This window comes from Scophthalmus maximus, chromosome 22, assembly GCF_022379125.1.
Source record: "Scophthalmus maximus strain ysfricsl-2021 chromosome 22, ASM2237912v1, whole genome shotgun sequence".
Lineage (NCBI taxonomy): Eukaryota > Metazoa > Chordata > Actinopteri > Pleuronectiformes > Scophthalmidae > Scophthalmus > Scophthalmus maximus.
Genome location: NC_061536.1, coordinates 2,994,611 through 3,116,506, shown reverse-complemented (window position 1 = coordinate 3,116,506; position 121,896 = coordinate 2,994,611). Strand labels below are relative to the sequence as shown.

The window sequence follows — 121,896 nt, the reverse complement described above, 5'->3', positions numbered from 1 at the left end:
GACATATGGTCTTCACATATGGTAAGGACTAGTCACCACGTCTATCACATGTAAATCATATCAACCCTTTATATATACCTATGGCCGATCCTAGAAAACCAATATATCTGTGTTTGTTGTTGAAGAAGAACATTAAAAAGTCTTTTGGCAGCACACAGGAAGGGAGCGGGGACGTAAGCGTGTGTCCGTGGTCGACTGGGAGGCCTGGCAGGAGGAGGTCTGCAGCGCTCAGCGGCCGTGTCCTCTGAGGTGCTTGTTTTATGACACAGCGGGGAGGGGGGGAAACTGTGTGTCTGACCCCCGACCAAGTGCCTCTGCCCTTACCACACACACACTCAACTGTACATTCATCAGTCAGCCACGCTCGGAGAGACGGTGAGAGTGTGTGTGTGTGTGTGTGTGTGCGTGTGCGTATAATAAAGTCCACCGCTGATGTGTGCTCTGCAAGACGGTGAATTTACAGGTGTGATTAAACACTTTCATCGGAAGTCACAATAAGGCTGAGCGAATGGGACCAGCCAGCGTTTTTTTCCCCCCTCCACGAAGGGGAATTAGTAATAGAGGAAAACCTCCACTCGCTGCCACAGATAACACACAGCGGCGTATAATTCTCCATCATCTCATCCGTTGCTCTGCGGGGCCGAGGCATTTTGGAGGTATACGGGCTGATCATTTTCAGAAGGGAGACAATTTTCGGTTAGGGCTCACCGGTGGGCGACGTCCGTATGAATTACACCTTCCATAAAGCTGTAATAGGAAGGACAATCGCCGCCTTGTATCTGTGCAGCCTTGTAGGGTATTTACCATTTTATGTGGGTGTAAATTTGATATGAGCCAAGGACAAGGCTCTTACCCGATGTCTTTCCTTTTTTTGTATCGGCTCAGAGGGCCACATGTCACGCAAACGCGGGGAAAAAAAACAAGGAGTCGGACCAGAAAGGGTCGTTCATAACAGCTTCAGAGGCGACGAAGAAAATAAAATGGTCAAATATCTGAACACCACATCACATTTGAAGTAGTATTCATAATCCAAACGGTCAAAAATAAACATGAAGAAATAGGATTTTTTTTGCACACCAAATAAGTCCACACAAGTGAAAGGGGAATCCCAGTTACTAAACAGGCAAATGAAATTATTTATTTTTACATATGCTATGGATATATATATATATATACTTAAACTAATGAGCTTCTCTTTTAGCCATTCACATTAACTGTCAGTTTTTAAAGTATGTAAGTTGAAAATCAATAGGAAAAACAAAACCGCCTACATGCTGCGTGTTGCATCTCTCAGAAAAAAGCTGCAGGTGCAGGAACAGGCGGAATTGTGGGTTGCTGGTCTACTCAGAAATAGAACAGAGGGGAGTGAACGTTCACGGGTCTTAGCCGACACACGTGGCGGACACATGCACTGTACTTGTGGCCAAGCCGTAGTTATTTCAAACTGCGATTAAATGGGCCCGGCGAGAAGCTGCTGATCGGTCGTCGGAAGCCTGCAGCAGAGCGCAGTCCCACCTTTATACATACTGTAGACCTATGACCTGCTGTTCACAGCAGGCAACAACAAGTGTGTTTGGTCAGTGCTGCCCTTTGGGCGCAGTATAGGGTGCACTTAAGCTGCACTAAAGCTGCAACCTGCTCTCTTGATAACCACTTGGATGTTGCAATGTGCTCAATTGCTCACAGCCATTTTTCTCATTGGTTTTCACAAAAAAACGTACAATTCTTGACTGCAAGAATGTTGTATTGGAAAAAAATCAGAGAAGTAATGAAGAGTGTAGAGCTTGCAAGCAATACAATGAACATTGGGTAGAAAAGGACCATGTCATTCAGTATGACATATATGTAGGTAGATATCTATGCCATAGATTGTACCTGTGTATTGATCGCTTTTGAAACCGGGGTAGAGTCGAGGTTTGTCCACCTGCCGGGAAATCGTGTGCCGCTTGCACGGACATGCACAGTGGAAGCGATATCTACTGAGTTAACGCTGAATCCCGTCGATAACTTTGTGACTATGAAGTTGATGTCTCGGACTTCGGGGGTCTGTCTCTTGATTCGTCGACCAAACGATGCGTACAACATCGGAGGGTAAAGACCGTGAAGACCGGCAAATGAAGCGCGTGTCGCGTAGCCTTGAAATGAGGCACCGTAGAGGTAAGGATTGATACTGGAGTACAGGAACAAAAAAAAAGATTTAGTGTGTAAAAAATACATGGATGTTGGTTTTTATAACCGAGATGAATGAGGAGCTGGACACAGGATCAAAAATCTGGACCCATGGATTTTGGTGTCACGGGACCTTCAACCGCAATCACATCGATCAACTGATTGCTCTTGATCGTCATCAGACAAACTCGCTCCTGGTAAAATTGTGCAAGACATTACTGTACCTTTTTTACAACTGAGTTGGACGAATAAAAGGGGCATGAATCGCTGTATCATCGTGAGGTGGTGTTGGTCACTCATCAATACCAAGGCCTCACTGATCACTCGGACACTTGCAGTGGCGTTCAGATTGTGTTCCGTTTCAACACAGTGGTTTTCTCATCGACGGAAACTGCTCGGTGGTGATTCGCACAGCTAACATCAAACACAGGCCCTCGTGCTCCTGAAGGACACACTTGATCTGATCCAAGTGGCGGGTATGCTGTCAGAAGTCCCCGCGTACATCGGAAAATACAGGGCATACGCTATGTTCAGCGGTGTCACACTCTACAGAACACACTGATGTTCACACACACACACACACACACGCACGCACACACAGCAGCCGGCGCAATGAAGCAGCGGGATTTGTCATAAAAGTGACGCCGGAAAAGGTCACCCAAACACCTTCTCCACACGGAGGAGATGCTATCCGAGGAATTATCCTCAGCAATTAAAAACTGAGAAAGTGCAGACATACGAAACGTGCACTCAAAGATCTCGTGGTAAATGTCACCATGAAAGCAAATCGTACTCTGCCGCTGCTTGTGCTATTTGCTCGTAGTTCACTTTGCATGGTTGTAATAACACAACGTGACACACAGGGTTGTGTCTTAATGATCGAACGATCCGAAGTTCAGTGAGCGGACACACTTAAGTCCCCCTTGTCGTCAGTTTAACGGCGGAAGAGCAGGTCACTATGGTTCAAAAGATTTGTACTTAGTGTTTGAATTAGTCATGGGTGGGTTTTTGGGGGTGTAACGTGTAAAAAAATTCAAACAGTGCCATCCACTTCCCCTTTAAGTGATTGCTTAAAATGGGGCATTTAAGGAATGATTCTCTGCAGAGGAAATGGTTCCAATTTGCACACGAGCAGATCCTCTGTGTGCAGAGTGTTTCAACGGTGGAAAATGACAACTGTGCCGCTCCGGAACTGACAAAGACACGTTTGTTGCGTTCCACGTCACTTAAAAAGTCTACAGTGTAAACGTTTATTGCATTATTGTTATTAGTAGAATATACATATACATGTGCTAAAGAAAATACATATATCAGATAATATTGGATATATAGCCATTACTTGTGAAGAGTTATTTTTTTTTGCTATTCATCCCGAGGTGGACGTGAATCCATCAAATATTTGTTGGAAAAAAAAGTCCCCTTCACGCTATTGCTAGAGGACAAGTCAGTGAGTCACCAAATTCGGTAGGACGACACACGTTGTGCCCTTTTTGCATTTCAAGAACCTCTTATTAATAATAATAATAATAATAATAATAATAATAGTAGTAGTAGTGCTATATAAAAGTATAAGGATCATGAATCTTCGTACAAAATAGTATGATTCCAATAATTGCTGAGACATTTAAAGTAAATACAAAAATGTCTACTTCATAGTGGTTCTGTCAGTGCTTCGCCAAAGTCATGTTCATCTGCAGATCATGCATACACACAACTTCATGGTAAATCATCTAATAGTTGCGACGGATGCTGTCGTCCCTAAAGTCAGCAGAGGAGTCACGGTGACTGTGACTCGCAGTGCATTTCGGTAAGAAAATATTAAGAATATGTTTGCAAATTTAACAGAGCTAGTTTCATCAAAATTACACCAACGTGTCAATTTTACATACAAGATGTCCCAGATAATGTACTACAGTATTTTCAGGGGCGTCCACTTACCAGAGGGTCGGTGTTTTCGAGCATAACGCAACACGGCTAAGCATAGGAATGTTTAACCTCAAAAGTGTACTGTATTGATTTGAGTCAATGTGTTCACTTAATGTTGTTATATCTTTCAATAGGTAATTTTGGTGTTAGGACCCTGTGACTAACCCTCTCTTAACCTGAAACTCTTTGTCCTGCAACAAATGGCCTTATCAAAGAAGCACAGCATGTGGCCGAGCAGCCGACGCCTCTGATGCCGCCATTTTGTAGTTTCTATGTTCACTGCCATCTTGTTTGTAGTACTTCTTAGACCTTTGACCTTTACGGCCACCTAGTCTGTGTACTCACACAGACACACAGACAAACACACACACACACACACACACACACACACAATCTCAGACTTATATATATTTTGTTTATTAGATTAGATATTGTTGTTTCAATTTGTCTTTTAAATAAATGTTATTAAATATGCAGTCTGGTCTAATTAATGTTGCATAAGTGTGAGTATTGCCAACCTCTGACCGGTAGAACTCCAAATCCTTCCACCTCTGCTAACTACCAAGGTGGTGAGTCTGGTAGTAATTATTATTTTAATTATCATTCAGAATTCCAAATTGATAGTTAGCATACTGTAAATCAAACTAAATCAATAGATTGACTATCATTTCCCTTCCTTTGAAGGGTGGTGCCCCGAGGAACTTTGATATTAATTAAAGTTATTATTTAATATTAATTTTTAATATTAATATTTTATTATTTTGATAGCCATAACTGATCAATTAAATTGCGTAGACAAATGTTACTTTCACCAATGTCCAGGCACAACAATGGTGATAGAATAAGTGTAGTATATAAATGTCAGTTATATATCGTGAAGTGCGTTGAGGTTGTCGATTGAGACTCGAAAAGTGCTATATAAAAAAGTATGTACCAGTTTTCACTCTGTGGTTTTATACGGTATGTCTGTTCTATGTTCAACCTTTTCCCTGTGCGTCAAGCACGTGTGGAAATGACAATAAACCTGAAAAAAAACAAAACTGATTCAAACTGAAGGGCATAACATAACACTTAGTAAATACAGCAGTGTGAACCAGCTTCTTTTGTGCAGCTATACAATGACAACATATGATGAGTATTGTACTGGATGCACGTGTGAATTACATTTAAAATAAGTCTCTCTTTTATTAATGGAAGCCATGAAATTTCATTGGTAATGTAAATTATTTGAATTCAGCTGAAACATGTGTCTGTTAGTAGCTGTAACATTAATAGTGATAAGACAATGGTGATACTGCACAATACAGATGAGACGCAAATCACAATTTCAATGTGTTATATATTCTGCAATCTGTAAATCAGCGGTGACTGTTACCAGCAGATGTTTTGCACCATGGTGACAGCCTTGACGTCCCGAGTCGTGTGTCCTGTGATGGTGAAATGCATCGTGGACGAGCAAACACAACAAAGCGTGCAGTGTTTTTTTCTGCCTTTGTTGCTGCGAGGTGCTGGCCGTTGAGCACCGTGAGTTATTCTCGCCATCAGGAGCTGTTTAGTATGCGGCGGGTGTAAATGGGAGATTGGCGGGGCACTGGGTGGCAGAGCGGGCCACTCTATCATCAGTGTGCCCATCGCCGTTATCACGCGCCTAATGACATCGCTCTCAGACGGCATGCTGGGAGCTCGACCGCGGGGAGCCCGGCTCAAATGTCTGCAGGCGGCGGCGCCTCCCGTCATCAATTCTCCAGATAATGTCTTTCACGGTTCGGCAGTCTTACAGGGCTTCCCTCCTGTCTGGCCCTGAAATGGGCAAATTAATAGTTCCTTTTTGAAACAAATTGGAATTACACCCCTCGATGCCTTAATGTCAGAATGTAGGAGCGCTGATGTCCCGGGTCTGACTGTTGATGGAATATGAAGATCTGAGAGACACACTGCACAGGAGTGTGTGTGTGTGTGTGTGTGTGTGTGTGGGGGGGGGGGGTTAAAGATATGTAGGAGCCCCCTCGCACATCTATTCCTCCCTCCCTGCGCAGCAAGGACCTGAACAATGCTGTGTGGTCTGCGTGAATGAAATCTGGAAGTGTTTAAATCCTCAGCCTGAAGAGGGAAACACTGTAATCTCATGACACTGTGTGACTTCTGATCATTTTGAATGGCGCTCTTTATATTGCACCACACAGCCTCACTTTAAGCGTAATGTGACATCATCTGAAAGGCTTTTATTTTTCGCAGTATGTCTTCCTTTGCTTCCTATACCATATTTTTTTAATGCCAGATCTAGACATATGTGATATTGCTCTCAGGTACAGTATGAATATTTAGACCACTGTAGTCACTGTTTTTTATTTAATAATTTTGCGTTTTTCAAATACTGCCACATTCAGTTAAATGTCTGTTAAATAAAGCATGTCACCATTTTACAAAGAGTACAAATGAACTCAATAAAGTATGGGCAGTTTTCCACCACACTTGGCGCTGATGGGTCAAAGGTCAAAGTCAAGGATACAGTCAGAGAAATTTCATTTTCAAAGACATCTCCAAGGTATAGAGAGACAATCTTCAGAAAATGATTTCCCATCCCATGATGTCATTAAAGCGACATCATAAAGAAGTTAGACAGAAGTCAGAAAATGAGATTGTGCATATAGTCCTATAGGACTTTTACATGACCCAAGGCTCAAAGAGATCGATCATTTGGTAGGAACGACATCATCATGACGTCACTATGAAGTTAGCAAATGTAGAATATAGTGTAGTAATGCATCATTTTTGTTAGCCAATGAGACACAACCTTAAATGATCTAGAAGAACCAATTATCTGTCATTATATGGTATGAATGAAATCATGATGATGAAATTATATTAATAGAATATTAGAAGTTGGCATTGCCTGAATGGGGTATATATAAGCACGAGTGGGCTATGCATCACCCTTCTGGTGCTTTTCATTATTGTTTCTGTTATAACATATATTACTGATAAATTATAATGAATAATAATGACATATTCTTGAATTGTTGATGCATTTATGTCTGTATTCGTATATATGCTAATGTCTAAGCAGCATTTGAATGTTGTGGCTGGACATGGTGAAGATGTTACCAATTAAAATATGTTATATAGAGTTTACAGTGTGAATGAAAGCAGCCTGTAATGTACCTTCATATTTTACCTGTAGTGCAAGAAAAAAAAAGCCAGATGTCTATAATAACAACTACTGTCAGTCAATTAAGCAAATTAATGTGTGTCTGATTCAAAACCAAATTCTGGCAAATTACATTTTCTGGTTTTATAACACAATTCGGCAAAGAACCACAGGGACTGAGATAATTCAAACATTTCATGTGCATCGGGGTGTCAGTGATAGACATTTTTTTTTTTGCAGTTCATATTTATTGGCACTTTAAGGGACAATTTCAGATTTAGCGTGAGAATCGGACGGCGCTTTGACCCGGCAGTAGTCGTACACTTGCAGGTAGTGACATGTAATGATCCGCTAGCTCTCTGGTGACACGTAAAATAAATGAAGTCATGACTTGAAATCAACTCTACACTTTAATTTGAGGCAAATGTGGCTTATTTAGCATCAAACTACAAGCGCCGGGTGATTTGACAGACCACAGTGTGAAGACTTTCGCTGTCTCTCTGCTGTGGCTTCACTTCTTTCTTTTTTTTCCGGCTGCTTCTCCGGCGAGTGAGTGCTGATTCACAGGGAGCACAGAGGTCACGGACAACAGACTACTGGCAGGTCAAAGCTCCGTCCGGCAAAGAAAAAAGAGCCCGAAGCTAATTCTACTTTACAAAGAATGCAAATATAATCTCTGAGTAGACACATTTCATAAACATGGAGGATTTCATTACAAATCCAACGGCCAAATATTTGTATGTTACACTGAGATACTGATACTGGGAATCAGAGATCGAAAACCGCCTCTGAACATCAAAAACCAAAAATGCAACAATTCGCACGAGTGAGAAAATAAGTAGATATTTATAATGAGGGGAAGTTAGAAGATATACATTAAAATATAAAAATAAAATCCTCCAGTCGAATGTCAAGTGAGATGCGTTCAAAGACATTGGAAAGCACATCACTGCTGCCGTCAGAGCGTGCATCGCACGCTCAGCCCCGCTCTGCCAGCTTCACCTTGTAAACAAGACACTGAGGATACTCTGTGTGAACAAACTGCCTGGTGACCGTTAGTGTATGAAAATAGATTGCATGGAAAGTGTCATTAATACATCAGGTGGCTGGGCGGTAACAGTCAGTCACACATCTCTGCTGCAGAAGAAGCACTGTGGTGTGTGTGTGTGCGTGTGTGTGTGTGTGCGTGCGTGTGCGTGTGCGCGTGCACCCGCGGCTGGATGCTTTAATGTGCTGCTTCGTGAAGATGCCTGAAATCTGTCCAGCCCCGTCCATGAAAAGTACAAACTCTTTGCCCTTGAATTCCAAAGACATCAACGCTGAAAAGAGTGTTTTCTACAATACACCTCCGGTTGCTAAGCTGTCTGGAGTGGAAACTAACTGCTGGCTGTCTATTAAACTTTGGGAGGCTAGTAGAAAGTTACGTGTGCTATAGACCGAGGGTGAAGGTGGTGGTGTTTCAGTTTGGAATCTCCTGCTCGGCTGTTTCCTCTTTGACAGAATCTTCTTCTTCCTCCTGCTGCGGCGCCTCTTCTTCCTCCTGCTGCGGCTCCTCCTCTTCCTCCTGCCAACACAGGACACGTTACACAGTCTGAGACGCGTCGGCCTTGTCAATGCACAGGGGGAAAAAACTGAACTGGCTCTCCGGTAGCGGCAAAACCTAGAAGTTACAGAAGTCATGGTCTAATGCGGATCTGATCGATGTCTGTGCCTCCGACCGCAGGGATGTAGCTACACACATGAATGTATACGTACAGTAGGCCTATATGTAGAATCTGACAAAAAAAAAAAAATGGATTCATGGCTCGAGCTGTGAAAACACAATTTCTTTTGCATAATTCCGATAAGCTGATACTCAGAGCCAGAGACATTTCCCCCCCAAGCCTTGGTGTGACAATCTGTTTGAAAATCAAGAAAATCTCCATTAGAAACATTTTCATTTTCTAGAATGAACACGACTGGTGCACTGCCCCGCACAGCTCATTCACAAACTTCATTATAAAGAGTGACCTGCTCAACACGGACGAGCAGCCCCTCAGAATGATGGAGCATCGGAACGTCTACGTTGCTCGAACGACTCGTCAGACGCAGTCTGCTGATGGGGGCCGCGTGATACGGTCGAAAAGCAAGTGTGCGCACGTTCAGTGAAGAATGTTTTCGGCAGCTGCTGTATTTCATAATGAGACTGTAATATAATCTGTCCTTTTGGAGTTTGAATCTTCTGGCAGCTTGTTAAAACCTGAATGTCCCCCCCCCCAAAAAAAAGGTCTCACAGAGAAGAAGCAAAGAAAGAGATGATGGTTAGTGTTTTTTTTAAAGGTGTTTGAATGGTGGAAGAGTCTGTGCTCCTCCGTCGATGGTTAACAGTCCAGCCGCCGCACCTGCACATAACAGGAATGGCGGCGGGCCGACCCGGGAGCCGGCCGAATTAGCAACGCAGACAAAGTGAAAGTGACAGTGATGAGAGCTGCAGCGGTGATTAAACGACTCTGACAGATACAATTATCCCCACTCCAGAGGTTAATAAACACATCTACACACCAGAATGTGTGATTACCAGGTTACGATCTGCAGCCCCCCCACAGCACCTCACCAATCCCCATTCCTCCAGCTGAGAGCAGACAGTGGATTCACCAGCAATATGCATTCGAGTCGCACTCGCTGAAATAAACAGATATCACCTGTCAAATATTGTGATCTTTTTTTCCAGGTACATAAATCTGAGCATAATATGACAGTTTGGCCTCAGGGAAATGGAAAACTTGAAAAAAAACAAAAAAACAACAAAAAAACAACATAGTACACATGAATGTTGCCCGAATAATGTTGGAAGCAGTTCATTTTTATTGTAGTGGCTTGTCATGACTGTGTGTTTGCTAAACGACTTTGAAAAGATGATCTTCAGAAAAAAAGGCATTAGATTAGCAAACTCTACAGCTGTGGTCAAGTCCTCCAGCTAGGGGCTGCAACTAACCAATATTTTCATTATTGCCTAATCTGTCGATTATTTTTCTCGATTAATCGATTGGTTGTTTGGTCCATAAAATGTCATAAAATGGTGAAAAATGTCGATCGTGTTTCCTCGGGGGTCATCAGAAAACTCCGACATGATGTTTTGTTTTGTCCACACGCCAAAGATATTTAGTTTGCTGTCATAGAGGAGCAAAGAAACCAGAAAATATTCACTTTTAAGAAGCTGAAATCAGAGAATTTTGACTTTTTTTTCCATACAAACTGCCTGAACCGATTAATTGATTATCATGATAGTTGGCGATTAATTTAGTAGTTGATTACTAATCGATTAACTGTTGCAGCTCTACCTCCGACTCATACGACAGACTACGCCGTATGTGGTTCAAACGACCATATCGTTCCACCAGTGACAGGCGGCACGCCACAAATACTTTTTTCACCTAAGAGCATCGTGGGTTCGCTCCACCAGCGCATGGGCAATGAGTTTGTAAAGTTAAGGGTGATGGTTGGGGCTAGGGTGACATGGCAGAGAATCAGCACGATCACTCTACAGAATATAAGCGACATATATTTACATACACAAACGGGACTTGACGTACCAGATCTACGGCTGACCTCTAGCTGCCGTGTACACAACCACCGCTAGAGATCTGCGGCCTTTAAAATGACCTCATACGTCGTAATGCGCTGGTCAAAAAGCGAGAGGACAGTCTCATTGCAGAGTAAGTGAGGCTGGGGGGGTTTAATGTTTTAAATCAAATTTAAATCATTGTACAAAATAACAAAACTACTACTACTACTACGGCCTCCGAGTCTAAATGGTGTTTATCCTCCAGAATCGAAATTCAACGTGTTTTAGTAGAAAAGTTGTGCAGTTATTTTCCACACTGTGGAGACATTATGGGATATGTCAACACTGCCCGTGGCCTGGGTTCCTTCAAGACCACCTTTAGATGTAGAATTAAAGTGTCCGAGAGACATGGGATAAAGATGTTTGATGAATTGTAATTCTAATAATTTAGAGCGGAGGGTGTGCAGGGCTATTTGCAGCAGCTGTTTAGGTGTGTGTGTGTGTGTGTGTAGAGAGACAGTGAATTAAGGTTCGGGGTAATGCAAAAGGGCGGCTCATACATCATCTCTTTACTAACAGGAACCTTGTCGGCGCTTGCAGTCTTGATGAGCAGCCCCCCCCCCCCCCCCCCCCCCCGGAGAAAAATGTGCCACTTTTTCCCCGAGCTCTGGATACTTACTGGTGATGGTCCATAGGGCTGATATATAAATCTAGCTGTGGGGTGACACCTCATGAACTCCGCCATCGTATACACTCATGCCATCCACCAAATCTCCCTGACAGGCCTGCCAATTTTCCAATTACCTGTGGCACCATCCGTTATCGGCGCACCAGTCAGCTCTTAAATGGGAAACAAGAGGGGAGGAGGGGCCAGCGCATGTTAACTATCTCATAAAGCCAGGGATGTGCCTCCTGAGCCCCCCCTCGGCTGATTTAGCGCGTGTCCCTGGAGAGTGGGGTGACACAGCCCTCCTGGCCTCTCAGGGCCTTCTCGGGATTTGTCATGTGCTCTTGATCCTCTTCACTCCAACCCCTCAGCCACGTGTCAGCCGCGTCTCAGCCTGGGGGGGGGGGGGGGGGGGGGGGGGCGGCAGACAGGTCTAAGTGCTCCACAGCGTCACCGTTGCTGGTTTTCATCCTGCTGTCTGTCTGTCTACCCGCCTGCGGAGCTGTCTCCTTCAGTCCGCGTGGGAGGCCGGCAGCGGAGACAGCCAGGGCCAAAGCCTTCATCTGTTTTCGTGTTTCCTCGAATCCCGATGAAGTGCCGCGCTGGAGGCGATACGACATCTGAAGATTGCCGTGCGTCAGAGCCTGCTCTTCATTTATCTGCTCTCATAGTCAGGCTTATGGAGTGAGTCTACAGATATTCCGCCTGTGCAGCATGCAATTTGAAGCCGCAGACGGATGGAAGAGACTCCTGTTAATCATATTCAAAATGCGCACAGCACCTGGGGAGTATCTGACGAGTTATTTGGGTAGGGGTGTAATTGCCGTGAGAGAGCATATATCAGACAGTCAAGGTTTGAGTTCTTTACAGCAGCTCCCTCGTGTGACACGAGTTTTATTCAGCTGTACTGAAATAAACTACGCCGCAGTTAAAAGATAATGGTGGCATAGCTGAATGAAAACATAACACTGCGCTACAGGCAAAGCAACAAAAAAATAGTGGAGCCGAACTCTCCCTACTATTGTGTTGAGGGAGGGCGCATCTTAGATACGCTACATTCGAACAAGGACGACAAAAGAAGAAGAAGAAGAAAGCTAAAAAGTTAACAAGGAAAGAAGCAGGAGAAACTGTAACATGCTGCATGCTGACTTAGCTCAGTAATCTGCAGCAGCAGTAAGACTAGAGCAGTATTTCAAATGTGATTTGATAACATGGCCTTGTGTGCAGTAAAATAATAGACAGCAGTGGCATAGAGGAATGGAAATCCTCCTTACACCATAATGCCTCAGGAAAATAGCCTATGACAAATGAGAGTTGGACTAAAACAGACTTGTTTCTTTGAATGTTGTGAGTATAGTGATGATCACTATTAGAGTGATAAACTAAAACAGCCTAACAACTGAGGTCATGTATGAAATTTAGATACTGTGACATATTTCTGTGGGGAGGGAGATTTTTTACATGTTGCTTATATGCATTTTGTCGGTATTTATGGGAACACTGAGGCTGATCCCAGTTTGAACTGGGTTTAACAGTAATTCTTTAATACTTGTACAATGCCAAAAGTCAAAATCAATTATTTCATTAATTACAAATTATTTTAGCTGAAGCTCATCATGAATGATTTTATTTTCAAAATGCTGTATTCATGTCATACTGGGCTTTTTGTAAATTACACTTTCATTTAATAATTTACATGGTTAATGATGATGAAAAATAAGCTTTTTCAAGCATAACATTATTGAATCCATGACCAGATCCTTCCCGGACATCTTTTCATACGGTAATCACTTTTCCCAATTAGAATAACAACAACATTGTGACTATGAAAAATTCTATTTTTTGAAGTTTTATTACAGTTTTAATGGTACAGTTGATACCACTGTTGGTTGGTATTTATGTAATTTTTCTGCATATGTCTGCTTATTCCAGTTTATGTTACAGTGTAACATTTTGTGGCAAGGGTCTTAAGTGCAGCTGCAGCCTGTGATCAAGGGACAGAGGGCCGGGCCGGATGAAGCAGTGATGTGGCCCCTGCAAGAGACGAGGCAGATGCTCACCCACCGACAGGCCTGCAGGAGCCGGTGGGCTCAGGCATCGTGGGATATCTCCATCAATTCCCTCGGAGGAAACGATGGAGAGGCGGCAGGAGGAGGGCGGGTTTTGTATCCCCCCACTTAAAGCCTGATGGGCCCTCTGGCACCGACATACACAAATATGATAAGGAAATGCCACGGAGGTCGCCATTTTAAAGGGCAGGAGCAGAGCGGGGGCTCTGTCACGTGATGCAGAGAGGGGAGAGGAGCTCAGACCGAGCCCTAGGTGGCAACAACAACCAATCCAGCTCTAACGCTGCTCTGCCTCATGTCCCTGCTGCTTACTGCATTAATTGCAATACCCCTGAATACACACACGCGCACAAACACACGCACGCACGCACGCACACACGCGCGCACGCGCGCACACACACACACACACACACACACACACACACACACACACACACAGAAAGAGGTCTGCCAACCACAAATGCAATCAACCTCACAGACTGGGATTAAAATTCCACTGTAAGGAATAATGTGCAACACTGTGTGTTCTTTAATAAGCTTTGCCGTCCTTTATCGAGGCTTTTCAGTCCTCAAAAGAATTAGCTGTTAATTAGTGTGACTGATTTTCCTTATCGTAGTTTCTGCTTTCGCTGTGTTTATTTATGAGCGTGTCACAACGTGTGTCTGCTCCATTGTGTCCTCTCACCTATGATGGATTCACCGCCCTCACGGCCAAATATTCCGCTGCGCACACGAGTTCTCGCGCAAATGCGACCAAACGAGGGCGAGGGGAACAGACGCACGTCATTGTAAGGTGACAGTATGTACGGCTAATCCCGTTTGAGCTGGGTTTAATAATAAAACCAGATTTGGCTTGAAACTTATATCAGTTTGAAGTTCAATGTAATTACATAAATACCAGTTGAAAGAACAAGAAGCTCATTAGTCATTCATGTAGCTATAGCTCATTACGGATATTTTTGCATCTTAAAATTCTATAATACGATAGGCTGTATTTAAATCATTATGGCATTTTCAACAATTACACTTCTTTTCATAATTTTAATTTTTTAATCAAATTCCTGAAAAACAATAATAACAAAAAAATACAATTTTGTCCTAGTCTGCTGTGCTGAACTGATTAACTTCATTCTTCCTCTTGAATTATTATTTAAAACCCAAAGCCCCTGTTTTTCTTTTAAATATCTCATACCACTGTGTACACCACTAATTAAATCCATAAATCAGATTGTGCTGTCCAGTGATCAACTGTGAATGTGCTCATTATGCTGACATGTACAGTTCATGAGTTTATATACAGTAAGTGTAATGAAGTGTGTTAAAGCCCAGTTCCTCCCACTGCATATATCGCTCATCAAGGATCAGTTCATTTTCACGCGATTATAAATTTCCAATAAAAAATCATTTTCGGGCACATGAGCGCCCTCGGCAGTCGGCACACATTTTCTTCAGGAAAATGCTCCTCTGATTAATTTCATTAGGTCTCATTCTTCTGTTTAATATTGGTCATTCTGGTGTGTGTACCTACGCTTGCTGATGAGTTTCATCAGTTGTAGTGGCGCGTGCGGCAAACAGTAAATCCTACGTATCACTACAGGGATGATACCCTTGGTCTTTACGGCCATCGTATTTAAACTGTATTTTCCCTGTCGGCTTGACGTCTGCACTCGCCATGTGTCTGTGTGTGCGAGTGCCTCTGTGTGTCTGTTTCGCCGTTCAAGAGATGACACAGTCGCGGTGGGTCATAAACAGTGGCTTCATTAGCCTGTTCCGGCAGTACGTTACTCGCCACATCTAACCACCTCTGCCCCCGGCGGTTTCCTCCTGCACTCCTGCTCCGCAGCAGCAGCAGCCGCAAACCAGTCGCCAGAGGGGAGCAAAATTAAATTTCATGACGGTGCATATTTGCAATTCCCATTTCATTTATTACAAAGGGCATTCTTTAATGTCCAATTTTTTTTCTTCTTCTCTCCCTTCTTCCGGGAAACCTATTTCCATTTTAGTGAGGCATGACTGATACCGAGGTGAACTTACCAGGCAACGCCTAATTGAATCAGAGGTGAAATGCACAAGCAGGTTTTTCTTTTTATTGCCTCGATAACTAACAGATACCGCCGAGAAGAGGGTGTACAGTCGGGGAGAGTAAAGCTACTCCAAAAATGTCTCCTAAAATGAAAACAGGGGATGCGGGACTTATGGCCTAGTAGTTAATGTGTTTTATATCCGGAGTTGTACATGGAATATTTAAAGCAGAGTCCTCAAAATGTAACTCTATACAAGTACACCGACGCAAATGGCGCCGTCACGCCAATGGCCAACCCTATTATATGTGATATTTTTACAATGGGTATAGGCTACTATTCATGTAAATAAATAATGTGCATTTTTTCACAATAGAAAGAAAGAGAATAACAGACACAGCGGGCCACGCCTCTTTTGAACAGCTTCTCCCAGATTGAAGCATCTGCATTCTTAGCGACGGCAAATCATCCAGGCTAGCGGCTCCCGTAATGAGTCGGTGTAGTGGAGGAGGAGGGTCTGCAGCAGGGCCGCATTGAGATACAGCACGTGTGCAGAAGCAATAAGACAAGCCGAGCCGGTCGCAGAAAGAAACGGAGACTTCAGCGCGCTGCGGTTTATGAAGCCTTTGTGTTATGATCAAGAGGCTTTCTGCCCATCCCCATTAGTGTGATTTATAGCACCGATGAGCCACAGTCCTGCACACCAGCGTTTTGTTAAATGTATCTGTATCTGCACAATGAGTGTGTGGCTCAGCGCGTGCGCGTGCGAGCGGCAGTGCAGTCTTAACTAGGCCGAAAAACATCATTGTGCATTTTCTCTTATTTGAAGAAATAAGGAGGCTCTATGTCAGAATTCAACATGCAGCAAATGATAGAGAAAAGTATGAAAATTGTGTGTATATTTACAAGTGGAGATAAACTATGAGCAATCATTTGTTCCCCTGCCTCAAGGCTTACAAGCTAAATAGCTGAGTTAGAACAATGCTACAAGGTGTATGTTAACGGGTATTCTACTTTGGTTGGCCAATGAAATGCCTTACTTGATGAAGAAGGACTGTTTCGCTCTTTGGAGCAGCTTGGGCTCCAATAGCTGGCTCCATTTAAGTACTCGTATCTCCTTTATTTTTCTTTTTTTTTAAATTATTGGCAAAGAGTAGTGCGCAGACCATTCAGGTGTTTTATTCAGGTTCTAAGTTCTGGGTCTTTAAAATGATATGCAGCGGATCATTTCAGCTCTAACAGAAACTTCTAGAGCAATTTGAGGACTGCGGGACTACAGCCAGCTAGTGTCTGCAGCCAAACACTGTCTCATCCACTTGTATGACCCTTATAGATATCATTAGTATTATTACTAGCTGTGCCTGAATGAATAATATAATTGATGGCCGTCTGTCCATTTATATGGTGTTCCTTATGAGCTCATAACTAGGTAGACGGATATCATGTCATGTTTGACAGGTTTTATGTCTGATATACACCACTACACTGTCACTTTCAAGCCTTGCTAAATCCTGTGAACTATAATTGCATTAGAGCAAAGCTGAACTAAGACGACAAAAGATTAGTGGGGATGTTTGTTTTATACTTCTCTTTTTTTTATTCATGTGCTTCCTTTTCTGCGCAGTTGGACGCACAGCTAAGCTTAAACCAGTGGAGGAATCATAAAACACTTTAAAATCAAGTTCAAACTGGAAAATCAAAGCTGGAGCTATTGTGTTCAATTGTGTTGAAGGGCTAAACATAACAATTACTCTAACTTTTATTTAATCTGCTGATTATTTTCTTGATCAACGGATTAATCCTTTAATAAATAAAATGTCAAACAGTAGAAAATGTCCCTCACACATCGCTCAAGCCCCAGGTGATTGTTTTTTTTTAACCAGCACTCAGATGTACTGATGTCTTCAAGGACTTAAATCAGCAAATCAAACTGGAACTAGTGCAGGTTTTTTGCTTGTCAAATTAAACTGTTAATTATATTGTACTCAGATTAATCTACTAATTATTTAATCTCGATACACGTGAGTATGTTTTCTATGCAAATCCTTAACAGAGCATTTCTCTAAAACAGCCCTATATCAAACTGCGGCGGGTTTGCAAAAAGAAATGTGTTAAAGTAAACTTTATTATGTATATCCGTGGAAGTGTAGTGTCAGAGTATAGAATGCTTTCTACCAACGCAGCAGGAGCCATGCTGTCTTAACGAAGGCCGGTGGTGTGGCTGCTCAGTTTGTCCTATTTATGGCCATAGAATGCTGGGAGGGGGGGGGGGGTTCCAAAAAGTGGCCTCATATACACTCTCAACTAAGAGGGTTATTAGAATGGTCCTGAGAAATGGGCGGTGGGGGCCCACCTGGGACCACGGCTGCAATCACACACTCCTGTTTACTCCACAAATTGGCCCCTGAGAGGGGCGTGGGCGTCTGCAGCGCCTAGTTAAAGTGATCGAGGTGACTCCGGGCCATTGATTTTCCCTTCGTCTTTGGCGTCCTGCCTGGCCGCCGCTGACCGTGTCCCGAGCTCCCCGCAGGCTAATTTAGCTGGCCCCCCGCTCTCGCCTTTAAATCCCATTAAACCATAGTTAAACTTTGGCCACGTCTAAAAGACAACCATCATTGATGAGGTCATCATGCTATAAGCACCTCATACGCTTGAGTAAATGAGCCACCTCGACTGCGGGGCTTATTGATCGCGCGCCCCCCCAACACGGCATGAAGACTAGACGTGAATGCAGACGACAGAATGTACAGAGGAACAAATTCAAATCACACCCGGGGATTTATCTTTGTTCTACGAATGCACGAATGACACTGATTAAACCGAGCGGACGGCAAGGGAATAATGCCTCATTGAGAAAATAAAAACTAAAGGTCAGATCTTAGAGAGACAGACGCCCCACCGGAGGAGGGTGTTTCGTAAAGAAAGCCTTGTGCCGCACTCTAAATACCAGACCATGTGATGAGTAATGATGCCTATTTTTATTTCAATTTACTCGACGTAGTAAAGTCAGCCGAGTGTGACACTTCATTAACTTAATTAGGCTAACTTAATTACATTCTTTCACAGGTCAAGCGATGGAGCCTCTGATTGATGGCGCAGCTTGTAAAGGTAATCTTCCTCTGCACTGGGAATGACATTAAAATGTACATTAGCGGCTAGAGAAACCATCGAAAAGATGTTTTCACAATCACTTGAGGTACACTGGTCTTTTAACAAACCTTGCAGTGCAGAAAGGCAAACTAAGTAAACAACTGTCATCGTGGGCAGAGGCAAAACAGAGGCAAATACTCCGGGGTCATGACAGAACTTACAGACTCTTCCCTGAGTAGGAGCAGGCCTACGGCTGTGGAGGGAGTCGAGAAAAAGGGAAACTTTTGTGGACAGTAATTTCCACAGTTGCAGTCCTTTTTGATGACAGCGAGTCTGAGTGCAGCCAAAGCAGCGCATCCCACACAAGTTCACAGCGGAGTTCTCTGAACAGTGCCCGGGCAACTTTAAGAGCTTTTGGCATTTCAAACCTTTTATCTAAATCTTCCGGCGTGATTCACCGTGGAGCCCAGCATGGCAGGCAGCGCTGCAAGGGTGTAAATAAAGCCTTAAACAAGTGCCCCCTGGCACAGTAACAGGCTTGAATTAAAGGCCATCCGTATATTATGGCAAGACTGTCACTTTAGTGCCGAAATCAATTCTGTGAGGGCTGGGGGCGACAGCGGGAGGGATGTGGCCTTGGTCAGAGTGAGGTTTATCTAAGTCGAGCAGGCTGCGAGAAACACAGCATCTATAATGAACTCAAGCCTGTCTAATAAAGCCTTTTATTGCCCCTTTGCACAACAACAAAAAAATTGTGTGCAACGGCACCAGCGCTCTACTCCTGCATTTTCCCGCAACACTGTAAACCAGCGGCTCCTCTGTAATGTCCCCTTGTTCTACAAACCGCACAACGACACAAATCAGAGGCACGAGGCATCATCAAAAAGATATTTTGTTATTAATCACAACCTCACTGACAGAATCCTATTTGCGGTGACCTTTAGCGGGAGACAATAAGAGAAACACCCACGGCAACAAAAAGACTTGTGTCTTAAGGTTTGTTTTTCTCTGGCGGAACAACAGTAATAACATTGTGGTATATTTTGTATTTGGTTCTGGTCGCACATTTTAAATACGAATGAACCGGGGATCACAAAATGTTTACAAAAGTTTTGTTTAGCGCGAAGTTAGGCCAAGTGCTCAATGTACTGTATGACAAGACTATGTCCTGCTACATGCCGGAGACCATCATTCAAGGTTTTCATTCCAACCTTTTGAATCAGCTGCAAAAAACTTGAGAGAAAACATCAACCAATCACGCCTTTGTAGGCTGGATTAAAAACGGGAATGTCATCTGTCCGCATAGAAATAATATCTGATGCCACTGAACATCCAAGCAAAATCCTGTCATACAAATGTCCACATGGCAGCACGCAGGTTGTGCTATTTGACTTACAGAAATAACAACTCTTAAAATTGTGATTACTCTGAATGATAAACATATTTCTTCCATTTTCACTTTATTGACTGGCCAGGACAAACCAAACAATTGAATCCCACTAGTAGCTAATGCACATGTAATCTCAGGGTGAGTTAATGAAGTGAAATCGATCGAAAGCTGGTCTGATCATCAGGCAAGGGTTTAATAGATACTTAAAGGCAGATTGCCACCCAATCACAGATTGAATTTAAAAGAGCAAAACTTCTCTCATGATTTATTTTGATATTAGTGACATGATAAGTTCAAATATCTATCTACTCTCTGCACCATAAGCCAATGTGTCACTGTCTAGCAATATATTTCAGACAATCTCAAGGACATATTTTAGGCATGTTTTCAAATATGAATCCAAATATGATGAATTGATATCTGGTGGAAATGCCTTTTATAGATGGAGGGAGCGGCTGTCTTGGTGGACATGGGGTGTGCAGTGTAGCATCTGTTCGGTCCAATACATTACAACTAATGGCCCTGCCATCTGCCTCGGCTGTGAGCCACGTTTGGTAGTAACGATCAAATATCCGCATGCGAACACACTCCACTTAGTTGTCGAACATGGAAAATATTGTATCTCGCTAAGCATCGTCATCATTGCCACCGTGAGCATGTTAGCATACTGAATTTAGCTGTGCCAAAGTAAAGCCTCACAGAGCTGCTAAGGTATGTAGGCTGTAGACCCTTAGTCTAGTCACATGATTTTTGAACACTTTTGAGCCGTTATTTCCATCAGTATTATTCACTGCATCGCTCCACTCTCTATGACTTATTGCTCCACCTTTGACTATATCAATGTGCAGCAGGTATTAACACTCTTTCCTCTTGGATGACACAGAGTATGATTGAGATCTGAATGTTTAAAGCTCTTCCATTTACACATGGAAAATGATACCGTCCGCCTCGTACTTATTCCAAGCAAACCTTTAGAATCTTTAATGCAGAATAAAACCATGCTGGCCTTCAAACAAGAGACTGAAGCAGAGTGGTGGGTCAGCATCACATACTGTAAGATACCACCCCGCTGCTTCCCGAGCACCTCTTCCTTCAGATATCATACATCTTCCTCTCGGATAAGAGCGCTGGCTGCAGGGAGCTCTAACAAATCACTTCCTGTGCTGTTCTCTGCAGCAGGCTATCAGGGAGAGGGGCTGCCCGCCCACTATCTCTGCCAGCAGCTGAATCTCAGTCGCGACGATCAGGTAATATTCTGCACTTAATGTTGGCATTTAAGAAACATTCCCCCCCACAGGCAAAAACGGTGCATGGCTTGGCATTTAAAAGTAGATAATAAAACTTTCCTTAAATACAGCTCTCATCGCAGAGTGCTTTTTAGATGCCCTTAGTGGAGTCAATTATCTCCCCACACTTGCTATTACCGAGACAATTTGAGCACCTTGCGCCTTAAAGTGTCTGAACACCACGCTTTCTCAAAAATGTCACGTTCTTAACTGTCTCTCAAAATGGAGACCCAGCAATATTAAAAATGGTGTACACGTGTTGGCCTCTTAAAACCATTTGTTGCTCAAACATGTCTCTTCGATGTGCCAGATGCACTCGAATAAGAAGAAGAAATGTTCGCAGAATCAGAAATCCTCCACCACTTATGTAAATCTATGAGCTACTCTTCAAAGTAAAGCATGAACAGATTGGTTTTTTAGTTTCTGCACACAAGTGATCTTTGCTTGCTCAAAGGAATGGAGGAAACCGTTCACACTAATTTGTCACGTCGCCACAGCAAACGTTTTCTCCTGTCACCGGAGAAATGTCGCCCCGCTCTGGGGCAGCGCGAGCCGGAGCCCCGAGGTTCTTCCATTTGATGTAAACAAGTGGGAGGGCGGGGGAGGAGGAGGATGGGCGCAGCTTCACAGGGACAAGATAGTCCAGGGGGAATGGGAAACTAAAGTGGAAAATGGGAGATGACACAGAGTTGAAGAGGAGAAAGTCACAGAGACTTGTTCATTTCAAAGTAACAAGAACAAAATTCTAATACATATATAAAGGTCTACTTGTGAATCAATGATCAAATAGGGAAATAAGGTGGAGCTCACAATTCATGCTACATGGGGAATGGAATTATACAGAGAATATTTGTTCTTGACTGACAGTGTCCAAATGGGTTGAGAAGTTTAAACACTTCAAATAACCAAATTTCAAGTTTTCTCTGACGACCAACCTCTGGTAGTCATGAGAATTAGGTCCGTTCGTCCGATCTTTTTAGGGATGCACAGACCCAACTTCTTCTCTTCCAATATCCCTTCTGATATCTTAAATAAGGGTACCCGGCTGCAACAGACTATCTAAAACTGTACTATCGTTTCTCATAAAATAAAATCTGTGCATGGAACTCAGGGGGAATCATTTTCATGTGAAAGTGAAATGAGGCTTCAGTTGAACACACTTTCCCAGCAGGAGGCTTGTAACATGAGACATACCTCGATATTAGGGAAGAATGATCACAGTCAATAGTGTTGAATATTTCCATTTTCACGACAACCAACTCATCCAACTTTTTGAGCACAAGATTGAAAATGACTGGCCAAATGTCCATGAAACTGGCTGCATCTATTCATGGTCTCCATGAACACACGATGAAACCTAATCTTTTGATGATTTAGATTTTCCTCTATACACAATCAGCATAAAGATCCAATGAAATGAATCTGGTTTTACTCGCAACAAACAAATTCAGAATAGACAGTAATATAAAGCAACTATGGGCGCTGTATATATCTATTTAAAGCAATTCATTATATCTAGGTAAAGTGTATTCTTCGAGTTGTGTGCATATATGTATCCTTAATGGAGGCAACGCTGCAACTTCTTAAGTGTTGCACATAAATTGTGTCATCAACTATTGGAGTTCTGTTTGAAAATGCAAACATATCAAAGTATTAGTATGTTCTGGCAAGGGCTGATTAAAGAGGACTGGACCTGAGGCTCCTCTAGGAGGCTCAGCTGTCTCCTCAAGCTGCCAGTAAGCACATCTCCACACAGTCTTGTTTAATCCGAGTGTCCTCCTCCACCTTCAACTCTTGCTGTTAAAAGCCGTTGCCTTTGTTCCCTTAGTGCCCGTTCTACCACTCCTGAGAAGAACAGTACAGTGCTCGCATAATAACAGCATGTGACCAATGCAAAGCATGTTTGCTTTCATTTAGTCACATATAACCCTCAAAACGGCGCTGCAGACATATTGTTAAGTACAGAATGCAATGTCAGTCACAAGTAAAAAGGTCGCCATATACAGCTGCTTCAGGTAGGGTTAGGGTTTGGGGGCTAGTATTGAGACCCCTTTGCATTATACTTTGTTGTTAATGGATAAAATTGCCACTCAGCCACATTAAGCTACACCCATGATGCACTGGCAAATTCATTAAAACCTAAAATCTCCCGTAAACAAAAGCAATCAGACTCTTAATTGTTTTTGTCCTGATACGCAGTGTGAATTGTGGGACCTTCCGGGCTATGGCTCAGGAGATAGAGAGGGTTGTCCACTAACCAGAAGCTCAGGCGTTCGATCCGTACAAGTGTCCTTTGGAGAAACTCATAGACTGTATATAAAAATGAACGTAGTCACTGGAAAAAACGCAGAAGTGCCTGAAGCCCGTATTCTCTGGAATGACCAGCGGAGGGCGACTCCACTGGCTGCAAAAAAGAAGTCTGTTTGTACAGAATTCTATGTAATTTTCTTTCTATGACCAAACGTTTCAATTCTCTACAGGCAGACGTCTTGACACACCTCAAGCATAATGAAAGCAAACATGATCTACCTGGGCATAGTTTGGAGTATCACAGCAGAGGGTCTGAATCATTTTTAAATGAGAGATTAGATCTTTAATAACTACAAAAATTTAAATCATGTTTTTACTATGTCAACATGGAGTGTAGACTGAAGGGGGAACAAAAGGCAATGCTATCAGTTTAAAGCTACTGACTGGTTCAGTATTGTGGTTTTGGTTCTTCTTCTCCTGGGTTTGTCCTGAACTTCCACTGTGCTTCAAATTCCTCTTATAAAACATCTACAATTTGAACATAATGAACCTTCAAAATCTTTGCCCAGTTTTGCGCTACTCCCCTTTCCCTTAGACTGGCATGGACTCGTGAATGACGCATGACGTTCATCTTTTCTTCATGTGCTCTTCAAATGTTATGTAAACTAAATGTAAATTATGCCAAGTTGGCGTATATTCATTAATATATCACCAAATGCTTGTTTTGTGTGTATACCCTACTGAAAGGCGAATTTGAAAAGAAAACATAGATGGCACTTAAGTTGTTTGTTCAGGTAACCGTAAAAACCCTAATAGTATATTTTAAAACTAATTGTTTCATATAGTGACCACATCACGGTGAAAGGCATCTTTAACTATTTGGCTTTCTCCATAATAGAATTTGTGTAATTTCTGTGATGCAGCATTTCCACTGAGGCTTTTAAAATTCACCTCCTCTTTGTCTGCGTCAATCAGTGCCCATTTCCGACCTAGATGTAGCCGAGCGGGACATTTATCAATTTGCTTGAGAGGCAGCCTAATGTGACCCTTTACTGTACAAATAGTTAAATGAAAACAAGCAAACAAATAAGACAGAAACATTGTACGGATGATGTCATGTTGATGTTATAAACTATGGGGGGGGGGGGGGGGTGGACCCTGAGATCTATATTAATCTATGTACAGATTTACTGTGCTGTTTGTCATTCTAATAATGATTGTGTTTGATTAATAGACACGTAAGTTAATGTTAATATCATGTTTGTTAAATTACTTCATTAGAAATCGTTTTCAAATGTGAATTTTGTTAATGGTTAGCAATTACAAAAATAAATGGTTAAATATGTTCAAAATGGACAATTACAATTTGAGCAATTCTAATGAATTTTACTCGGTTTAATCAAGTATAATGAGAATCACAAGTTGCTGACTGAGTTCATTTTCACAGAGGCTCTATGGAATTTTTACTGTTACTGTTACATTATTGAGTTTTCCAGACTCAACATATCAATATGTTCACCACTCACAGAAAGTGCTCGGAACATTTCGCATTCACCAGTTCGATCTTAATGACAGTTTAAACATTATTTAAGTCATTACCAAAACCGGGACCTAGATTCTGTTCTGAAATCACCAGATAACTCTTCCCAGTTCCTCAATTACTAATACCCACAAAGTCAATTTCCTTTGTGCATTAAGGAGAAAACATCACACTGTATGAAACCATTGTTAAAGCATTAGTGAGTTGGGTGTGTCTGTGTACGTTTTCCTCTCCTGTCATGTTGTATGTGTGCCTCTTTGGCCTCGTTGCACTGATAAGTACAAGATGTTACTTGTCGATCTATTTATTTTACCACCCGCTGACTCATCGGCAGCCCCGTGGGCTCATGGTGTTGTGTTGTTTCAGTATTACAGAAATGTGGGGTCTTCTACATGCCACACTTTTTTCCTATCACACATCATTCTCAGATACACTGAAACAAAATCCATCATTGATTCTATTTCAGTTGGTTCATTAAATAATGATTAGTTGCAAATTAACTCATATGTGTTATTCATATGTTCATTGGGGATGAACACCTCTGATATGAATTATATGCCCACGACTCTTTCTCAATGCATTGCACAGCATACTGTAACAGGAGTGAAGTATGGAAGCACACTATTGTTCCCACACACACAAGCCGTGTCACTTCAAAAGGCATATATTATTACAAAAAATAAACAAAATGTTTATTATCTCACAATGACTGGTGTCAAAGAAGGCCAGTCGAACAACGAGCTGAGTTTCTCCTCAGTTGCATTCTGACACACACACACACACACACACACACACACACACACACACACACACACACACACACACACACACACACTGTGTGCACACGGCGCTCACCTTGGAGGAGGAAGTGTCACACTCCTGGCAGATCCAGCCATATCCCGTCTGCTTGGGGGATTTCTTCAGTGGGGGGTCCAGACACCCAAAGTGATAGCAGAGCCGGCACTCGTCGCACCTGAGGCACAGACAGAAGGGGCACGTGTTACATGTCACATAAATAAAGCCACCGTCTTCCTTCAGTGATGAGGCCAGCTCAGGAGCCCGAGATGGATGATGACAAGGCAGCCAGTTGTCTGTCGGTCAAACCCCGTTAATACATTCCAAAAGACCGACTAATCACTCTACTCCCTTGAACTTACGCAGCCGTGGAACGTGCAATGGTTCACGTCGGTTACCAGATAGATACAGGCCTTGTTAGTGCCTGTCAGGTCCACTAATGCGAGACTGCTTCCGTCTTAAGATGGCGCAACATCCGTTAGGCCGCACAGAGGACACGCTGGAAAAATGCATTACCTGCAGTAGAAGATTACCATGCTTAATAGATAAAAGGAATACTGCATTCTAAGCATCAACAGGAAATTTGACAACCAACTGTGCGAGTGAAGTGAGCATCGACTGAAAGGAACAGAAGAGGCAGCGGATATTATCCTAAGTTGCCCAATTGACAGTGCTTATGAGATGTGGAGCCAAGTAACCGGTTACAGGCCGGAGCAACCCTGCAAGCTGCCAGTCATTCAAGTCGTCTTACTATAGTAAACAAAACTTTGCGTCATCAAACATGTTCTACATTCACATTAGAACCATATTAACAATGTGTCAATTCATCATCTGTTCCACCACATCGTAAATTGAGTAAACAACAGTCAAAACCCGAAAACCCGACACTGATGATTATCACAACTGTGACTAACTCTCATACTATACCACCGATGAAAAAAGAGCAGACAAAAATGGAGTTTAAAAAGAAATCATTTTTAAATTTCATAACCTAAATGTCCCTCGTTCATTGGATGGGTTTGTCTCGCCCGTGAATGTACGACCAACACTGGGATAAACTTGCAAACACAAATCCGGGTGTGGAAACCTTGTTAAGACTTCACCAAGAAAACTCAAAGCTCTAAGTGCTTTCAAAGAGCAAAGACAGATAATTCTGTCTAACTAACTGAACAACCACCATCAAAGCAATAATCACCTTAGTGACTTCCAGTATGGTTTCCGTTCAAACCAATCAACAATATATGTATTATAATTATTATTATTTACTGATCAAATAAGCACCGTACTCAACAGCGGTCGTGTCATTGAGAAATCGCGGTTTCTGTGTAGACCCCCAATACACTGAACCCTATGAACAAACTCAGTTCATTTTCTTTCCGGTAGTAAAGAAGCTCTCCTCATATATATCTAATAGGTAGTGGTTAAAATTGGTCGTGTAATATCTCCCCCTATAACCTGCAATAAGGGAGTCCCACAAAGCATAATTTTCGGTCCTCTACTCTTTCTTTTGTATGTCCATGACCATTTACGTATGTGCAAATACTTCAACAGATGTCCTAAACTAAACTCCCATGAAGCAAAGAAACCTGTATCTATGTCTGACCCTAATACAAACCAATGGGTGACATCAAGGTGGGATGCAACCAAGTCCTATTTCTTGATCCTTCTGTTTCTGCTTGTTTGTTCCTGTTCTGTTTGGCTCTGTTCCCTCATGTTGCCTCTGCCTGGTTTGGTTCGTTGTTGCCTTTCCCTCGTCTTGGATCTTCTTTTTCATTCCCAAATTCCTACTTCCAGAGTTTGTACACCTTTATTTTTGTCATTAAATATTCCTCTGACCATGGAAAGCTATGTGCAATCATTGTACCAAGCTGTTCACCGACAAACAGTTTTAAGGCAACAAGCGGCAGCTGGAGAACAGCTGGAAGTGATGGGAATGTCATGGGTTATGCAGTTACTTGGCATAAACCAATGTACTTGACAAACTAAACTTCTGACCTGTAAATGACGTTAAATCAATGCCAGATTTCAAGGCAATCCATCCAAAAAGTGCTGGGGTAATTCAGTCTGGATGAAATGTTGTACGTTGAAAAAACGCATTTGAGTTCCTTAAAATGCTGCTTTTTAATTAAATCTGATAAAAGCTATGGAATAACATCACAGGGTCTCAAAGTACTGTAAATCTAATCTGCCAATTTTTATTTTTTATCAATGTGGAGTGGCAGGTTTCATCCCTCCGCAAGTCGGAGATTGATATTTTATTCATGCGTGTCCCGTGGTGCTCTTCTTCACGCACTACTCATTCACAATTTCATGTTTGTAATTGATCTTAAAAGCTTTCCTGCATTGACTATTAAGGTCTTAAAAAATGTCTCTTTGGGCCTTAAAGACACACTTTCAGTAAGTACTGCCTTGTGCAGTTCCTCTCCCTTTCTTCAAACCCGAGCAGTAATGGAGATGAATAGCGAGGGTTCAGGCTGACCTCCCTGGCTGTTATCAGATTTTCGCTGAAGAATGTGTATCTCATTCATTGATTAGGACATAACTGGCTCTAATTCTGGGCTGTGTGTGTGTTTACCGGGCTATGGGATCGTGCTGAAGGGCGGTCGGCCTCCTTAATACCTAAAATGAAGCACTTGCTCCCTTTGTGCTACAGTCACAGGTCAACTTCCTCTTGTTCAGTCAGACCCATACTTCTATTGCATTTAATTGTGTGTCAATGCAGTATTGACTTATCATCTTCCTGTTGTTGGGGGTTTTATGAGCCCCGCTGACATTTACAGTTGTCTTGTTTTGTTCAAACAAGTAAAAAAACAAACAAATATATTCTATTTTTTATGATGAATTCACTTAAATAATATTTCCTTTTTCTGAGCTTACAATTTCATGGTTTTAATATTTGTCTAAATGTATTCTGTCTTTATCCACTTATTTCTTGTAAAGCACTTGCTTTAAAAGTTGCCGTATAAATAAAGATTATTATTATCAGACATTATTCGACAGATATTGATATAGTTGACAGTTAATTGTCTGTAAGCCAATCAATCAGTCTATCCATTACTAAATTGATTCCACACTAGCTCACCGTACTGCAATTATAAAGCATTTATAGTCTGACGGATTATGTTGCAAATGCATGAAATGTGTAGCAATGCTATGATTCAAAATGTTATGGGGATTTATGGATTTGATTTTTTCTGGGTTGCATTTACACGAAAAAAATGTAAAAAGGAAGATAACACAAATTCATATTTATCACCTTTGGTGGTTAGTGACAGTAGACAGAGTCTAAAAGTGTTTAAACTGTGTACACACACACATACTGTACATGTGTATATGTATATATATATATATATATATATATATATATATACAGACACTTATTTTTGCCAGAGGATGACTCATACTGACTTTTACAAACCCCCTGACATTTTCCTCTAGTGCCATCGTGAGATGGTTTGAATGAAATGTCTGAATAACTTGGTTGCCATAACATTTGGTTCACACTGTAATGTTCCCCTCAGGATCAACCATAATAACTTGTCATCCTCGTGACTTTTTATCCAGCACAATCGTCTGATCCAAATTTCAGTCTGCCTAAATACCTGCGGAAACTAAATAAAAACACACCCGTGCTCATAAAATGTAGCATTTTATGCAAAACTAAAATGCTAAACATCGCAAACGTTATACCTGCAAAACATCAGCATGTTAACAATGTAATTATCAGATCATGGATGTATCAAGTGAGTTGGATACAGTGCTGCCAATTTGAGCCAGTGGCCACTTGTGGTGCTAATCCTCGGCATTATTCTCCCGTAATCCACCACGACAAAAGACACATTTAAAACTGTTGACAGGACACCAGCTGCAAACGAGGTAGATTATTAGTTTTTGTATTATAAATTTGAAATCCTTGTAAAAACCTCCACAGCATCCCAATGAAAAAGTCTATGAGAGGAGTGGGACTGTGTGGAAGTTAACCCCCGGAGCTTGAAAATTCGTTGGCTTACGAGCTGTTTTGGAGTCCGGTATCCAGTTATTGTAATACATCCACGTTGTGAGCATACGTGAATGTATTACATTACAATAACCTGCTGACATCTGAATTTAGCTCAAAGCAACACTGCAGCTTCATGTGGTCAATGGCTTTGCTGGAAACTCTTAGTACTATCCGATCAGTTGTGATGTACAAGACTGAATGGAGGCAAAATAACATAACACCACAACATGAAGCACAGAGGCATGACAAGCACTTCAGTACTGAGGACAACGACTGAAGGTTAAGGTTTAAGGTTTACGATGTGACAATTAACTGGTGTGCTGTGTCGGTGTAGTTGCTATGGTTAACAGCTGTTTCGATTTATGTACCTTGGATAATGGTTACATTATATTTTCTTCTTAACACACACATCCCTAATACCCCTGTAGAGTTGAGGCATTTAGGTGGCTGCTGACCGCCCCCCCCCCCCCCCCCCCCCCGTCCTTGGTTAATAAAATGAAAAATCAGCAGGTGAACACTGCTCCTCCACAACCGTTGTGTTTCATTGTGTCGAGATTGTTTGGTCTTTTCACGCCGTGGTTTTCAGGATGAACACTGTGAAATCACATTATATACGCTCTGTCCGGGGAAGTTGTCTGTTCATGAGCTACGTAAGACAGCACTATTTGGATATCAGTTACCAGGTCCTCAACAGCGAAGCCAGCTTTGTATTGGATGTGTGTGTGCTGAAAGGGATTGTGATGGCTCAAGAGACAAATGCATTATGGTGGATGGTAGTGGTGTGAAAAGAGACTGTTGTTCCATGTTAAACATTCAGTCTTAACGTGTGTGTGTGTGTGTGTGTGTGTGTGTGTGTGTGTGTGTGTGTGTGTGTGTGTGTGTGTGTGTGTGTGTGTGTGTGTGTGTGTGTGTGTGTGTGTGTGTGTGTGTGTGTGCTGGTGCGTGTGTGAGAGTGAAAACAGTTGAGGAAGAAAAAGTCTTCAAAATATTTCATAGCAAAAAATGCCTAAAAACATCACCGCCAGGCTTCAAATCTTTTTAGAGAAGCTGCTGTGAAATCAGGCATTTACTTTATGAACATATTATGTACTTTATATACTGTATGTACAGTAGAGATATTTATACCAGGCAAAACAGAGCAAAATCTGGAATATGATATAATTTTGAATGAAATAAATGAAATACCATAGAGTGGATATACAAATGGACATACCGTAGACTCGGGGCCCGGGAAGTGAAGCCAATGTGGAAGTGCCTGAAAGCTGTTGTTGTTCAGCACAGCCTACATTTCATGTGAAAGAAACTTTGTGTTACCCCTTTTCCATCACGCAGATCATGAGGGCCATCAGTCCAGGCCCACACGGGAACTGAGGCAGGCAGCTGCAGCAAATAGTCATTTTCTCGTCATCTTTCTTTTTCTCACTATTTGATTATATAGTAAAAATTTACCCTTACATTTACGTACGTTTCAGAGTTTCTGATTCATCTCTCTGTTTTATCTGGAGGTAAAGTTCAAGTTGAAAGGGAGGTGGGTAAACACTTTGTAGGTAATCATTTTACGAATCCCCTTCGTTATCAAGTTCGGCTCACGTGTGGTTTGTTTACTACCCGCGACCTCACTTCTCAGCAATCGATGCGGTGACTTGTCATCACAAGCGGCCGCAGTCAGAACACAGAAATAAGAGCCTGTGTTGTAATAAACCAGAACTATCAACCAACAGTGGGCACTTAACCTCCATTTAGGTTGAGGCAAGCCGAGCCCCTAATTAGCATAACGTTATGGAACCCAGCCCTCTGGCTCCAGACTAAGAAAAGCCGTGGAACAGGTGTAATATTGTACCTGCAGTGTTTACACATTAAGCACGGTAGGTTTACTAAAATCAGAGTCGGAAATTTAATTGCCGTAGATAATTGGCATCTTATGAGTTGTAGGGGCATAAGCAAACAGCTGCTGCACATTAGCACGAATGTGCCTCGGCAGGTGAATCTCTCACACACACACACACACACACACACACACACACACACACACACACACACACACACACACACACACACACACACACACACACACACACACACACACACACACACACACACACACACACACACACACACACACACACACCAAAGAATCTTGGATGGGCTGAGCATGCATATCTGCCTTGAAACGAGGGGAATTTAAAGTGCCCCCCCGGCCACCCAGCGAATGGAAGACGTATGACCGAAGTGAGCGTGCTCTGCTAATGAGCACACTCCCATTGTTGGACACAAACCAGGAATTGATTTCACATGAACCTCCCACTAAGGCAAACCCCCCCCCCCCCCCCCCCCCCCGAAAGGGACAAACTCAGTTTCGCTGGCGGAAGACTCTGGAAGACCTTCCAAACTTCACAGGAGCGCTCTTTTCATTTAGCAAGACCCACACACTGTCCCGATTACTGTACCTTAAGGGTCCCTTTGTTATGGCTGGTGTGTATTTGTGGGGAAGATCTTTGAGCTAAAGCACTGCTCCCCTGTGTGTGTGTGTGTGTGTGGAAGAGAGCTCAAGTGGTGTTTAATCTTCATTTATCCATGGAAGATGGGCTCACAATGCATCCTCCTTTTCTGTAGAGGATGTGAGCAGAGAGGCGCAAGTGCATTCTACCGTGCCATTTGAAGAAACGAGAAAAACGCTTTGTTAAACATTCTCGTTTGATGTCAAACCCATAGTCGGATTGATCGGCATCAATTTCATCTCCATGTTTTCCTGTACCCTGACAGATGCAGAGCATGTGCCAATTACATGGTTGGCCAAAGTGGCCAACCTTTGGTTTGTGAACTGCAGTTTTGGAGCCTCAAGTTTTGCATTTTGGCCGGCGCCATCTTGTTTTTTGGGAACTAGAGGTAACCATATTTGGAGGAGCAGGGGGGTGGGCCTGACTGAGAGCTTATCCGTGTCTGCATGTCCAGACCTATGGCTCAATTTTTACAATCCAAGCACATGGTCTAAAGCTCACGGGGCAAATGCATTTAGGACATGTCCAAATCTGCTTGTACCCAAAGGGAATGCAGATCTGTGTGTAAGCAGTGTGTACGTCATGAATAGACATTTTTAACCTGATGAGTATTGACGAGTATGACTGACATGACGGAGACATGAGCATCTGTGTCAAATTTCATGGTACATTTCACTCAAATTCACGAAAAAAGTATAAGGATCACAATGGTCACCCACTGTCTGGTACCGTAACTGTTCCAGAGAAGTTTCTGCCGATCCTTTCAGTAGGAGTATGAGTTAAAACTTTGATCTATCGGTGGAACTAGAGGATCACCAGGTGAAGGGTGTTCACCAAAGTCATTTGGCTTCTTCCTATGGCGATTACGATTGTTTATCCAAAATTCCATGGGAAGTCCGTCCAAGTGGTGGCCATACTCACATTACCATGCCACAACAAAAGTGTGGCTCTCGAAAAAAAAATTAAGACATAATAAAGACATTTTTTGGGCCACGTTTGTTTGATTAAAATGTGTCTATACCCAACACACACAGTTGTGATGGTTGATGCCTGCTCGTCCTTCTTCCCCACGAGCCCATAGGTGACATCAAGGACACACTGTCCATGTTTTTTCTAAAGTCAGAGAGTTTCATCCAGCATCAGGCTGTCCGAATATCCAGGTAGGTAGGAAAAGCAGGTATCTGGCTAGTGTTTGACCCATAAGAGAAAGGTTTTAGCAGCATTGGGCCTTTGGAGGTCGGTGAATTTTGTCCCTCGCCGGCTGATCCACGTGACATATAGTCAGTGGTGCTCTGAGTCACCGAGGCCTCACCACCAGCCTCTATCTGCTCCCAACAGTGCCCTTAAACACCCAGCCGCTGCAAGGTCCTTGATTTTATCAAAGCAATTTGGCCCTGCTTTAATCATTGGGAAAATTGAGCAAACCCCCCCCCCTCCGCAACACCACCCTCAATCCCGCTGCGTACCGCACCTTGTACTTTTGAAGCTGACAAATCCAATCACTCATAAGAGAGGTTATTGATTGATGTAATCTTATTGGAGGTGAGGTGGCGGAGGGGACACGATTGATCGCTTTTGTCTGCTACACGTGTTGCTCGCAGTGCGCGGTTCGTGTCCACTTTCATCTGGTGTTTAATCTCTGTGTAAAGTCCGTCGACCCCCCCACCCCCACCCCCCCTCTGGCATCGCCCGGGGGCCGGTTTCTCGCTGAACCGGGCTCACGGCCCGCAAATCTGAGCCGACGTTGTTCGATCTCATCCACCTCTTGAGCGGCGCCGTCACACTCTGTCTGACATAGAGTAAAGAGTCATCACTCGAGGAAACACAAAGAAAACCCATTCATTCATTCATAACGCCTGCCGAAATATTCAATGATGTGTCACTACGACTGAATGACATCACACTGAGGACAAAGATGAAACTATGTCAGATTGAGTCTGTGTGATAGAATTGAACCTTGTGTTTTAAATGTGAGCTCTTAAGACTTTAGAATGTGGTAAAAAAAAATTCAAGCTAAGAGAAACATGGTAAGGCAGAGAAAAGGAACAAATCTTACTAACACTTGGTAACATTGATGACACTGATAACAGTTTTAAACGTACACCCGTCAAAAGGGTTTGGAATACTGGGTGCCATTAAATATGCACAGGTAATTTCCATTGTCAAAAACACCCTTGTTCAAACATATGTTATTAGTCCAGAGCTTGAGTAGGGATTATTGTTCACGTAATTGTTTCGGCGACTCTCACTTTTTGTCCAGACTGGTTGTATTTGTTTTCATTGATTATCATGAGGGAATGGTCCTGATCCGAGACTTAACATTTGGGGGTGTGCGCCAGAGCCTTTTTAAAGGTTTGAGGACAAACAATACAATTGGCAGAGAATTTCGGTCAAAAAAGCAAAATAGAAGGTGCTATTGGTCTTGTACAGATGGGCCTCAGCTGTAGTGAAGGCGTGAGAGAGAGAGTCACTGGACTCGTCACCGATAGGCCGCGACCCGGGAAAAGCCACGAGTCACCACAGCGGGCGAACAGCTGGCGAACGGCTGGCGGCTACTAGTTCAGGAAGCGCGGGATAGGATGTCCCAGGCAAAACCTGCCCGTATCATCTACGAGACAAGGATGTGTTGCTGTGCTGATGCACATGGAGGACACGCGTGATATTAGTAATGCCAAATCATTAGAAGACCCCCACCCACTCCCTATCCCCCAACACAAAATGGACTGAAAATTAAGCAGTGACTGATAAGTCTAGCACTATGAAACATACAGACATGTTCTCTTCTATTATTATTCTGTTTTAGGCTGAACTTTTTGGTTGAAATTCGAATAATACATCACATTTCTGTGCTTTTAACGGCACCAGGTCCTGTATATACATGTAGACGTGTAGGGTTTTGTGTCATAGTGTTGAAATGTAGGGGTATCAATAACTAAATTAAATTCAACTACTCATTTATAGGGGGATCATTTTCTTCCATAAAAGTTACGTAGTGTTGTTTCGTTAGAGTTATATCTGTTAAATGTGAATAACTTTTTGTCTCTGGCAGAATGATTCTTTCCTTCTTCAGCACCTGTTGTGATAAGCGTCTCAGTGGCGGAACCCTTAGGGAGGGAGATATTTAGAAAGACTTTGGTTTCCGTGTTCTTCATTCCTTTTCAAAAATCAAACCGGGCTGATTGATGAGATATAAAACCTACAGAGGCAGGGACGTGCATTGCTTCACTACCGCTTTGTACCCTGAGTTTTGCCTCCATGTACCGATAGTGGTTCTGTGGCTTCAAAAACTTCTTTTGTCTGCTGCAGCCTTGGGGTCTGAAAACCACGGGGCTGAAACAAGGCGGTGAATTTATCACAAGTGGGCAATGCAATTACCTCGGGAATAGTCATGTGACAGAAATCAATATGACACAAAGCACTCCGCCATTGACTCTCATCCATGACAAAGTGCGCCGGTGTCTTTCCATAGAAAGGGAGTGGATTATTGGACTTTGTGGGGCCCCCTAGTTTTTTCTTGATTTACTGTTGGGTCATTGCAACATTATAAAAGAGCCATTGTTTTACAAGACAGGGAAGTAATGTATTGACTGCTGAAGAGGCACCTATGGAGAAAGCAGAGTCGGAGCGACTGCCTCTATTACATCATCTGGACACAACTCATTCACAGCTGGGATGGGAGGGAAAGGGAGCGATCTGGACAGCTCTCACCTGGTGCTTAGTGTCCGACTCGAGCTTCTCATGTTTTCCAGCAGGGGGCCTCAGTGAACTTAGTACAACGCTTGGGAAGACTTCATTTCAGCAGCGGTTCTCCGTGTCCTCACCTCTGTGGGATACACTCAAACTCCAGCCTCGCCGGAAACTTGCTCTGCTCAACTGGAATACTGCTAGAGAATTTCGCCCAGAAACACACAGAGCTCGTAAACACACGGCAACTCCTTCAAAACGAGTCTATGATGAGGTAGTCAATTAAGACATAAAGCACCCATGGGGCTTTGTTGCTCATGTACTGTGTGTAATGATTAAAAATTGCGGGTAGGAGGAAACACAGTGCAGTTAAGAGAGGATGAGACAGAAGCCATTAAAGGAGGAGGAGGAGGAGGAGGAGGGAAGAGCACGTACCCCAGGACGTATTTGAGCAGAGCTACACAGCGGCAGAATCAGTGGGATAAAGAGCAGGGGAAAGAAGCAGGGGAGTAATAGATTTTAGCTGCTTGGCCACACTTCCCACACAGCCCCCCAGTCCCAGCTCTTGTTTTCTGTTTTAATAGGGGGGAAAAAGGGTGAAGTCAGCGAAAACAAAATGCCGCCATTAAATCATCTCCCCGGATCCGGTGTCAGAGCAGTAATGGGAAACGCACTCATCATCGGAAAGGTTACTGCTTTCCAGAACCTCCCTGTGAGCTTTTCTCTCTCTTTATCCCTGGGCCCCTCCTCTTCCAGCACCTCGTGGCCCCAGTCTCATCCCCTCACCAGGGAACCAGCTGCAGCCCAGCCCATCTCTGGTTCGCCGGCTGCTGTTCAGTCCCCCGAGACCCGGGGGGGGTCGGAGGATGAGGGATGGGGGCAGCTACAGTTTGCCACGGTCAGTTGGTTCCATCTTGGGGAGATGCCACCAAATGATGCTGACACCATGCTGAAACCCAAAATGTATCTCTCTCTCTGTCCCGCCCCAACAGTTGTTCAAATAACAAAGAAGGCCCATCCACTTGCACATAAAGTCCCCTTTGGTTACAATTTTTTACCAGATTTAAAGTTGGCCTTTTAATATTTTGCACAAGGTCCACCAGCAACTTCCTTTGGCCTTTGTTCAGTTGTCATTGGAAAGCTGAAAAAAGTTTACTGTGAGGAAACACCAACTATTGAAATGTGTCTCGTTAAAAGATGGTGCTCCAGAAAATTACCAGGAAAGTGGACCAGGTGGAAAAATCATATGGAATAATTCTTTGGTCAATAATGAACCTTCAAGAGGAACTCATGCCATGTTGTAGATCATTCCTAATATGTTTTTTGGCGGAATGAATAAAAGCTCCTTTGATAAATGGTAAATGGATTGTATTTATACAACACTTTTACAGTCATATTCACCCATTCACACACACATTCATACAGCGCTTTCTTAAAATCACACGTCATTCATACACTGCCGTCGGGAGCAATTTAAGGTTAAGTGTCTGAACCGTCGAGCTTCTGGTTAGTGGACGAACCCCGAACCTCTCTACCCCCTAAGCCACTGTCTCGACCACCAGAGCCACACCTGCCCCTTTAAGATGAGTTAAAAGTAATAAATGCATTGTACTGTATCGTTGCATACGTCAGGTGACAAGTAAACGGAAGATCTTTTTGGTGCCTATGAACATAGTGCAGGCAATTTAAAATGTACGCTGTAGGGATGTAAGGGATGCAAATGTCCTGCAGTCAGTCAATGCAATGAGAAAGTGAGACGAGGCTGACTTCTACAAACAGGAATATGATCCTGTTTCTGGAACTCCAAATCCAACATGAACCGGTTCAAGAAGAAAAAACTAAAACATTTTGTGTCAACCCCCTGTGGGTTGGATGTTTAACACGCTGGGTCTGCGCAGGATAGCCTAAAAGTACCTACGGATTTGAAGTGGTCTGCAGGGAGAGTGGCTGGACATTTCTGAAATCAACTGCAGAAAGATCGCAGTTGTTCAAGAAAAAATAACAATAATCTAAGATATCGAATTTTTACCTTTTGTCAGCAGGATTACGCATAAACTACAGCACAGATGATCACGTGGAGGGATTGCATGTGGGCAGAGAAAAATCTCATTAAGTGTTGGCAGACTTTGAATCTTGCTGGTCACCTTGCTCCCTATGCAGGGAAAATGCACAGATGTTGATGAAACGAATCAAGCACATTTAGGGGACTGGTATCAATGAGTGTTTGTAATTTGGTGCAGATCCAAATAATAAAAAAACTGATCTAATGGATTTAAATGTGGTTTCATACAAGTACAGTTGGGCCTTTGAGCTCTAGTGAGTGACAGACTTGTGAACCTTTTATTCACTTCTTTTCACTTGTACTTCGCGCGTGCCTAAACCCTTGCTTCATCCTATGCAGGGTGAAGACACACGCAACACAAAGTTTACATGGTAACACAATTACTGTAGAATCAGTTCCCGGGCTCCGAACCTCCCGTTCCGAGGTGTTGTCGTTCTGACCAGAATCAGAGAATTGGACTGTGCTCTATGTGGGGCCGAGAAGCAACGTCTCCCAGAAAGAAGGCCACTTCCCCAGGTGATGAATCACAGATGACAGAGGGCATTACACGCACAAACGGACCGCCGCCACTGCACCTTTGGAACGATTAATTAGCTTGCTGACGCTCATTTATCACTGCAGCAATAAGGTGAAAAAGTCAAGAGTTTATTAAAGCCCCGCTTAATTTCCAAGAGCTACAGGCCAGAGGCTGAGACACTTTACATACACAACAGCAGCAACATTCACATTCTTACTTCACACGGCATCACAGTAACACAGTTCACAATTAAGTCTGAAATATTCCCGTCAAAAGCATATCTGTAAACAAACGTGAACAAATGTTTGGCAAATTTAACGAAAGCATGGCAGTCGCTTCAAGGCTCCACCCGAAAACAAATCAGAGTTCAACTCTGTTCACAACACAAGCTTATGAGATACGTATAGTCAAGTAAGGAGGCACAAAAAGAACAACAAAAAAAGAGAAAAAGGTTTGGCCTCTTCAATAAATACTGTACACGTCGTCACACTTCGCAGCTACCTGGCATTCAACTTCTACAAGACCACGTCACTTGTTTTCAATGTGAAGCTATTATACAGATGGGTACACAAGATACAGCCATGCATTGTAGGACTAACACCCGGGGCTTTGAGACCGACTGAACATGAGTGATGGGGGAGGACTGGTCCGGAGTCAGCGGGTCAGTCCGCGTCTCATCTCTGAGGACAAGCCCGCGGCAGGGTTGTCCGCGGACGCACACCAGAGGCGGAAACAAAAAGAAGAAAAAAGCAGTAGGACTGCATGGGGCTGACTGCTACCGAAAGCATGCGTATTGGGCACCGGGACGGGCAAGAGAGTGACAGGTGGGGGCAGAATGTGACACTTTGTCATGAGCTCTGACAGAGCGGCGTCTAGCTGTTTTGACAGCACTGACGATGGGCCACTCGGGACGCGGAGACAAAGCTGGGGTTCTTTCTGTGGACGTGTCAGTTTTAACTGTTACTTCGAGACAAGGAGACAGAGGAACTTCTAAACGCCTAAAGGCATTGGGACTAATATTCAGGCGCTATTGCCACTACGTAAACTAGTTTGTATCTACTACAGATGCTTTATGGCAGCATCACTCTACCGCTACAACTGATCATAATGAGTTGGCTTTTCCATAAACGATGACTTCTCCTAATACTTCTGGTCCTTCACTCGCTTAAGAAAAACAAAAAACACAGCACAACACTTACATCTTGGAATTCTGCCTAGGTTCAAGTACATCTGCAATTACCCAAATTCCCACTGGAATTCTTGAGAGTGTTTGGGAGGTAAACGACTTCAATCAATACTACTGTTTGGCACTGATGAGGAGTCGTACGGGGAGGTCATGAGTGCAGAGCACCAGCCTAGCAGCAATGATTTAAAAAAAAAAGAAAAAAAAAAAGAATCTGTTGATCTGAAGTGTTTTAAAATGTACACATGAAGAAGGTGAGCGCCTAGAGGCAGAGAGAGGTGTGAGTTGGGAGTCTGAAGTCAGATGCAGTGCAGCAGTTTTGTGACACTGCAGGGAACATGACCAACAAGTCGCCATATGAGACAGGACGTTCATCAGACTTGGAATTACTAACCACGCACAACAGCCAGACTATATAAAGGGATTAAAGGTCAGGACCTTCCTGGAGACCGGTGCATCTTCGGTGCTGACATCATGTTGTCCAGTAGGTGGGTATAACATAACTGTAAAACCTCTATCTGTATCATCACATTGAATGCACTTCATAGCAACCTGACTCCATTCCTAAACTGTCCTTTAGACCATTGGATTATACCAAAGATTGATCCCCCACTGACTCACGTAAGGTCCCAACATCCTATTTCAAAATAAAATGCATCACATTAAGGGAGCAGCGATGGAAACTTATGAATATTACAAGATTTCAGTGTCGAATGAAAGATATGTATGAAACAGTTGCATAAGCAGCACAGTTTTGTGTTTACTCACCAAAATGTTTTAACACATGGACTGTAGGAATAGAAAAACGCTTTTATTACTTGGTCAAAAAAATTGAAGGTGGAGACCTTTGCATAGATGCAACTGGAACCACAATTGTGTAAAAAAAAAAAGGAAAAAGAGAAATCCTACTCCAAACTCCAAGGTCCAACATAAACCAAACTATATATATAACTAATAATTTAGATTCATACAGTTCCGCTCAATTTGCGTTGGACAGTCGTTGGTCCAGTTTGGATCAGAGTTGGTTGCGGGGCGACGTGACGGTCTTGTTCTTCGGCCTGACCCGAGCGGCCGTTCTTCAAACGCCTCAATTTGCCTCTCTCTGTCTCTAAGCCAACGGTCATCTGTCCCGAGTTTTTATGGGAGTTGAGGTGAGGTGGCTGCCCCGGCTCTCACAACCTGTGCAATGCAAAGATAGACAAGAGTCAGGGCAGCACACCTTACACCCCGACACCTCCCAACCCTCACAACTTAAATGCTTCCTCATTTTAAAGAGCTGTACAAGCTGTCACTGCATAGATGGACATGAAGCGGATCCTTATTATTTATATACTTGTGCCTTTTACCTCTGCTTTTTTAAAATGTTTATATGGCTTTACCTTCAAGCTGTTTATACACAGCTGTGTAAAGTAACTGTGACATTTAATTAAAAAGAGAGTAAGGAAAGTAAAACTCAAAACCACAGTTACAAAGCACTTCAAAGGGAGCATGTCAAATGAAAGCCAGTATTCATCTAATTATAATATTAATAGTAAAAACAAAGGCCAGCAGACCACAACGGTCAGGTAGAAATATAGCAGGGCGGTTGGCGATGAAATCACCTATACCTTACTCTTTTTTTTAAATTCACTATGTTGCACATTTTGATGGTGTTAATTTCATCAGTACAACAACAGAGTTAACGCTGCTCCGGAGTTTCTCCATTTTACACAAACGCGATCATGAAATGGTTCCAAGTGCTTCTACTTTGTAGCTGCCAACTTTATACAATTGTTTAAACCATCGAAAGATCAAAAAAACAAAAATAGAATAAAAACAGCTCAGTCATTGGACCATGACACTTCCTGCAAATATTTGACGTTAAAAGTCTGCCTGTGAACGAAGGGATTTAGTGCTGCAATTAATTATGATTAATCCCTTGATTATTTTCCTGATTAACTGATCTATCATCTGGCAGAAAACATCAGACACTAATAAGAACATTTCCTCGAGTCCAAAGTAATATTTTCCCAAAATGTTCTACATTTCTGCTTGAAAAACAACTTATGCGATTATGCAATTATCCTAAGAGTAGGCAATTAATTTTCTGCCGACTCACTAAATGTTTAAACTCGAGAGGGATTATGTGAAACATCTGCGCAGAAAGAGGTTTACTCATCGACAGTGGCTGTTGGAAAAAAGAAATAAGTTGACGCATTTGTGATAAATTGTGACTGAGTGACAGCATTTCCTGTTAAAGTGGCAGCAGTGGTTAGTGTGGCATGACTCTATTGTCATAGTGATGCGCTTAGTGCTGAGGAATGCACATTGTTCTGAATTCATAAAGACGACGCTTGAAGATGGGGGGGAGTGATGAGTTTGCATCAATAGCGAGTTAAAAACGGAGCGGATTAGAGGAGTGGCAGATGTCATGCTAACAGGATGAAATACACTGGATCTTGCTGCCACTTAGCAATCTGTAGAAAATGGAAAACGACGGAGAAGAGTATCACACTCAAATGGTGAAGAGTTGTTTCAACACAGTAATCCCAACGGAGAATATCTTTATGTAAGAGATTCATCACGTTACAGAGCGGACAGGGGTAGCTGTTGTGATCTAGATTTTTCTTCTTTTTTTTTTTTCTATTCCTCAACAGAACTTCAATATCAGAGAAGAATCCTGTTTATTAGATGCCTGACACCTGGAATCCCAAGAATGGAGCAGAATAAACTGAGCTGTTCATTACGCCTTAATGAACTGAGCAAATGTATGTGGCAGGTCAATATAGGAGGCCTATGGAGAAGAGACCCTCAGCCCCCTCGTACAGCGCAGCCCAGGCGGCCAGAGCCTAATGAAGACTGAACTTTAATCATCGGGAGGATATGGCGGCTTCGTGAGACACACACACACACACACACACACACACACACACACACACACACACACACACACACACACACACACACACACACACACACACACACACACACACACACACACACACACACACACACACACACACACACACACACGCGCGCACACACACACACGTATTCCAACCCCACCCCCTTCTCATTCCCTGATCCACACACGAACACACACAGACATTCGCTCACCTCACTAGGTTTTCGTTGTCGCCCGGTCCTTTGCAGGTTGTGCACTCGGTCCTCGAGTCTTCGGTTTTGGGTCTTTTCTGCATTGCAGACTGCCGCTGACGGCGTTCCCTTGGCAGTGGTTCCTATGGAAACACGACTGATTAGAATGGAGAGCATTGAATGAGCAACTGGGATGTAAACAGGAATGAAATGTTAAACTGGGGGGGTCAGAAGCTACAGTGGAGGAGTTATTTCCTGAAAGCAATTCATTAAAGAGACTATTACGGTTAGATTGATATGAATTCTTTAATCCATATCAGCAGACACAATTCTTGACTTGAAGTAGCTTTGCGGTTTTCTTTTTGTGTAAATTCTATGACTGAAGGGGACATTTGCACTGTAGTGACCTCTCTGGCTTTATATTAAAAATAACATGTAAAAACACTTACAGAGCTGTCAGGGGTAGATGACATTCATCAACTGATATCCTATTTTTCATAAAAGGAATTACATGGAAAAAAAACCCTAATAAGTTGGCCTGAGACAAAGAAACGGAATAACTCATGAGTGAAGGTGCTGAGCAGGGCTGAACTGGTTCACAAAGAACAGAATAATCAGTAGCATCAGAGCTAAAAACAACAGCCGTGTCTTTGTGTGGCAGCGTGATGAAACAAACCTCCGATTTATCGTCTTTGTCCTCGCAGATCGGAACCCTCTTCCTCTTCTGTCCTCTGGTTCTCTGCGAAACACAAAACACTTCACGTTGAAGCAGTGTTGAGAAACATAATGCACTTTTAAACTCCATAGTTGCATTACATCTTTATTGTACTTTTCTCTGAGTAGCCCGACTGCTTCTTTAGGGCAGAGGTGTGATTTTCCATCTCTGTGGGTTCATTTTTGATTTACTCTCTAATGAATTTTGTAAACAGTGTCCTCTGATGGCCCGCCTACTAAAATCAAGATGACAAAGGTCTGAGCTGATAAAAGTAATGATCTAGGCTGTATTCAGTTGTTACAGTGCGCTCGCAGTGATAAGCTTTAGAAGCTAGAGCAAGTTCTTGGAGAACTTTTAAAAATATTTTTGTGGCCTGTATTTTGCCTCTCAGCCAACAAGCCCGCTCCATCTGATTAAGAGTAGAGACAATGCTCGGGGCTTAAATATGTACTTCTTTGAATGACACTTTTAAAATATATTAACATATCAACTTAAAGCAAATCTGACCACCTCATCAGAGAGATCACTGTTGTTTTAGAGACTGGAGACTTGATATTTCATACTTTTCCCCATCATTTTCAATCATGACTAAGGTTCACATGTTACCCATTTAATGTTTGGCTGTTGATGCTCAGATTTTATAATGAATAAATCAATTTTTGGAGGAAACCACAGCCAGAGGCAGCTGTGGAGGAAAGTAACTCCTGGCCTTGTTTTCTACTATGCATATGAAGGCGCACACGCTTGTGTGAGGCACAGTACACATCCTGCAACTGGTTTCACACTGCGATATGTTGGTGGTAATGCACCATCGAATGTCGCAATGAAGGAGAGACTGAATGTTAACGTTTGCAATCTCTGAAAATGTATTTGCATGTTTGCTGGCACCTCGCTGTGAGTCATAGGAGCACATGTTCTGCCAAACTTTAAACAGTTGTGCTGATTTCCCAAAGAGCGATTCCAGGAAAAAAGCTGAGTGTTCACGCGAAGTGTGATTGCACAATTAAACGTTTGTGAAGATGTCGCGCTTTAGATTGCGAGGAGCTGAGCTGATCGATTCAGCGCCTTGTTGTCGCCGCTAATCTCTTGAGTTTTACACATGAAAGCAGCCGGATTCAGCAGCATTAGAAGCAAATCACTTACTTTGCCGCTCATGCTGTGGCACTAACTATGACTTCATTCTGTCTGTGCACGCTAAACAGCAGCGGATGGACATCTAGCAATGCCATCGTCGACTACACAGCACTGAGGGACGTAGATGAGAGCACGGAGTGAAATAAAAATCAAACATCTCCTCCTTTCTGTTAGCGAGGGTTTTAGAAAGGGCTCGAAAAATCGACAACATATTTAAACAGATTGTGAAAACAATTCCATCTGTCGCCTTTGGCTCGCCACCGCTCGCCAGATGGAGCACTTATCATTAAGAATGCTAACTGCAAGAACGCTGCCAGTTGGCTCCCAGAGACCTTCGCCGTATCGCGTTCAAAAGCAGCGCCAGACAAAAGGCCGCAACATTATTTCATAATTTCTGCTCCAAAGCGGTGTCTGTTGAGGCAATCTATAAGGCCGGGAGGAGCGGGGAGCAGCTCGGGGGCTGGCTCAGCTAAACGGCGCTCAGCCACACTGCACAGCTAATCTCGGTCTCTGCTCAGGTGAGGAAATTAAAACTGCAGGCAGTTTATGGGTGTGAGGCAAAATCAATCTTTTAATTAAGTACATCAGTGCATCTTTAACGAGCATGAATCATTTCACACAGGATTAGAGAAATTAACAGAGCATAGGAAGTGGTAGTAACTAGATATATTAACTTAATTCTCCTAATTTCTAAATGATTAATGGCATATGTTCATATGGGAGGTTTTAATGTGAGCACTGTGGTGGGTTGCGGCAGCAGCAAATCAGGCCTGATTAGCAGGAGCATTTCATTGCCACCTTCAGTTAGCCCCTTGAACCGTAAATTCCCTCTAATTTTCTTTTTTAAATGTTATAAAATGGTTAAATCATTGCATCCACTTTTCTGCTTATTATTGTCTTGAAGCAACATTTAACTGCAGCTGAAATCAGCAGAATGTTTAGACAATAACATAATCCTAAATGACAAGGTGGTAGCCCTGACAGTGATTTAGATTATTTAACCCCCCCCCCCCCCCCCCCTTATGTTAAATGAAGGCACATTTAGCAGCATTTACATTGTGTCTATCTGGAAATGTTATTGTTCCACTCATGTTTGGGAATCAAAGTTTTCAAATCCTGCCACAAATTCTGGACTGGATTAAGTCATGAACCCTTAACCTTAACAAAGTTGACAGATTCCTCCACGTGTGAAAGAGGACTTTACAGAGGGTGGAATAATCATAGTTTTGCCCCCGTGTGTGTGTGTGTGTGTGTGTGTGAGTGTGTGTGAGAGAGAGAGAGAGAGAGTGAGCAAGCAAGTCAAAGAGCGCTGCACACAGCTCTACAATTACAAGGGCAGTGAGCGATTTTGGAGAAAGCTATTTTCTCTCTTTGTTGTTGTTGTGATTTATCTGCTCTGGCCGGAGCGCAAATCTTCGACCTTCGGTGTGGGAGTCCAACCACTAGGCTAAAACCCCGGAGTTGCAGTGCCACCCGCTAGCACGTCTCTTAAGGTGTCGACGAGTGATGCACCATTTTTTGTTTTTGATTTACGGAGCCTGGGCTGCGCTGAAAACACTGATTTTTTTTCGCGGCAAACATAACAGTGACGGTGAACAAATATTCCCTGATTTTTACAAAACGTGTTTTGCTTTAGAATCACAGACTGCCCCTTTAAGCAACAACGCAAAAAAACCTGTTAGGGATCATTTACGTTGTGGACAAAATTTCCGTATCATTATGAATCTGTGGTGGGTTAAATTAAACTAAGAGGGCCTCCACAGTCTAGGTAAGTATAGGCAACACAGCAGTGACGTGGAGAACAAGTCATTATGAAATGGCATTGTTACAATAGAAAAAGGCAGCATTGCCTGATTGGGCTACATGGAGGGTGAAGGGTATGCATCGCTCCTACAATCCTGTCCCACAACAATCTATTTACAAACGGCCTTCACTTGATTAGTGCACCAGGGAATTATTGCACGAGGAGCATCGGGGGAGGAGGAATATACTGACAGTGAGAAACAGGCAGCATTAAACCTGATAAAGTTCCAAAAGCACAGGTCGTGTACACTGAAGAGTAAATGTGCGTTAATGAACTGTGCTTGCGTGCAGCTCAGTCTGGCTACCGTCAGCAGGGCGGTGTAAAACTCAACAGAGCATCTCATGGAGCATTAATTTTACAGCTGAGACAGAACGCCGAGAACATGCTAAATAAAATCCAGCTCACAGGTTGACTTTAAAGGTTTTCCTCGAGTGGGCAGGAGCCACCACAGGCTAGGAGTCGCATTCAGCTTTTTTAAAAGGTAGCACTGGGCGACATTGGGCCTTTTGGTTGAAAATGTGCATGTGTGCGACCCCCCGACACATGAATTACCAGAAACACACAGACACACACACACTCCAGGCTTGGAGGCCAGCGGGAGGTCGATTAGCCAGTCCTGATAAATTGAAACATGGCTTTAGAGAAGTGCCAGCGCTTGGGCGCCCTGGTAAAAGCATTAAACATGCAAAGCAGGGCCCTTTTAGCGCCTGCCATTGCTACGTACTGCATTTGAAGATAAATGCTCCACTGAAGTGCCTCGCCCGAGTGGCTGTGGCTCCCAAAAAAAAAAAAAAAAATGTAAAAAAGCTTCTTAATCCCCGAGAGCTCCAGCAGTCCTCAGCACATGTCTGGACCTGAGGTTTCTAAACCTGAACAGAAAAACACATTAACCCAGACTGCCACTGTGCTCCAATACTACACTATATTACCCTCTAAGACAGATCGAGTGCAGCGTGTGGAGAAACGTCCAGGACACTCCTCCCGTTCTTTGTTAATTTCTCTATTAGTAACAGAGACTCCAGTACACTGGAGCTGCTTCAGTGCCTCCGGCTCCGCTGTGAGCATTCGGCCACGAGGGAAAAGTTCCCCCCAAGTCCCAGGTGAGTGGCACCGGGTCACACACTGACAGTGTAAAAAACAAAGGAGAAGTGACAGACACCCCCCCCCCCCCACACACACACCACCACCAAGCTGTCAGATATCAATCTGGAGGGGTTTTTTTCTTGAGGGAGCAAGGAGGCGGCTCAGTATCGCAAGATCAGAGCATGGTCGGTACAGATAAGTAGGAGCCAGTGAGGGGTGGAGAGAGGGTTCTGTTCCCTCTCACAGCTGACACCAGACGTTACACCGTGAGCCGACACAGTCCTCGCGCCATCCCTCTTCCACGGACAACGCTGAAAGTCACAGGGAAAACAGCCGGAGGATTTATGGCCACTGACACAAATGTAGCCTGGATGACTTTCAAAATCAGACGATTTTTCTACTTGTGCCACTGATGCTGAACAACTCAACATTCTCTCTGTGCGTAACTGAAATAATGTACATTTATTGTCTTTTGGTTGGCTTATTATCATTCTTTATTTAGTCAAATTTTCGAGGGGTTTTGCCTAATCTTGAACACAAATGGACATCATAAAGATATTCAGTCCCTCGTTCATCCTTCCACCAAGTTTGGTTGAAATTAGTTTTTGCGTAATCCTGCAAACAAATACACCGACAAACTGACAAGGATAAAAGCACATTAGTGTGGATGTAACAGTCCAGACACATGCACACACTGAATGGATTGCCATTTAATTTGAAACACACATTCATGTCCTCAACAGGATGAATTGTGATTGAACTGTGGTTTCAGAATTTAGAAATAAAGCCTCTTGCATGAAAAGCAACGTTGCCATTCAGAAGTTAATTTGTATGCAGCCCTCATGCTTGAATTTCTAGAACCTTTTAGCCACATGCCACACGCTGACAGACATCTGCCTGCTCCGGCTCGCTAACAGAATGTGTGGAATTCCAGTTAGAAATGGCCCCCACTGACATTTCACCATCTTAATCAGATCCAACACTTTCGCAGCCCACTACAGTCTGATCTGTTTTTATATCTGTAGTTATAATAATTTAATATTGAGTCAGATTGTTTTGGTTTTGACTCATCTTGAGGACATACTGGATATAATCAGACTGAGACCGAGTGCAAATGTCATAAAAAAAGCAGATTTAGGATCACGATCGAAAATTATCTGATGCTCCCCAGCTCAAAGGATAACAACATTTTTTTTACCATTCAAGTCAAAATATTTTTGACTTGTATGTCTGTGTTCTGTATGCAGTTGCACTGCCCTCTGCAAAAAAAGCTTTTGTTACAAATGTTGATTTTGAACCAGGGGGAACAACAACTACCTTGTGCAACATTGTGATAACCTTACGGAGAGACTGAGACTGATGAGAACTCAAGTTAATTATTTGAAATCAATACCGATCAATAAGTTAGCCAACAGTGCCATTAGTAACAAACAGTGTGATTAGACTGGAGGATGAGGTGGGCGAACAGTTTACATTTCACACAGTGCCTCTCACTTGTTGTTTCTTGGGCTCTGGTGACATCTCCTGTGGGATGAATTTGATTGGTCCTTTGATCTGTCTCCTGGACCTCTTTGTGCCATCAGGTAGCGTCTCCATGGCGATATCGGCTTCATCGCTGCTGGCCTGGTCACACTCAGAGCATTGCCTGAGGAGAAGGAAGAGACTTGCTTTTATTACCACATAGGCCCGAACGCCTAATGTTTACTGTAATAACATGAAAAAAGGGACTTTGGCAGCTTGCTCTGATAAGGTATCTGATAAAGAATTGTTTTTGCGAAATCGTAAATTCCAGTCTTTGTGCTAAGCTCAGCTAGTGCGGACCATGTTAGCCACATGGTTCTAGGACTGTCAGTGTCGGTCGATGTAAATGTGGCAAAAAAAAAAAGTGATGCATTTTAAAAATAAAATTTGAGTGTGGAGGTAGCCTTTGGGTCACACTGATATATGTTGACACACACCCAAATTTGAAACACATTCATGTTCTTAACAGGATGAATTGTGATAACTGTGGTTTCAGAACGTACCCTGCTGTCGCTGTGGCTAACAGTTTACCGGATAAAACTGAAATTGTAATTGTGTCACTGTGAGCATGTTAACATGCTAATGTTAGCCTGAACTTCAAAGCCCTTCTCTGCCCAAGTATAGAATCTCTAATACAGTTTATAACCTTCATCCAGGTACAATTTATAGCAGGAAAGTTGGAGGGGGAACTTTAAGTTCAACTTCTAGTTTAAGTCCTAAGGTCAAACCCTGAAACCTTTCAGGAAACTAGTATATTTTGAGTGGAGGTGGGAGTCGCCACGGTGATTTAGTGCCAATGATGGATCATACATCCTATCACACTTCAGCCACAAGGTGAAGAGAAATGGACATAAACATCCTCAACTCCTGGATTTGTTTCACCCTTTGGAAACTATACACAAATCTTATCAGAGGTCCCTGCACATACACAACCAGATAAAACTGATATTTACTGCATCGAGTCAAAGTGAGAGCTGGAGACGGATACCGCCTCACAATCAGCTTCTGCCTCTTCTGTTTGTTTCACACAAGAGCACGGCAACCTGTAGTATCAATTTGTAATTTATTATGAATCCACACACACACTTGTATTATTTAAAATGGTTTCCAATTTTAACCGAATAAGGGGAAAAGAGCTTCATGCTTATATTAATCTGAATATAAATGAATTAGTACTTTAACATACACACTACCAAACACATCCTGACATTTAACACCAGATGCACCTCTGCAATTCTTCAATTTACAATCGGAAGAGAACGCCTCTTCCTTTTTCATCACCGACTCTCCTCCCTTGATAAGGAACGGGGGGTAGTCGAGAGTAGAGACTTCGACATTTCCACCATCTCCTCATCTGACAGCTGATAATCCTGCTGCCAGCGACTGGCCTCAAATGTCAGGATTAATATGAATAAACAAACTCTAATGTCCTGATATATTACTACTCAAATCTGACAGAGAATGAATACCAGAAGCAAAATCTGTTCACACTCACATAATGAAGGTGTTCTATGATGAATCAGCGACAATTGTCAGAAGTATTCAATTTGTATATCAGAATAAATACTTCTCGATGATTGTAGACATCAAAGGTTTGAGGTCAAATAACGTTAAGGCAATGAGAGAAAGTGAAAACCTAAACTTAAAATTCCATCAATTAATTTAGATTCTAGGCCATTTTGATTCAATCAACTACTATGACACAGTGTTTTCTTCTCAACAAATTACACAACAATAAGCACTTAATTCAACGACAGCCGAGGCTCATGGGTATTGTAGTGATTAGACTAGTAGTGTTGTGATATACCAGGACTGATGATAACATTATTTAAAAAATGAATTATTTATGGATAATATCATGGAAATAAACGTGACTGTTACAGTCCTATGTTTATGTTAAGTAACAGAGGATATCATAACATTTTTAAAAAAAAAGGAAGAGTAAGGACAAAGAAAATATTTTGACAAACTGGTGCCAATGTGCACGATAATTCAATCTTAAAAAGCATTACGATACCACTTTTTACAAGTATGCCCAAAATGAAAAGGGTATATCCCTGCAACTATAAGGTCTATATGAATTATATGTTAATGTAAATTTAGTTTCTTGGTCTTGGAATTGGTGTTGTGTTTACGTGAAAATGGGTGAAAATGGGCTTCCTGTTACATATACATGCTGTATATTGCTACACAATTCCGTACATGAGCACAGTATCGAACAAGGTCCCGACTTATGGCAGAAAATATTCCTGCTGAAAAGCAACATGCCATGATGAACAGTGGATAACAATTTTAGGCATAATGCCCCTATGTAACACCACTTGTAATGTAATTATCACAGCCAGAACCTGATTGCTTTCTTTCCTACACAATTCATCTCCTGCGGTTCAACTGTTCATACCTACACAAGACTTCTGCATGTGTTTTTCTGTAAAGTCAATGGCAAGCCTTTTTTAACAAATGGCCAAAAGGAAATTATGATAACTTTAGCAACAACAGTTTGTCTCAAAAAAGTGTTTTTCTTCTGTTTCTGTCCTCTAAAATGTCTGACATTGACTATAGGGACTATTATTATTGACATTATAGTAATAGTTACTCTCTAAAGACGTTACTATAGAGGTGTTTTCACATTCCTCTCTTGGAGTAGGAGATTTCTGTGCACTTCTCTGCAATTTGAATTTCAAACGAATCCTGGCAAGTTAGATTTGGTACGTCACAAAGAAAGAATACAAATCACTGTCGAATATGAAAATCCAGGCAAAGAAACCGGTAACTTCCAGTGCAGCAGAGGCAGCGCATCCAAGAGAAACGGCAGGTGTGTCAGCAGACAGTTAGCGTTAGCATTTGCATTTCCGTGAAAGTTTTCTGGCTGAATCTCGCGGATGTTGCCGCTAGTCATCTTGTTGCGCACATTCTTCCACCGGTCAACCTAGTGCAAGCAGTTGTGGTGGGCGGGGAGCGCGGCCTGTTATGTGCATGTCAAAAATATTCAGTTTCAGATTTCCTTAATGAGGGAGATACGAGTGGATGGTTTCCTGTCCCATTTCAGAGAGTTTAAAAAAACAACTCTTTTGGGTAAAAAATGTTAAACAAAATATTAAGCATAGCAGATTATTTTTATATACTTAAAAACGTGTCTGGAGGGTTCCTTTATAAATATAGATTGACATTTTAAAGCACTTCTTGCCGTGATTACTCTTCCGTTGTAAAGCATGTTGGTTTTGGCTTGTGAGGAAAAAAGACGAAAAGGAAAGAAGTAGATAGATGGTGGTGAAGGTCTGTCGGTGAAATTATACCTGATGTTGAATAACAATGGTCCATTAACAAACAGTCTAATTCCTGTGTTAATAAAGCTGTAAATAAAGACTAGACGATGTTTCTCCACTTCCTCCCATTGTACAAAAATTGAGCAAAAATATGTTGGATATGGGTGCTGCCATCTTGAGCTTTTAATGTCATTTGGAGGGGGAGTCAGAGCAGTCGTGATCGTGGTGTGGAGAATTCTTAACCTCCATCTGGTTTATGCTGTTGCTACATCACACTTCAAGTGGTTTCCTGTGTACATGATTCCAAACACACACACAGAGCTAACAGCACTTAGGGAACTTAGACCCTCATCTCAGCTGCTGACAATTAACTCAACATCATTTTCAATGGAGACGCCTAAGGTCACATATATCTTCACATAGAGTTATTTCCTTTGTATTTCTTCAAAAATCTGTGCACAACATATCTCCGCGTCTCTCACCAGTAGCTGTTCTTGGTCTTCTTGGGCATGCGTGTTAGTGGTGGCTCCAGGCAGCCCAGGTGGTAGTAGAGCTTACAGGTGTCACACAACACCAGCAGATGTTGGTCCTGGTTCTTCTTACAGATGCCACAGCTGCAGGTGCATATTAGGTGAAATGCTGCTTATTGATATCATCACTCATTATAGTGGAAGAAAAGGATGGGGAAAAAAAATGAGGTGAGACACTTAGTCGAAAAAATGTATATCTGAGAAAAAAATATGGAATTTGTTGAGATGCACCTGTATGTGCGAGTAGGCCTAAGGTGCAGGAACAGGTTAGTCCTGTAAAAAGGATGATCCGATCACTGATTACCGGCTGCCATGAATCTTAAGTGTTAGTGTAATGTTTATATATTTTAAAACACCATTATGATAGCAAACAAATACTATAAATTATATAAAATGTTGTTGTAATTTAAGTGTGTGTAGGCTGTGTTGGTGAAGATCAGAATCCTCATGTACACTGCATTCAAGAGTTTGAAGAAGAAATCCCTTCCTCAGAACGGTTGGTGAATAAGGGCCCCGTGATGGACATGTTCAGTGAAGCAGGCCGTTTCTGCCCTGGGCATTTGATGATATTTAACAACAAGCAAACAACACATTAAACACGTGCACTTGGGTTTGACTGTCATTACTTTATCATTTGAACTATAGATGTTCCGATACCATTTTACCCTTCCAGATACCTATTCGGATACCGTGACTTTGCTTATCAGCCAATAACAAGTGCTAATCCGTTATTGGATAGGCAAAATCAATTCATTTCAATAACTGCAATAAGATACACCTGGCGGTATGGCTCTGTTCTAGGACCTCCATGCCCTTCCATGGATATGTGCATATGTGGATAGCCTGAGGCAGGGAGAGCACACCTCCCTACTCCTCCAAGAGCAGCAGCTAAAGATTGGAACAGGAATGACAACACATGACATTATAAAGGTCAGATATAGCATGAAAAGGAGGTGCTGGGGTGGAGGCGGGTTGCGAAGTTGCTTGCAGTGAGAGCAGGAAGAGTAGGCAGGCTAAAGCAGCTTAAAAAGAGCACACAATATGAGCTTTGCCAATTGAATGCATAGAAGAGGATCAGCTGAGCCCTCAGGTGATGCACTGAATCGTGGCCGAGCTTGACCTCATGGCCTGCCTGAACTAAAGCTATGCTCAATTAATATAAAGTAGTATTAGTATTAGTAGTAGTAGTTAAACAGCTGTATGCCACTTACTCTGTTTGGAAGTGATGATTGTTATAACTGTTGTATGGCCTGGCTCAGGTTAAACCCAAAAACCGATACATAGAGAAAATGAACGCCATATAACTGCTAAGAAGAAGAAGTGATTTCCAGGAAAAGACAATTTCAGTTGTATCTGAGTGTGACTAATATACTTAAAGTATATTTCTCGCTAATGCCTGACTCAGCATTATTGGAGGCATTTCCGATGCTGGTATTGGAACATCTCTAATTTAATCATCACTATTAATCCTGCATTTGCACTAGCACATGCTGCTCTGACTCTGGATGCTGTGTTCACCTGTAGAGGATTGCTGGCAGGCTGGAGGACTTCCCTGGGCTTCCTCCCTCCTTCTTACTGGGTTTCCTCTCTTTTGGGGCTTTCAGAACAGCTGGAGTGTTCAGTTTCTGACAAAAAACAAAATAATGGTTCCATTAATATTTTCATGTAACAACCATGAATATTAACTTGTCTTTAAGAAAGAGGCACTGGTGGTTGGATGAATAAAATCGTATTCGTTCAGCTGGGCTATATGCTTATGTAAGTAAATTTCTTGTTGTGAGGCAGATAACGAAACATGCGCAAAGCACATTTCTAGTCTTATCGACAACTCAAAGAGCTTTACAGTACAACTCACATTCACCCATTCACATAAATTCATACAAACACTGCTATATCTAGCGCTTTGTCTATCAGCATCTCATTCACAAGCTGCCAGCACAGTCGTCAGGGGCAATTAGGGGCTCAGAGTCTTGCCAAAGACACTTCGACATGCAGAGGGGTTGAGCCAGGAATCGAACCACATTTTTTACACATTTTGTTGTGTTGTACTGTAGATTTCATTTAAAATGTGAAAATGTTCTACCGTCAGTCTACGTCAATAACCCACAATGACAAAGTGGTAACATTCTGCAAATGTATTGAAAATTAAAACTGATATTGGCCGGGGTGGCTCAGTGGCTAGTGCAGGCACACATATACTTCGAGGTTTATGCCTCGACGCAGAGGTCCAGGCTTCGAATCCGACGATTTCCTGCATGTCTTTACCCCCTATCTTTCCCCTTTCTCACCTGGCTGTCCTGTCAAATTAAAGGCGGATAAAACCCCAAAAAATCATCTAATCCTAATCATCTAAAAAATTTAAACTGATACCTCTCATTTACAGACGTATTCAGACCCTTTGCTGTGGCATGGTGAATGATAAATACAACTAATGAGAAAGAGACAAAATACTGATTTAAGTTGGCTGAAGTACCTCTTTGAATTTAGTGATATAATAATTAAGTGATTCTGTCTCACTACACTAATTACAACCCAGAAAGACACTTGAAATTGTAGTGTTGCTAAGGTCAGAGTGGGGGTCAATGACTCTATAAAGATGCAACAAATAAAAGAGATGATACTGTTACCTGAGAGTTTGGACTGTTAAATAAAGTGAATGTGTAAAGTTCCCTTACAGCAATGTTGTAAGGAGAGTTGAGAGAGGAACCTGTAGTATGTGGCAGGTGAAAAGCAGCTAGCAGATAGCCTGTTTATTCTCTGTGCATCTCAGGTGCATTGCTGCCACACAGGTTAATTAGAAAACTTATCTCGTAGGGACCAAGTCTGACACTAAACAGACAAAGTTTTCCCCCAGAGGAACGTCTAATCTGAGCATGTCCGCTCTGCCTGCAGCACAGAGGGAGCGTCCCCGCAGGGAGACCTGATAGATGGAAAGGGGGGTGGGGGGGGGCACGGTGACCAAAGCACAAGGGGCTGCCGGGGTTATCTCCCCAACCAGGACTGCCAGTCTGCCTCCATCCAACCACGAGAAAGTGTCTCTGCTGCTGATATGGAGCAGTTTCAACATTGTTAACATACGTTATCAGACGGATGAAGAAGTTTAAAGGTACATTTTAGACAGTAAACAGTAAGTGGAGGCAGTCAGGTACACGGACGGGCTTTGAGGCTCTCTGGATTGCTGCCACAATTCTGTGTGTCTCAGGAAAAAAACATCAAAACCTCACAGTGCAGGAGCATACAGGGTGCTCTCTGTGGCTGACAGCATTTTCATCATATACGGTAATGTAAAATTATGAATATCTAGCTGTGTCACAGAATAAAACTCAGAAACACTTCTTTACACAGAGGGCTCCTTCGTCTTTGAGCCCTAGAGTCCCCTCTACCTGAAACTCTCGGATCTAACAGGAAATGCTGGAGTACAAAGATCTCTCCATTTACTCCTCAAATATCTCTCCAATTCCTCCACTTGACACGTGTGGCAGAGAGCAATAATAGGAACAATGTAGCAATGTTGTACTTGAGTTAGTCTCAATATTTTTCCGTTATCTCAGACCTGTCTCAGTCATTTTGGTCTCAGCCACAGGACTGACCTACTTCAGTCTTTGGTTTCAACTGAGTGGCTAGCTGCTCAAATGACAGTCCATTTTTTTTAAATTTCAACTGAACATCTCACTGATAATGATGTCACAATGATTTTTTTCTTTTGGTAATCATGCAACATTGTTTTCATTTGCACCATTTTCTGTTTCCAATAAACATCAGCATCTTCTTTGCAACAGAAACAACTGACAGCTCAAAGTGCCAAACCTCTTAACTAAATATTAAACAAAATGACTAAAGAGTCAATCCACATAAACATGTCTCTTATTATTTTTGTCATTACATCTGTCATTTAGAAAGGAAATAAAGAAAAGCATGTGGCATTTTCAGCTTTTAAAAATGTTAGTTCTACTCTTATGAATGAAATGAAAATCTTGGGCCAAAGATTTCAAGATTTATGTGAAATTATGAAAGGCATACCTCACTGCTTTCTGATGTTGAAATGATCCAGAAAACACACAACACTTGAATTTGCCATGTATTGCTATTTCTAAGTATTGCGATTCTACCAGTAGTGTCAGTCAGTATCACGATTTATTGCAATTTTTGTTTACTTATTAAATACTAGACAGAAAAAAGTCAACATACAATTCTAGAGACGATGTACTGTATATCATGAGTTATATTTCAAGGACTACACACTAAACAATGCACGTCACATTTCATGTCAGTCTGAGTTTTACTTCAGCAGCATCATTGCTGCATAAACCTCTTTGCACTGTTGTTGCAATAGTTAAATAAAATAGCGTTATAATAAAGTTAAACAAATTGTTTTTTAATGGTGCAATTATTAACAAATGGGGGATGGTGGGTGCCAAGAGTCCTAAACTTCTCGGAACATGTGGAACAAAAACACTGACTGTGTGCTGGAAGAGGGATGACAGTCCCAGTAGGGGACATCAATAATTTCTGCAAATGCACAGGCAGGATGACAAATAGAAGATGAAAATATGGCAGATAGATGGCACAAAAGCAGGCCGTGCGGTGACTGATGTTGCTACTTAAACCATGCGTGTTCATAATTAGGTGATTTATGGCGGTCATTGCAGATTCACTGCCAGTCCCCTTCTCGTTCCTGTCCATTTTGCAGCCTCGCCGCCATATTAACATCATCTGACCATTTATCTACTCGGCTCATACTCCCAGCGCTTATACTTTTTAATGAGGCTTTTTAGGAATTTTTCCCTTTAAGTACATGAGACTTTAAAGGAGTTACACTGTTTCAGGCAGTATATATAATGCCAATTTTCTGGAGTGATTTTTATAGAAAATTTCAGTGGTAGCTGTGTTCTCTAATGTCTGAGGTGAGGATTGTTGTTTAAGTGGCAACAAAATGTCCACCAAGAATAGTATTGCCAATGAAAAACATTAACATCTGTAAATACACAATATGATAAGATGCAATTTAATATATTCTTAAACTTAGAGCTGCAACAATTAATCGATTAGTAATCGACTACTCAAGTAATCACCAACTATTTTGATAATCGGTTCAAGGAGTTTTTAGGGGGAAAAAGTCAAAATTCTCTGATTTCAGCTTCTTCAATGTGAGTATTTTCTGGTTTCTTTGCTTCTCTATGACCAAACTACTAATCGATTAATCGAGAAAATAATCGGCAGATTAATCCATAATGAAAATAATCGTTAGCTGCAGCCCTATCTAAAACATAGTATTCGCATCATCATTATACTTCCTCAGCATGGATATTTATTCTTGACCTTGGAAACAGTGGTTTTATAACTTTAAGCTTTTTTCTGGAGCTTTCACTAGAATTTTATGGTCATGGATAAAGCTCTGTTCTTATCCTATGAGTTGGTCATGTGATACGACTGAGCAAAGTCCGTCCACAAAGAGTTTGAGATGCTGTTGAGCTCAAAAACTAAAAAGTAAGTAAGTAATAAGACTTTTGGAATTGCTGCTGGTCTCGTTTTAATTTGAAACTTGCATTTTTCTCTTATCTGTCATGACCCGACTACCTGCGGTGAATGCAAAGTGTTGCTAACACTTACTGTCAGAAACAGTTACCCCTCGCCGTCGCTCCAAGATAATAAAACCCTGCTCTTACTTTTCAATATTGCTGTTCCTCGCCCAGAGTATTTTCTGCAAATAAGCAACCCGCTGCAGAGTAGACACTCTGCTTCCTGTTTACACCTGCATGCAAACGACTCATGTACGTGAATGGATATGTGATATATGTTTTCAGGTGTGTTAGTATGGACAGAGACTGTTTGTTTCTGGTAGGGGGGTAACATTTTATCTGGACAGAGATCGCTTTCGTTTGAAAGTGCTGTTCTATACATATTACTGTAATGATACGGCCTGGGCTGCTCTCTCCTCAGAGCTGCCTGAACACAAGCAACAATAAATCCTAACTCTATACACTCCAAAGCTCATCTTTCCCTCACCTCTCCCTGACTCCCTTATACCTGTCACACTGCCTCGTATGTTTAATGAACAATGCTGCTTACGATTGCTATGGAAGAGCAGCTTTCTCCTTTTAGATCAGGGAACAGCCACATTAAACTTCACGAAAGGACAATAAGCTGTCTACTTATTCGAACTGTACAGCATGACCTCAAGGTAAAAATTTATTCTAAATGTTAAGAAAAGAGCCTATCCTTGCACTTCACATTTCCGCCCTTGCTAAAATTATAAAGGATTACATTTACAATAAATAATAAAAATGAGGAAAAAACAAACAAACAAACAATTACCAGTGAATGCGGAACATTTTCTAATCTGGAAGCTAATAGCTTAGATACCTGTTGTAAAGGGTTCTGGTTGTCCTTAAAGAAACCTGCTTTTTGTTTTGATTCTGTTAATATTTTCTGTATGAGATCCACTTCGTGTAAAATGAGCAAATTCATGACTTAAAGTTCTTTAAGTTTAACTGTAAAAATTGTATTTGTTTTAAACGGTTTCAGTTGTACAGCAATTTTGCTTCTAATTCTGTAGTTTAATATTTTAAAATACCAATGGTTACCGATGAATAATTGTCAATAACTGCAGATTATTAGTGTGCAGTTGGAACAACTAAAAGTGTCAGTCTATTTCTGTAGATTGCAGTTCACATTCATTAAATAACCCCTAAGCCACGGTGGCACATCGTTGTAATTGGTTGCCATAGGAACAAGAAGTGGGAGACAGATTTTACCTTCACAGTCAGGTCTGACTTCATGGAAAATGACAGGTCAATCACTTAGTGCAAAATAAAAGGATTTTTTTTTTTTTATGGACATCTGGGGAGTCCTGACAGTTAAACCGCAGAAATGACTGTAGAGGGTAAAGAATATGTTTATATTCATTCACAGATTTGGGCGCAGGTAAAAATGAACCAAATGCAGGTAGTGAGTGAATGAGGTGAGAATGCTGCTGACAGAGTCACTTTGGATATGAGGGAAAAGTGTCAGATTAACATTACAGTTATAGATCAGGTTATTACACTTGTATTACTGGGTTGGGTCTCCGACTCAATTTAGAGATAATTTCAGATAACGTGTTGGTTCTGTTAACGAGTTTTTGGGATGCAGAATCGGGCCGGTGCAGGACTGGGCAGCTAGGTAATTACTGACTGCAGTATCAGACCACTGTTGGCCACGTCTGCCATTACTTGCAACCTTCACATCTCTCCCTCACATTTCATAGCGACAAAAAAAAGAACATGAGCAGTCCGCAAACATTCACAACAAGAACTACTATTGTGTAGTGTATATACTGTGTATAAAACATTTTGTGACAAGAGAAGAGAAAATGGTATGTGAAGAGGCAGAGATTGTGGTGGTACCTGGCCCAGGATGCCCCCCAGCAGAGTCCACATGGCATGGCCTTCACCCCGCAGCTCTCCATTCACATTCAGCAGCTCCTCCAGAGACTCACAGAGCTATAGTGGGAGAGAAAAGACAGCATCAGACAATGACAGAACCATTAGCATACACGCCCACAAGTATACACTTTATGTATTGTACATTCCTACTCAATTTCAAATGTATTTCTTTTAAGGGCTGCACGGTGGTGTAGTGGTTCGCACTGTCGCCTCACAGCAAGAAGGTTCTTGGTTTGAATTCCGGCTCGAACCAACCAGGGCCTTTCTGTGTTGAGTTTGCATCTTCTTCCCGTGTCTGCGTGGGTTCTCTCCGGGTACTAAGGCTTCCATAGTTTCATGTTTGTGTCAAGTAGAGAGCCTGGTCTAGACCTTGTTAGCCTAGTGTAGCATAAAGACTTGAAACAGCGGCAATAGCTAGCCTGTTTCTGTTCAAAGTTCAAAACATGGCTACAAGCACCTCTTAATCTCACTAATTTACATGTTGTCAGTAACCTGTAGACAAATGGAATGAAGACAAAACCCCAAAACATGTGCTCAACCACAGCACCTGGTAACCTGCACTGAAGCCAGTGAGACACATGTGGATTAGCTGTTGTTGAAAATAAATAGTTTCATCACATGACTCCATAATTCTTGTTTTTACATTTCTGGATGGGAGGCATGGAGTTTCTGTCTCCGTGGGTTTCCTCAAGTCCTGCAACTTCCTCCCACAGTCCAAACACATAGGTGTGAATGGTTGTTTGCGTCAATGTTTCAGCCCTGTGATGGACTAACAACCTGTCTAGGGTGTACACTGCCTCTTGCCCAGTGTCAGCAGGGATTGGTTCCAGCCCACCCCAGCAACCTTAAAAGAATATAGCTATTGGATGGAGGGACAGACATTATTAGCTGTGTAAAAGAAATAAAGAAAAAGCATTTTCCAATAAAATTAAGATTAATTTAGTCTACAGTGGTCTTGGGCTTTCTTTTGTTATGCGGACAATTGCAGTGAACGACACAACAAAGGGTTGACTAAGGTTAGGTTGAAGAGCTGGGTTTTCTGGGGGAAATTTTAAAGATGTCAATGTGATTTTAAATGAGGTTTTTCACTACTGGAAAATAATATGCTCTTTACAGCTTACTTAGGTTTACTAGAGTTGCTAATCATCCAGGCAGAGGAGAAACATAAACAGAGAACCTCCTGGATTTGTGTAAGATTAATAAAAAGCTGGCCCCCGGCTTTGATTTAATTGGCTCACTGTCACAGGGGTACAACAGTAATGGGAAGGGTCACAGTTGGGTATAAACATAAGTGACCATAAAACCTTATAAGCCCTATAAATGTCATACAGTGTAGAAGGTGAACTTTTGAACCAATGTTGCAGTCAGCGTAAATGCTTAATGTCAACATTACATATGATGTGCAGGAGTTGGGCCTTGTGTCACGAGTAAACCTTGTGCTGGGCTCCACTACAATATATCAGTTATAGCTAGACCCGTAATGATATTCCATCACTGGCATTTCCAAGGCCCAAAGCCATGCACAAGCAACTCAAGCAGCGCAATTAGCAACACACACTCCATTAATAACGCTTAACACGCAAGGCAGAAGACTGAACGCAACATTAACTCGTGACTTTTACTCTGCCGTCGTATTCCCTTACTCATGTTGACAGATGGAGCGGTAGCCTTTTCACAGAGGTCGTGTTTGAAAAGCGACGAGAGAGAGGCGGGCTCATGATTCACACGAGTTTCATCATGTGACAGAGTAAGGCAATAATAGCGTGGTGAAACTGTAGCACAAGCTGAGTTGAGCATTGTGCATTGTGCATAAAAGAACACTGTTGAGAGCATTCTTGAGACTTGCCTTGAGTTGTTAGCATAGCCATCGTCAGAATTAAGTTTTCTCCTGAAATATTTATAATTTGTGAACTTGCTTTGATTCAATTTTAAATAAATAACATTATACCCCCCCCCTTAAAGTACAGGGGCTGAAATAAACACGCCTGAATCACAATTAATCAATATGGTAATTTGACACAGGTTGTAACATACTGTAACAAAACACAAATGACAAAGCTTCACCAGGTGTTGTCCTCTCAAGGGATAATTATTTGTTCATATAGCTGTATGTTTAATTATGTGTGTTTGAAATGCTGCCTACAGTAATAATAATATTAATAGAAACATCGTTCATTTCAATTTTCCAAAAGAGAGTTTTTTTTCCCTTCTTTTCTTACTAATGCACTTAGTACACTTTATGAACCGGGCGAAGACGGATTCTGCTTCTCACCTTGTTGTACTCCACATGCAGTTTTTCTTGCTCGCTCTCCAGCTTGTCTTTCAAGTTCTTCTGTTCGGAGATGTTGTCCTGGATCTGGATCATTCGCATGTTCCGCTCTGAATATCAATGGGACAAAAATCAATAGCACGATCGCAATCTATATCCAAAAAAGAGCACACGAGAGAGTGTACTGATGGCAGAGAGGCCCTCTGCTGCAGGCTAATGTAGTATGCTCTCAAGGTTACTGCCATGGCGTCTGCTCCACATTTGGCAACATAATCACTTTATGGGGCAGAAAATGCCTTAATACAATATAAAAAAATAAAATAATGTATTGATGGTTTAGAGACATATCTGTAAATAGAATGGAGCAGAAGCCAAAAATATGAGAGGCTCTTAGAGAACAGACATATGAGCATCATGTTTTTCAGCTTTTCCTCAGGCAGCTCTGAAGGACAACGGAGGAAGAAGGAAAAGGGGAAAAACTGCTTCAGGTGAAATCATTTCCTTTTTAAATAATAAGCCAAATCAAAATTATGAACCTCAATATGAGCATTATATGTCTCCTTTAATTCATTCTTGTTTAGTTGTAGACATCTAAAGCATCAATTATGATTCATTCACGGCGAGCAAAGTGTAACCCATGTTACACAAGAATAACTGACACATCGAGATTAGCAAGGAAATGAGTTTCCTCACCCAGGTAGTAATTGACAAAGTCTGCGGTGAGAGCAGGCTGCTTGTGTTTCCTGCGTCCATCCATGCTGGCGTTAGTGTCGGACGTGTCCACGGGGAAGATGTCAGTGCTGATGCCCATCAGCTCCGCCTTCCTCATCAGCTTCCTGATGGCTGAGGCACTAGAAGTCAGAGGGCGTGGCAGCTTTTCCCGGGGCACCCACGCCTGAGGCCGGGTGTTCCTGGACAACTCTGCCTTTGCCCTGTACTGCTGCAGGCGGGTGGTGATTCGGGCCTGAAGGGGGGGACACACACAAAGTCCAACATTGTAAGTTACTACAAATCTGGAAGAAGACCATTGACTAAAACAGTGTTTCTTAAAAGTATGTTTCCTGACCAAAGGTGGTTGTGATACAATATCCTAATATGTAAAGTATATCTATAATTATTTTGACTTCGGAAGTTGAATCACCCCTGCTCATATTGCTTATACAGGATTTTGTGTTACTAGAACATTTTGATTTCAGGTGTGACTGACACTCTGGCACATGTTTGTGGTGAGTGACATCGGCGCACCGTCACTCAGACTTTATAGACTCAGTCACTCAGTCAGGTTCTCTACAAACAAATCGAAGGCTGGTGTCGTGTCAACACATGAGAAGTGAAACAGCTTTCATACAGGTTTTTATACTGAAACAGTCAGTCTGTTACACACACACTGATATTGGGCAGCTGTTAGTCATGCACTAACCGGCGGTTCGATCCCCGCTCCCCCAAGTCCGCATGCTGTAGTGTCCTTAGGCAAGACACTTAACCCTAAATTGCCTCGGACGGCTCTTCCAAAGGTCTATGAATGTGACAGAGACAGTGCAGTTAATAGCAGCGCTGTATGAATGTGTGTGTGAACTGGAAACGCCCTACGTAAACACAGTCAATTTACGATATTGCATTAATATTCCAAATAGGACAATATTCAGAATTTGATATGGGTCGTGTAAACAGCATATTACATTTGGACATTCTGAATTTGGCCTTATTCGGAAATGAGCCTTATCCAATTGAGTCATGTGGGATATGCCAATATTATTCAGAATATGTGTCTTACAGCAGTTTGTGATCTGCTGTAATGATCTATTTTTGGTGCGTTGTACAGTAACTAGACAACAGTTTGCAAGGCTGAAGCAGAGATGTGTGCCCAAAAGAGAAGCCCAAATGTCTGGATGGAACAAAACTTGAATATTGACAGGTTTTTGGAGATGACCATTTTGGCCCTTCTTGCTGAGTTACAAAGTCTGGTTGGTCAGCCAACTCTAGGAAGAGTTGTGCTGGTTCCAAACTTCTTCTATTTTCAGAATGACTTAGATCCCAGTGCTCCTTGGAACCCTCAAGAGCTTTAGAAATGGTTTGATACGAGTACAGTTTTATCACAGAGGTCCACAGACAGACTATGTTGCTTGAGTTTGTCCTGATGTGTGAATTATACAATGTTATGTATATTCGCAGGTGTGTGCCTATCTAAAAAACTGTCCAATTAATTAAATTTGCTGCAGGGGAACCAGTCAAGTTGTAGTCACGTCTCAAGGATATATTTTCCCGACTCACTCCAGCTTCATATTCCAGTCGTTATGAACGGTCCATCACAAATTCATCAGGAGTTCATTTAGTTGGATCCAACTTTAAAACAAAAGACGGCAACTCCTCATGGTGCAAGAAAGTATTCAACAAAATCCCCCAGTCAATTTACTTCAACCCGGTTGTATCTATTTTTGATAACTTTAATCAACAATTCTTGGCAATTGACCATCTTAAGGTCCTGAATTCCATTTCAAAAGCAGTTCTGAAAATCTACTATTAATTTATTCTCTCACCAGAGCCTCAGTCATTTCCATATTTTTATTCCCCCTTTCCTTTTGTGTATTTGTTTTGTGTTAGTTGTGTGTTAAGAGTGATACTGTCTTAGGGTTTTCCATAAATCTAACTGGGACTGGGAAACATAAATTACAAACCCAATCCTAGGCCTAATCTCCATTCCTCCACTGAACAAGTACCATGTAGCAAAAAACGCCCAAGCTTTGGGCAAAGGGCTTGAGCTACAAACTCAAGTGCACATTTAAAAAGTTGTTCTGGGCTTTGGCTGTCGCAGCAGATATGAATGAATGAACCTTACCTGAGCTTCAGGAGTAAGCTGTTTCTCTCTCTCCTGCAGAGAGACCTTACAGTAGGACTGCAAAGCCAGATAATTCTTCCTTTTCCACTTCCTGTCAAAGCGGTCTGCATGCTGTTTGCAGTACGCAAAAAATGGATCTGCAATATCCTGTGGAAGCAGAAAAGGTATATAAAAACTTTTACTATATTTACTATATTGGCCTTTCACATTTGAGCCTACTTGATTTCTCACTGTCTTAAAAACAAAAGCAGAACCAGTTTTTGTCTTCTTGGAATCTTTTAAGCCTGACATGTTTCAGTGGATGTTATCAACATTTTAAACTGTTAAATTAACGGAAAATTTGTTAAGTTAGGGAAAATATCTTGTAGATTTGACCTTCTATTTGTAAATCTAACAATGTCCCTTTTTGCTAAAAAGCCTAACAACTAATTTTGAGTGGTACTTCACCTTGGATGTCTTATGTGAGAGGAACACATTCAGTTTGTCATTTTGACAGCTGGCTAGCAGAATAGCACCTAACAATGAATTTACCTCTCACTGTGATAAGTGATAATCTGCCGTGGAGTGTTGAATATCCAGGTTGTCCCCCCCCTTACCTCCTCAGCTGCTGCCTCAGACAGGAGACCCTCTCTCTGTGCACAGGTCACATGGAAGTAAGACCGACACATTCCTGCATCACAGCTGATGCACACACCAGTCCTGGCAAAACAGGCATCATCACAGAAACTGCACTCCTGCATGAGAACAACAGAGAACAACAAGGAGACTTCAAGTTATAGCTGCAACAAGGTGAAGTTGAAACTTGAAAAGATGACAATGTGTAAGTAGGACACCTGGATGGATAAAATGTTAAAAGATTCGGTTCTCCGTGAGAGTTAAAGTATTTTTAATTGACATTCAAAAAAGTTGGACGACATGGCAGCCAAATCATTGGGATCACTGGTGGCTGGCTGCGGTGTTTTTGCTCTCCTTGGTAGGTTATTTGTTGGAGTCCTAAGAGTAGGTGAGTGTTGCCACCTCTGGGCCCAGAATTGAAAGTTGTCCCTGTTAGGCTTTAATGGCGTTTCCCCTTTGTTTTGCCTGAGTGTTTTTTATTATATTATTTTCTCTTTCTGGTAGTTTTGTGGTGATGAAGCAAGTCTCAGATGTCATCAGATAACATTTCACAGGAGCATGTATATGGGACTCTGTGGGGTTTCTCTACTAGCAGATCACCAATCAAACCTTTTGGTTTACAAACCGTAAAGCCCGCCACAAGCCCGATGAAGACTAGGGTCCAGTTAATCAGATTTGGTTAGGCAGTTAGTAGGAAAACTCTGCAGGGATAGTTTTGCCTTTCGGGCGATTGGGGTGTTTAGCACTGCACATTGTTTTGAGTCCACTGTTTGCCAGTGCAGTTAACGCTGTGCGGTTCCTTTGTGCAAACCATCTGTTGATGTTGCCTCAATGTCAGATTCTTTTTTTTTTGATGCTCCATCATGGGGGTTGTTAGATAAATGCACCCAAGAACAACTGTTGGAATTTGCTGAACATTATGGGGTTGATGTGGCTGATAATGCAGACATTAAGGCTGTTATAGTAATGGTTGGTGATTAAAACCGTTTTAATTGGGGAGGAAAGCTCAGGTTTGGGTCCAGTTGGGACTCCTTGGGCAGCAGCTGTGTTTGCTTTTGTTGCAGTTGGAGAGTGAGAAAGGTAAGCTGATTGCTTTGGAAAGGTTTAGAAAAGAACATGAAACTGAAAGGGACAAAATGGGACAAGACATTGAAAGATTTTAATTACATTTCAGATCACACCTAAATCAAATCTAGGTTCCGGGTAAATTGCGGGTGATGGACGAAGACTTGGACAAAAGTTTGCAATGATACATGTTGTGTGTGATAGAGGAAACACAAACAATCACATGTTGGTAGACAGGAAACAGACTGGAAAAAGGCTGAGCCACATGTGGTTAAGGAAGTGTCTTTATGCAGCAGTTGAGTTAGAACAAAATTTACAACTGCACTGTCAAAGATATTTTTTAAGATAACCTCATGACCACAGAGGACAGTTTTGTGGGCTTAGCCCTGGATATCAGATTTTGGCTTTCATTCCCTGTTGTGGGCTATCCATTCCATGCTAAATTTATGGGTCCTTACTGTATCGTTAAAAAACTGTACGAGGAAAACTATGTCATTGCAACTGCTGACTGCAGAAAAGTAACTCAGAGGTGTCAAGTAAATTTGTGGAAAATGTAGTACTTGTCTGAGGGTACCAAGATTAGTGTAGGGGGTTACAGTAAGTTTCCAGCAGTCCTGCTTTTTTGTGGGGGTCAAGTTGGGTGACTTGACACACATGCTGTGGCAGAGCGCGGTGGAGGGGATGCCCAGAGTTTGGATGATCCTGTGTGTGGTCAGCTTAACAATTATAAAGCTCTGTGTAATTTGGATGCGTCGGTGTGGCATTTGCCTGCGTCCAGGCAAAGTGAATTGGTTGATGTGATTAACAAATATCCCTCTTTGTTTGATACATGTTTCACACTCTGTTGGATCATGTTACTGATGATGGGAATGCTAAACCAATTCTGCTGTGATTTTGGGGTGCCTTTTATTACCAGTTTTGTAATAGTTTAATACCACAGTCTATCTGAGTATGGTTGCTGACTATGGTCATCCCTTCATGGCTGGAGTTTACCATCTTCTAATGGCTAGTAGGAGACCAGCCATAGAAGATCTTTGAGGCGTGGTCATGTCAACATGGAAAGTTTCCAACACTTTGTGGAATCGATGACAATAAGAATTGAGGCTGTTTTGAAAGCAAAGGGAGCCTCCACCCCAGATTAGTGTAGCGTTTCTAATTAAGTGCTCAGTGAGTGTATTTTGATGTGAAGAAAAGGATGCATTAACCCAAAAGGACATCTAAAACTGGCTTTTGTAGGACATGTTAATAAAACAAACCTAAAGCTATGCATCCGTATGTAAAAAGAGTACTTGCCTTGGCCCCGTATTTTGAATAATTCATTTCTGTCAGCGTCACTGGTCGTAGTTTATCGATGTCTCCAAATGCTACTCCAGGAACGTAAAGCGCACAAACCACATGCACCCATCTGTAAACAAAGATGAAGAAAATAAAAATTGACTGACAAACTGTTCTTTTGAACAGATCAAACTACAGCCCGTCAGAATGAAAATTATGACCTAAAAATGTTTCAAGACAAAAAGTATTTATATACATTTGTCTTAATTGATTGTCTTCTTTTACCTTGGAGCTTTTATTGTTTGGAATCCTTTAAAGTCATCATTGTAAATGAGGACCAGCCTCAAATTATATTTTAAGAATAAAGATTAATACAAATATATTCACAATATAAATTCATAATATAAACATGAATAAAGACATAAAAGGTGACATTTATTAATATGTATAAGCTTCTGCATGCCGATTTCAAGGAATACCATTTAAATTGATCAAAATCTATCGCTATGGGTACTTCTGCATTCAATGTAGTGAATTAATGCAAACAAAAGAAACATTAATAACGTGAAATTGGCTGCAGTGACTTGCTCAGACACTTCAAAAAGAAATGGATTCATAGATTTATGTAGCCCCAGACTCTTGTCTACAGTTTGCTGTGACACAATTTCAAATGCGGACTTTAGGGAAGAGAATCCGAAGTCCAATATAAAGATATCCATCTCTGGCAAGCAACCGCTTCACAGTTTAATTTGCTGTGTTTTTCATGCTCTAGTGAAGTAGTAAATTCGGGTGCAGCCTGGCTGAGGAGCACTATCAGCGATAACGTGGCTGAAGTCTCCACGCTTCACATAACACACTCTTTTCTCTCACTCCTTTTCTTCCTCTATCTCTTCTTCTCCCTCCATCCCCTTCTCTCAATCCTCTGCCAGTTCTTTCTCTCTCCAACTTCCTTTTCTCCCAAGCACTGAATATATGTACAATTTAGATAGCGTTTAGCTGCCTGCAGCATTTCAAACAGTTAAGGCCATTAGATGATATTTGTTTCTCAACACGTTCCACGTGCTGGCCTCATAATTGGCAACTGACCACTGGGGTCAGTGTGCTGCTGTATCCCACCTGCCAGCGTCCGTCTCTTTAAAGATGCCATCCTGGTTAGGGCACAGCTCACAGCTCGGAGTCACACCGTTCTTACAGGCGTCACAGAACCAAGGCTCTGTCGAATTTTCCGAGGCTGAGCTCATGATCGAGTCACTTTCGCCGTCTACACCGTAACACCCTGGAAAAACACAAAAAAGTGGTTGCCGGTATGGCAAATGTCAATTGCATTGCTCATTAAAAAGATAACATCAGTCATCCTATTTCCCATATGAGCAGCAATGTGAACATTACAGTTTGTCACTACTCTCCAAGAGGCAGAAGAAATATAGGCCAATGAGTTGTTGATTGTTTCAATGGCTGATTTGAAGGCACAGAACAATGAAACCTATGTACAAAATAAGGTGAAAACACTTTCCCCCTTAAGGTGTGTGTGTGTGGGGGGGAGAGATAAACTATGGCTATGGCTAGGCACATGAAAAGTTCATTTTCATGTGCAGGCCAGCTGAGCTATACAGATAGACTTGCGGCCACCAGTGCTTTATAACATGTTTTCAACAGACACAAATGTGCACCCTTAAAAGCAGCATCAATATTGTTTGCTGTACACGGAACATTTCACCTTGTGTTTGGCCATTTTAATTTTTTGAGATCTCGGCCTCTCTCTGTCCTTCACTCTATTAAAAACAGATCTGACTGCTGTCTGGTCCAGAGCTGTCAAACTCCTGTGACACTGCCCCACAAAATGAACATCTGATACAAAATGTAGCCTTAGAGAAACAAGGAGAAGCCAAGCGAACGCATTTTATTGTTATCCTCTTAATTTTCTGAGGTTGCATAAACAATTATAGGCTGATGTGGTTTCTATAGCAGCTATTACACCGAGCAAACACGTCTTCCCTACCAATGAGCAGCAATCTGTGCTCTGCCTCCGTTGGGGAGATAACATTCTAACTCCTAATTCAGTCATCCAGCCTCCAGGCTTTTTAAGCAATGGGAAAGACTCACCAATCAAGCGCTCAGTGCTCTGCATGCCCATCACTATGTGCCACACTGGGGAGTTGGGCAGTAAATCGAAAGAAAACATTGGGGCAGACGGAGCTGTTTATTTAGCTCTAGCTTTGTTTGGTGGGTGAATGTCCTTTTCTGATTGAGAGAACTCTTGCCGAATGTCATAGTGAATCACAAATTTTGAACTCTTCAGAGGCTGGGGGAGGGGGGGCAGGTTAGTTTTCAGTTATAACAGGTTTCTGGTTTCTTCTTGAAATGAGCTCAAAGGGATAAATCAATCAAGCTTCTGATTACTCGGCTGTTAAATTAAGTCACAGCTGGATTCTGTCTTGACCTTCAAAACAGAAGATCTACTAAGAATCTAACTACAAGATGTGGAAATAACTACTGACCATTTCTAACTCAATTTCTCTCACCAATGTGTGGTAGGAGCACGGTGCTAGGCCCAATATAGCACATACGTATTACTGGAATACCTTTGGCAACAGTTGGGTGCTTCATCTTTACTGATTGGACTTGGGACAACTGGGGGGTTGTGAATGACCACCATGCTGGCTTAACTGACTTAGGGCTGAACCATGGCACAAATCTCCGATGTTCCTTTTGAACTGAGATACAAAGCTCAGACCATTAAGCCACGGGTTGCTGGCTAATATGAGCTAAGCTGACAAAAAGTGATGACTACAGGATAGCTTCATAATCCCTCAAGGAAAGATTATCCTTGTCAGAAATGACAAGCTTGGCAGAAAAAAAGAAGGGGTAAGGTAGAGTCAACTGAACCAAGAGAAGTTCTTTTAACTGCATTAACTGCATTGAGATTTAGTAGAAGGAAATGTTAGCTTGCCTTAAAAAAATTGGGGGGGATGCATCCAGAAGTAAAAATATGGAAGCATGTGTGAATGAAGACATTGAATAACGGTAACATTCCTGAACAATAGAGGTATTAGTGGTCCTATAAATCAGTAACTGTTATTGATCTTTTTTTCTGCAAATACAATCTTGCATTCATTTTTGTGCATCTGGAAAATAAATAGACATGCGGAGCAAATTTTGGATGGTTCAGTCATACCGAGATATTTTTCTTCTGTCCTGAAAGAGTTTGGCGTCTTTTTCCTCGTAATAAGTTGAACAAATAAAGTGCAAACATAAGTGAGTTGAGCACATTTGGGAAAATTCATTAAATTACGATGCATTAAAGTTCATGTCACTCCCATTTGAGTATAAAATTCAGCACTATTTTCACATCTCTGGAGAAGAAAAGGATATCAGTGATTTAATATTAACATTCATATTTTTCTACAGCAACCTATCACTGATAAGCGAAATCTGTTGTCCTCTAATGACAAGATAGACAACCTGGATTTAGAGACGACTGAACAAAGAAAATACAGCAGAGCTTAACACATGGATATCAGAGACAGAGGGCCTTCTTTGGCATTTAAAAACGAGAACCTGCGTTATGGTAATGATGTCTGCCTGTATGACTGGCAAGCGTCTGATAATTGTTAGAAAGGCCAGTAAGAACAGGACTCCTCCATGTGCTCTGTGTAGATGCTTCCTTTATGGACACCCGCACACTCCATCTTTTGATCTCTCACCCAGGTCCTGTGTGGCTACCTTTCATGTCAGCCTCTCTTCTTGTCTGGGAAGGAGTGATGGTGTACGGAAAGCGGTGCGAACACAAGAACAAAGAGAAGCAGCGAAGTCAAGCATCAAGACTGACTCCAGTTACCGACAGCTCATCTCTCATCCCTACCTCAAAGTCCTTCTTCGTTTGCACTCATCTTAACCTTGAACAAGACATCTGTGATGAAGAAAACTTATTTAACATTGGTTTGACAGTCCCATACAGTGCAGCGACCAGTTAAGGTACAGCTGCATGTCACCAGCATAAATTTAAAACGAGAAGCCAATGCAGTGGGTACAGTTACACTGCCCAGTGGAAGCATATACTGTAGTATATAAATGATAGAACAGGACCCTTGATGCAATCAAAATGTATTTAAGTCCAATATAGAGAGAAGATTGTCTTAAAAGACAGAACAGTTTCTTTTCCGGAACAGGATTTGAGAGATTCTAACCCAATGACTCAGACTGTCAATCAGAACGTAATGGTCAATTACATCAGACGCTGCACTAAAATATAATAACAGGGCACATTTTGAAGAGCTGCATTTTTCAGTAAATCGCTAGTTGGTCTTAAGTATTTAAATCAGAGCAATGCAAATTAACAAGTTTCATGATGATACAAAAAATATTTAACTGCGCTGTTACATCATAGTAAAACTGTGTGCAACCAACAGACAAACAGAAATGGGTGAAAACATAATCTCCTTGGAAGAAGAAATCAAATTATTGTCTAGGGGTATACACAACATCCTGTTTATGTTTATGTCGGCAACAACTACAGTGACTTAAAGCACAATACAATGTAATTTTATCATCATCACATCGTTCCTAGTTATTTACACAAATATAGACGGTTTGTTTTGCATCCTATTTACGTCTGCAGCAATGGAATTTTTGCCGATTATGATTGATATTATTGAGAAATAATCCAGTCGGGAGATTTAAATAGATAATAAAGTTAACAAAGCTAAAAGTTAGTTCAATGTTTTCCTGTCCCGGAAAAAGCATTCACGTCTCTCTCTCTCTCTCTCTCTTTTGGTTTTTATTTTTAGTGCATTTGTAAAACAACCCTGATGTTTCTGGCAATTTTTTTAATAAAAGTTGTTTTCAAAAATCAAAAAAAAAAAATCTCCCTCTCTCTCTCGGGCAGTTGCTGGATTTTGTGATTGGTCAGGCCAAATTGTCGATTTATAAAAGCAGGAAAGACAAGATAGGAAATGTGTCCGGACATGAGCTGACACACATGTACGTGTCTCTGGTGAGAGCCAGAATGTGAGTGGATTTCAGGTTCCACTCTCTGATGAACGACATACAAGAGTTTTTAAACCCGTGGTGTTTCACCACGGCTGTGTGTTCACTCTGTTTTTATGACCTGATTTATTCTGTTTTTCAGTTATTTTGTTGTGTTTTTTTTCATTTCATTTGTAGAGGACCGTGATGTTCTCTGGTGAATCTTAATAAACATTGTGTTTTCAAAATCAAAAAAAATCTCTCTCTCTCTCTCTCTCTCTCTCTCTCTCTCTCTCTCTCTCTCTCTCTCTCTCTCTCTCTCTCTCTCTCTCTCTCTCTCTCTCTCTCTCTCTCTCTCTCTCTCTCTCTCTCTCTCTCTCTCTCTCTCTCTCTCTCTCTCTCTCTCTCTCTCTCTCTCTCTCTCGCCTCGGCTGCAAACCACTTAGTCTGCCTTCTGTGTCTTTTCAGGGAGATTAAACATGTCTCAGAGGAAGAAAATATCAACCAACCAAACGAACAAGATAGATTTAAGACCTGCTCCTAATATCTCCTGTCTGCCAACGGAGAATTGGTGATTAAGACAGTTCCCGCCCTTCACTGCTGTGCTGCTGTGTGTGTGTGTGTGTGTGTGTGTGTGTGTGTGTGTGTGTGTGTGTGTCAATGTTAGTATAAACACCAACCTTGTCGGAACCAGTCGTCCTCATGGGGACCAAAGCCTGGTTCTAATGAGCCATAACATAATCTTTAACGTGCTGGTTAAGACGTGAATTGAGGTTAGTTTTATGCATGAATTGGTTTGAGTTAAGATTAAGGTTTGTGTTAGGCTGTCAACAATGGAAGGAAGTCGATGTCGTAACAACGACATCGATTGTTGCTGCTGTTGTTTGCCTTGGATCATATGGATCCACATATGATTTGGATCCATATAATTAAACATGTTTTACTCTCTAAAAACGGTATCAGCATCAGCCCCCAACATTCATATCGGTCAGGTATGAATAGCGATGCCCTAAACTAAAAACACTTGTAGTGGCAGGAGACTGACAGCACATACAGTCTATTCAGTATTCAGTCTATAAATTTGACAGATATCTGACAAACAAACTTCACATGCATATGCTGACACACTTTGGACTAGCTCTGCAGCTTACCTTCATGCACAGTGACCCCACAGTTGTCGCACTGGATGATCTCGTCTGCATCCTCACTGTTGTCTCCCAGACAGACGCAGCAGATGAGGATGTGCTGGGTGCTCCAGGTCTGGGACCGGTCCAGCAAGGCATCCTGGGGAATCCGATAAGCAGAGACACAGTAAAGCTACTTATAAAAAAAAACATTTCTCTAATCTGACCAGTAAATGGCATACAGTGCACAGTAAATACTACAGACGAGGCTCATGAACACTGTGCTGTAAATATGTCTAAATAAGTAGAAAATAAAAGGTTTAGATGGTTGTCTTTAATAATTTAGCTGCTGGGCTCGTTTGATACTGGGTGTCGGTACACATCCCTAGTGAGGTGCCTTGCTCAAGGACACTTCAGCTGTGGATGTTGAGGGAGGGGAAGCACTGTTCATTAACAACATGGTTGAGGCTACTCTCCTTTTGAGAGTTTTGGTTTGGTCTCCTCCATCTCCCAAGCAAAATATCTGGTTCCTTAGCTACTAAATCTTCCAGTAGGTTCACCATCTAGTAGCTAAATGTCATGAAAGTAGTGGACAGTGGTTTATGACAGTAGCTTGTTTCCCCTGCTGGAAAATATGTAAGTGAGAGGGAGTTTCCAACTCATAACAATGAGCTAAAAGATTCTAAAAGAGCTTCTCTTTGAGCAGAGAATCCAGAGATGACACCTACCATATTAAACATAGTCATTTTGACCCATTGTTAGTATAAAAACAGTAAACCGCGCAGTATTAATTCTGCATTGAAGTAAATACTGGCTTACCCAGGTCTTACTTTATGTGTCCTCATGAGACTGGAGTTGTTCTCACCTCATTGCCCTTTCCCTGCGACATGCTGTCGTTGGTAAGTTCTTCATCAAACGCACTGGTGTTCTTCGCCTTCTTCATGGGCTTCTTCACCTCTTTGTCAGTATCACTGCTACTGTTGTTGTTGTTGTTGTTGTTGTCATCGCCATCTTCCTTGTCATCGTCCCCATCATCATCGTCGTCATCGTCGTCCTCGTCTTCATCGTCATCATCATTGTCGTCGTCGTCGTCCTCACTGGCGCTGCCACCACCCTCTTCCTCAGTGCCTCCTTTTTGGGTAGCTGCCTTGCCTTTCTTCTTCCCTGCTGTGGGTCTCCAGTCATTGTCGTCCTCGCTGTCGTAGTCATCCATCTCGTTCAGCTCCTCCATAGTGGTGAAGTCCAGCAAGGGACGGTTCCTTCGGAAATTCCATTTCTTGGGCTCGGCCTGACTCTCGTCAGCATTCACGCCGCCAGACCCGGAAGTCGAGGCGGAATCGGCTGCTGGAGTGGGCTCAGGCTCTGATGTTTTCCTGCTCTTGCGTCGGCTTTTAAGCGGCGTGACATCAGGGTCTTTGGTCGGGCTGTCTGACGAAGGCTGCTGTTTGGTCTTCTCTTCATCTTCTGTTAAGTTGTCGTCAGCAGTCGGGTCTTTGGCCTCCTCCTCGCCTACACCGCCATCTGCAGAGGCAGCTTTGTCCGAGTCACTTTCTGAACCTGCAGCACTCGCTTTAGACCCTTCTTCATCACTGCCATTGCCTGTGCCGTCTGATCCTATCAGCACACAACACAATGACAAATTAATATAAAGGGTGACAACAGCATCCTTCTCAAACCCTTGGTTGGTGCTCCAGCCTCTGCTTGGACTTCATGTTGGCAGGTGTGTTTACAGTAAGTGTAATTAAACCAATTTAACCATTTCAATTTCATCTCCCTTCCGTCATGACAGTGGCCCCCAAAACTGGTGCACTACAGGGAGTGTGAATAGTTTGTAAAGACTAATATCGGTTGGGCAGGCACTTAAAGGAGTTTGTTCTAAATTTAAAGTCTAACAGTGTGGTACATGTTTTTCGAACATGTTTTTCTCTCAAACATTTGTTTCAGTGTCACAATGAGGATCTTTTTCTCTGGGCTATCTTCAAAATGCTACCAGAGAGCAGTGGTCACAAGGTAAGTGTCCAATAGAAACCTCTCGGAATGATTCAAAGTCAAAAAGAGCTCGACCCCCAACCACTCTTTTTAGCTGCGTTATTACTGTAAATAGAACAACCCAGAAGCAACATCAGTTCAGGCTGTAAACGTTACAAACCAAACAACAGCAAAACTACAATGGCATAGAGAGGACTCCTCCACCAAGGGCCAACAGTCCTCTTAAATTCAATCAAGCCACACCAAATTGCACAGCATCAGTCCTCCCATCCATACATTATTTCACTAGGAAAACGGAGAAAATGTAAAAACGCCCCATCTCGCAACAGAAAGAAAGTGACAAAAAAAAAGGAATCCCTGGATCTGGTCTTAAATCTGTTGTTAATTCTTGGCCCATGTCCAATCCTTCTGCCAACAGTGATTTAATCTTCATCTAAGTTACAAATACAGACGAGCACAATGTTCTCAAGCTAACAACACACAAACAATCACTTTATTGAACACACACATTAAACATTCATGCTGCTGGTGGAAAAAAGTAAGTGGACCTCTCGGCTAATGACTTCAACAAAAGCCAGGTGGAGTCAGGAGTCGGCAAACCTGGAGTCCAGTCATTGAAACCAGTTTGAACGTGTTTGTTCCGGCTAGAGATGTTTGTGGAAACATGCTGTGGAATGAGCTCAAAAAGCTGTTCACACCACACATCCTAAGAATATGGCAGAGGTACTGAGCAAAACCCCTCCTGATTGCTGTGCAGGTCTGATCTGCAGCTACAGAAAATGCTAATTTGAGGATATTGCTGCCAATGGAAGTTGTAGCAGTCATTAAATCCAAGAGTTCACTTACTCGTTCACCAACACTGTGAATGCTTGATGAGTGTGTTCAATACAGATATGAAATATTATCACTTTTTGTGTTTTATCAGCTTAATCACGTTGAGTTTGTTTATACTTGTACAGCTGAAGCTCAGATCACATTTTATAATTGATTAATGCAAAAAAACAGGTTCACTACCTTTTTTCTTGCCACTGTTAGTTTAGACGGGTGATGTAAAAGGAGGGCAGCATGACACCGGACACCAAACGGCAGGGCAGCTTGTGTCTAGTGGCAACTGCTCCTGTGCTGACTTTCAATGAAGTCAGCAAAACAACTTTTGAACCAGACACGAGTACAACCTCCCACACTGCCTTCCAGTGTGACAGAGTGTCTGGCTGACAGCGTTGTCAGCAGCCCAGCAGGAGACATGCTGCACGAAGCACTGGGATTTTATAATTGAGCGAAGACAAGCACTCACACTCTTCCTGTATCTGACTGTGCGGTTTTTCACACCACAGATGATGCATAAAAGCAATAAAATGCAAGACAAATGTCGTGCTGATATAGGAGTTTAGTGAGGAGCAGATGCTGTAGGTGCAGGTGAGCTGAACTCACACAAACTTGCCCGGGGAGTGAATACAATTGTTTGTGTATTTGTAGACATGATGTGTTGAAGAAAAGACATCAGTAAAAAATACAAATAGGAAAAGCAAATGTCAAATGAATGTACAAATGATCCAGTTTGATCCATTTGCCTCAAGTGCTGACTCAGAAAATCTTTATTTGGGCACAGCCCAACGAACGCCCACTCAGACGCTCCGGCCTTAAAGCCAATTCATGGTTTCTGCATCTGTTTGGTCCTTTGGGTTTCAATCATCTACTCAAGTCTGTGAGAGTCTTGACTCTCCATGCCAAAGCTAAATGGTAAATGGACTGGATTTATATCACGCTTTTCTAGTCGTATTGACCCCCCAAAGCGCTTTACAACACCATTCACCCATTTACATAACCATTTATACAGCGCTTCTACACACAGCACTTTTTCTATAACACATACAACACGTTTAGTGTCTTGCCCAAGGACAAATTGGCACGTGAACTGGAGGAGCTGGGAATCGAACCACCAACCTGGTGAACCTTGTCCTGTACATTTCCCATGCTTGGTCCTATTTTGGTTAAAAATAAATAAATAAAAACACAAGCTCTTCTTTTTGTAATGTGGACAGGTACTGAGCACATCAGGAAATCACTGGCAAAACTGTGGGAAATGTGTTTCTTAATTAACAGCAACTTTGACTTGAAAAAAGTGTGCCAAGGTATCACAACTGACCTTACAAAATGGCAGTGAATCCAAATGCAGGGATATGGACGCACAGGGTCCCAAGATATATCTGAATGGCTGGCAAGATTTAAAAGACTCTGCAGTCTAACTGCAAACAACTCATGTCCACAGTGAGGCCATCAATTGCTATAGGAGATCGCAGGTAGATACAGACGCATGTCACAAGCCAAAAAGTTTGGAAAGCTTCTTTTTTTCCAAACCTACCGGGATTGTGCACAATAACAGGGACTTCAAAACATTAACTAGAATATCACATTTTATGTACTGTGTGTAGCTCAAAGACGGCTGGATGTTTCGCAGACCATGCTTACCTGAGGCATCTCCCACTTCAAAGTCACTGTCATCAGAGCTGTCATAATCCAAGGCATCTAAGAGGGAGGCGGCGAGTGGTTTCACCTGCCGGCGCTTCAAACTGCGGTCCACTAACAGATGAAAATTGCAGAAAACAAGAGCTGAGTGAACTTATCTCCAAGCGGCAAACATTTGGATTCTAGTGGTGCAGCACAAAACATAAATGTATCTATGCAAAGAAGGTAATGAGGGAAGTCTTGTTATCCTGTTTCATATAAAACATGTAATCCGAGTGATTTGCTAATGATTTTACTACCACTCTTTGACATAAGAAGGAGATCTGGCCTCGATGCATCAGATTGACGTTAGTATAAAACACAGATTTCCAAAAGGAGATTAATCAAATGAATATGACTCCCACCGTCTTCTATTAATAACATTCATGTTATCAAATCAAAACCTGAAGTAGGGTCCAAATTTAAATGCTAAATATTGGATTTGGACTGAGGTTGGCAGTCGCCTCAGCTGTGAGTCAGTTAAAGACTATGACTACTTAACTCTTGCTTCATACATTTCACTTCACATCACCAGGATTAGGGATGTTCATGTCTTGGTGAAACAGTACATGTATTACATTGGCTGAACAGGAGCTGGAAAACACTTCCCACTTGCATATACCTATGGACATACAGTATGATTAACAGATACCACTTTCCATCTGAACACGGCGGTGAAGAGTGACACTCTTGTTTTAGTGTCACTTCTTAGTGCTTCGAAGCCACTTTGACTGGCAGTCATTGCTGTTGCAATGGCATGACATAAAAAGAGTATGTTCAACTGACACACGCAGCACGCACCAGCCCTGAGTGGCTAAAGCAATTCTCAGTAGCATTCCCACTGGTATGGTGTGTTACTTATTGCCTCTGAAGCAGAATAAGATGGATTTTTTGGGGGGGGAATTGGTTCATTGCGATCATCAACAGTCAGGCTATCCTGCAAGCTACACATGTGCCATGCAAAGCCATACAGGGATGATGCTATGTCGAGCTAGCCGCGCTAGCCTTTGCTGGCCAGCTGGCGACTGTCACTGGAACACAAAGGGCACTGTCCCGTCTCGGGGCGATGTGCAGGTGAAAAAGCAGCCCATTCTCTCGTCTTCCCTCCCTCCCTCCCTCCCCCCCCGTAGAAAGAGCTCAAACGCTGACATCGCAGTTTACATTTGGCTTACGTTTAACAGCAGCGGAGACGTGAAACCTAAGTCTGATCACATTCCACCCGACGGTCTCTGGAGACCCGTGAACACCGCTCGCAGGCGCGGGCGGTGTTAGCAAACAACGAGGAGCGCTGCGCCTCCCCGGCTGTCAAACAGCGGCACGATGCTCGTTTTAACGAACTCCTGCTCCCTTCCACCACCGGTTACCGACACAGACCGACCTAACGGGCGCGACTGTGCGCAGTAACTCCCGTCGCCCTCAGCTACCTTGGCGGCGCCACCTCACCTACTTTTCCCGTGCTAAGCAAGGTGGCTAGTCGTGGCTAGTCGTGGCTAGCATTGGCCGCCGCTGTCGCCTTCGTGATTGCAGCCTTGTCGTGTTCGTTCGTTCTCGAGTCCGCCGCACACAGACACGCGTGAGGTAGCAGCATTGCACGACGAGGCTGGAACAACGGAAGACCGAGAGTGACACGACGTGCACGAACTGCACACCGGCATTAGCATTGTTAGCAAAGCGTAGCTGTTCCAGCTTAGCCGGCTAGCTGCTAATTCGCGGCGGTTCGGGACGGGAAACAGCGTTGTTTAAATGGGTGCGCCGATAAATCTGACTTCGCACAATAGCGCCGAGTCTTGCGGGGAATATAGCGGCGTAGAAAGCGGCACTCACTTTCCGGGTCGTTTTCACTACAAGGGACGAGGCAGGTCTCCGGCTAGCAGCATGTTATGTGGACAATGGGAAACACAGCAGTGACGTGCAACACGACTGGATGTTGTTGCCATGGGGACAGCCGAGGATGGGGCCACAGGGTAGCTACATCAAACATATAAACAATATGAATAAGTAAGACATAGTGTTTTTATGCATTAGGTAATTTGAGCTGTACAGTATTTTCTAAATGAAAAACTGATTTGATGTAAAGACCCCTTTCTATTGTTTAAAGAACCACACAGCTTCAGCATTTAGAAAGATTGCCCTCACTATATTTAAAAGATTGAAAGCTCAATGCAGTGTCACCACCTGCTGCTAAGACCAATACCACCTCACAACATTGCAGACACTAAAAAAAAAATATATATATACACATATATATATTAAAAACAATATTTTAGCCCACAGACGAGCTAATAAATCACCCCTTTACTGTACTTTGTTTGCTACAGGTTGGTATTGGTGTCCCTCACAGTCAAATACAGATGCTCTCCCAAAAGGTGTGCCCTCGTGTGCGATTTTGATGATGGTGGAAGAGAGCGCTGTCCAATACATCAGACCAAAATATACAAAAACTGCTGGGAAAGAATTGAATCAACGGAGAAAAGACATACACTAACATTGCAGGTTGCAGGTATAGATTTTCAAAATCTGTTAAAAATATTTTGGTTTGGAGTAAATTGTTGAAGCAGTTGACAACTTGAACGATTCAAAAAATGTGTGTATAGCTGTAATCAGGTTGGTACGACAGCAAAGTTGCTTTTGTTGCAGTAGTTGATGCAGAAGTAATGTGGGATTTCTGTCTGTCAGAACAACAAAATCCAGATCCCTGATATCAAATACATTTCAAAGCCAGGATTTTCCTTGCCCAGAACCATGACGCACTCAGTTCATGATGAGGCATGTAAAAAAAAAAGCCATACAGCGACAGAAAAAAAGGAGAACAGAGAAGATCAAACCAACGCGGAGACAGGAATTATGAAGTGACAAATGATTTCATGAGTGTCCTAAACCAAATTAAAAGGTCTCGAGGTTTCATTTAAATGAACACACTTTCCTGAGTAAACTAATGGAATCAAATGCAACCCAATAAGTTGAACAATTATGTCAAGAAATTGGATATTTTGCCCCCCCTCGTGTGTTTAATGTAGTCCAGCACAAAACCATCATATACTAATACAAAAAAAATTTCAATAAACAACATTTTGAAATTTGTGCTACTAATAAAGTGATAAAATAATGTGATAAAGGTCTATAATAGTTATTAGAATACAATGGATCTTTTTGTAACAATCTTGATATTAAAATACTTTCAGATGAGATTCCTGAGTGCTGAAAATAACTAGCATTGGTTTTCCCATTGAGTCTTCTTTTGTAGTGTGTAATCCCCGAGCAGAAAACTGAAGAAATGACAAAGTTCCTTTGAAGGATGCAGTCGCATAAACTTGTATCTTGGCTCACTTTCAAATCGAGCTTTGTTTCTCTTGTCCTCCTTTGACTTTGCCAATTTAGCAAATAAGAAATGATTAAAATAAATGAGCCCAGATTGATCCTGATACATGGTAAAGGGAAGAGTGATGGGCCAGGCAAGCAAAAAGGATGATTACACCTGTCGTTGCCTGATGACAAATGGCCCTGCATTGCACTGGAGACGGGCTGTTTTTTCTTTTTAATCAGCCCGGATCAAAACACTGTGGGGGATATCGTGGTAGCCATCATTGTCATCATCGCTATCAACACTTTCATCGTTTTCTTTCCCGCTATTGCTGCTCTGATCAACACCGAGGCCCCACTAGATAGTGTTGGTGGGATACAACGAGCAGTGGGTCTGAAATTTGAATCAACGTGATCATGTTAGTGAGTCCAGGTGTGAATTTAACAGGATTGTACTCACCGGATAGCAACTTTTCCCCACGCAGATCAGAATTTATGCAGTTCCTGAGTAGTGCTAATACGGAGCAGTAAACTAAAGGCTTCCTTCTAAACTAATTATAGGTGGAAGGAGACATTTGATGCCACACAGTGTCATTTTGGCAATATGACTGGGCCTCCTGTGAACAGGGATCAGGCTGGGCAAACGTGTGCATTTTTTCTTTCTCCTTTTTTTTTCAATCCAACCATTTTATCAGGCTCAGTCTTAGAGTAGAAAAACGTATATTGATTTCTAGTGACTTTTTTTTCGTCGTTTTTTTTTTTTCACAGAAATGTAAGGAGCAAAACCCAAGAGTGAAATCCAAATAGTCAATCAGTCCAGGATTATGGATTAATACCAAATGTTCAGACAGAACGTGAGGCAGATTTTTGACGCTGCACAGACAAAGCAAATGCAAAGACGTAGAATGTGCCTGGGTGGTGAGAACATGTTGGATATTTTTCAAATAATAGGTGTTGTATAGCTTTTGATCATAATCACTTGATCTTCATCAGCAGCTCATCAGACCTATGTTGGCTCAATATGAAGAAAAAAAATCTCTGAGCACTTTAAAGAGGTCTTGAACAGAGCAGTCAAATGGACCTTCATGTGACACTGTTTTTGTCAGCTGCTCTTTCTGAGAGGCTGCTTATATTTTTACATGCTCTTGAGCGAAAAATTTCCCTCGGCTTCAGCAGTAGTTACCATGGAGACTGAGCTCAGTCTGGACGTCGGCTTAGCCACACTTTGCTGGCTAAACTGTCAATTGTGGTTCCCATGTCGGTGCATCAAAATTAAATTTCAAAACAACTATAAAATATCCATACCAAATAAAAACAAGCTTTCCTTTTGCCCCTTGTTGCTCTGTTTGTTTGTTTGTCAGCAGGATTGAATTTGGTGGAAGAACTCTGAGGAAGGATGGGACACGGGCCAAGAAAGAACCCATTTCATTTGGCGGGATTTAGAAGAAGGAGTGGATTCAGAATTTTTTTAAATCGCTTTTACTTACATTGCAAGATAGGGCATTTTTTGAAATGAAATCTATGAGTGTTCGTAATTTGGTGTAGCTTGATAGAATTTAAGGATACTGATGGGCCTGGGCGGATAGTGAGTGTAGTTTATGAAGAAGAAAAGATACATCAATCATGTGAAAATGAAACAATACGTTCGTAAACAACATGGTTCTGATAAAATAAAATAAAATGCCCAAGCTTGTCAAGTGGTCCAGGAGATCCAGATGAATCTGTGCAGAGAGAAATCACAAACAGTGATAATGTTTTTGATCAGGAACACAGGGATTCACTCTATATTCCATTAAGAATGAGATCCTCCACTCCACTGTTTAATTGGTATATTCAAGGGTGTAGAAAAGTGCTTGAGTCATTTAAAAGGACAAATGAGGTGCACAACGATACTGTACACATACTGACAATTCAGCTCAACCCATTTCTCTGGGGGGGGGGGGGTGCAGCAGGTGATCAAAGCGGACGGTTTCGGCCTTAGTGAGGTTTGATTTAAGGAGGAGCCCAATGCAGAGAGACGAGATCTTGAGGAAGTGTCCTACCTCAGATATCAGTCAGCTTGATGAACCAGAGGACAGAAGCAATTACACCGAGAGCAAGAATAACACAGGGTTTGGGAAATAAAAACATTACTATAAGGACGCAACAATGACAAGTAAGGTTTAAAACCTCATTTGAAGACGAGTAATTGCATCGGTTGTATATATGAATCATACGGTAGCATGTACCAAATGCCTGCGTTTATGTACAGCCCCCCCCCCCCTCCAGCCCAAGCGTTTGCATTTAAATTAGAATATTTATCCATTCATATGGTGTAAATCATGTGATACTATGTTTTGCATACTCCTCTTTCTTGGAGGCGCCTTTAACATTTCATTTTAGAAAGTGAATTGTATCACCACCCCACTGGCAGTGCCTGATGATGTCTCAATGCAATAAAATGTTCACTGGTAACAAAACAATTACCTTTTGAGGCATGCTGAACACATTCTATTTAAAGAAGTGTCGTTTTCCAGCCCACACTAAAACTTACATTTACATTTGCTGATTTGGCAGACGCTTGAATCCAAAGTGACTTACAACTGAGACACAAAACTAAAGCAATAAATAACAATAAATATTTTAGTACAGTGGTTGTCAACCCGGGCCTCTGAAATCCCCTATGAATCTATCAGGGATTCCAGATATTTAGTTATGGAGGAGAGTTCTATGAATGGACTAGAAAAAATGATTTCAGGTAGATTTAATTTTACTGGGCCATGCACCATTTTTGCATTGGGATCTAAAACTTGTCTTGATTTTCTCTGTGAGGCTTGCTTGTACGAATTTCTCAAGCCAGAATATCCAAACTCACTTAACTGTACGAACTTCGTAGTCCATGATGGGGGGTGCACGACCATGAGTTTTCGTTGTATAAATCTGATTTTCTTGTCCATTTGTGTCTAAATTCGATTTAAACACATCTACTCAAAGAACACTCAGTGGTTTAAAAATGTTTCATATGTAATAGAATATTTGAAACATATTCAAATAGAATAATATGCATAAAACGACTGAGCAAAAAGGCAGTACATAGTACAGCCTAGCAAGTAAAACCTGTCATTTTAGAGAGTGCGGCCATATCTTGTAAGTGATTCTGACATCACGCTTTCAGTTCACCGTAGCTTCCTATAGAAAAATTTCCAAAAGCGCCAATGACAGGAAACTCATTCACATGGCCAAATGTATTTTACCCTGTCTCTTTGCTCAACTCCTTATATTTATAACTTGATTATATAAATCAATAAAAAGTTGAGTCCTTAGAGGTCCCAACACTAAATTGTCCCACTTTTTTTAGTGGAGTTGTGAACATTTTGCAGATGTTGTTGACAGACAGTCACACACAAAAACATATATATATATATATGTATATATATATAGCATAAGAAAGGTTAATAGATGTCATGGGAAGTCTTTCCATTAGTCTGGCACCTTGACACTATGTGTTGCTGGTCTACGAATCAACTCCCCTCAGTGCAGCAGGACATCCAATCGTTTCCCGGAAAGGCTTTCAGCTCTGCCACTTTGTATGTTACGATGTTTCAGTCATGTTCAAAGACGGCCTCTGCTGGAGATATATTCTCGAAAAAATGCAGATGCAGATGGCATGTGTCTGACAACTTCCAATTTCCCTTTAAAAGGTGCAACTATTTATAAAACTTGCAGGCACTCTCTCCTTGGCGGCTGTAGACACCAGACTCCATTTCTCTGATGGATTGGCTGTCATATTCCGACAGCGCAGTGCTTCTTCCACTTTATGGACGTCTCTGTGCTCCTGACTGTGCACCGCAAAGCTGTACTTTTCTCGCCGCCGTAATTACACCGCCGTCTTCTAGGCCCCTCATAAACAGTCAGCGCAACTGAATAATCATGACTTTGGGAGGGTTTAACTTTGATGGTTCTCATAAACCGCGTAAGGTGATCATCATCACTGAGGTGCCTCGTCAGAAATGTTAATTGCCTCCGTGATCATGATGTCACAGTGATATACACGCAGTTGCAAGTCCGTGTGCGAGCGTGTTAAGTTTGTGCTCTTTTATTTTTACAACGATGAGCGGTAACTGAGACAACAGAATGACAGGAATGGGAGTCGATGTCTTAAAGGGTTTCTTTTGGAGCAGGATAAGATAGTCCCAGTAATGTAAAAAAATTAAAAAATTTAAAAAAAGGAATACAACACCTTATCTCATTCTTGAAAGAGTTGCCCTGTTAAGAGGTATTTAACAGTGTCACACCCATTAATGTCCTGACCATATAACCTATTGACCTTTTCCACAGCAGTAACATGTAAGAGATCCTTGTGGACCCTCTGTGGGCCAGTGCCTCCGCAGAACTTATACAGTAAATAAAGCTTTGCTGCCTGACCTGCTTTGACAGCATTGGCTAGTCGCAAGTGCCCCTTTCCCCTTAATAACTGCATCTGCGTATGCCCTCTTCACCAACGCAGATATTTCTTTTGACCAACGATGATAATAATAATCTCTCAAGGCGCCATGTTCACAAGCAGCGAGAGTAAAGTCACAAAACTGAGTTCATTGTCTAACATTCCTCCTGTTAGCAGCAGCCCAAAAAAGCGTAGCGCTCTTATACATCATATTTGAGGTGGTTTGAAGTAGCGTTCAAACGAGTCCAGTGTGACCGCTCCTCGTCGCTCAGGTTCAAGTTGTATTTGTCGACGTGTCAACACTCCCGCTCCCACAGCACTCCTCCGAGTCACTGCCCTGGGCTTCCCCTGGCTTCTCCACTAGTCCCGTTGTTGGAGCAAAATCACGGGAAGATTTCCCAATTTGCACTTTGATCGCTGCTGAGCTTCATCCAGGCTGGCAGGGGCATGATTGCGGCCACGGCTATTCACTGCTGCTGCTGCTGCTGATGCATTATAACATTAACAAATGGTTACAAAAAAAACTTGCAAGACTCACTTAACAGCTCAATATACATGCAGATACTACACTGCTGAATGAAAGGTCCAATTCAGACACCATATTCAGGCGGTAGAAAGACGCGACTGTCCATCATGTTAGTTGACAACAGGCTGTAGTTGTCAATATTCAGAAACCTGTATTTTTCTTCTTCTTTTTTTTTTTTTTTACACAAAACCCAGTTTTAAAAAATTTCCTGGCATTTTCCTTGGATGTAAAGGTCAGACTTTGTTGAAATGCAGCTGCCGTCCTTTCTGAAAGTGAGTGTGCATACGTGCCTGTGTTTCGGTGCGTGTGCACGCCACCTGACCTGGTGGACATTGTCTTCTTGGTAAATCTGGTGCCTCCAGCAGGCCTGCGTGCGAGCAGCCGCTTATCAGCTCCCACCAGAGTTTGCCTCACTCCCAACCACCTTCATCGCCCGAGAGGAAAATAAATTGCACCCATGCAGTTAATAAGAATAAAAAATATATTGCGACAGAGGCTCACACAAGCATTACAAATACCACATATCTGTAGCTGGTAGGGAAGAGAGGGATAAAGTGTGTGTGTGTGTGTGTGTGTGTGTGTGTGAGACGTCTCCCAGTATCAGGCGGAGGTTGAACCTGCTTCTCATGATGAACAGCTGAGGTGTTTCTCACCCTTCTCCACACAAACATTTATTTTGAGTGAAACCACTGGTGTCATGGGCGCATGAATTGAATCCCTGACAAGACCGTGACGACGTCTGAGGAAGGTAATTACATATTGAATGTTCTTTCTCTTCATTCGGCTTCTGGAGGAGGGGAAAATCCATCTGTTGCACTCACAGATTGTATGGCGAAATCATGTTTCCTCGAGCCCTCAAACGCGGCCATTTACATCGATATCAAAACAGGTAGGGCAGTGCACGGTAAATTAACTTCCATCAACAACGCACATTGCAACTCGTGATTTAATAGGCACACGTTGTGCCGGGGTTACAGTCAATGTTTTCTGAGAACTGCTTAGCAACACAGTGCTTTTCTGTTATGGGTTTCTCTGAACTCCGTGAAGACAGGCAGAGCGACGAGCCGAGGAGGAACGTGAAAACATCACATGAGCTGGATTGGGTCATAGAAATAAGAAAGGACAATCGGGTGAATACGTTTTAAATCTGCTACATTAATAAGTGAAGAATAAGTCAACCGATAACTCTGAAGCCCACGAATTACCACACTGAATGCTGTTTGTTTAATCACCACATGAACAAACGGAAACGAAAACAGACAAAGTAATTGAAGAATTGCTAATATCTGACAAAAAGGTTATAATACAGAAGAAAACACATACATTTTTTTGAGCTCTTTGTATATGTGCAATGATACAAAACCTGACATCCTCACATGGATACACGTGTTTGTGCTGCTGAGGTAGAGGCAGATTCATGTTGATGTAACCAAAGCAGCTTAAAAATAGTAGCAGGTAATATTAAGAGTCGGTTAACAGGCACGCACACACACACACACACGCACACACCACATATTTTATATTTTGTATATAAATACTAGGAAGGAAAGATAATACAGCATGTCTGGTATAAACACCAGCCTTGTCAATCAGTCCTTATGTGGACCAAAACCTGTAGAAGTATTCGGCACTTTGAGCTGTGAGGATCGGAACACCTATATACATGTAAATGTATTAGAAAGAGAAAGCCTTTATTGTCATTGTGCATTGAATTGTACAACCAAAGTCAGCTTACCATAACATTTTTGTACTTTTTAAAACAAATCTAGGTCACTCTATGAGTACAGCAACTATTGGTAACTTACCTAATAGCAGATCATAATTCATATGCTGGCAAAAAAAAGAAAAAATGCTATGCAATGAGTTCATTTGCACCTTTAATCAAAGGTTCTGCCGTGTTTCTGAACTTACTGTATAATGTCTACAACTCGTGTACCAAAAGCTTTGGCGACCTTCGGAGCTGTGGTTCTGAGCCGAGAGGGCTTTCATGTGAGTGTCCCCAAACCGGAACTAGTTTTTTCTAATAGTTATGACACTATACTCGAAGCCCAGGCCTTAGCTAATCACCTGGCTGGGTGTGAGTTGAGGCAGAGGATGAATTTGTTTGCAATCTGTGGCTGTGCCTTTATTTCTGTGTCTATTGTTTTATTAGCACACCCGTGGGAGTATGTTGGGATGATTTATTGGATCATATTGTGACCCCCTTGAAGGAGCTTCAACAAATAAACTTCACTTCGCAACCTATTTCTTTGGCTTTCCTATAGGCCACTGTCTTTTTCTTATCATCTCGCTTAAAAACATTGTGTCTCGGTACCTTCAGTCCAGTCCTAAACCTTCCCGGGAAGCGCCCCGAGGATGCTTGCCAAACCTCTGCTGTGTCTGCGCCCCCGTCAGAGAGGAAATAGAGCTTTTGTTCCCGCGCTTGCAAGATCCCCGGCTTCCGTCTGCGGGATTAGCGCCGGTAATTCACCGCCTTGGCGGGGGCTGGCTTTGGTGTTTCACGACGCACAGCGGCTGTACAGCACCACACCGCTTTGGTTGCGTGAGGGGGCCCGCAGTGGGGTGGCCCCACATGGTTCCATGGCATAATGGCGCCGTCCTTGAAACTACTTCTAGGGAAGTACCAAGTTTTGGAAACAGTATTTAGACTTTGGCCTAAAATCCTGGCCATGGTCCTTACGACTGCCACTAAAACCATCACCTCTGTACCCATGATAGTCCTGTTGGAATGCAGCACTATTTAAAGGAGTAGTTTGCCATTTTGGGAAGTCATTTCTTGCAGACAGTTGGATTAGAGTTATGGTACCACTCTCATTCTTCTGAGCTAAATATTAAGCTTCATTATCTTCCCATTTGACTCTTTTTAGTCAAGATATATGTAGACCTGCAGAATGTCCACACATACCTATATATATAGAATATGTAAAATGCTCAAATCTCATTGGACTTCACCTGAACTGATTGATTGGAATTAGTTTAGAGAGGCAGACAATCGTGCACATGTGGACCTGAATGTTGGCAAACAACAACAAGCCATGAAGTCCAAGGAACTCTTAGTATAGACCTCTAAGATAAAACTGTGGCGAGGCACAGATCAGAGCAACTTGATTTGGAACGTTTCTAAAGCTTCGATGGCTGCCAGGAGAACAGTGGCTGGAAGAAAGTTTGGAACAACCAAGATTCTTCTTTGAGTCGGATGAGGAATCAGGCAAAGAGGTGGCCGAGAACAGTCAGTCAGTGTGACACATGGGCGGGGAGCCTCCAGGCCATGTACTGCCGGTGAGAAGTCGTATGCAAAACAAATTCTCATGAGAGCATTTGCATTCTTTTTTTCTTCCTGCAATATATGAATGTTATGTAAAATGGTGACTTAACATGTCATTTCGGGTTTGGTTCCTTCTGGCTGTATGACTGTCAGGTCAGGGTGAATGAAGCACACGCGTAGCTGCTATGCGACGTCGCCGACGAACCCCGTGGCGACTGTCGAGAAAAGAAGATGGACAAACTGCCATTTTCATGTTGACTAAAACATGAGCAGTTTTATCAATTTGCAGTTAAACCTACAGCACAACTAGAAGGGCACGCGGACGAGTGCACACTGAACCTCCTCCAGGACAGGTGAGGGGAAAAAAAGAGTCTTGGATCCCCTCCCAAATGAAATGGGCTCTTCGTTAGGTCATGTGCCACCCCTCCACCAAATGTCACGGAAATCGTTTGAATCGGTTTAATGTGACCCTGCCAACAAACACAGATGAAAACACAGCCTCCTTGGCAAAGGTAAGAAAGAGTTTAAAGAGTGAAGCTACTGGATGACTGATTAGTGTCTCAACATTTTACGCGACAAAAACTTTGGACAGTACTACACTGTATATCAACAGTATACACGGTGTACAATATATACTGTACATGAAGCTGACGTGATTGCATCACATTGTTTCTGCAGATTCAAAGGGATGAGCAATGTCGGCGAGAAAACCCAGACTGTGGCATTGAACAAAATGATTGATTGATAATAAGGGCCCAAAGTGTGTCAGGAAAACATCCCCTATTGACACGAGGCAGGTGGGCTCCTTGGATTCATGCCAAATTGTGATCCTATACCATCTGCAGCCTCAGCCCAAATTTAGATCCATCAGACCAGGCTACGTTTTTTCGGTCTTCAACTGTCCAGTGTTAAAGTTTAAGTATATTTAGATCGCAATTAGCCACTGTATTGTAACAGTCACTACTCTTTCCGAGGCCTCCACACGATTTTAGATAATACTTAAATAACAGATACATGAATGCACATCCCTATCAGACCACATAATAACAAGAACCTATTATACAACCACGACAACACATAACAACCAACATCCAACCCGAAAAAAACCTCTAACTCATGATACAGTAGCCGGCGAACAATCTCAGAAAACAAATCTCCTCAGAACTTACACCATTAGGTCACCAGTAGCCCTCTACTTCCACATCTCAACCTCGAGATCAACAACACGTAAATCATTTATATCAGAGGGTCATGTAGCGCTGTACACTATTTATTGTGTCTGTGATATTTTCTGACTTCATTAAACTCTGTGTTGAATTTAAGGCCCTGATGCTTGGTGATGAACTGTCCATGGTATTTAATTAGTTGCCATATTGGAGGTAACAGGAAATAACCTTCTGAAGCCCGCCCAGTAAAATAATGAAGTGTTTTTGGTGTTCAGTGAACGTGAAAATGTTTCTGAAAAATAAGGATTTAGTGAGTTATTAAGCTAAAAGGTGTGTGTTTGATAACTGTGTTGTGTCTCCAAGAAAGATAAAGGTGAAGACCGAGGAGAGTGTAAGAGGGCAGCCTCGGGCGTCTGCTCTTGGCCGACAGGAGTGGAACCTGACGTGGTCTCCCGCTGTTGTAGAAGCGTCCACCTCAAGGTTTGGACGTGTCGTTCCTCCGGAGGTGCTTCCCTGCTCAATAAGGCCGTGAAGAGTGGTTATCTGATTGGACGGCTTTTAATTGTCTCTCCTTTCGGAGTAAAAACTTTAGAGAAAAATCTATCTTTGTTCCAGAAAAACAGCAACAACCAGATCACATTTTTTCCCCTCCACTCTGAGGTTTGATAATTCCTTGAACAAAGCATACAATTGTTGTATATATATATATATATAGATATATATATATACATGCAGGGTCAGGGTCAGTGTCAGGGTGGGACCATATTCTCAGGTGTGCCTTTCGTGTGTCAGAGTTGAGATTGCGATCGAGTCGCACCATTGGTCGGGCAGCCGAAAAATGAATTGGCACAAACAGTTTCTCTACATCCTCATCCTCGCCGACATAGCACATTTTTCTGATCCCTTCAGGGACTTTTTTTTTTAACCCATAGGGACAAATCTTTGCACCTTTTGGACAAAAATCTGCTGCTTCCTGTAAAAGTCGACTCTGTACAGTGAGCGAGGGGAGCAGCAGTTTGTAACCCAGGTGGAGGCTCTGTGCTGTGGAGGACACGGAGGAAGAAAGATATTCTCGAGCTTCCAACTTTCCCTCTTGAGTGACGATTTTGCGAGTAAAGACAGATGAAATCACGGCACAGCTCTGGTCTTTAACTCACATGCATGTCGTGTTGTCCGGTGATTTTATCGGACAATGTGATGGCTACAAAAATCAAGATTTCAGTAAGTGGTTTCAGTCATAGTTTCATACTTGCTCCTCTGTCCACATGAAACAGATGTGGTCAGGTTTATTTTAAATACAGCTCTATTAAAAAAATAAATAATTAAATAGTAAACACGAGCACAGAGAGGACAAGAGAAAGAAGCAAATAAAGAGCTGAAACCAGCTGACAGCTGCAAATATGAGTGAATATGTTAATATTCACATGCTAACTACATCCTCAATTTTGCACAATTATCATACACGGTCCAGCCAGAGTTTGTTTTTTGTTCATAAAAAAATTCTTTATTGCAGATTTCTCCTGTCACTGGTCAATTATTGTAATGATGATATTATATTGTTTAATACAGACATATCATGCTTTTAATGTAGTTGCAGTTGTTTCTGAACGCACAGTGCATGTCTGTAAGTGGAATGTACAAGCAGCCTTTGTTGGCAACCTTGTGTGTGTTCACTCAAATGTGTTCTAATGATGGAGTTCATTTAGCGAATCGCTGTTCAATGTCAGCCAGTTCAGGACATTCAGCAGAGCTCTTCTACCGCACAAAGAACACTTCACTCGGTGTTGTGATTGCTCTCTTATGAAACCGAGGAGCACTTTTCACAGCCGTCACTCATTCACCCCTTCAAACAGCCTTTTTTTCCCTTCTCTTCCGGAGCACGAATGGCCGAGGCCGTACGCTCTCCTGCCTCCGCAGTCTGTGTCGCACACCTTCCTCCGACCACTCCAGCAACACACTGTGTCAGAGTGCGCTCTGCCCGTGCGATCATATTCATTTCCTCCTGATTATGTCTCCCTCGTGTCGATGATTACTCCCAGACATTGCGCTGGGCCTGCTCATTTCAGAACACATCATAAACAATTTACACGTCATTAGTTTTGTTTTGATCATATTTGTTTGACGAAACGTCTCCCTGCATGGTGAGTGCATGGGGTTATTTACCCCCATTTAGGGGCCCAAGGAACACCACGCGGAGTGTGTTGTGCTGCAGCGTGTGATTAATTGTCATGGGTCTGCACAGTGTGTGTGCGTGTGTGTGTGTGTGTGTGTGTGTGTGTGTGTGTGTGTGTGTGTGTGTGTGTGTGTGTGGGGTGGGGGGGGGTTCTATGTGGTGTGTCCTGTACAGATGTCCTGCAGAGGGCAGTAGAACTAACAGCAAACATGGAGGCTGATGTAAGCCAGAGCAAATAAAAAGCAACGTCCTGTCATCTCAACATGTGGATATATGGAACCATATACACCATTCGATATCTGGTGCTCTCTTACTCACACACTAATGTTGATATCTCTGCCTTCAGTTTCAGTGCCCCAATACACCTTAAAGAACTAGGAAACTCAAACCCTCGCTTAATATGAGAAAAGGAACACTACACGGACACACAATATTACTAATAAGTAAATATAATATAATAATACGTTTAGTATTTCTTTTTTCTCTGTGGGGGTTTGTTTACCGAACTGGATTCATTAACATTTGAATCAGAATCTCACAAAAGTAACGGAACGGAATAGTTAACGGAAAAAAAGATCATATTTCAGGTCCTCTTGTTTTTTTCCAGGGGGGGTCTAAAGAAATGTGTTTATATAATGTAGAATGGAATATAATAGTATTACATTTTTTTGTCGTTAGTTAGTTGAAATACAGAGGCTACGAATCCCAGTTCCCCCGTGGCATAAACCTCAACCCCTCCACCAAACTCTATTAAGGTCTCATGGTTTTATTCATCTAACTGTTCTGGTACCTTTATTGGAGGCTTAAATTGCATATCCCCTACATCACTGTCTAAATCTGTGGTTGATGGCCGGACAAGAGAGGTCATACGGCGGTTCCTCAGATAATTAATGTAAGAACTTATTTTTAACAAGAATACAAATATTTCCATCTCACTGTAGTGAAATTTTTCAAATGAGGCAAAATGAAAGACTGAACCGCTTATAACTCATGTGGCCATACGTTGTGATAAAGGGTCACATAAAGAAGCTGACATTTTTCCTTTGACGTGTCTTCAATAGTCATCTCGGACTGCAGAATCGCTATGTAGACCCTTTTTGGTGCAATTATATATTTTTAAAAAAAGAAAATGGAGAAAATTACATTTACCTACTTTCTTTGCTTCACTAAATAATGGATAAAGTGACTTTGTGTTATGTGACAATCCCAGAGAGATGTATTACAAAACTCTACAGCTTTTTAAATAAATTGTCACTTCATTGTTTCCGTTTTCAGCCACAACTTTACTCTCAACCTTGTTTCCGGCAGCAGCATGTTTGAAACCAGAGGGTTTATTTCATCTTCTTTTCTGTTGTCTAACCTTTTACTGATACACGTGTATGTTGTTGTTCTGCTCCCGGACAACGTGCCAACATCCTCCACTTATTCACTTCAACGAAATTAAATCACGTCAAATACGTTTGCGACCAACTTTTCTTTTTTGTATTGAAATGTTTCAGAGGCTACAGTAATGCAAGTTGGGTTTCTGTGCAAAGGAAGGGTACATTTTAACCAATTTTCAAAAATTCTGGAAAAGAAAAGAAAAAGTGAATCAATGCATGCAACCGTCCACCGCTGTTTTGTGAATATTAGGAGATAAACAACCGGGGGCCCAAGTTCTCCAGTCAGGCAGCAGAGAAAAGCCGTGAAGAAGACAATGGTTCAAGAAGATGATCTGAAAAGACTCCAGTCGAACCTCCAATGGTGAACAGTCATGTAGACATTCATGCATGTATTCATAACCTTCATAACGCTCCACACAGCTCTTCCACTACGTTCAGTTACATCATTGCTTCAGTGAACATTAAGCTCTCGCCACTAGCGTCATGATTTTGTTTGATCGGTATATGCCAACTTTTTCAACCTCAGCCCAAGACTTTCTCTCCTCCCAGTGTTTCCACTCAGGTGGAATAAACAGAACAGATGGATGGAAACGCGGCACCGGCCCGTTCCAACACTGCCCTATTGTACAGACAGGGGGATTGTAAATGATCAGCATGAGCAGCACCAGCAGGAACCTGCACTTACTGCTGGAAAGATGTAAGTGAACTCGTTTCTTAATCGTTTTCACAAGAGATTTACATTATTTTCCTCTTTTCTTTTTTTTACAGTGGGTAAGTTTACTCCTCACCTTTGTACAGTTTAGGTGTATTCACTGACAAGGAGCTGTTTGAACTCCCAAAAAACTGGAAAATTAGCGTGTTTCTGACAAATGTATAGTATGTAATTTGTAAGTATTGTCATATAAATGTTGGCGTGTGCGCCCATTAACCGCTTGTAGCAAGCTCATGAGTCATTGACTACAATCGTATTGGACCCGTCAGTCGCTGTGGATAAGAGGAGCAGCTTTGCTTTCTTTGCCTCTCTAAAAAGAGAAAGGCAAATGTGTGCAAAGTGGAGCCGAATTCGTCAAGTTTCATTTGTGGAGAGCACAACAGATTTAAGCTGTGTGACATGGAAGAGAAGGAAGTGGTTGCGGTGCCAGCCGCCGCCGATCACTTGCCCACAATCAGTTAATTTGGCAGGTGGAGTAAAGCGCGGCGCTGGCAGACGGTTCAGCCTCGGCTTTGTTTTCTCTCTTTATCTGTGGACCGTTAGACAGCTTCTTCAGACGAAGTTCATTCCCTGGCTCCTCCGCTCCGGCGGAAGCCAAATGTCTACCCTCTTGATTCACTCTCACATTAATAACACTGAGGAAAAATGAGGAGAAACTAAAAGAAATAAAAAAAACCTTGTACCTTGTAGACAGCACGGGAAAGGTTACATCAAATCTTTGTTCCAGGATGTCAGCAATTACTAAATTTTCCATCCGTGCATGACATCCACCCCTTTTCCAGGTGAAATGAAATGCAAGGGTTAAAATGGTCCTCTGTTCCTACCAGTGAAACGTGGAGACAGCCCTTGATGGTGCCTGTCAGTGTTATTCATAAACCAGTGTAATTAGCAGACTGGATGAACAGTTATCTGGCGTTGAAATGCAGCTGATGGTGTGATGTGGTTAAAATCACACCACCATAAAAGATAACATGGTAAACGGACTGTATGTAGCTCTTTTCTAGTCGCACCCATTCACCCATTCATGCAGCGCTGCCATACGCAGAGCTTTTCTTCTATCACACGTCATTCATACACTGCGAGTGCAGCTGTCAGCGGCAATTTAGGCTCAAGTGTCTTGCCCAAGGACACTTTGGCAGGCGGACCATAGGAGCCGGGGGGGTCGACCTTCTGGTTAGTAGACGACCCTTTAGTAGTGTCCATGATCGAGGCTGCGGCTCATGAAAGCGATAGTGGAAAGATTTTATGAAGCTGCACGCCCGTTCAGCACTCACTGCCGAATAATACGGACTGTTGTAAATCTCTATTCGTTAGCTTCCCCAAATCAAACATGTCCATCAGATAATCCTTTTATTTCTTGCAGCCGTTTTTTCCGTGTTACAACACGTCACCCAAACGGCTCCAAACGGACAAGTGAGCATTGTCAGCTTCCCCTTATGTGCTGTGCTTCTGACCTTGGGCGCATCTCTCATGAAGTGACAATGTTTAAAAGCTGTTTATCTACTCTCTCTAGAAGAGGACGTCCTTGAGTCAATACAGATACATCCATCTTTAAAGCAAGGAATCTGCCCGTCTGTCTGTCTTTCTGTCTTCCTGTATGTGGCTTGCATATCTCGAGAACCCTTCATCTTATCGGCTACACACTTGGCATGTGTATTGTTAAAGGCCCAAGAGAGCAAAGTGTCGAATTTGGCCCAATTTGGACGAGTGATACATTCAATAATATTAAACTTTGAATGAACGTCACAGCATTACAGGCGTTCACAGAATATAACCAAACTCTTTTTTTCGACGTCATATGCTCGACTCTATAGTCATGAGCTCATGCACCTAAATAATGAGACGATTGTAGTATTGCTCAATGACGAAACTATTTCATGGCAGGCGTAATTACATAGAACCTAAGAAACCACAGTTTCAAGTATAACGTTGTTTGCATGAAGCTGCAAGCCGCAATACCACAAGCCAAAAAAATTGGTCTAATTGCATTAGTAAATATGAAATGATGGTAATTAGGTGGAATCGCAAACTGTATGAACTCTCCAACATATAGGATCTGGTTTTGTGCTCATTGACAAGTGTTTCCACTTTTCCACAACAAGTAGAGCTTTGTAGAGAGCTTGCTACTTTGCTACAGGTATGTAAGTGCATGGTGACAGGAACGGTGGCAAATAAGGAGGAGATCTATGGATCTGTAGCGACTGTATGTAAAGATGGACAACATCTCATCCAATCTCAAACAAGTCAAAACATCTTGGATAAAGGTGAAGATATCATTTGCTGATGTCATTATCAAGGCTCACAGGCAGGTCGACTCAATAATGCAGACCCAGCCTTAGGCAAACGGTTCAATGAAGTTTGGTGAAACAGATTTGGTACACAGGAGATCAGTCCAACAGGCAAAGGTATCCAAAAACACTAGGCTAGGAAAAAATGCTAGAAGGCTCACACTGAGGTAAAGACATTCTGGCACAGAAGGGAGGAAAGACAGTCCTTAAATACACTAGGAAGGAAAGACACCGCTCCATCAGCTTGTTTCAGTGTGTTTTACCACCGTGTGACATCAGATGTAAATGATTCATAATAATGTAACAGTAACTTACATGATGACGTGCATCTCTTCTGGGTCATATTCATACTCTTCTATTTCTTCTACTTCTACTTCAGATTGAATCGTTTATGTTCGTGCATGGCGCGTCACGTTAAATATCGCTCCTGCAATGAATTGTGGGGCGTCTATATTTCCTATACTCTCACAAAGGAAGGTCCAGTTTACCCTATGCTAAAGGAGATAGGAGAGGAAGCATTGGAGCTCCTTTCCTATGCATTTAGAGAATCCAAACAGCTCCTATCATGGCCACTGATCAAATACTTCCAGGTCATGTCAAGATTTAGGAAACTTCCTAAGCCAATTCGACAATTCGACCTCACCCCCAAAATGCAGGTTAGGGGGAAACAGTACGTAATAAAAGGCAACGAAAAACAGAACTCAAGTCTTCTAAGGGGAAAATAAACAAAAACTCAAACTCAGATAATCGGAAATTTAAACAGGAACATGGACATAAAGCACGGAGCTGATACATGGCATGGCTTACCAGAGATAAACAGACAATCCAACGAGAACAAAGGGAGGCACAAAGACTATGTACACATACAAGAGGGCACAGGTAATGGGACACAGGTGAGACGAGGTAGGAACAGGCACGGCCAATCACAGGGGCAGGAGACACAAGAAAAGTAAAGAGAGCAAAACACAAGAGAGAGAGAGAGAGAGAGAGAGAGAGAGAGAGAGAGAGAGAGAGAGAGAGAGAGAAGAACTGGAAGTGCAGAGACACAAGGAAATGGACTTCAGAACAAAACAGGAAACGCCAATTACTGAAGCCAATCCCAGCTGACATTGGTCGGGAAGTGGGGTTCACCCTGGACAGGTCGCCAGCGTATCGCAGGGCGGACATGCATACGTTCACTCTCATATTCACACCTACGGCCAATTAAATGTCTCCAATTAACCTAACCCAAATCTGCATGTCTCTGGACTGTGGGAGGAAGCCGGAGTACCCGGAGAGAACCCACGCATACACGGGGAGAACCTGATTGGTTGGAACCATGATTCAAACCCAGAACCTTCTTGCTGTGAGGCGACAGCACTAACCACAGGAAGCACGAACACTTTGACATACATCAGTATGATAAGAACTACATAAAGTTTTTTAGATATGGAGGAGGCAGGGTTCATTACCTATGCTGCGGCCAGCCACCAGGGGGCAATCGAGATGATTTGGCCTCACTTTTGGGAGCTGACATGTCATTCAGCTTCATGTGCAGTCCACAAGTCAAATAACAAAATAGTTGGAATATTTTTTAACACACAGCACAGATTGCACATGGATCAGATCAAATGTATTAATTTAGGGCAAAGGTAGTTCTATAATAGTTTACCACACTTTTGAAGTTCTAATCAACAGAACAGCTTCCTCACCAGCCTACCTGCTAGATTCGTTCATACTTTTCTTGTTGTACAAAATTGGAACACAATAAAACTCGGTCAAAAGATTATAGCATGTACATGCCGTTAGCTAACTTGCATTAATCCTGGCGTGTGCTGTCACTTGCTTTATAAACAGCTTTGGAGGGGCAGCCTGTGATCTGCTGGGGTAGGCCAGAACACACACTGATACCACAGGCGTAAAATGAGCTGCCGGTGGCGGGGCTTTTCGCAAGGAGGGATTATGCAGGAAGCTGCACCATCGCTACACCTTATTACCAGCATCACCACCATCCACCCAGCTTCGTCACCATCCACCCGGCAGTTCTGCTTACACTTTATCGGTTATGGTTATCAAAAATTAATAGAATATTGATATTGATATTAATACACAATATTGAATATTCTGTCCCCTGCTTTAGTTCATGTGCAATAGCACTATCTGTTGGACCTTTATTGTGAAATGGCCGTTGACACAGGAAGTAGGAAGTGGGATGTAGTCTCCTGTATTGTTTACCTGCCAAATGTGATTGGAAAGTCATTAAACTTGAGACGCTAACTGCCTGACCTCGCATTTCCTCCTTGAATGGAGTTGGGCTGGCTGTCAATCTACATTCTACTGCTCACAAACACGTAGGAATAATAACTTCACTGAATATTAAAGATACCTTTGGGGCACCACTCTTCAGAAGAAATGAAAATGATACTCAATTTACTGATTAAGTCTAATTTACTGTATACTAACTAGCAATTTGGATATCTGATTTTATAGCTGAATTAACAATTAGCACCAAAATCATCTCGTTGGTATAGCAAAGGTTGAAGGATTTGGAGTTCTACGGGTCAGAGGTTGGCAATTACTCACTCTTGTGCAATATTAAATAGACCAGACTCAATATTTAAAAAACATTTATTTATAGGATAACAAGTTGAAAACAACAATATCTAATATGACGAATGTTAATATATATTCAGATGTTACCCCTGACTGTGTGTGTGTGTGTGTGTGTGCAGACTAAATGGCCAATTTGTAATGATGGGTCAAAGGTCAGAGAAGTACTACAAACAAGATGGTGGTAAACAGAGAAACTTCACACAAGATAGTGTGATACAAGCAGGCAGCTCGACCGCAAGATTGCTGTGTTTCATTGTTAAGGCCACTTGGTGAAGGATAAAGGTGCCAGGTTACAAGAGAGGCATGCTCAGGATCCCCAAGTTGGGAACTGCTGTCATTATGGTGTCATTAGCTAAGTTCAACTCTTTTAAAATCTGTATTAAAGTGGTCCATTGTTAATCTAATTTCATCATTTATTAGCGCTCAAAGAGTGGTAAGTTTGGGGGGCGTGGTGCCTGGTTTTATTGACATCTATGGTCTGGGATGATTGGCAGCCAGCCAATTGGATGAGACAGCATGCACATCGTAGGATCACATTATACAAGGGTCAACATCGTGTGTGATGTGAAAACAAGGTGTGATGTAATGTAAAAACAAGATGGCTGCAGTCAGAATCCAAACTTGAGTCTTTCAAACGGCAGTCCACAAACTATGCGCCAGCTAGATAAGTTTCACAAATTCACAAATGTAGAACTTAGATAATATGACGTACACACAATCAGTATGTAGACATTCCTGATTGGCTGATCTGCTCTTGCTTTTCAGCCAAATCGGAATTCACTTTTTAGCCAATCAGCAGTGACTGCATGATGTCATCCGGCGTGCTTTGATCTGCTCTGTTTTTCGACTAATTCGCCCTCCCACACCCACTGTGTGATGTGACCTTCTTCGTGATGTCACCCACTGTACTTTGACACTACTTTGGATTTCTGATCAACGAAAGAGGAGTTTAAGAGAGCGCATCGTGGAATCCCACGAGTCAAGAGTCATGAGTCTTCCCAAACCCATCGAAAAAAAACAGAAGCTTGACAAGAGCGTTGCAGTCATGGAACTACCAGGGACACCCGGCGACGATGAGCAGCTGAAAGCAGGGATACAAGAGCGTAAACAGGAGCTGAAGAGTTTGACAGAGAACATAGATGAGTTACAGACGCACTACCAGAAAGCCCAGGAGATAAACTTGAGCTTTCACATGTTTCTCAAGGAGGAAGAGGCTGAGAAAGCTGTGGAAGACGCAGAGCGGGAGAGGACAGAAGTGCTCGAAATGGACACGCAGATAGAGATTTTAAAGGAGGAGAAGGCTGAACTGTTGGAGAAGAAGCGCGGGCTGGACGACCAGGTGCAGAGCCAAACTGTGTACCCAAACATCATGGAGCAGATGGCGAAGGTGACGCCGGTCAAGGATGCGGAGACGCTTGCCGACAAACTGGAGAACAAGCTCAAGTTGAGAGACCAGCTCTGCGAGAGGGAGAAAGAGACAGAGGAGCAGATTGAGCAGCAGAGGAAAGCACTGGAGGCGCTGAAGGGCCAGCATGACATGCTGCGGCTGCAGAAGAACAACCAACTGTCCCAGCTCCACATCATGCTGAACGAGATGCACTCCGAGGCTCTATTCTGGCAAAGGAAGTGGGACCACGTCCAGGAAACCACCGCGAAGAAAAAACTCCTCCTGGCCCAGATCAAGATGACGACGCTCAACCTCTACGAATCGACGGGCGGCAATTTGGAAGAAGACGGGATCCAGATCAACAACACTGACCAACAGCTGGACAGGATCAAGATATTCATCCAGGACCATGACAACATAGTGAAAGCCCACTGGGGCAAATGACACAATGCTCTTTCTAGTATGTTTACATTACAAATCTTCCACTATCTATCTCTGCCTCCCACTTGATTCTTTACACTCTATTTATATCACTACTACATGTCACTGACTTTCTCTCTCTCTCCCATAGTTTGTACTCTTCCTCCAGGGCTTCAGGATCCAACACTACTCAACGATTTTACTATAACAGCTGACGTTTTTGAACTAATAGGCCTGATAGAACTAGAATGTCACTCGGTAGAGCACATACCTCCGCCATGGCCCAACCGTCCTCTTAAATTCAATCAAGCCACAACAAATTGTACACACTCACATCAGTCACCCAAATATGCCAATTTTAATTCTCTGGGAAATCTGTGGAAAATGCCCCAAAAATCACGCCCAATCTCGCATTGTTAAAGAAAGTGATAAGAGTTCCTGGATCAGCACCCGGACGCAGGTGATAGGCCTATCTTCTGTTGATCTAGGCTAGGATACATCAGGTCCGGGCCATGTAACATATGTCTCATATGGTGTATAATATTGGCATTAATACACGAATATAACACCCATCCCTTCCAGAGCTGTTACTCTTTAATAATAACAGACACACCTGCACGAGCAGCGGCTCCCTCGTCACTTGTTGACGTGCCCGAGTCCTGAACCATGTTGACGTTGGTCTGGTGCTCCGACAAATTTATGCTAATCGCACCAACTGACTATCAGTGCTCTATCGGTTTATCACTTCAAAGCCGTGGGACCGCGCTTCGGCAGGCTGAGAGCCCCCCCCCCCGCTCTAGAGTCTGATTTAGGAGATCAGTCCCAAACAGCCCAGAGTCAATTACCAGGCTTAGCTAGGACGTGAAGTAAAGTCGCAGAGATGTTGACCAGCATTCAGGAAACAGAGATGCTGAGGAGAGAGAGAGAGAGAGAGAGAGAGAGAGAGAGAGAGAGAGAGAGGGGAGGCGGGCAGGAGAGCAAGCAAAGAGAGTGAGGGGGGAAATATCAGGGAGAGAAACCTTGGAGCCCAATTCAATACTCTTCCTCATTCATCTCCGCCCCCCGTGTCCTACCACATGCCTGCAGCAAGAGAACAGACTTCTACTGAGCAGTTTTATTTGAATAATTCCTTCCTATTATATATATATATATATATATATATATATATATATATATATCCAGGACCATATATATATAACCTTCCCTGTACTATTGTCTGTGACCAGTACTATATAAATAAGCTTTCCCCGTTGTTGGGCGAATAAAGGAATATCTAACCTTATCTTTACTTACTAACCTACTCACTTTTTTATGAATATGCAGAGAAACAACGGTTTCCTTTGGAGGGACTCACATGCACTAACGTGAACGATCCAGTAAACACATACTGACAGGACTGGCCCTCCAAATTTGACAACACACGCGCAGACCTCTTCACGCTTGTTGTTGCCGCAGATTTTTTCTTTATCAAATCAATATCACTTACTTTTTATCTAATTTTCCAACACCACAGACGGAGAGAGAACCTTAATAGTGCTGTGAGTCAAAATCTGCGGCAACAACAAACGTGTCCAGACTTTTCAGTGTCCTCCGTAAACCCTTCCGTTTCGCTGCAATCTATTTGTCAATGTGTTGCGTTTGCGGCGTTTGCAGCGCATGTGATGTCAAATTGAAGAAGATGTTTTCTTAATTCGCCTTTTGTTTTGTCTATTTGCATGTGTGTTTTCTCAAGTTGCGGTGCTGTGAGCTCTCAGGGCCCCGGTACCAATGGCCAGTCCAACTACGCCTCAGAGAGTTGAAGGGCAAAATCGTTTGTGCATTGCACCGCTGCCACGCGATAGGCTGATTGGATACTGGCACGAATAAGCATGTGTACAGTGCTCTGTGAATGCGTGTCAACGTGATAGATGTTACAGATATTACACGGCCTCGAGAGTGAATGATGGCTTGTGTATCACAACACACAAATGTTTACCAGACGCGTCACCTTTAATTCTTGGTGGCAACCCCCCCCCCCCCCCAGAATCTCAGACTTGCTGAGTGGGAGCGGGACAGGTCGCGCTGTTCAAGATCATAAAACCCCATATTTATCTGTGCGGGTCAGATTGATCTATTAGAGACCCTCTGTTGACACCACATCTACCATGTCCTGTGCTTATGCTGCTAAACGCCTGCTTTCCAGCGAACCTTTCTGCTGAAATAAGCAGCGCTCGGGCTCCTCTGGGTGGGACTTTGCTGCGTCGAAGCCCAGATCATCCATAACCATGGACCCGCAGCGCTGATAACCATTCCCCCTACAGTGGAGGAAAACGAGGAGGGGCACTGTGACAAACAGTGTGTGTTTCTTTGGGCACCGGGTAATACATACATTCAATCAGCCTTGTCAGAAGTGGCGCGGCCTCATCACGGTATTGTGGGCTATTCGATTTTTAAACCGGCCTTTGATTGTGAAAGGGGGACGGCACCCAAGTGACACTGAAAATAAGTAATGACATTATTCTACTACCCTATGTTCTTCAAGCAATTAATTCATTTTGATTTGCTGTGCATTTTCTGGGCCTCTTGCTCATTAGCAATGATTAATAACAGAGTAGCCTACTTCAGTCTCCTACTTTTAACCGGTGTTCGAGCAGGAGTGATCCCCACTCTCTCAGGTTAGGTGTCACAGTTTTTTTTTCATGTGTGGTGGTGGTTTCAAATCGACAGGCGTAATTAAAGGCGTCGACGTGAAGGTGATTCTTATTTAGCTCCAAATCGTTTGCCGTGGACATCGGTGTCATCGGGTTTTAATTATAATTTAAACTGCAAGATCAGCTGGGCTGGAAAGCAAAGTCAGAGACGGGGTGAGTAAAATAAACATGCAGTACAATCCCTCTGATAACCGGCAGCGTGGACCAGATCTAGGGAAAAGATTGTCCGGGCTTTCCAGCAGCAGCAGCAGCAGCAGCAGCAGCAGCAGCGGCGGCAGCAGCGGCGGCAGCGGCGGCCCTCCCCTCCCTCCAGTGGTCTCTTCCAAATGGAAGGCACACGGTAGAAGGGCGGGGGGGGGGGGGGGGGGCAGTGGAAAGGAGGGAGGGTGCAGAGAGGAGGAAGTTATCACCAAATTGCCATATCTACAAAGCTCTCCCTGCACGCCACAGATTTCCCCTCTTTAATCTGACACATACAGCCTCATGCCTGCTAAAACCCTGCAAGGCGCCGCGAAGCTCAGCATCCTGGGCTGAAAGAACACCGCAGCCAAGAGAGAGGGGAGTCAGAGGGATAGACGGAGACAGGAAAAAGAAAAGATAGCGCATGTGTGTGTGGGTGTGTGTGTGTGAGAGAGAGCGGGGGAGAGAGAAGGACCATTTTATTTGTTCTTTGGAGCAAACATGTACCCGGCTTCATGAAGGGAGTTAAATCGTGGAGGTTAATTGAAAAATTGAGATAAACAAAGGCTGTGAAAAGCAGAGGGAAAGATTGTGGCTGGCAGCGCAGGCGGGCCACCACTGAACCTCCTTCAGACTGTGCAACCCTGATAAAAAAGCACAGTTAATTGTCTCGCAATTTCTTCCACTTAATTTCAGTCCAATTAGAGAAAAAGAAAAAAAAATTGCGAGGAACTGTCTTCTTTCCTTTCATTACAATGCCCGTACTGTACCTCCATAGAAATATAACTTTACTAGGTGGATCTTTCTCTAGACAAGCTTTCATTTTCTCATGAAGTCATGCTCAGCAAATGTGCGCCAATGTCAAACATTATGTCCAAAAACAATCTTCTTTTGAGTCCGCACAATTTCTCAGCGTGATTGGCGATGAATCTTCCAAGTCCAATGCGAATAAAGGAGGCGGCAGTGTGGGAGCCACGGTGCTCACATATCACACTTTACTGTGGACATCTCTCGAGAGGATCAAAGCCAGGCCATTTGGTTGAAGACCTAAGGGAAACTGAAATGTCAAAGCACTTAAAGGGAAGCAGTTGACCTGTGAGATGACAGCAGTGGCTCTTCTGCGTGCATTGGTTTCGAGGAAAGAATCTCTAAATGACAATATGAGGTGTATGAGAGGAAGGCACGGAGCAAAACTACACACAGTCTTTGTATTGCAAATATGGCTTGATAAATGCAATGGTCTAATACTTACAGCCAAAGTAATAAAACCTCATTCAAAAAGACAAAACACCAGATTTGGGATGTAATGTGTTGGACACTACAGATTACTTTGGTTGGTTTTAAAGTTTTTTTTAATTATTAATTTTTATCTCTGGCCGGTTGGGGGCAGTAAAACAAGTTGTACAGTAAACACAACACTTACATCTTCTTATCTTATGAAATTGTTGTAGCAGCAAACCACCACACAGTGCAACATCTATATTCATTTGAAGATGAATGGTAATTACTCTTATTTTGGTCACATAACTGTAAGGGAATATCTTGTGCTGCTAATGGCTCAGTGTTGAGAGCTAGATTTTCACATTGTCTGTTTGGTGGGAACGTAGTGGGTTTATCTGGTACCCCATTGTTTTTTGTAACCAGTGGAGTCGCCCTCTGCTGGTGATTCCAGAGAATACAGGCCTCCGTCACTTCCGCATTGGCTTCACTTTACGGACCCGGGGAATACGACCATTTTCATATACAGTCTATGGCTTCACCTCATTAAATTACAGGTGTTAATGCCTGTGTGAGGAGTCAAGATGACGCCCATCACGTAGCAAGCGAGCACAACAGCTATTTGAAAAAGAAATAGTGGTAACACAGGGAGCTTCACGTATATTTTAACTTTGAAATTGAGAGCGAATATTTTAATTTTAGATTTGTGGCTGACGTTGAAGCTTGGACATCAAGGCGTGATTAGCATATGTTTCCAGGATACAGAATGAATGTGAGTGGGGATATACATACATTAGGAGTTGTCCCATTAGCAGCCCGACAGAGGGGCTGATTTATGTTTTCTGCTGGCATCACCTGACAGGGACATTAGTGTTACAGATGGGGACAGGTGACGTTGTCAGAACCATCAGTCTCCCGATGACGCACTGCCAAAATTATGTGAAAGAGCAAGCAGTGAGGATTATGGGTAGCATCAGAGTTGTGGGACGGAAAAAAAAAGAAGAAGCTTCTCCGGCTGCTCCACTTGCTTTCACCTCGGGGAAGATTACCTTGTCAGCATCAGAGGAAAAACACTTCTGCAGCAAGACAAATGACAATTCAATAATTTTGAATGCCTCGAAAGTGTCTCTCTCTTGCAGAACTCAATTACAGTGATAAAGGCAACTTATATAAGTTCACTGGGTCCATGCCCAGATTCTGACAAGATTTATAACATCATGTGAGCATATGACTTATTCACGGCCTATTATACTTTATGATTGCTGTCACTTTGGCACTAAATACAGTTGACACCACACGGCACAGGATGAAAGTACTGGTAGAAAGATGAAGGCAGATACAGAATGCTCCAATGCCAAACTACACAGTCAGGGACAGGACATACAATGATTCACAAATCGCTAAAAATAAATTAAAAAAACAAGCAAAAAGATTTGCAGTTCCATTTGTCTCTGCTTTTAAAGTCGCAAATGTAGGGAAACATCTTCTTTCTTTTTTTTACCACATGGGGGCATCAAAACAAGTGAAAAGCTTCCATATTAACAGATTATCACAATAAAAATATGATGAATACACAAGCAAAGGGCCGGTTATTAACACATTCATCAGGCTCTGAGCAACGTAACATTCATTGGAGTCATGTTTTTGACCAACCTGACGAATGCAAGCGCAACATGCACTCACTTTTATTCCTATAGCTCTATTTTAGTCTCCACCAACTACGAATAATCAGACACAATTATCACAGTTAATTAAAAAAACATTAAATGATTTCACAACTCAATTTTTTTGCACTATGCATCCGACACCTACACAGTTTGGAGAATAATGATGCATAATGTTTTACTTCCACTCAGTACCAGGTTATCAGGTTAGTATATCCTGCAGTCTTGTGGCCGGAAAAGGAAAACAACATCCAATACTAGAAAACCTGAAATATCTATTATACGCAAAATACATCAAAACAAAGGAGTACATCTGGTATATAATTAAGGAAGAGAACACTCCAACATCCTGGCACTACGTTGTACTGGACAGTGCAATTCTTTTCTTCTACTAATTCACTTTTTTGAAACTACGGCTGCTTTAAAAGCTGTGTTGGAAAAGTGCCTTGGACGGATGGATAGATAAATGGATGTGTATACTAAGGATGTCCCAATCCGATATTTCATATCGGTATCGGGGCAATGGTGGCCACAATGACTGGATCGGATATCGGAATAAATAAGAAGTAGAATCTGATCCGATACATTACAGTAAACATACCAAATAAATGCCTATTTACATATGTACCAAGCCTTGAATGACATTCCGGCATCATGTTTAAATGTTAATTTATTATTATTGAATTAACGGTTTACAGTTCAATTTGTTTTTTGCTTGTTTGAATGGTGCTGACCACAAAACATTGTGCCAAAAGTCTTGTGAGAAATGAAACAGCAGTATTCCATAACTCAGTCATGTTGCTGGCTATGTGTGTCTTCCTTTAGGGGAGTTGATTATTTGCTTTACAGTTGAGTATGAGGTTTTAGATGGCTTGGTTAAGCAAAGTGTATCCTGAACAATGTATTATCAATATTTTATTTCATGAGTGGGGTAAAGATTGTATCAGATTAGTATCTGATCGGTATATACAGATTCTCAAGGTTGCAGGATCGGTATAGGATCGGACACAAAAAAAGTGGTATCGTCCCATCCCTAGTGTATACATCCATCAAAATAACAATATCAGTTTGTCACAATATGTCATAATGTTTGTCTCTGTGTCTATTTATTTATCTGTTGAAAATTCATTCTGTATGGAGTTCTACATGGTTTCCACCCTGGCTTTAATGACTTTCAATAAATTATTGATTTATTGTTGTTTAGCGAGTACTTTGAGCCCCATTCAATGAATCTGTCAAACATCCCATTTGGCAAGGCATGGTACTGACTTATTACCTTACTTAGTATTATGTTATTGTCATCATACTATTCCATTATTGAGGGAATCAGTCATTTTGAGGTCTATCTATCTATTCACATGCATTTGTTTCAAGTGAAACTGAACTGATAAACTTTTGACTTGAACTTTGTAACACACATGTAAGAGATAGACAAACACGCCCTGTGTGAAGGGGAGGAGGGGTGTAGTGGCACATGGGGGAGGAGTTTATGCAGGCAATGTGTGTGAGTGATATTGAGGGGGGGAGAAAGAGGGGGGAAGAGAGAGAGAGGAAGAGAGAGAGAGAGAGAGAGAGAGAGAATCAAACGCTGGCTGAATTGGGCCCAAATATCCAAGGTTAATTTTGTGAGAAAGCTGCAGTGCCCAGATAAGACCATCCCTGCAAATGAGTTCTGCCTGCCAGGATTACAGCTAAATTTATGCAGCTTTCCTTATCCTTTCACAAGCTCCTCTGAAGTGGCATAATTAACTTGCGCACATAAAATGTGCACATTTTCTGCATGGTGGTAACATTCTTCATTTTACTTCTTTGATTTTTTCACAAAGGTACTTTATATTTTCCTTTCCTTAAGTTTAGAGGTTTGTCATTGTAATAGCAGACAGTGAGTCTTTCACTGCTCAATCGTTCTAATTACACAATGGCAATACCTTTGCTGTCATTCATTTCTGCATGGATTGGGCAAAATAAAGAAACACAATTGTCCAATTATCCCCAAGTGTGCATCCTGTGTGCCTATTTACAGTAGAAACAAAAGGTGAAATGATGATTAAGCAAAACACATTGAACTAGTGACTCATCATCCATGCTGTACACATCATAGTATGTACATATACAGCGCAGTACAGTTAACATGTATATACGACAGTGTTTGTCAATAAAGGGACAGAAATCCCTGCTGCATGTCCAGACCCACAGAAATCCCTGAATCTTCAAAGCACATGGAGCCGAGATGCAAATATGGTAAGCTGCACTTGAGGACAGAAGAATATGCTGCGCTATTACAAAGCTAGTCGCCCCCCCCCCCCCCCCCCCCCCGGTTCTTGCCTCGGGCTGCTCTGTTTATCTCCCCACACACCCCTAAAAAAGCTGTCCAAGGAGGGCCTCCCCAGAAGTAGGAGCAGTATAGTCCCCACACCCAGCTCCACCATTTCAATTTCTGTTTCCCCCCTTAACCCCGACTCTATCTCCTCTATCATGAGTGTATTTAACTGGAAGGCAAAATATCTAACAACTAATAAAGATCATTGGACACATTTAGCCTATAGTTTGGGATTTGATCTTTCTTCAAAGAGGGTCACAGTCCTGTTTGCTTGGAAACAGGAACTAACATAATGCTATGGGTGCTACAAGGCAATGGGTGTGCACAATGGGTCAGTACCTTTTTTTTAGACATTGTAACACCACCATGATAATAGTGATCAGATCATTTCAGTCAGGACCACTATAGTCAAAATTATTTCAATAAATGCAATAAGTTGTATGGCTCTGTTGTGGGACCGCCTAGGGTAGCCTGGGGTAGGGAAAGTGAATATTCTTACCATTCCATGAGCCTTCGTGGAGATTGAGGCAGGGAGAGCAGCAGCTAAAGACCCAGCACAGAGCAGGCATCAATGATAACAAATGACATTGGTCAAGTTGGATACAGCATGAAAATTAGTTGCTGGGGTGGAGGCAGGTTGTGAAGTGTCTTGCAGTAAAAGCAGGAAGAGAAGGCAGGTTAATGCCGCTTAAATAGAGCGCACGATATGAGCCTTGCCAATTGAATGTGTAGAAGAGGTGAGCTGGCACAGAGATGCAGCTGTCAGCTGCGGGATCGTAACTGAGAACTAACGCTGTGCTCAATTTTTGGTCGCTAAAGTCGGGATAGGAAATTTTCATATGGTTTCATCCCTTGTCACCAGAGTTAAGCCACCATCGGAAAACATGTCAGTCAGTCACTGCCTGCACTGCTTAAAGTGAGTCGCACTTAGTTACACAAAACTCAAGTGTTGGGCTTGGAATTCTGTCAGTTGGACTGGTAGCATACAAAAGCCCAGTGGGCAGGAGAAGGTGAGATCTGTAGTCAGTGTCTTACAATGCGGGCATGTGGATATTTCCTGGAGCTGGTACCTATAACATTGCAACCAGCCATTGATTTTGGGCCAGCACAAATCCTGTCATGAGCTGAGAGTACAGCATGACAGGGCCACAATTTTAAACACTGGGATTCAGAAAACAGCCTCGCACTGAGACAATGCAGTGGGCTGCGCTGGTGGGAGCATGTTGTTCAAGGTATCGGTGAAAAAATGAAACGGGGTCAGGAAGCCCACATTGAGTGACAGGTGAATGCGTTTAAAGATTTTTAAAAGTTAAAACACTGCAAGTCTTTTTAAATACTCAGAGAGGATTTCCTCCTGCAACTTGAGAGTGCAGATGGGGTAAGATGAGAGCAACTGGAAAGCTGAAAACAAGTTAACCACACACGAACCACAGATATGGTGATTATGCAAAAGCAGTACAGCTAAGGATATGCAACACAACTGTCTACTTCAGCCGTCCCCTTTGCGTGGAGGAATACAGAATGTAGGCTTTCCAAGAACATATTCTTAATGTTTATCAGCATGAGACATACAAATGTGCAACATCACAAGAAGGATAGAGGGAAGCCACTGCACGACTAATGGAGAGATGGTGTTCCTTCCAGAAGCTTCTTCTGCAGCTCTGTAAAAGAGTGCGACACACCAAAGCACCGGTCGCCTGTCTGAACTCATCTGAACGTCGATGAGTGTCGATAGTCCAATTTGTGGCGGTGTGTTCCGCACCGTCAAAATTGTTGGCCGTCTATACTCGTAGATAAGCCTTTTTTTTTTTTTTGGCAAACTAAACATGTTGAATCGGAGTCAGCCGATGACAGAGAGCGCTGGCTTTTCAGATTCGACCAATCAGAGCATGAAAGGGGAAACGGAATTAGGAAAGAAAGCAAACGAGGAGAATCAAGAGGGTACACACTCACAAAACTATTCAAATAAGGTTGGCTGGCAGCCAATTCATCATCATCTCTCAATCTGGGTCGACATGGCTGTTTGGAACAGAGGACGTGGAGGATCAACTGATCAACATGATCCACGAGAGGCCGCCTCAGTACGACGTTACAGATTAACGATTTCTGGTTCACATTCTCTGACTTCATAGTGACAAGATGATGTCATTCCTACCATGAATTACTTTTCAACCTATATACGTTTTAGGTCTTATCTATATTCCTACAGCATGCAGACATACCTGGATAAATTAGAATGTTGAACAAGGCATGTCGTCCTTTTCTGACTTCTTTGTGACCAATATAAGCTTTGGATTGTCACTCACTATTATTTGCAGGTATATCTTGGACCTTTGACCTCTCATCGGGAGATACCCTGCCAAGTAATATTCCCACTTTGTTGAGTTATTTTGCACACACACACACAAACACACACACACACACACACACACACACACACACATCAAAACCCTAGCTACACCAACAAGCAGGCCACAATTTGGAGTGCAACTGTGAAGGTTCTTAAAAACTTGTTTACATAAATGAGAGTTTTTCGTTTTTCCAAAGATTAAAAAAAAATTGTTTGAATTGTTTCATCTAAAATAAAATCTACAACACAATAGCGTGTTCCATAGGTGAATGGCTCTCGGTCATTTCTGGACCTGCTTTGGATTGAACTACTGTAAATCAACCCTGAGTCATAACAACTACTCAATGTATTCTCCTCGTTGGTGTAAGCATGGAACCTCATAGACTGGAATATTCACATACTAAATGAATCAGATCGAAGAGATATCATAGAAAAGGAGAAAAAAAAGGTTCATTAGAAGTAAAACCTGTGACATCGTCCTTTGTGCCAGACTGTCACTATGGTAACAATATAATTAGTGAACGTGCTCCATCACTGTCAGCAGGACTGGACTGAAATTAATTTCCAGCGTATCACAAATGAGCTGATGAGCTGGAGATGGAATGGATTCTGTTGGTTTGGACTGATGAAAGGAGCGGGCGATAATGGAGATGATTTCTGTTCATAATTCCAGCTTCGGCATACTAGTTAAACACCGTCCGCATCCCGCACATGAGCAAACTGACGTGGCACTTCTCCAGCGCACTTATTCCAGCACTTTTCATCAAATAACTTCACCATAATCTTTTCAATCATGTATGCCTGGCATGTTGGATGAAGGCAGGGTGAGGATTACAGAAGCCATTGTTATAGCTCTTAGCATGGAATAACAGTTAAAATTCTAAAGTCTAAATTACTTTTCACCGTATCTGGTGTGATGATCTGCACTTGCGTCAACTTCTTGTTAGACAGAAAAGCGCTTTGTGCTTTGCTAAGTCTCAATCGCCTCCCATCCTGATGACTTTCTGTGTAATCCAGCAATTTTCACAATCCGGATGATCTTATCATCCCTCCCCATGATAAACAGAAGCAAAATAAAAGTCAAATTTCATTTACACCAGACAGGCCACAAATAATCACCCCCAGCCCCCAGTGCATCATTTATGAATCTGGGTTCATGCACTAGTTTGTGAATGCACTTGGGTAAACTTTTTGTCTCAGTAGTACTAGGAGCCAAGTATGTCAGTCAGATTGTCCACGAAAAATCTCTATACCCAGGACAAGACATATGGAGTATCTCGGAAACTGACAGCTGGATGACCTTGAAATTTGCTGTAGATATCCTTCGTCCACATCATCCACCTGCAGTCACAAAGATATGTACATAAGAAATTAGATCTGTATACCAAATAGTAATTTTCCATATCATACTTCATTGATTAACTTTCAGCATTTACTTATCCTTATACAGGTGATATCTTATGTGAACATTTTAATATGTCCATGTGAATTTGTTAAAGTTTGAAATCCCCCCTCCCCCCAGGAGCTTCAATGAGGTCTTTTTTATTGATCTCTCATTTATTAGATTCATTTCCCAACAATCCTGCTGTGAAATCCTCTATCCTCTATTTTTGCTTAATCCCATGTTGTTTACTTATCAGTTCATTAAGCAGGTAACCCTTTACTTTAGTTGTGTCATAATCTAAACACACACCATCTTAATGACCCTGTGTCCTTGTACTTAGCAAGACCCTGAGAAATCACTTTACATTTTCAGCATAACTAAATGCTAAAAGCAACATCATTGCAGCGTTCCACCCAATATTACGCCGTAGCCTTCAGGGGTTAGGTTTTAGCCTTTTAGCCTTTACTGTAAATTAACAGCATATATTAAGGAGTATCTTGGTTTACCCACCATTGTTCTATCATGTATTCAGAATGTGTATTTTGGATGCTCGATGGCAACCCAACTATCTAAAATCCATGAAGTATAGATTTAAATCTTAAGTGTATAACAAAAAAAACACACTAGTAATAGGAAAATGGGTATTAGTTTCTTACTTTAGCGCCTGGCTATTCAAAGAACACCCGAGAGGATGAAGAGCATTCTTATTCATAAATGAGAGATCCCACCTCGCCCAAGTATTAAACAGTGGGTGTCCTCTTTGTTTAGATAATAATAATTATAGTAATCATAATAATATATTAATTGCAATATATATGGAGTGAGTTAATGGGGAGTGGGGGAGTATTTTCAGAGTATATCCCTTTTTCCTGGATTTTATTCACTTTATATTCGTATATATATTTTTTGTGTTTCGGTCCATGTGTGAGTCATTGACACAAACATGTTTCTTACCAATCTTCACAAAAGGTGAAAAAAAAATTCTTTCAACTTGAACTTTCATTCAATCAAGGTCAGACCTTTCAGGTCCTTATTACCTCTATTTCTATTGTTTTGCCAAATAAAACTTCCCACTGATGCTCGTCCGTGTATTTCAATGAGATCCAGTAGTTACGAGCACGAGATTGCACCGTGGAGGGATTGCAGGGTGCGGCAGCAACTTCCATGTCTGAATGTCCCCTGATGAATACCACTCCATTATTAAAACTACCAAAACACATTTTCTGTTTCTCCTGCAATCAGGGCATTGATTGCGGTACAATGGATGGATTTGATTGAGACACAATCAGACACTTCACTAATTCAACTTCAAAGGAAAATCAGCAGCATGCAGTCATGGGGGTGAAAGAAAAAAAAATCACGCCGTTGTCCAAATCCTTCTAAAGGGGTCAGAGCAATCTGCTCCAGAAGAAACTGCGGTTGCAATGAAACTCAACACAAGTTGCGGTTATACCGGAGCAAAAGCATCCTTAACAACTGGCCTCCATCCATCCATCCATCCAATCCCAGCTGACAATGGGCGAGAAACAACTCTAAGTATAATTAAAAATAACCATCCACACCTATGGGCAAATTAGAGTTTATCTAGCATGTCTTTGGACCGTGGGGGAACTCAGACAAGGCCCACACAGGCACAGGGAGAACAGGGAATCTTCACACAGAAGAACCCAAGACCTTCGTGCTGTGAGATGACGGTGCTAAGCACTGCACCTCTGCACCGCCTCGAACACCTGAAAGCCTTTCTACATTTATAGACCTGATTTCTGGCCAGATGACAGTGGCACTGTCTCCCATCATGCACAATGCTTGATGGGAGTGCTCAATGCTCAATGCACATATATTCTTCTTCATAACTTCTGTACACTCAAATTTCAAAACTCAAACTACAACCTTCCCAACAGGCGCCGACCCGCTCTACCACCTCAACCCCAGCCACCCCCAGCTCCAAGAACAGAAGCCCCCGCAGAGCTTGGAGTTTCTTCCGGTGCCTCCTCTGAGTCAAGCTCATCTTCAAATTCAATTCCATTTGTACATTGTCCTCATATTATGAAACATCTTCCACTTCATTACCTGTCTCACTCTCTTCCGATATTAGCTCCAATGGCCCCTCTGAGCAGATAATTCTTTGTTCACAATGCACATTGTCATCAGCCATACCATCACCTGTATTTGCTTTGACTCCAATAAGATAAAGGTGGCATTCAATGGACATCATCAGTTGCAAAAAGTAAATAAAACAACATTGTTTCCTTCGAATATTTGCTGGAAACAGCTGATTTATGCCACCCAAGTCTCTATTATGTTGATTTTCAATTTGATGTAGCAGACATTAATTGCAAACATTAGTCATACGATGTATCAATACTGTTTACAATTGAGATAAAGATGGTATAAGTATTTTTATTTAATGTTTTATTTCTGTATTTGTTTCTTATTTTTATCCCAAATGATCAATTTGACCTAAACAGCACCAAGGGTATAATACATTCAAAGTCTACTGAGAGATCATGACATGAATGTTGTTCCTCGTGTTCATTTTCATCACTAATTTATTGCATGTGATGATGTGCACTAAAACGACACAATGGAACCATTAGCATATAGATAGATATAGATAGATAACATTTGGCAAGTGAGAAGCCTTTAGTTCGCTCAATATCTGGTCTTGTCATTCCACTTATATACAGTGTGCATTGCATTCTCAAGTTACAGTGCACTTTCAAGACTAAAAAGTGATGAGTTGTACAGTATATCAAGTCTTTCTGTAGACCACAGTTTTTTGTGGGTATAATCTTCTCAATGATTGTTTCGAAACCTGCCGTTATATGTCTTTGTATCATGTAAAAAAACACCATATGAACACAAGGTTAAAGACTTGAGATTCATTGGAGAGGGTGTTTACATTCCATCCTGGGTCTGGGACATTGCAGCCATGATGCCTGCTGTTTTTTTTATGGGCTTAATAAAATGAGTATAGTCACGTGAAGTTCTCTTACAGTGGGGGGACAACAGACCAACATCAAGAAAGGCAATTTCCAGCAATGTCTGGTTTCCTAAATGTAATCAGTGCAGTTGACTGCACTCATTTATTGCCATAAGGGCTTCATAGGAAAATTGAAGAGTTGAATTGAAAGCACGTGCGTTCAATACATGTTCAAGTCATTTGTGACTCTAACTGCTTCTTGACAAACATGGCAGCCCGGCTCAGCACAGGACTCCTCATCGTTCTGACTCGGAGGTGTAGGGGACTGACTCCAGGCAGGTGCTGCCATGGCTTCATGGTGAGTGAAAAAACAAGGTATTACAGAAAGTCCTGAACATTGCCGCCTGATGTATAATTACTCTCTGTTATGACCTGGAGGTGACAGTGGCTCCTCATCACTTTACAAACCCACAAAGTGCAGAAGAAATTGGCTACAGTGTTGCTGACGCTTGTGCACATCCAGCTGTGGAGCGTCTTCTTGGATGCTTCAGGTGGAAGACTTTTATACAATTCTCAAAAACAATTAACTGCCAGATTGGACTTGAATCCCCCTTCCTCATGGCCTCCTCCCTAACTTCCTAGTTCTCTCTCTTTTTTCTTTTTTTTTACCTCCACCTGACCACTAATGAAATATCGGACCTCTTAACTCATTTGAGAAAGTGTGAATGTCTTGCTATTGTCAATTTACACAGGACATCTGCAGGTCTGCTTCATTCCATAGTAGCAATAAGGGACCTAAATAATCAATACAATTATCAACACCACCTCCTCACACCATAACAACCTCTTTATTCAGCCAATTCATATGCTGTACATTCAATTTGAAGCCTCACTACCACAATACACTTAAACAATTTAAACGGTTATTATTAGCGTTATTATTTTCATTATTACTGATAATTTTTGGGGGGTTTTCATGGGTATATTCCTACAGTATTGTTACAGATTATGGAGAATTCCCCTAATCAAAGTCTGGTGATGTCTACACCCCAAGTGGACTCCGAAAGTTAGCAGAAAGTCTGTGGGAGGCCCCTCGTGGACTTGATGATTTGTGGATGTGCCCACAGCACTCGCAGACCTCCTGGGAACACGGACCTCGACTCACATTGGAATTCAGCCATGGACGTGATTGATGTGGGGATTATAATCAGATTTGCATAATCACATTTGCAAACGTGTTCTGAGGAGGGAAATGCATTTTACACACGTTTGCAAGGACTCAAGGGTGCGCCTACCTTTCAGTGAGCTTTTTGATTTTCCAAAGACAAATGTTTCTGACAGTCTCCCGCTTCGGGGAACAACCCAACCCAGGCGCACTAAAGGACTGCGGGCGGGACTCAAACCCATCCCCTCCTGGCTGTGTGGCCCATGTGTTTAACGCTGAGACACTGTGAGAGGACATGAGGGCGAGTTGAATTTTCTTCTCCGGTCCTCAAGGGAAGGCGTAAAGATGTGAACAGAACAGTTAACATCAGGCAGTCGGTCACAGTTATGGTGAGAGTTTCCCCCTCACGAACATGAAGATACACGCAGATAGATGTTAATCAGAGAACACCGATGACGATATATATTTATTTAGTAAATACTCAAATTGGCCTTGAATCAAGGAGCACTTGGCAACTTCTAATCAGCCCAGTGTGTCTGTAACCTCTAGAAATTAGTGTGCGCTAATTATCGGCTAAAAGCTTTAATTTGTTTTGCAACAGTCCCAGAGCTGCGCATGGAAAATAGAGTGGCTCACTGGAGACCGTCTCATTCACAACTCTGCTCTCTCTCTTTTTCTTCCTTTCTTTGTGTTGTTCTGGAGGACGAGAGGGATCCCCATGGACCTTCCCATCACTACCTACAAGCGATCTCTCCGACCGGCCACAAAATACGCCAACAGCCTGTAGGTAATTGATCAGGCAAGTGAACTGTAAAATATTAATTTTCTCCTTCAACGGCCAGATAAATCTCTGAGGAGGGTTTGGTGAGGAACGCTAGTGGAAATATTGCTTATGCACCACGGGGCCAGGAGCTGCAGCGGCATGATGGTGAGGGGTAGATAAGAGGGGAAGTGTCGCTGGGCTCGGATGTAGCAACCCAGTGACGGCCGGTCATGCAATTCCCTGCTTGGCTTTAGACCAAGAAGCCAAATCCCCCTCTACAGCCCTGGATTTCATGCTGCAGAGCTGAGGGGAACTTGGTCTGCAACCTCCATGGATGGCAGGCTAAAGAGCTGATGCCTGCCCCCCCCCGTCTGCCCGACCTCTTTTTGTGTATTGTATGTAGCTTCACACACAAAAACACACACACACACACACTCTCTCTCTCTCTCTCTCTCTCTCTCTCACACACACACACACACTCTCTCTCTCTCTCTCTCTCTCTCACACACACACACACACACACACACACACACACACTCTCTCTCTCTCTCTCTCTCTCTCTCTCTCACACACACACACACACACAAACACACACACACACACACACACACACTCTCTCTCTCTCTCTCTCTCTCTCTCTCTCTCTCTCTCACACACACACACACACACACACACACACACACACACACACACTCACACACACACACACACTCACACAGGTCCAAGACAGCCCCTCTTCAGTTCACAGATTGTGTGTGTGCGTGTGTGTTTGACACTTGAGCAGAGGGGGAAAACAGCAATTTCCAAGGCTCTCCTTTGATTTGTCAATGGGATTTATCAATGATGCAGCCAGTGAAACAGATGAGACACAATCCACATCCCCCAAGAGAACGGCGGCGAATGACGACCAGGTCACGGTGTCAGAAGTGAAAGTTTTTTTTTGTTTTTTTTTTCAGACATTTTCATTGAGCCCTCTTGATGAATTTCTATTTAATCTATATTCATCTATATATGCTAATGTGTCTACTCAATATCAAAGCAGCCAAAACCGCCATGAGGCCTTTCACTCTGACCCGTGACTGCCTACGCCTGTTTGAAAACATCCACATTAAGAGGCCCGGGAAGTCACCGACTCTTATCGCCCTTCATAACCCGACATACACATTTCTATACGCATTACAGATGTGGTTTGGTTTATTTTTGAGCTCTGGACAGAGCCAGTGAGGTGTTTCCTCCTGCTTCTAGCCTTCATAATGAGCTAGGATAAACAGGTCTGTACAAAAAATATTTCCAATGATTCGGACCATTTTCTTGACGGAAGATTTTTTTACCCACTTTAAAAAAATATATAATACAAACATTCTGTGCATGTGAAGCTATGGATGGTGTGTGTGGAAGCGGGTGGCCCTCACCTACAGCCAACGCCGTGCTTTCATTGCCGTGAGTGAAGTGCTTCCCTAAACACTTTGTAGTCTGCAAAAAAAGACAGTGAAATTCCCAACTCATGGAGCCAAAGCAGAGCAGTGTTTGTAATTAAGTAGTTAGAAATCAAAGCAATGAGTGGAATGATTAATATTTAATAACATGGAGCTTTTATGGCTCAGTTAATTGAATACCTTATCTTTATTATACAGATGCTTCATAAATATGAAATATTACACATTACAGATAGCTGCTCTTGAAAACCTCACTGGAGCATTCAGAAATATAATTAAGCTTAGCAAACATAAACCCAGGACTTTTCCCTCTTTGATTTTTTTTCTCTCTCTCCTTTATCTACAATGAACCTACAGCAACACAATAATAAATAGCTCTGTGGACTTGGAGAGAATATTACTTCCTCCAACCCCTTAACCTACAAAACACAAACTCATTCTCCTGTTGTTTCTCTTCCCCTCGCGCAAAAAAGCGTGGACTTTGTGTCTTTATGCTTCAGAGATCAATGTAAGCTGTCGGAGAGGGTTGATTAATCATGGGATTACATCTGAGCTCAGCTGCGGGGTTATTTCAATATAAAATGTAATCTTGTCATTGTTGTACCTCCGTGTTCAATGACTGCAACAACGGTCATCTGCAGTGGATTACACAGAGCCACGCACGGCATTACAGCTGAGGAAGTGAGCGGTGTACGCCGATGCAGGTAGTCCACCTTGTGTGCTCCGTGCAATGGGAAGTTTGTTTGAATGTGTGGGTCTGGGGCTAAGTTGAGCTCACTCTGACTGCGGTGTTGTGTGGGGTTGTTGTAGGGGTGTGGGTGTTTTGCAGTCAGGACCCCCTAGTGTTGACGCTGTGGTTCTAGAGTTTGTCTCTCATTCCCCCACGTTGATACAGACGACTTAAAAAAGTCCAACTGTAAGATGAATTAACATGAAACGTTGTCCAGTGAGACCCTTATGTTTTCCTCTAGCTCCACCATGGGATTGACATTTGTGGGTTTTTTTAGGTTTCAATTGCCGTGCAATCTCATACAGACATTCATGTTGCCCTCGTGTGTTCAAATTAGTCCAAAATACCTGGAAAACGAAAGACTGAGTGACTGAGATAAACTCCTCAGGAAGATGTTCACTGACA

General features: G+C 42.3%; 2 protein-coding genes across 9 annotated transcripts; one reads left to right on the top strand and one right to left on the bottom strand.

Annotated features, from left to right (window-relative positions):
* Positions 1-7,468: 7,468 nt before the first annotated feature.
* On the bottom strand, positions 7,469-80,991 carry phf14 (PHD finger protein 14). Of its 8 annotated transcripts, none has more exons than XM_035620640.2 (19): positions 80,859-80,990; positions 78,999-79,109; positions 75,406-76,154; positions 74,568-74,700; positions 69,568-69,727; positions 68,470-68,581; positions 66,093-66,230; positions 65,497-65,643; positions 64,081-64,176; positions 63,354-63,624; positions 62,664-62,770; positions 60,353-60,448; positions 54,486-54,592; positions 52,920-53,051; positions 49,145-49,295; positions 43,591-43,653; positions 42,941-43,057; positions 25,956-26,073; positions 7,469-8,807 (listed from the first exon to the last, which is right to left on the bottom strand). In XM_035620640.2, coding segments are annotated over exons 1-18 (2,793 nt in total). In that variant the 5' UTR covers positions 80,860-80,990; the 3' UTR covers positions 7,469-8,807; positions 25,956-25,971. The 8 variants fall into 8 exon arrangements, 7 of the variants coding, with proteins under 7 accessions (XP_035476533.2, XP_035476530.2, XP_035476531.2 ...); XM_035620637.2 differs by having other exon boundaries at positions 42,936-43,057; positions 80,859-80,989; XM_035620638.2 differs by lacking the exon at positions 80,859-80,990 and adding an exon at positions 80,482-80,602 and having other exon boundaries at positions 42,936-43,057.
* Positions 80,992-101,725: 20,734 nt separating this feature from the next.
* Positions 101,726-103,950, top strand: LOC118292451 (coiled-coil domain-containing protein 42 homolog). Its single transcript, XM_035621394.2, has 2 exons — positions 101,726-102,708; positions 102,820-103,950. Exon 1 carries the CDS (start codon positions 101,850-101,852, stop codon positions 102,690-102,692), a length of 843 nt encoding a protein of 280 aa, XP_035477287.1. The 5' UTR covers positions 101,726-101,849; the 3' UTR covers positions 102,693-102,708; positions 102,820-103,950.
* The last annotated feature ends 17,946 nt before the right edge of the window (positions 103,951-121,896 follow it).

Coding starts and splice junctions, on each gene's coding strand:
- LOC118292451 (XM_035621394.2), top strand. CDS start 101,850: ATGAGTCTTCCCAAACCCATCGAAAAAAAACAGAAGCTTGACAAGAGC.
- phf14 (XM_035620637.2), bottom strand. Junction 65,644..66,092: donor CTGAGGCAGCAGCTGAGGAG/GTAAGGGGGGGG, acceptor CTGCTTCCACAG/GATATTGCAGATCCATTTTT. Junction 8,808..25,955: donor GTGACACTTCCTCCTCCAAG/GTGAGCGCCGTG, acceptor CTGTGTTGGCAG/GAGGAAGAGGAGGAGCCGCA.